We start from the raw sequence: 144,179 nt of genomic DNA, 5'->3' as shown, positions 1-144,179 counted from the left end.
ATGGACTAAGGCTCGAGTATGCGCTTGACGGAAGCTAAAATTATGTTTCATGGAAGGACCTTATGGAGGTAATACTGGAGGATAATGGGTTGAAGGAATTCATTGATAATGATATTCTGAAACCAACAACAACGGATGCTCATAATCTAACAGACTGGAAGAAGTGTGTTGCCAGGGTGAGCAGGATCATATTGGAGAGAGTACGAGACCATATTGTATCCAATATCCATGGGAAATATACTTTGTATCCAATGTGGCAAGTGCTGACAAATTTTTTCTAGAATAGTAGTGACCATAGGAAATTGGCACTTAAGGAAAAGCTTCAAAATATCAAGATGCAGAGGAATGAGACCATTCCACTGTACCTAATCATGTTCACACAATGTCGTGATGAACTTGGTCAAGTTGGTGTTACTGTAGCAATGAATGATTTGGTGAGCCTAGCCCTTACAGGCCTTCCCAAGAGCTGACGCAACTACCAATATTTGGTGAACGAAAGGGAGAAATGACCAAATTGGGAGTGCCTTTGGTTCAATTTGGTACAAGAGGAGATAAGGCGAAACACCTTAGACTAGACCTCATCCAAGGGTGAGGATGAGGATAATTGTGCCTTGGATGGAAATTCAAAGAAAGGGAAAGGGAAGAAATCCCAATCCAAAGGGAATCTCTAGATGCACATCGAGATGGGAGATGATAGAAGTTATAGCACAACCTACATTGGTACAATTACTTTTCAGAGGGAGTATGACTCTCCTCTCACACTCAAGGATGTGATGTTCGTACTGGGCCTGAATAAGAATCTAGTCTTCATAGCTGTGTTAGAAGACCATGGCTATGATGTGATATTTAGAAAAGGGAAGGCTTTCTTGAGACACATTTCCACACGACAAGTGAAGCAAATCGAGGTTCGAGTGAATAACTTGTAAAAGTTAGATGTGGGAGATTATGTAGCGTTGAGCACAAAAGTAGAGAAGGTGCAGAGCCGTGATGTTGGCTAATTATGGAATATAAGACTTGGCCATTTGCATCATGGTGCTTTGAAGATCATGCAACAGATTTCTACAGGCCTCCCCAAAGGAGCTCTAAGGCAGTGGCGTACATGTAAAGGGTGTGTGTTGGGGAAGTAAAAAAAATCCTCCTTCAATGATCAGTATATCAAGGCACACACAATCCTTGAAAGGATCCATTTTGATGTATGTGGACCTTTCTCAACAACCTCAAATTCCAAGCATAAGTATTATTTTATATGTGTAGGTGATTTCTCACGGAAGTGGTGGATCTACTTCATGTAGAAGAAAGACCATACATTCTCCAAATTTGTTGAATTTAAAACACTTGTTGAGAAATAAATTAGCAAGAAGGTGAAGGCTCTTAGGAGTGACAAGGAAGGTGAGTACGTGTCGAATGAGTTTAAAAATTTCTATGCAAAGGAAGGAATTCAACGGGAGTTGACAACACCCCATAACCCACAACAAAATGGGGTGGCTGAGAGGAAGAATAGAAGTATTGTGGCAGTAGCTAGGGTGATTTTGCATGACCAAGGCCTACCACTGCACTTTTGGGCTGAAGCATGCAACACAAAGGTCTATTTGTAGAAAAAGAGTCCTCACAGGATTCTTGGCATGAGTAAACCAGAGGAACCTTTTTTAAGGAAGAAATTAGTTGTGTCACACTTCAAAATATTTGGATCATCGGTTTACTATCATGTTTCCAAGGAAGTAAGGAAAATGCTAGAGTTAACAACAGGGTTGGGCATATTTGTGGGGTACACAGAAACACCAGACAACTATCATGTGTACTTTCCATCCCTCAAGATGACAATGGTCAGAAGGGATGTGAAATTTGATGAGGGGAATGAAATGAAGTGTTCTTTTGAGAGGGAGCTTCATTTGTATTCTGATCAGGAGCTTTTGGCTCCAAAGGAAGAACCTAAGGAATTTGTGGAGTAGCTACAAGAAGAGGAGTAGAGAGTGGAGACATACATTCAAACAGAGACATCCAGAGAAGGAAGGAAGTGAACCAAGGAATTTGACAGATTATTAAACGAGGCTAGAGAGAATGTGGGAGCACCCACAACATAACACAAGCAGAGGGGGTCATCGGATTAGTACACTGGCTATATGGCTATGATGAGTGAGATTATAGAGACTGAACCATCCTCATTTCAGGAAGTTGTAAAGTAACCAATATGTGTTGATGTTATGGTAGAGGTATATAATTCCATTGTCATAAGTAGTGTTTGGGAAGTGGTCCCAAGACCAATAGACAAATCATTAGTTGGTTTGAGATGGATTTACAAAGAAAAGCATGCAGCAGATGGAAGCATAGAGAAACAAAAGGCAAGATTCTTGGCCAAAGGGTTCTCTCAAGTTGAGGGACATAAATATTATGAGACCGTTGCTCCAGTAGCAAAGTACTCATCCATCAGGTCCATTCTAGCACTATCATCGTAAATGGGGTGGAAGATCCTCCAGATGGATGTGAAGACAAAATTCCTCAATGGAGTTATTGAGGAGGAGATGTATATTGAAAAGCTGGAGGTGTTTTAGACCTTTGACAAAAAAATTCATGAGTGCAGACTCAAGCCAGAATTATTTGGACTCAAGTAACCATCTCGTACATGGTACACTAGGATCGATATCTATCTCATTGGTTTGGGCTTCACGAAAAGTGAAGCAGATGCAAACCTCTATCATATTTTGGTAGAAGGTAACTTATTCATTATTGTTTTATATGTTGATGAATTGATCCTTATTGGCGATGAGCAGCTGATCTGATCTTGCAAGGAGGACCTTGAAAGAGAGTTTAAGATGAAGGACTTGGGCCTTCTTCATTATTTCCTGGGATTGGAAATTTGGCAGTGCAGTGATGGACTATTTGTTTCTCAGGGTAAGTATGCCCGGGTGATACTGGAGAAGTTCAACATGCATGGCTGCAAGCCTGTTGATACTCCTCTTCCTGGAGGTTGGAGGAAGGAGGATTCTACTTCAGCGGAGGTAGTGGATGCCGTTGTTTATTGACAGTTGGTGGGGTCGCTTATGTATCTGGTCAATACACGACCTGATATATGGTATATTGTTAACCAGCTTTCACAAGCTATGGTTAAGCCAACCAAGCTCTTCTGGAAGGAATGCAAGCATGTATTGCGTTATCTCAGAGGCACATCGGGAAATGGATTGTGGTACAGACAGGAGGATGAGGTGAAGCTATGTGGCTTCATGGATGCAGATTGGGCAAGGAGCCCAACGGACAGAAAGAGCACATTAGCAGAAAAAATATAGACATCATATAAAAGCTAACATAATTTACAACATAAGGAAATCGCCAGCACGTAATTCCACTAGAAAATGAAAAAACCCTCTCTACCCTACATGATATTTAAAACTCATGGCTCAAATACAGACAACGACCAACAACTTCTAGGAACATAAAACCTTCAAAAAGTGTATTTTTAATAGAAAAACATGCATCAAACAAAGAGTTACAAGATATGATAAAAGTTTGCCCATAAACCTTAAGAACTCAAATATAATGGAATTTATCTTATAGAAAACACATATGAATATTAATAATAACCTAGAAATAGAGACATGGCTAGAGATCCCAAAAACTCTTAGTGAAAACAAATTTGATATAGTTACTCACAAATTATGAATGAAAACTTAAAGATGTTGATGTCTCAGAACAAAAGCACGAAACACAGGACGCAGAGTTGAAGGAATACAATGAAATGACCATTGCTCTTGAAAAACTTCCATTAACATATTACAAGGGAAAATATAGATTAAAAGATAAATGTTGTTCAAGAGGCCATACCTTTGAATCATAACCTCTTTACCAAACTCTAATTTGTATTAATGATTTGATGGGTGCACGCTCAATATTCAATGCCATCAATCAATGCAGGGATTAGGTGTTATTTTCAGATGAGAGATTAATGTATGGAGTTGTCTTTAGTTTGACTTTTTGGAATATTCGGTGCCGAAATCCGGCAGAAAATTTTGGGGTGAAATCTATAAGAGAACACATAATCTATTAATAGATATTAAGATATAGCTATGTTATAACTTAGTTGTGGTAGTTCTTTGAATTGTAATTTTCATAGTTGATGATAGACATACACGATTAAATATATCCATATATTAATTTTCATTAATATAAATATCAACAATATTTTTTTAATCTAAAAAAATATTTTACTATATCATTGTAAAATTTAAAATACTTAAATCATATCACATATTTAAATTAAAATACCCTAAATAAATAAAGAACAAATATGAAAATGAGATTGCGAATTAAAACCCTTTCAACCGGTCATAGAAAATAATTTATTAATTGGTATAAAACAAAATTAAAATACTTAAATCATATCACATATTTAAGTTAAAATATATGAGTTTAAAATACCCTAAATAAATAAAGAACAAATATGAAAATGACACTGTGAATTAAAACCCTTTCAACCGGTTATAGAAAATAGTTTATTAGTTTGTAGAAAACAAAACAAAATTAAAATAAAATGCGAAAATGTCGGACGAAGTTACAATCATTTCAATAATTTTAGATTTCTCATTAAAAAGTATTAAATTAAAAAATTAATATCTTAAACAACTTCGCTGCTATTACTTTCCGTCACATGGAGAGGAGAGAGAATGATTGACAGCTGGAAAGATGTTGACCACTCGGCGTCAGCAGCGTCCATCGTATTCAACCATTGGAAAGCCAATTTGAATTTGATACTAAATAAGTGGGAAACAACATGATTTTGATTTGCAACGTTCAAAATGGTATGGAATCTCACTATTTCCAACCTCCACTTTCATGGGCATTGGTGCCGGACAGCGCCATCACTTTTATTTTCCAAAAGAGTTGTTTTTAATATGATTTTTGGAATATCGCGGAAACTATTCACATGTATTTGTCGTTCATGTTGCTCCTTCATGGAATCTCACTATTTCCCAGGCCCACTTTCATGGTCTAAGAGCCATGGATTGATAAGGACCATTACTTGGTCTAGAGCCATGGATTGATAAGGACCATTACTTGGTCTATAAAAACTATATTATAGGGGGAGGACCTGTCCCCATGAAACCAGAGAATAATGTTGGGACGAGCATGCGAGTTGTGCTATGGTGCACTATCTATCAGGTTACAGGACAACATGCTATTGATAACTACCATTTATTGCAAAAATTTGTACAGACTCCTTAGTAGTTGTTTTGCAACTTTTGTAATTCTGTAGGACACGATGAACGCCATTGTAGGAGTTAGGAGCTGATGATGGATAAAACCTCTACCTACAGAATGTAGGTAAAGAACCGGAATAGAGATCAGGACATAAGGGCTATGCTTAGAGGATTCCAAGGTTGAGGACGAGGAAGGGGTATTGGACCAGGTTGGGGGCATGGGTAGGTAATCTACTATAACTGTGGCGAAGTAGGGAACTTTTTGTGAGATTGTACAAATCCCACACATCCATCATGTCAGTATTCTAAACAATTTGACCATATCATAGAGGAATGTCTGGTCCTTTTGAAAAAGATTCAAGAAAATAATGTGCAGCCACAATAGCCTATGCAGAACATTCAGTTGATGAGGGATGAGCCCCGTGAAGAGGATCAGAACGTAAATATCGTGCTGAGAAGTGGCATAACGACTGGTGCAGATAAAGGAAAGAAGTCTTAGGAAGATGGATGGGTGCTCAAGGTTGGTAAGAAGGAAGTAGATTTTGATCCTAATCACGCTAAAGAGACCTTCATGGAGGCTAGAAGAACTTTGCTAAGGCCTCTACCTCAGGAAGTCAGGAGAAAGCGCCCGAGACTAGCTTGATGCAAGAAGTAGATCCTTCAGTACTAGCCACTTTTCTGGATTCTTGTATGAAGTTATTGCGTGATCAGAAAGTAGTACAAGGGTTGCAAGAACTAATTGGCAAGTGTGCAAATAAAGAAAAGAGTCCCGCTGAACAACGCACAATGAGAAAGATTTCTAAGCATAAGACACGAACGGGGTGTGAGGTGAGGCTAACTGCATAGATAGGTGAATATGAAATGGACCAGGTAGTCTTGGATATGGGATCTGATTTGAATGTCTTACCTAAGAAGCAATGGGAAAGGATGGGGATAACTGCACTGCAATGGTCTCCTATTCAGTTGCGCATGGAAAACCAACATAAGATTATTCCGATGGGGCGCTTATATGGTGTAACAGTGGACATTGAGGGCAGGAGCGTGTTGGCTAACTTTGAGGTCATTGAAATAGTGGATGACAATAACCCCTACCATAGGTTGTTAGGGATTTATTGGGCTATTGATATGAACAGGGTAATCAACCTGAAGAAGCATAAGATGTCATTTGAGAAGAAGTCGCTCAGGGTTATAGTACCACCAGACCCTGCAGAAGGAGCGCGTTATATAGAACCTGTCTACGACTATGTAGAAAGTGACGATGACTTGGATCAGATATACAAGATAATAATGTGAGATGAAGATTGGATCAATCCCACAGCTGATGGACGAATTGTGTGGGACAGGGATATCTCCTATGCCTCAAATTCAGATGAAGAACTTGAACACTGGCAAAATCGGCTACATGAAGTATCTACGCTTCGTTGCAATATAATGACCAAATCGCTGCGGTGTGTCTCGACTAAGGTAAGAAATATTTTGCATTATGATGGTTTGACTGATGTGGAGTTGTTTTTGGATGAATTTGAAAGGGAAGTATCGGAAGAGCATCGATTCTAGGCACTGGAATTGGCACTACGCCTGCCCGTTGGTGGGGTACGCACAAGGAGAACTTTGCTGGATGGAAATAATGCAGAAGAATGATGAAGTTAAGATTTGGGTATACTAATACGCAGATGACAGAAAAATAAAGTGGAAAGGATGATCTGCGCGATCATTTAGTGTGATGGACTAAGGCCCAGGGAACAGAACCACAACTAGAATGGGTGCATATTTTCTGTCACACCTTAGATACAATCCCAATGAATTGGTATCTTGAAACGGAGCTTTGCCACGGAACAGTCGAATGGGACATTTTAAGAGAAAGATTCTTACTAATTTTTAGCTTTGAGGATGGGTTTTCCTGTATTGACGAAGCGCTCCAGCTATATTCAGAGCATTGAAGGAACTGATAGAATGGGCTCAGCTTGATTGGAGTACACAGTTGTGCCATGCGCTTAAATGTTACAATGTGACTACTGAACAAGATGATGATGATGCACGGAATATTAACATTCTGGATAGGGAAGGACATAGCGAAGTTGAAGGACTGAAGGTGGAGAACCTGGATATATTGGAACCTTTGAAAACTCGATAAGTAAACATTAGGTTTGAAGCAGAACCTAAGTTCACAAAGATAAGAGACTATTGGTATGATGATATAGTCGGTAATGTGGTCGAACTACTGCCCGAGTACTAGTATTTATTCCCAATGAAGTTCTTCGATTTGAAAGGGATTGTAGGAGACTTGGGTGTTATGAATATTACGTTGAAACCGGATGTGAAGCCTGTTAAGCAGCGACCTTATGGGTTGAATCTAAGATATTAGGAAAAGGTGCGCCAAGAACTTGAGAAGATGCGGGCTACCAGTATTATTGAACCTGTTGAAGAATCTGATTAGGTAAGCCCTATGGTGGTCTAGGAGAAGAAACAAAAAGGTGAAATTAGGATATGCGTAGATCTAAAGAAGCTAAATGATGCATAAGTACACGATCCATTTCCTATGCCGTTCACAGATGAAGTATTGGAAAATGTGGGTGGACAAGAGGCATGTTCATTTACTGTTGGTTTTTCAGGATATCATGCATGAAGATCGAAGCAAGACAACCTTCGCGATGGAGTGGGGTTGTTTTCAATATATATTTATGTCATTCAGATTAAAGAACGCGCCTGCAATCTTTTCCTCGGTCGTGATCGTGGTGTTCAAAGAGTTTATTCATAAATTCTTGAAAGTATACTTTGACGATTGGACTTTGTTTGGATTGGTGAAGTGCCATGTTGCGATTTTGCACCTTATGTTGGATACCTGTCGAAGGTATCATATCACACTGAATTTGAAGAATTGTATATTCTGTGTCCCTTTTGGAATTTTGCTCAGCCATGTTGTATGTAAGTAGGGATTGATGGTGGACCCTTCGAAGATCTTTGTAATTGTGAATTTGGAAGCTCCTATGAATGTGAAACAAATTTGCAAAAAATTAGGACACACTGGGTATTATAGGAAGTTTATCAAGGCATATGCCCAGATAACCACGACGATGGAGAAACTATTGAAGAAAGATGATATTTTTGCTGGGATGAAGACTGTCAGTGCAATTTGGATGTCTTGAAGGAAAATATGGTGAAAACGCCTATTTTGGTATCTCCAGACTAGATGAAATAATTCCATGTGCATGTAGACACCTCTCGAATTGTGATTGGAGTAGTATTAACACAAGCAAGTGAGGGCGAGATTGATTGTCTGGTAGCTTTTGTGAGAAGAAAGTTATCCAAAGCTGAGAAGAATTATTCCACTACAGAAGGCGAAGGGTTCGCAATGGTCTATGCGCTACAGAAGTTTAGACATCATTTATTGGGTGAACGCTTTAAAATGTATATAGATCACTCCGTGCTGAAGAACCTGGTCAATAAGCCTATGTTGGCAGGAAAGATATGTTGATGGTTACTATTGTTCTAGGAATATGACTTTGAATTAATTATGAAGCTGAGAAGGTTAAATGTCGGACCAGACCATCTGCCAAGGATTGAAACAGGCGAAGAACGAAGCAGTTTGGAGGAAGGATTGTGAGATGCGCAGCTCTTTGCAGTGCACATCGCAGATGATCATTTTTCCGATATCATTTAGTTCTTAACAACGGGAACCACTCTCGAAGGTTATTCCACTCACAAAAGAAGGAGTTAGTAGTCCAAGCTGCGAATTTTTTAGTGATTGCAGGTCATTTTTATAAGATGGTAATAAATGAGATACTGCGAAGGTATGTTCCGGAGTTTGAATGCGTTAGTATCCCAGCTGAAGCCCATGGAGGAGTGGCAGGAGGCCACTATGCCGGAAAAGAGACTGCGCAAAATATTTTTCACACTGAGTTATGGTTCCCTACATTACATAAGGATTCTAAGGAGTATTGCAAGCCATGCGATTCTTGCCAATGGACAAGGAAACCTTCGCTAAAAGATGAAATGTCGTTACATCCCCAGGTTTTGTTGCAAGTCTTTGATAAATGGGCCATTGATTTCATAGGTCCTATCTAGCCACTAGGAAAGAAGATAGGTGTTCAGTATATCATTACTGCCACAGAATGCTTAACCAGATGGGCGGAAGCGCAGTCAGTGAAAGATTGTACAGGGGCCACTACTATGAAGTTTTTGTTTGAATATGTCTCGACTAGGTTTGGATGTCCTAAGATATTGATGAGTGATAGGGGTACCCATTTCTTGAATGAAACTATCAGTGCAATGCTTGATGAGTTCCAGGAATATCATCAAAAAATCACGCCCTATCACCCACAGGTGAATGGAATGGTGGAAGATTTTAACAAGATTTTGGAGAATGCATTAACAAAGGTCTGCAACACAAATATGAATGATTGGGACATGCGCATACTTTTTGTTTTAAGGGCTTATAGGATGACTTTCAAGAAGTTGACAGGTCAAACACCATCCATGTTGGTCTATGGGATTGAAGCAGTCATGCCTATGGAGTATATTGTGCCGAGTCTATATATTACAGCTTTAACAAACATGGCATATTGCAAGACCTTGGAGGAATAACTTGCGTAGTTGATGGAGTTAGAATAAGATCAATTTCCTGAGGGATTTCATTAGCAAGTGAAAAAGGAGCACGGGAAATCAAAGCACGATAGGCATATTAAGCTGCACACATTTAAGGTGGATGATTTAGTGTTGTTATACGACAACAATTTCATGAAATTTCCAGGAGAGTTTCAAATGCACTAGTTGGGGGCATATGTTATTAAGGAGATCATGAATGGTGGCGTAGTTCAACTCACAAAGATGAATGGGGAACCATTCCCTCGGAAAGTGAACGGAAGTAGACTGAAGTTTTACACAAGGGATCATGCCCCTGTGCAATGAATATATGGCTACATGATAGTCTTAGTAATCCAAGCAATTGTAAGGGATTGTGGGACTATAAAATATGCTACTCGATGAAGTAAATGACATAGTTGGGGGTTGCACAACGGAATACAAGAGTGTGACATGTGAAGTTGCGCTGGATGAGCTGCGCCATGGAGGATGGTGCTGTGCAGAGGGGTCCAAAATTAGTCGTTGGGGTTACTATTCATGATTTGATGGCCAAAAATCAATTAAGAGGAGTGGGTAGGCGCTATTATTTTGAATATCATTGGAGATCTACCGTCAAAGATGCATTTATTATCATAATTTGGTGGAATGGTCAGATTTGAATTTAAAACTTCCTATGAATTATGCGTGTTATTCTGCCGAAGAACACTTTTCATTTTGAGATTTCTCTGGGTGCTTTGTTGTTTGATGCTTACGAATCGTCAATTCTGGGAGGATTCTGATGGAGATGGACCTTCCCATGGTTATCGGTCAGAGGCTAAGGTTGTCCCCAACCTTGTTCGTGCAATTGATGACCTATGCGGAGTTCAAGGCCAATTTCCATAATGTTTCAATCAGGGTGTGCAAGGACCCAAAGCACCTATGGCACAAGCTGCCATATTTGGTACCTGAGACGGACAGGCAGAAGATCGTGGGGAGTTGGCTAGATGAGTGGCATGAACCCATAGATCTTTGCATAAGTACTAGTAAAGGTGCAGGCAGCTCTACTGTGCAGAAGCATAAAGAAGTAGCGCAAAAGGAAGCAAGGGCTCTGGTTGAGAAAAAGAAGAAAGAAGCCGCTGACAAGGTCGCTATGGAAAAAGAACGTGTTGTGAAGGAATGTGCTAAGAAGGAGTGCGCTATGAAAGAGAGAGCTGAAAAGAATGCATGGAGATAGAAGACTTTGAAGATTTGGCTTCGTAATGCATAGATAAGAAGGATCTTTCAAAGGAGGAAGGAGGCGGTGGAGAGGATCAAAGCACTCCCTTCACCTTGAAGAGGCGTCGGTAGGAGCAGACTAGTGGACAATGAAAAAAGCATAAGTATGATAAGAAGATGTGCATTGACCCGATGGTGCTTACAAAAGGTGATCTAGATGAGATTAGTGACAAGGTTAGAGACATGACAACCGAGTTGTTGTAGCAGTTCGAGCAACAATATATGTAGACGTTGGGGAGCATCCAAAAGGGTTCGCATGTGCTACAGATCCAAACTAGCAAGATTCGGGCAGGCGTTGGGCAAGCGAGCGGGGTACAAGGGATCCTGACATAAGGAACTGGAATAGTCGCAAAGCTAGAATGGATTCTGGACCTCAGAGTCATACCATTGCCAAAAGGGTCCGTTCATGAAAGATCAAATGAGGATTCCACTGTGCTCAGTACAGTGAAGGAAATGGGAGTGAATTTGTCCGTGCTGCTATTTTCGACTCTCCATGCATTGCATTAGGGGGTTTTAGATGAGCTGAGGATCAGAGAGCAGTGCACCCTCACAGTCATAAGTGAGTTTAAGGTCATGTTGGAAATAATACTGAGAGGGGGGGTGAATCAGTATTATCAGATTAATCAAACTTTTCAAATGCCCAGAAACATATATGCTACTTCAGTTAAGTGAACCAGCGTGTACATGCTACTGTGACGAAGTAAAACAGCGTATAAGCAGAAAACTCACAATTTAGTTAGCTTATTCTTCAATTAAGTGCATCAGGACATTATTCATCATATTAACAGTAAACATGTGCAGTATAACAGAACAGATAAAAAGCCACACACATGAACACCAAGATATAAGGTGGAAACCCAATGTGGGTGAAAACCACCTGCTGCAAGTTGTCTCTATCTTTCTTTAATATGAAACTTCAGTTTACAATCTTTTGTACTGGTGCAGCCTTATACCAGTACGCAGGCTACAACCTGCAGAAGGCTTCAACCTTCTCTCGTTCTCCAAACTTCCTTGGAAGGGAGCTCCAACCCCCTTTGCTCTTGTACTAGCCAAGATACTAGTACGTAGGTGCTGACCTACAATCTTCCTTCTTCTAGGTATCACTTTTCATACATTTTCAGACTTGGATATTCCTGAAGCACAACATTACAATCTGAAGACCACAATTCATTCAATTTCCACAACAGATCATTGAAGCATAAAACAACCAAACTTTGAATCACTGAACCACTGAACCCTGTCAATCACCAGTTACCAGAACACAGAGCAGACTACAGAACTCTGCAATAACAGTCAGACCCCACTGTAAACCCAAATCAAGCTTCAAAAGATATACGCTACTTTAATGAGTAGAACCCGCGTATACACGCTCTTTTACCGAAGCCAACCTGCGTACAGATCTAAAAATAAACTTTCTCAATTTGCAGCTGTACCAGACATTAGTTAGACCCAGAACGTAACATTGCGACAATATGCAGATCTAGAAATACGCATAATCAACCATATCATGATAGTGCATTTCAAACCATTAGATCCCGATCTATCCTTAGATCTAGTCTTCCATCAACCGATGTGATCTCTCCTTGGCTTAGATCAAGCAACTCAGAACCTGCATATCAGATCTCTTTCTCTCTTAGATATTCAAGCCTTGTCGAAAGATGATCTTTGCCTAATGATCTTCTTCTCCTTATATAGCCTTAGGCCTTTCTCAATACCAAGAGCCAAAACCATAGTAACACAATACCATCAACTTTAAAACTAGGGATCGACACGGCCGTCGAGACATAATGGTCCGAAATCATAGGCACAACTTCCAAGGACTAACCACCATGAACCAAAGGAACCTTTCCACATACACGCGCTTTTTCTGAATCGAACTTGCGTGTACACGCGACTTGGGCTTAACGAAACGGCGTGTATGAGCTTCCTTGGCATGCTGTACTGAGATCTGTCTTCTGATTAAGTTGCCATCACCTGTACCAACCTCTGAGCACCTGTACCATCCACTGAGTGAGTTGCCATCAAGGACAACACTTGAATCATAATGCCAACAATCTCCCCCTTTGGACTTGATGGCAACCACCACACCAAGTCACTCTCCCCCTTTGACATCAAGGGCAAAGGGCTATGCTCCCCCTGAGGACATGCTGATACCTCTGCTTGGCTGTGCTGACTCGTGCTCCCCCTGACAGTAGGCCAGATCTGCAAAAGATGTTCTTCAACAAGAACCAAGACTTATACACCATAAGGGACCTTTCTATCATCAAAGGACTCAATACATACAACCATAACATATCAGAAACAACCACTTATATTACAGCATTCATCCCAGGCATAGTGGGGAAACCAACAAAGGCCGTTACATGACCTTGACACCATAAAAGAGACAAGAGAGATACATGACATAGAGACAACAGATCTAGACCAAGACTTAGGAAAGACACCAGCAGCATCTGATAAACATCTTGTTAGATCAGCAACTAGAATTTCTTTCTGAGCTCCTTCTCCTGAAACCAACAACCAAAACATCTGAATGCCAACAATGCTTTATGAGACTTTTGAGCTGCTCCCCCTGAACCTGTGCCTGTTGCACTCCCTGAAACTGTGCCTGAATAATTCTGACATTCCTATTGTTGTTCAGAACTTCAGAGTTTTCCCTTGCTGTTCAGAACTTCATATACGCGTTTTATCCTGTATAAAACAGCGTATGTACGCGGATATTCTTTCTGCAACAAGCGTCCAGCATACACGCGACTTACCCAGCATGAATCCGCGTGTATACGCTCATATCCCTTCCGTAACCTGCGTATACCAACTTTTCTGTAGAACAAACAAACTTCAACAACAGGATGAAGCATCAACTACTCCCAGCTTTTGTCTGAGATATTCAAAAGTTTCCCTGGGCAGTGGTTTTGTGAGAATATCAGCAACTTGCTCCTTAGAAGGAACATACTCCAACTTGACCTTCTGCTCAAGCACTTGTTCCCGAAGAAAATGGTACTTGATTGGTATGTGCTTGGTCTTTGAGTGCATGACTGGATTCTTTGAAATGCTGATTGCACTTGTATTATCACATAAGATAGAGACAGGTGGAGTGCAAGTGATTTGAAAGTCCTGCAAGGTCTGCATCATCCAAAGAAGTTGTGTGCAACAAGATGCTGCAGCCACATATTCTGCTTCAGCTGTAGATAAGGCAATCGAACTTTGTTTCTTGCTGAACCAAGATACTAATCTGGAACCCATGAAGAAAGCACCTCCACTTGTGCTTTTCCTATCATCCACACTTCCAGCCCAATCTGCATCTGTGTAAGCATGAAGAGTGAGATCTGTATTTCTAGGATACCATAAGCCATAGTTTTGGGTCCCTTGAAGATATTTGAAGATTCTTTTGACTGCCTGAAGATGAGTTTCCTTTGGGTTGGCTTGAAATCTTCCAACCATTCCTACTGCATGTGTAATATCTGGTCGAGTACCTGTCAAATAAAGCAAACTCCCAATCATGGATCTATAAGTGGGTTGGTGAACTGCTGCTGATTCATCATTTGCACTGAGGCTGCATCCTGTAACCATGGGTGTACATACTGGTTTTGACTCTTCCATGCCATACTTCTTCAAGATCTGCTTGAGGTATTTGGTTTGAGACAAGAAGATACCTCCTTCATTTTGTTGGATTTGCAATCCAAGAAAATATGTCAATTCTCCAAGAAGTGACATTTCGAATTCTTTCTGCATAACCAAGGCAAAGTTTTGACTCATAGTCTCTTCATTGCTGCCAAAAATAATATCATCTACATAAACAACAAGAATTAGCAATTTGTTATTTTCAACTTTTATATAGAGATTGCTATCTGCTGATCCTTTTGAAAAGCCTTGTTGGTGAAGATATTTGTCCAACCGATAGTACCAAGCCCTTGGAGCTTGTTTGAGCCCATAGAGAGCCTTTTTCAATCTGCATACAAGGTTTGGATCATTCCCAAGAATGAACCCATCTGGCTGCTCAATATATACTTCTTCTTCTAAGTCTCCATTCAGGAAGGCTGATTTCACGTCCATTTGAAATACCTTGAAGTTTTGAAAGCTTGAGAGAGCAAGGAACATTCGGATGGCCTCTAGTCTTGCCACAGGAGCAAAGGTCTCTTCAAAATCTATTCCTTCTTGCTGTGCATACCCTTTACAAACAAGTCTGGCCTTGTTTCTAATTACTTCTCCATTTTCATTTAACTTATTCTTGAAGACCCATTTTGTTCCTATTACATTCTTATCTTTTGGTCTAGGAACTAATTCCCAAGTGTTGTTCCTTTCGATTTGCTCAAGTTCTTCATCCATTGCTTTGACCCAACATTCATCTTTGCATGCTTCTTTCACATTTTGTGGTTCAATGGAGGAGAGTAGAGCCAAGTAGCTTGAAGCTTCTGCAAGTGTCCTTCTTGTTTGTACTCCTGCTTCTTTCTGCCCCACAATCTGAGTTTCTGGATGATTCTTTTGGACATATCTGGATGGAGTCTTCTCTTCTATTCTTGTCTGCTCCTCTGGTTCTTCTTGAGATTCTTCTTCTTCTTGAGGTTCTTCTTCTTCATCATTTCGCCTTTGAGAGTAACCTTCATCTTCTTCATGATGAACTTGCCTAGGAATATATCCCTTCTCATCAACCACTATATCAATACTGTCAACAATTCTGCCAAGTCTTTTATTGTAGCACTTGTATGCTTTGCTATGTGGAGAATAACCAAGAAGAATGCCCTCATCTGCTCTAGGTTCAAGTTTGCCAAGTTGCTCATCAGTATTCTTAATATAACATTTGCTCCCAAAGATTTTGAAATGCTTCACGGAAGGAGTTTTACCACTCCAAAGCTCATGAGGTGTTTGAGTGCTGTTTACTCGGACATTTGTTTTGTTAAGAATGATAACAGCAGCATGTGCAGCTTCACCCCAGAAGGTTGCAGGAGTACCTGATTCATCGAGCATAGCACGAGCCATTTGTTGGATAGTTCTGTTCATTCTTTCCACAACCCCATTTTGCTGAGGAGTTCTAGCTGTAGAGAATTCTCTTCTTATCCCATGTTCATCGCAGAAATCAAAAAATTCATTTGATGTGAACTCCCCACCTCTGTCAGATCTGAGGCACTTGATTTTGTGTCCTGATTCATTTTCAGCCAATGCTTTGAAGGATTTGAATTTTTCGAATGCTTCATCTTTGTGCTTCATAAGCCCTAACCAAACAAACCTTGAGAAATCATCAATGAATAATATCAGATATTCTTCTCCTCGAGGTGTCCTTTTCCTAAATGGACCACATACATCTGTATGGACTAGCTCAAGAGGCAAGCTAGCTGATCCTTCCTTCTCTGGAAAGTTAGTTCTGGTTTGCTTTCCAAACTGACAAGATTTGCATATGGTGTTGTCTGGAATTTTGATATCTGGAAGATCGCGAACTGCCTGATATTTGCATGCTTTCCTTATTTGTGAGAAGCTTAGATGTCCCAACCTTCGATGCCATAACCAGTGCTCTTCATCCTTGCTAAGATAGCATTGTTGTTGTCCTTCTTCAAATATGTACAGATTATTTGGAGTTCTTTTGCCTTTGAGAACTGTTTTACCTGTATCAAGATCACGAACAAGACATCCATTCGATCTGAAAATAACCTCTGTTTTTTTATCACACATCTGGCTGACACTTAGAAGATTATGCTTCAATCCATCAACATACAAAACATTTCCAGCCTTGACCTTTTCTTTCAAAGGAGCAATACCTTTTCCTTTTATAGTTGCAGGAGTATCATTTCCAAAAGAAACTTTCTTTCCCTTTTCTAAAGTAGAATAAGATTCAAGTTTTTCTTTATCACCTGTCATATGTTTCGAACATCCACTGTCAATGTACCATAGATTTTCCTGTCCTTCTGCATAAAATGCTATCCCACATCTTTCTGTTTGAGGTTCCTTTATTCTCCATGTTTTGGTGCTTGTGGCTTGTTCCTTTTTCTCCTGAAACCTGCTCCTGCATTCAGAGTCTTTATGACCAAAATTATTGCAAATAGAACATTCAACTTCATTTTCAAGCACCGAAAAGTTGTTATAGGTCCTTTTTGTAATCCCTGTCATACTTCTTTGTTTTTGAGCTTCCCTAGTCATGATTGTTTTATATGCAACACATTGAGCTGCTCTGTGACCAAAGTTGTGGCAAGAAAAACATTGTCCATTGAAGAAGCTTCTGCGGTTATTGAATCTACCAGCCAACTGATTGTAATTTCTATTTTCATCTATTCTTGAGCCAAACTGAGAAGATTTTACCTGTGGTTGGTTGTAGCTTTTGTTCATCCTTAAGGAGGATTGTCCCTGATAGTTTCTGTTTGTAACTCGTCCCTGCTTTACCTGATTATCTTCATTGTTCTTCCGCTCATTTCCTCTTGCTGCATCAAGATAACTTTTTGAGGTGGATGCTTGAGAGGTTTCTCCATTATAGCCCAAACCTGTCTTGTTTAGAGGAGACCGCTGCACACTGATAATCTCATCCAAAGTTTCAGATCCTTTGACAAATTTAAGATTAATAGCTTTTGTTTTCTCAATTTCTTTTCTGAGACCAACAATTTCACCTTCTAGTTTTTCAAGATGTTTTTCCTTTTCATCAATCTGAAATTGCAAAGTATCAATGATCACATTCTTTTCTTCTATGCCTCTCTTGAGTCTAGTGATTTCATTATAGAGATTATCCACATCTATAGCATCCTCATAATCATCATCTTCAAATGCCATTAACAGCTTATATTTATTACCTTGTTCATCTTCATCACTGTTTGATAAGCCATCACTATCTTCATGGGTGTAGTAGCTTTTCTTATTTGCACTTTGTTTCTTGTTCCATCTAGCAGGTTCTTTTCCTTTATCCTTATAAGGACATTTTGCAGCATAATGACCTACTTTCCCACAAGCAAAGCATTTGAAAGGTAGCTTACCTCTGAACCTTCCAGAACCCCTTTGAAGATTTCTGACAAAATTTGATTCTTCTTCCTCTTCTTCTGGAACATGGCTTGCTTCATAGTAATCTTCTTTTCCTGATGCCTTAAAAGCAGCTTCCCTTCTGTCAGATGGACCTCCTTTTCTCATTTCATAAGCGGTTAGAATTCCATGTAGCTGAGACATAGTGAGAACACGGAGATTTTCTTTTTCTTCTATTGCAGATACTTTAGATTCAAACTTGGGGGATAAAGATCTTAGAATCTTTTGAACTACTATAGTTTCTCTTATTTCTTCACCCAAATTTTTCATACAATTAACAATCTCATCTACCCGAAGAAAATAATTAGCCACACTTTCATCATTATACATCTTGAGAGTCTCATATTGAATCCTGAGTGTTTGAAGTTTAGCTTGCTTTACCTGTTCATCTCCTTCATAGCTAGTGATCATTTTGTCCCATATTTCTTTTGCTGATTTGAAGTGCATGACCTTCATGAATTCTGTTTGAGATATACTTCCTAATAGAGTACTGACTGCTTTTGCATTTGTTTCATATGCCTTTTTCTCAGCTGGATCTGTAGGAGTAGCTGAAGGAAAAGCATAGCCTGTTTCTACAATGTCCCAAACTTCTGTACCAAGAGATTGAAGATATGCAGTAACTCTTACCTTCCAATAATTGAAATTTGTTCCATCAAAAACCGGTGGCCTGATTGATGCTTCTTTCTCGTAGTTGCTCATGATGAATGATCTTCCTTCAAGCGATCAAGCTTCTCTGAAGGACCTGCTCCGATACCAATTGTTGGAAATAATACTGAGAGGGGGGGTGAATCAGTATTATCAGATTAATCAAACTTTTCAAATGCCCAGAAACATATACGCTACTTCAGTTAAGTGAACCAGCGTGTACACGCTACTGTGACGAAGTAAAACAGCGTATAAGAAGAAAACTCACAATTTAGTTAGCTTATTCTTCAATTAAGTGCATCAGGACATTATTCATCATATTAACAGTAAACATGTGCAGTATAACAGAACAGATAAAAAGCCACACACATGAACACCAAGATATAAGGTGGAAACCCAATGTGGGTGAAAACCACATGCTGCAAGTTGTCTCTATCTTTCTTTAATATGAAACTTCAGTTTACAATCTTTTGTACTGGTGCAGCCTTATACCAGTACGCAGGCTACAACCTGCAGAAGGCTTCAACCTTCTCTCGTTCTCCAAACTTCCTTGGAAGGGAGCTCCAACCCCCCTTTGCTCTTGTACTAGCCAAGATACTAGTACGTAGGTGCTGACCTACAATCTTCCTTCTTCCAGGTATCACTTTTCATACATTTTCAGACTTGGATATTCCTGAAGCACAACATTACAATCTGAAGACCACAATTCATTCAATTTCCACAACAGATCATTGAAGCATAAAACAACCAAACTTTGAATCACTGAACCACTGAACTCTGTCAATCACCAGTTACCAGAACACAGAGCAGACTACAGAACTCTGCAATAACAGTCAGACCCCACTGTAAACCCAAATCAAGCTTCAAAAGATATACGCTACTTTAATGAGCAGAACCCGCGTATACACGCTCTTTTACCGAAGCCAACCTGCGTACAGATCTAAAAATAAACTTTCTCAATTTGCAGCTGTACCAGACATTAGTTAGACCCAGAACGTAACATTGCGACAATATGCAGATCTAGAAATACGCATAATCAACCATATCATGATAGTGCATTTCAAACCATTAGATCCCGATCTATCCTTAGATCTAGTCTTCCATCAACCGATGTGATCTCTCCTTGGCTTAGATCAAGCAACTCAGAACCTGCATATCAGATCTCTTTCTCTCTTAGATATTCAAGCCTTGTCGAAAGATGATCTTTGCCTAATGATCTTCTTCTCCTTATATAGCCTTAGGCCTTTCTCAATACCAAGAGCCAAAACCATAGTAACACAATACCATCAACTTTAAAACTAGGGATCGACACGGCCGTCGAGACATAATGGTCCGAAATCATAGGCACAACTTCCAAGGACTAACCACCATGAACCAAAGGAACCTTTCCACATACACGCGTTTTTTCTGAATCGAACTTGCGTGTACACGCGACTTGGGCTTAACGAAACGGCGTGTATGAGCTTCCTTGGCATGCTGTACTGAGATCTGTCTTCTGATTAAGTTGCCATCACCTGTACCAACCTCTGAGCACCTGTACCATCCACTGAGTGAGTTGCCATCAAGGACAACACTTGAATCATAATGCCAACAGGTCAACAATGAACAAATGTTCACAGAGAAAACGTAGTCGCTGAAGGAAAAGGAGGAGATACAGACAAGAAGTCAGAGCCTAGAGACATCAATTGAGCAGGCCTACAAGAAATTGCCAGAATTGAACATCTCGGAGGATGCCAAAGCTTCGGCAAAAGCAAGGAAATTGGCTGTTGCAGTATGTGCATGTAAGGATGAAGTGGGCATAGTTACTTTTGATTTCCAAATGAGGATATCCAACCTATAGTTGAAGTTGTAGCCAACTACTCTGCCAGAGGTTTGGGAGCAACGCAGAGCAATAATCAAGGAGAATATGGGTACATTGGATACCACAATCATAGACTGCACCACGATGTTTGATCAAGCTATGGAATTGTGGAACAACTTGTAGGAGGACCCGAACTTTAGGAGGCTGAATGTTGGGTCCCTATAATACTAGTGATTACCCCATTAATATTGTAGTTGCATCCCTTATTAATATTGTTGTGCTCCTATTATCCCCACATTGTTATTAATGTGCCCCATAGAACCCCTCTATTGTTATTTTTGTGGATTTATATTATTATTGTTAGGTCGGCTGGGTTATATTGTGACTCCTTAGACTCCTATATATAGAAAGGAGTTTTTGTCATTTGAATCATCCAAGAATTGTTCATTTATGTAATGGAAAGGAGGTTGCCCCCTCGAAGAGGCTGGATTCTAAGGCGTTGATATATCTTTTCTATCTTTTCTTGAGCTGGTTTCATAACATTTGGTATTAGAGCTTTGGATTCTAGGGTTTCGCTGCTCCAAACAGGTCATCGTGGAATTTTCGCTATAAAAAAATTTTTGTGACGTTTCAGAAGATTAAAAAAAAACCATTTGATAAGAAATCACGCTAAATCGTGGGACCAAATTTAAGAGATTTTCGCGCTATATTTACGGAGATATGATCTGAGGAAGTTGGTCTTTTTGCAGACTCCTGAATTACATTCCAAACAGGTGACCTGGGGAAAATTGTCATAACTTTCTCTCTGAGCATTGGATTGAAATTTCGTAAGAATGTATAGAAAGAGGACGAACTATAGTTTCTTGTATATATTTTTCAGAGCCAAAGGTTGAAACAGTGACTTGTTGCACGTCATACAAGTTCGCTCTACTGAACTAGTCTATAATCAGGTTACTGTGGGAGATTTTGCATAACTCTTCCTTGGAGAATCCAATTTGGATAAGACTGGTGGCATTGGAAAGAGGACATAGAGGGATACTGCAGGTTGCAATTCCATAACTAGATGATCCAAAAGTACAGAGATACATCAGAGGCAATATCGAGCTCCTACAAAGTGAAAAAAGGTATGTAGATTATTTTAAATTTTTGCTTAAGATTGGTTTGAAAATTTATTTTGAAGGAATTCAAAGGGCATAGTAGAGCATTATTATCAGTAACTTATGCCCCGAGGAAAGAAAATTCAAACACCTAGTAAGAAACCTGAAAGCTCTAGCATGACTCATGAAGAAGAGGAAGAAATGCTACATGATATATCAAAATTACAAGAGCAAGTGCAACAAATGTCACGCTCACAAAAGCTAACACAAGCTAAGATAAATGGCATGGAATCTACGATAAAGGGCATGGAAGCTAAGATGGACGATTTGAAGATAGATTTGAAGACAGATTTGAAGAGAGACATGGCAGATTTGAAGACAGACTTGAAGACAGACATGGCAGATTTGAAGACAGATTTGACAAATTTTCTACAAGAAATACTTACTAATGGTGAAAAGGTTGTAAAGGAAACTCATGATGCGAACAAAAGAAATGTTAATCATGATTTCATAGACTCTAATGTGGGATCAAAGACCCACCATATTCCAAAAATCGATATGAGGAAGTTTGATGGCAAGGATCCCGCAACATGGATATTACAGATGGAGCAATTTTTCGATCTCAATAATGTGCAAAACACACAAAACATACGTATTGCAACTTTATATTTGGAACCAAATCAATTTGTATGGTATCAATGGCTTTGCTCTCGTAAACAAATTATCACTTGGGAAATTTTTACGGAAGAATTGACAACACATTATGAGGATACAAAAAACAACACTTTTTTTAGCCAATTGATAAGTCTCAAACAAAAGGGTTCAATAATGGAGCACATTGAGGAGTTCCAAAAATTGAACATAAGGGTAAAAATATTCCAGAGGAGCATAGGATTGATGTGTTCATAGGAACTTTAAAGGATAATATCCAACATGATGTTTGCCTTTGGGAACCTGATTCATTAGAGAAGGCATTCAGGTTAGCAAGAAAAATGGAAAGCAAAATTATGGCAACCAGGAAGCATACCTCTCACAACTATAAAGATGGAAGTGTTGTTGCCCCTAGTCTTCCACAACCTATAAGGTTGACACCACAACATTGGAAGAAAAAAGAGCAAAAGGGCTTTGTTACAGTTGTGATAGAAAATACACTAAAGGTCATAAGTGTGCTGAGAAGAAATTATTCTACATAGATTGTGAAGAGGAAGAAGAAAAGGAGCAAGAAAGGTCAAAAGAAGAGGATATACTCCAGGAACAAAGCCTAGATAAAAAAGAAATGAATCAAACCATATCTTGTAATGCATTGGCTTGAATTACCACTCCTCAAACCATCAAGATAGAAGGACAAATCAAGAAGAAAAAGGTAATAGTGTTGATTGATTCAGGAAGTACCCACAATTTTTTTCATTGTAAGGTAGAAAAAGAATTGAATTGCTTCTTATATCCAACACCAGAGTGTCAAGTGATGGTTGCAAATGGAGGAACAATAAATTGCTCTAGAAAGTGCCATAATATCAAGCTATCGATGGGAGAATATGTATTGACTAGCCCAATGCTTTCCATTGCAATGGGAGGTGCTGATGTTGTACTAGGAGTCCAATGGCTACAATCCTTGGGTACAATAGCTTTTAATTTTCAAGAACTTTTCATGAAATTTTCTATGGAAAGAAAGGAAGTTGAATTAAGGGGTATTGCAGGAAAACCGGGAAAGATAATCAGCTCTAACGGTATGACAAAGCTTCTAAAAAAGGAACAAAGAGGTGTAATTGCACAATTATGTTCACTAGATGTTTCCACATTGGAATCATCTATTTCTCCAGATCTCCAAAAAGTCTTGAACAATCATTCCAAGGTATTTGAGACTCCCAAAGGTCTCCCACCTATTCATGATCATGATCATGCTATTCATCTGATTCCAGGAAGTGTTCTCCAAACATCAGGCCGTACAAATATCCCTATGCCAAAAGATCAAAATTGAATGTATGGTTGCAGAAATGCTAGAGGCTGGTATAATTCAACCGAGTCAAAGTTCTTTCTCTGCTCCAGTAGTATTAGTGCACAAGAAGGATGGATCATGGCGCATGTGTCCGGATTATAGGGAGCTCAACAAGCTAACTATTAAAGATAAGTTTCCCATTCCTGTCATTGATGAATTACTGGATGAATTGCATGGATCAATTTACTTCACCAAGTTGGATCTTCGTTCAGGATATCATCAAATCAGAATGAAGACTAAAGACATTCCAAAAACAACATTTAGAACTCATGAGGGTCATTATGAATTTTTGGTCATGCCTTTTGGCCTTACCAATGCACCTTCAACATTTCAAGGTTTGATGAATTCCATTTTCAAACCATTCCTTAGAAAATTTGTGTTAGTATTTTTTGATGATATACTAATCTACAACAAGTCTTGGAAGGATCATGTTGAACATGTTGACAGGGTGCTACAACTATTGGAGGAGAAACAATTATATGCAAAAAGATCCAAATGTTTCTTTGGAGTACAATTAAAGCCATTAAGGAATGGAAAATCCCCACATCCATAAAGCATTTGCAAGGATTTCTCGGGTTGACAGGGTATTATCGTAAGTTTGTTAAGAATTATGGGAGAATAGCAGCACCTCTAACAACATTATTGAAGAAAGATGCATTTTCATGGACTCCAAAAGCAACAAGGGCCTTCGAACATCTTAAAGAGGCAATGTGCCAAGCATCGGTCTTAGCTACACCAGACTTCACAAAAACCTTTATTGTGGAATGTGATGCTTCAGGAAATGGAATTGGTGTTGTTTTAATGCAAGATGAAAGACCCATTGCTTTTGAAAGTTGTCCAATCAAGGGAAAGTTTTTACACAAAGCTATTTATGAGAAGGAAATGTTGGCAATACTCCATGCACTTAAGAAATGGCGACCCTACCTAATGGGAAGACACTTCAAGGTAAAAACATATCATGATAGCCTTAAATACTTTTTAGAACAAAGATTATCCTCTGAAGAGCAACAAAAGTGGGTCACAAAAATGTTGGGTTATGACTTTGAAATCATCTATAAAAAAGGGAAGCAAAATGTGGTGGCAGATGCACTCTCAAGAAAGGATGAGGATGTGGAAGCATTGTTGTGCGCAATTTCTATTGTCCAACCAGATTTGATAAACGAAGCAAGGGAGGAATGGAAGAATGACGAAGAAGTGTGGGCACTTATTCGAAAGTTACAACAATATTCTAGTACGTCTAATACACTTAGCTGGAAAAATGATTCTTTGTGGTACAAAGATAGCTTATACCTCTGTAAGAATTCCCAACTAAGAAAAAGATTCTTATGGAATTTCACACTTCTCCCTTAGGAGGGCACTCGGGATTTTTAGAATTTTACCATAGGGTTAAGAAGGAATTTTTTTGGGATGGCCTTAAATTGGATATTCAAAAATTTGTGGCGGATTGTTTGGTTTACCAACAAAATAAAGTTGAAACAATTAAGACATCGGGTCTATTACAACCTTTATCCATTCCAAGCCAACATTGGGAGGAGGTTTCAATGGATTTTATCACAGGTTTACCCAAGTCTGAGGGAAAGAGTGTCATCATGGTGGTAGTTGACAGACTTACTAAGTATGCACACTTTTGTGCATTATCACATCCATTTAAAGCCAGTACAATTTCTACTGCATTTATGGAAACAATTCAAAAGCTACATGGAAACCCAAAGATTATTGTAAGTGACAGAGATCCCATTTTCATTGGAAATTTTTGGACAGAATTATTTTCTTGTCTTGGTACTCATTTAGCTCATAGCTCATCTTATCATCCTCAATCTGATGGGCAAACTGAGATAGTAAACAAATGTTTGGAAGGATATCTTCGTTGCTTTGTATCTGATAAATAGACACAATGGGTCAAATGGTTGCCTTTGGCTGAATGGTGGTATAACACTTCCTTCCATAAAACAACAAAAATGACCCCATTTATGGCACTTTATGGATATCAGCCACCATCCATCACATCATATTTAAGAGAAAATTCTAAGGTTCAAGCAGTGGAACATCACATCGAACATCAACAACAAGTCCTGCAACTCTTAAAGGATAACCTCGTGTTGGCACGAAATAGAATGAAACAACAGGCAGATCAACATCGCAGTGAAAGAATTTTTGATGTAGGTGATTGGGTATTCCTACGGCTACAACCATATAAGCAAATGTCCCTCAAGCAAGCTAAGAAGGATAATAAATTATCACCAAAGTATTATGGTCTATACAAGGTGTTGCAAAAGATTGGTACTATGGCATACAAATTAGAGCTTCATGTAGCTTCTCGATTGCACCCAGTTTTCCATGTTTCATGTTTAAAGAAGGTTATAGGTGACAAGATCCCAGTTCAAACAATATTGCCAGAACTTGATGAGGAAGGGAAAATTATATTGGAACCGGAAGTAGGCACAGAAATAAGAACTCAACAGCTACGAAATCGATCAATTTCGGAGTATCTTATAAAGTGGAAGAACTTATCCGTTGAAGATTCCACATGGGAAGATGAGAATTTTATACAGAAGCATCCAGAACTACTCAAGCATTGATGACAACAAATTTTTGAAGGAGAGGGGCATGTTGGGTCCCTATAATACTAGTGATACCCCATTAATATTGTAGTTTCATCCCTTATTAATATTGTTGTGCCCCTATTATCCCCATATTATTATTATTGTGCCCCATAGAATCCCTCTGTTGTTATTTTTGTGGCTTTATATTATTATTGTTAGGTCAGCTGGGTTATATTGTGACTCCTTAGACTCATATATATAGAAAGGAGGTTTTGTCATTTGAATCATCCAAGAATTGTTCATTTATGTAATGTAAAGGAGGTTGCCCCCTCGAAGAGGCTGAATTCTAAGGAGTTGATCTATCTTTTCTATCTTTTCTTGAGCTGGTTTCATAACACTGAACAATGATGTATGAGAGACACACTGCAAGTGTGATGAAGTCTGTGAGATTGCATGCACTTTGGTTCCAACACAATGGATCACGAAGTTGCAGGAAGGCAAGCGGTTGCAAGCACAAACGGAAGAATTACAGAGGAAAGAGGCCCTTCTAAAGGCTAGGCTGAAGCCGTGGCTAGAGGAGGCCTTCTAGCTTACTTTATTGCTTAAGAAAAAGTTAAAAGTCTTGCAGCAGAATCAGAGGATAATGCGCCTAATGGTTGAAGGCTCGATAACGGAGAAATTTGTCGAGGAAGTACAATACGTAGCAGTACAGATCGTTGTTGAGGTCGCAACATTATAAGTTGATTTGGGTGGCCTTCGCAGCAAGATCGAGGTGCCAATTAGGTGACCCGAGGGTGAGTCGCTATATTTGTGTTGGGGTCCTGTTGGGTTAGGGTCCTTAGGGGTCAGTTTTGGGGTTAGTTTAACCCAATTTTGTAAATTTTTTTGTAAAGAATGTAAAGTCTCCGCGAAATGTGGATGCGGAGCGCGCAGCTAGATAGGAGTCAAAAGGGTTTTAGCCCCTTGTTTTGGTTCGGTTTTAAGATTCTCCCATGGTCTGGGGACCATGGTATTATATGGAAAAAAATCTATAAATAGTTGAGTCATAACGAGTCTTACAGATAACTTAGAATGAAGAATTGTGAACTTTGAATGAGTTTTGTGGTTTTGGGAAAGTGCTAAGGTAGGAAGGTTCTGCTTCTTGTACTTAGGCGAGAAGGGGAATGCTCCTACAACTGAGTGTGCAAGAGGCTTTGGTAATTCCGCAACTGAGTGCGCAGACCCCTATAGTTGAGTGTGTAGGGCAAAGAAGTCTATAATTTGAAAGTTGGAATTGAATAAAGACTGGTTTTGAAGAATTATTGTGCATTTGAGTATTATTGTCAATTCTGCGTATGTTATATTATCTGGCTCAATAATATTTTTTCATCGAATAATGTATGAATTCTATGCGAAACTACTGAATCTATCTTATTTATGCCTGTTTTAAGAAATTATCTTTGTTCGCGAAGTTACAGGTTATTTATGTTATCATTTATGATAAATTGGATAGATCTGTGTGAAGGGATATCTAGGGTTATTAATTAACGCATGCAAGTGGATAATCCTCCTATTTAGGGTCTGCAAATACTGATCATGGACCTTCGTGAAGCTCTATAAGCCATTTTACCCGAGTTACCGTAACGATCTTTAGAAGGATATCGATCTACGTTGAGGCATATCTGAGGTGCGAAGACTTAAAAACCACTTATCACATGTCCCTGGATGCAGAAACCTGGTTCTACCATCCCCCAATACTGCTTTGGGTGAGACTGTAGCCTGCGCTACGGGGGTTGTTGCCGAAAGGGTCAACAATTAGGGTTTTTTTGGTTGGTGTGAACAACTCTAAACTTGGGCTAGGCCCCCGTAAGCCAACATATTCGATTTTAATGGTATGCCTACATTAACACATTTGAATGTATTGTTGCTTGGATCATATAGTATTCTTTTGTGCATGGACTGGTTGTATCTTACAAGGACCAAGGTGGATTGTTAAGACAAGGCCATTGAGTTCTTGGATGACAATGGAGAACAAAGGATCTTGCAAGATAAGAAGAAGACAACATCCGGTAGAATGGTGACAACTATGCAGGAAAAGCGTAGTCGTAGAAAAAGGTGTTCTTTGCAGTTCACATTTCTAGTGATAAGGTAAGGTTGTTGAGGATGTGGATGTATTGAGAAGGTACCCGATCTTGCAGTAGTTTCAATATGTGTTTCCAGAACAAATTTTAGAGTTTCTCCCTCATAGAGAAGTGGAAATTTCCATTCAGTTGGTACCAGGGGTAGCACCAACATCGAAGGCACCATATAAGATGAACACACTAAAGTTAGTAGAGCTAAAGTTATAGCTAAAGGAAATGCTTGACAAGGGATACATTTGGCCAAGTGTATCACCTTAGGGTGCATCAATATTGTTTGTGAAGAACAAGGATGGTACTCTCAGGCTATGGATTGATTACAAGAATTTTAACAAGGTAACCATCAAGAACAGGTATCTGTTCCTAACGATTGATGACTTGTTTGATCAGTTGAAGGGAGAATAAATTTTCTCGAAGATTGATCTGTGATCAGGAAAACATCAGGTGCGCATCAAGGAGGAGGAAATTAAAAAGACAAATTTTCAGACCAGGTATGGGCATTATGAGTTTGTTGTAGTTCCATTTGGTTTGACTAATGCTCCAACTAATTTTATGTACATGATGAATAGTGTATTATATCCTTATCTCGACAAGTTTGTTATTGTATTCATTGATGAAACCTTGATATATTCTAAAAATGAGTAATATCACGTCGAGTAATTAGCAATAGTGTTGAGATTACTAAGAGAGCATCGGTTTTATGCCAAGCTTAGCAAATGCAGTTTCTATCAGAGACAGGTACATTACTTGGGACATGTTTTTTGTAAGGAAGGTATAGTTGTGGAACCAGATAAGATAAGAGCTATCATGGAGTAGGAAACTCTTAGAAATGTGGATGAGGTGAGATCATTCATGGAGCTAGCAGGTTATTATAGGAGGTTCATCAAGAACTTCTCTCTCATTTCATATCCTATTACGTCACTACATAGGCAAGGTAAGAAATTTGAATGGAATGAGGAATGTGAAATTGAAGTAGTTGTTGACAAATGATCCTATGTTAAATATTATAGATTGAGGCAAAGAGTTTGTGGTTTGTACAGATGTTTGCAAGAGAGGACTTGGCAGAGTCCTGATGCAGGAAGGATAGGTAGTATGATATGAGTCATGAAAACTGAATGAGAATGAGAAGAATTATCCGACACATGATCTTGAGTTGGAAACAACCATCCATGCATTTAATATGTGGAGGCACTATCATCTTGGCAAGAGGTTTGTACTGATGAGCAACCACAGTGGATTGAGATACATGTTCGACCTACCGAATCTAAATGCCAGGAAAGCTAGATGGTTGTCCACAATTAGTGAGTTTGACTTTGCGATTAGGTACATAAAGGGTAAGGAGAATAGGGTTGCAGATGCTCTTAGTAGGAGAGTATAGGTGAATCACATAACAACTATGAGTTCTTATGGGATAGACTTACATGATTGGATCTTACAAGTAGAACAATAGGATGGCCAGTACATGGAGCTTATGTATAGGTTATAGTAGGGTACATGTGTTCAAGATGTGAATCATTGTTTTACTGAATATGGTTTGGTCATATTTAGGGACAGAATACATGTATTGAATGATAGTGAGCTCAAGACAACTATTTTGTGAGAGTTTCATGCAAAACAATATACAGGTCACCCAGGCTACCAGAAGACATTGACAATAGTGAATATGTTTTATCATTTCTAAAATATGAGAAAGGACATAGTAGAGTTTGTGGCTAGATGTTTGGGCTGTCAGAAGGTGAAAGACAAATGTAAGCATCCAGGTGGACTACTACAACTGATTATGATTTTAGAGTGGAAGTGGGAGGTCATTTCCATGTATTTCATTACAGGTTTGTTGGGGACATCTAGACAGCATGATTCTATCATGGTTGTGGTAGACAGGTTGACAAAGGTAGCGCACTTACATTTAGCTAGTGATGTGGCACAGGTATTCATTAGAGATGTGGTGAGGTTTCATGGTGTGCCGAAGAACATTGTGTTAGACAGGGGTGCTACATTCACTTTTATGTTATGGAAAGACTTATTTGCAGGTTTGGCTACATAGTTGGCCTTCAACATAACTTATCATCTGGAGACATATGGACAGATGGAGAGCGTCAATAGGATTTTGGAGGACATGTTGAAGATGTATGTGATGCATTGACAATGGAAGTGGGAAGAGTATCTACCTTTGGATGAGTTCACTTACAAAAATGGTTCCTAAGAGTTACTGAGGATGAGTTTGTTTGATGTACTATATGGGTGGAGTTTTAATACTCCCATTAGTTGGAGTGATCTAGTGAATAGGGTGTTGATAGGATCGGACATGTTCGTGGAGATGGAACAAGAAATGTAGGTAAACAAGAAGAACCTAAAGGCAACATAGGAAAAACATAAAGTTTATACAGATCATAACAAGGTGTTTAAGGGGTTTTAGGTTGGGGAACAGGTGTACTTGTGCATCAATCCCAAGAAGAGTTCCTTAAGGATTGGGTCATGTGTGAAGCTGGCAACTTGGTTTTGTGTACCTTTCAAAATTCTTGAAAGGATTGGTCCAATAGCCCATTGACTTGAATTGCCTCCTACAGTGAAAGTCCATGATGTTTTCCATGTGTCATTAATTAAGAAGTGTGTTAAATATGTTGATCATGTGATTTACTGGTCTGTTTTGTAGGTGGATCCAAAAGGAGAATTCCAGTCAGAACCTCATTGTATTTTTCCTAGAAAGATGCTCATGCACCAAAACTAAGCAAGCAAGCAGGTCAAAGTGTAGTGGAAGCACTTTGTGCCCAATGAAGATACATGGGAGATGGTGCATCAGATGTGGATTATGTATCCTTATCTATTCACTGTTTGAGTGAATGTTTTTGGTATATGTTGTGGTGTGTTGTTTTGGTATATGCACATATGCATATGGATGTAAATACCACCATGAGATATGATATAAAGCTCCAATAAGAAGTATGGGTGTCATGTCATTATGGTTGTCATGTTATTTTGCTTTTTAGCAGGTTTATCATTGTAAATACTGCAACAAGCTAAGTTATAAATCTTCATGAGCAGTATGTTTTGATTTCAGCAGTCTTGCTAATTATAGGTGTCATTGAATACTGATGATAGTGTTCCACCAAAGGGGGAGGGTTCTGTAACAACCCTGGTCTAAATTCCATGTAATAAAATTAATGAAGGAAAAATAATAACCAAGGTCATGGGACATGTATTCCTAGGTGAATGGTGGGAAAAACATCCCGATGGGTGTTCATTTGGTTTATTATAGCTAAAGAAATTTGACAAAGGCTTTGGAATGAAATGAGGCATTAATTGGTATTTTATTTACGAAAATAATGGAAATTAGGAGAAAATGAATGCGAAATGTCACAGGTTGCATGTGAGGAGGAAAATGAAGGAAAATAATAGAAAATAGAAGAAAATAGAAGCCTCATCAATTAAAAAGCTTCTGAGGATCAATTGGTACCTTTTGTAGTTTACATTTTGTCAGTTCAATTTTGGAACTTTCTCTCTATTCTCTTTCTCTCTCTCACACTCTTGGACACTTAGAGCATACTTGGGACACTCTAGCATTGGATCAATGAAAGAAAAGGAAGGAAAAAGAATGCAAAGGGAAGCAAAGATCAAGCAAGGAACAGCAGGATCAAGTAGCTACAATGAGATTACATGTAGTTATCGATTTTCATGTGTGATTTCCTTGCTAGATTTGGCATGCATGGTACATGCATGTGAGTACTTGGTTCTCTTGTTGTCATTGGCATGGGGTTTTCCAAGTGTGGCAATGGTTTTCAACCTTTCCTTGCCATTTCTACATAGTGATGGTGTGATGGGCTCTCTTTTAATTGGTTAACCTAGATTTTTAGATGGTTTTGAAACTAAGTGAGGTGATCTTTGAAGAAGAACAAAAGGCCTTGGAATCCCTGGACCGGATAAGGTGGGATTGTAGTAAAGCCAAATTTTGTGTACCTCGGTGGGCCTAGGCATCCTCGGCCAGTGAATGGCGAGATATATGGTAAAGCCTAGAGGTCTGTGCCCTCGATCAGGCCTAGGAATTCTCGACTAGTGAATGGCGACATATACGGTAAAGCTTGGAGTGTGGAGTCTCAATTAGGCCTAAGAATCCTTGATTGGTGAATGGTAGGATATACGGTAAAGCCTAGAGACCAGGAGGAAGACAAATTTCTCATGGTGTAGGTGGAGAAATCCGGGTGCACCCATGCTTGTTTAGGGCCTAGTGGCCCGACAAGGATTGTGGTAAAGCCTTAGAAAACTTGGATTGGTTTTGTTGTGAGTCCCACATTCATGCCTGGAATATGGCATGGGGGTAATAGGCTGAAAGAAATATTTGGTTCAACCAATCTATGGTTGGGGGGTTCGTGGAAGTCCCATAGCTGATTGAATAATGCATTCATTAATAAGAGTTATTTCTCCTTGGTATTTCAAGTGTAAATATATTGGTTCATATGTGATTCTTATGGCTGTTATATCTTTGTTATTGCTGTTGGTTATATGCTAGTTATGAGCATATTTTATGACAAACTTGATGTATGTCTCTCATCATGCTTTGATTTACAAATGAATGTAAAATGAATAGATGAACTAATATACGATAATGTAGATATTGTGATAGAGCAACAATGCCTCTTTTTGAATATCAGATAACTATGAGACCCCTATGCTCAAATCTATTGTTATGACCTGTAGATTACATATTTGTGACATATTTAACAAAATGCCTAAAATGGATTGTAGGGGTTACATCAAGTATTTTTATCAATGATTGCATTAGTAGCCTTATTATATTGTTATTTATCATTTTTGAAAGTTTCATGAACTTCTAGGTAGCATCGCTTTTCATGGGAGAGACTAAGGGTCTAAATCTGTGAAATGTTAAGTTTTCTCAAGGGTTGGCCACCTGGAAAAGATTGGTTGGCTCCTGAAGGTTCTATAGCATGTGTGGAAGTTCATAATGGTTTTGTTTTTTCAGTTATACTTCCTTAATTGTACATGGGGAGTTCACAATAGCCTCTCGTCACATGTTTACCCTAGGGGATCAGTTAACTTGGGTAAATGTGGGAGGAGGGTGTTATAGATAAAAAGGATTCTAAGGATCATTTTTTAGTCTTTTGATAGTTTTGGATAGGAGCTCTTGTTCATTCTCCCATTCTATCATACTCTTGCACACTTAGAGAATTATTGTAGGATGCTTGGAGAACTTTAGTATTCACTTTGATTGGAGAAATAATGCAGGGGAAAGTAAGATAGCGCAAGGGAACATATGGATCTGTATCTACAACTTGATTTCTTTGTAGGTAACATGTTGCACGTATGATCTCCTTGTTTATTTTTCGATGCATGGTATATGCATGTCATTATCTGTTAATGTGATGTCATTAGGATGGAGGATTGCCTGGATTGACAATGTTTTGAGCCTTGCCTTGCCATTTCTTGGATAGCCATGGTGTTGTGGGTGTTTCCATTTGATTAGTTTCTTGTTGGTGTTCATGTTCCTTATGGATTTCGGTTGGAACAAATTCTCTGGAAGCCCTGGAACAACTTGGGTTGAGTTACTCATCCTAGAGCCTAGGTTCGGAGAAACGATCTGGAACCCTTACTGGGTTTAGTTACTAGTCCCTAGAGAAGAGTTGGAAAAACTCTTTAGAGTCCCGCAAGGCTATGGGTTGAGTTACTAGTTCTTGGAGCCTTGGGCAAGTTGGGTAGAGAACGATTTGGTTGATGTTAGTAATGTCTGACAATGGAGGTGGAATCAATATGGTTAACAATTGAGGTGGCTTGGCATCTAGAAGCTCTCGTTGGTTTTTTCTTAGTTTATTCCATGAGATCCCATATTCATGATTGGAATATGGCGTGGGGGTGATTGACTCAAAGAAAGGTTTGGTTTAGCCCAATATATGGTCAGGTGGTACATGGAAGTCCTTGGCTTGGTTGGTATTTTCACATATTCATAAGAGCTATTCTTATACTATGATTCATGTATGCTTGTAGTGATTATGTTGGTGATATTATGGTTGAGTTTCTTGTTGAAAACGCAACAAGAAAAAATAGTTTTGACTTCGTCTTGTTCAAACTAGATTAAAATTTGAATTTCTATTTCAACAGAATACTTGGAGGTAGTTAACTGAGGAGACATGGCTCTTGTCACTCAGTTAACTCAATAAATTAAAGTTGGGAAAGATTGAGTTAAATTCTACATGATCAATTGCTAATTTGTAGCAATCGATTGCGATTAATCTAAGTTATTGCCAGTTTAACAAGTTCTAACTGTTAGAAGAACTAGTGGAGGTAGGGTAGTGGAACTTCAACCATCGTTTAGTGATCAACCAGTTAACTGATTAATCAACCTAAAATAATTGTTGCATGCAGATAAATTGAATTACCCAGTTGAGATGGAGATTCCAAGGCAGTGTACTATCAGTTGTAGCATATTCCCATGTGTATAGCTAGTGCATGTAGTCAGAGATTTACCTAAGGCTATTGCACAATTCCTTGGTGTGAAATTCCTAAGAAATAGGGGCATCCCAAGGGAACAATGCAAGTAAATAGGAGCTTGGGAAGGCTTGAAATTGGCGAAGTGTTGGGCCAAGTTAAGTTAGTCAGGCAGAGGGATAGACTATACACTTGCAAGGTGTGCTCAGGCTTGAGCAAGCATTGTATTTCTTCTCTATTCTCTAATGAATACAATATATATAGTAAAGGGGTTTTAAGCAATTTCTTTACCCTAGATAAATCTTTGTTCAGGTGTGATGTTTCCTCTTGTATGTCTATGATTCTTGTTTTATATGGTGAATTAACTTCCACAAATCAGTAGAGTAGCTTCAAGTCTTTTGCTTTACTAAATTTCATGAGTATTATTAAATCTACCCATTAATTTCTACATGGTATCAGAGCTGGAATCATCGTAAAGCAGATATTTTGAAGTTTTCATTGCAGGAGGTTCGAGGTTGCATATTATGTTGCAGGTTTTCTTCAGGACTGGGAAGATGGATTTCAATGGACTAAGGCTCGAGTATGCACTTGACGGAAGATAAAATTATGTTTCATGGAAGGACCTTATGGAGGTAATACTGGAGAATAATGGGTTGAAGGAATTCATTGATAATGATATTCTGAAACCAACAACAACGGATGCTCATAATCTAACAGACTGGAAGAAGTGTGTTGCCAAGGGGAGCAGGAAAAATATTGGAGTAAAAGACCATATTGTATCCAATATCCATGGGAAATATACTTTGTATCCAATGTGGTAAGTGCTGACAAATTTGTTCCAGAATAGTAGTGACCATAGGAAATTGGCACTTAAGAAAAAGCTTCAAAATATCAAGATGCAGAGGAATGAGACCATTCCACTGTACCTAAGCAGGTTCACACAATGTCATGATGAACTTGGTCAAGTTGGTGTTACTGTAACAACGAATGATTTGGTGAGCCTAGCCCTTACAGGCCTTTCCAAGAGCTGGCGCAACTACCAATATTTGGTGAACGATAGGGAGAAACGACCAAATTGGGAGTTCCTTTGGTTCAATTTGGTACAAGAGGAGATAAGGCGAAACACCTTAGACTAGACCTCATCCAAGGGTGAGGATGAGGATAATTGTGCCTTGGATGGAAATTCAAAGAAAGGGAAAGAGAAGAAATCCCAATCCAAAGGGAATCTCTAGATGCACATCGAGATGGGAGATGATGGAAGTTATAGCACAACCTACATTGGTACAATTACTTTTCAGAGGGAGTATGACTCTCCTCTCACACTCAAGGATGTGATGTTCGTACTGAGCCTGAATAAGAATCTAGTCTTCGTAGCTGTGTTAGAATACCATGGCTATGATGTGATATTTCGAAAAGGGAAGGCTTTCTTGAGACACATTTCCATGGGACAAGTGAAGCAAATCGGGGTTCAAGTGAATAGCTTGTAAAAGTTATATGTGGGAGATTGTGTAGCATTGAGCACAAAAGTAGAGAAGGTGCAGAGTTGTGATGTTGGCTAATTATGGAATATAAAACTTGGCCATTTGCATCATGGTGCTTTGAAGATCATGCAACAGATTTCTACAAGCCTCCCCAAAGGAGCACTAAGGCAGTGGCGTACATGTAAAGGGTGTGTGTTGGGAAAGTACAAAAAACCTTCCTTCAATGATTAGTATATCAAGGCACACACAGTCCTTGAAAGGATCCATTTTGATGTATGTGGACCTTTCTCAACAACCTCAAATTCCAAGCATAGGTATTATTTTATATGTGTAGGTGATTTCTCGCGGAAGTGGTGGATCTACTTCATGTAGAAGAAAGACCATATATTTTCCATATTTGTTGAATTTAAAACACTTGTTGAGAAATTAATTGGCAAGAAGGTGAAGGATCTTAGGAGTGATAAGGACAGTGAGTACGTGTCGAATGAGTTTAAAAATTTCTATGCAAAGGAAGGCATTCAACGGGGTTGACAACACCCCATAACCCACAACAAAATGGGGTGACTGAGAGGGAGAATAGTATTATTGTGGCAGCAGCTAGGGTGATTTGCATGACCAAGGCCTACCACTGCACTTTTGGGCTGAAGCATGCAACACAAAGGTCTATTCGTAGAAAAAGAGTCCTCACAGGATTCTTGGCATGAGTAAACCAGAGGAACCTTTTTTAAGGAAGAAATTAGTTGTGTCACACTTCAGAATATTTGGATCATCAGTTTACTGTCATGTTTCCAAGGAAGTAAGGAAAATGCTAGAGTCAACAACAGAGTTGGGCATATTTGTGGGGTACACAGAAACACCTCACAACTATCGTGTGTACTTTCCATCCCTCAAGATGACAATGGTCAGAAGGGATGTGAAATTTGATGAGGGGAAGGAAATGAAGTGTTCTGTTGAGAGGGGGCTTCAGTTGTATTCTGATCAGGAGCTTTTGGCTCCAAAGGAAGAACCTAAGGAATTTGTGGAGTAGCTACAAGAAGAGGAGTAGAGAGTGGAGACACACATTCAAACAGAGACATCCAGAGAAGGAAGGAAGTGAACCAAGGAATTTGACAGATTATTAAATGAGGCTACAGAGAATGTGGGAGCACCCACATCATAACACAAGCAGAGGGGGTCATCGGATTAGTACACTGGCTATATGGCTATGATGAGTGAGCTTATAGAGACTAAGCCATCCTCATTTGAGGAAGTTGTAAAGTAACCAATATGTGTTGATGTTATGGTAGAGGTATATAATTCCATTGTCATAAGAAATGTTTGGGAAGTGGTCCCAAGACCAATAGACAAATCATTAGTTGGTTCGAGATGGATTTACAAAGAAAAGCATGCAGCAGATGGAAGCATAGAGAAACAAATTCTTGGCCAAAGGGTTCTCTCAAGTTGAGGGACATAAATATGATGAGATTGTTGCTCCAGTAGCAAAGTACTCATCCATCAGGTCAATTCTAGCACTATCATCGTAAATGGGGTGGAAGATCCTCCAGATGCATGTGAAGACAAAATTCCTCAATGGAGTTATTGAGAAGGAGGTGTATATTGAAAAGCTGGAGGTGTTTTAGACCTTTGACAAAAAATTTCATGTGTGCAGACTCAAGCCATAATTATATGGACTCAAGTAACCATCTCGTACATGGTACACTAGGATCGATATCTATCTCATCGGTTTGGGCTTCACGAAAAGTGAAGCAGATGCAAACCTCTATCATATTTTGGTAGAAGGTAACTTATTCATTATTTTTTTATATGTTGATGAATTGATCCTTATTGGCGATGAGTAGCTGATCTGATCTTGCAAGAAGACCTTGAAAGAGAGTTTAAGATGAAGGACTTGGGCCTCCTTCATTATTTCCTGGGATTGGAAATTTGGCAGCGCAGTGATGGACTATTTGTTTCTCAGGGTAAGTGTGCCCGGGAGATACTGGAGAAGTTCAACATGCATGGCTGCAAGCCCATTGATACTCCTCTTCCTGGAGGTTGGAAGAAGGAGGATGCTACTTCATCAGAGGTAGTGGATGCCATTGTTTATTGACAGTTGGTGGGGTCGCTTATGTATCTGGTCAATACATGACCCGATATATGTTATGCTATTAGCCAACTGTCACAAGTTATGGTTAAGCCAACCAAGCTCTTCTGGAAGGCAAGCAAGCATGTATTGCATTATCTCAGAGGCACATCGGGATATGGATTGTGGTATAGACAGGAGGATGAGGTGAAGCTATGTGGCTTCACAGATGCAGATTGGACAGGGAGCCCAACGGACAGAAAGAGCACATCTGGAGGGATCTTCAGTATCGGGTCGACAGTAGTTTCTTGGTACAGCAGGAAGCAGAGATCCCTGGCACTCAGTTCAACAGAGGCTGAGTATATGGCAACAAGTTTGGCTGCATGCGAGGCTATATGGATGAGAAAGATCCTTGTCAGCTTCTTCGGGTCACACTTGGAGCGTACTGTGATTTATTGTGATAACCAGAGTTGCATTAAACTCTTGGCTAATCTAGTATTTCATGATAGATCCAAGCACATCGACATCAGGTACCATCATATCAAATATTGTGTGCAGCATAGAATCATGTTACTTTCATACATTCCCACGGAGGATTAGGATGCTGCTATCTTGACGAAGGCGCTCACCAAGAGAAAATTCAAATACCACAGAGGCAAGATAGGGGTTGCAGATAATCCATATCTTGTTGAGAGGGAGTGTTGAAAATGCAACAAGATGATGGAGCTTAGTGAAAAGATGTCGCTTTCACTAAGTGGGCCCACAGGCTATTTTTGGCGCAAAGTCTATTTTTAGACTATGTCTATTTTTAGACATATGGATCATGGTCTATGAGTTGCAGGATGATATTTATGGATGATTGGTCATGTTGGTAAAAATAGATGGACTTCTATTTTTAGACATATGGGCGGAGTCTATTTTTAGACTGCCAGTCCAAAAATAGAACAATCGAATATTATTAGCTCTTAATAATATTTGGACTATAAACATTATCTTATCCTCTTGCAACACTTCAGTTCAAGCTACGGATGTGGCACACGCAACTGCTAGAAGGAAATACGCTCTTCCTATGGGCTAGTTGAGCTATTGCATGATGGACTTTAGTTAGAACTCAAGTGATTGAGTTTGGTGGAGATGATTGAGGAGTTGATGGAGTTGTGTTCAGTTTGACTTAGTTGAATTAGTTGTATTTAGTCTAACTGCCAAATACACTAGTGATGAGCGATGTGAATTAGCTATTAATTAATTCACTAATTATTAACTCATAAATCAACTAAAGAATACATCAGTTAACTCAGTACATGGACAGTTCAGTGAAGACAAGTGTTAGAGGTGGGTAAAAGGGTGAGACTACTATCAGTTGTGACTATAGTTGTGTTGTGGGGAAAAGTATCCGACTTGGAATGACCCTATCCCTACTCTAAGGGTGATAGTACCTCAGCAACAACAGAAAGCAAAGCTATCTAAGATTTCTTCTTTATGAAAGTAAAGAGAGGAGAAAGAGATCCACCAACCGATGTCTTTCGCTATTGTTGATCCAGTCTTCTCTCCTTGCTGCTTGCTCCCAGCTCCTTGCTCTTTTATTGGCCCAGCTACACAAAGATCCTGCAAAAAGGCAAGAGAGGGAAACTACAAGAAGCATACATTCATAACTGATTCAAGGATTAGAATAAATCAAATACACAAGTACAACAATACATCATTGAAACACATGTATATAGAAGAACCTCAAATGCTTTATTAATGGAAGAAGTAAAGTTCTGAGAGTGTTACAACCATAGAGGCCCAATCCAGCAGCACCTCCCAGCAGCAAGAAATCTCCTCTTCACCTCCTTCAAAGCAATCACCCAATAGCTCTAAACTCAAACCAACAGCACTTCCTTGCTTTGCACAAAATTCCAGCCTCCTTAGACCTCATGAGAGAGCTCTATATATAGGATAAATGGAGAAAGGATGAGTCAGCTTGAGACTGACATGAAGCTGACTTGTGTCCTCTCCCTCTTCAGTTAAACTTCAGTTCTTGAGTCCACTTGGAGATCCTTGCTTCCACATGGAGTTTAGGGACCTCTTACTCATCATAGGGCGAATTTGTTGATCCAAGTGTCTTTTGGAAGCTTCCTGGGCATCTGACACCTTGCAGAATGACTGTGCCACTTGGCCAATCTCGCCCAGCGTAGGTAGCCTTCAATACTTTTGACATTCAACGCAGGTACAGAGTGGGACAGTTGACATTCAGCGCAGATGCTCAATGGGGCAGCTGACATGATCCTGAATTTGCCTTTTTTTGAGTGTTTTCAGGTGGAGAACTGATCTTAAGTGCTGTGGTTTGCTGACCTTGTTCCTCTAGGGGTAAGAACAACATGTTTAGGGACTTTGGATCCCTGTAATTATCGAAATTTCATGCTCCATGCTGCGAGGCACAAAAATGTCTATAACAGTTGCCCCCTAAAGTATGAGGTCGTTTATCGGGTGAAATGCTTTATCCTGAGGATCCGAAGTTCATTCAAGCGCTGAGAGGTGCCCTGTAATAAAATACAATACAATAAATTATTTTTCATTCTTTTTTCATGATCTAGCTGAGGCGGGCATTCCCATGCTCAGCTTTATAAATACATTTTGGTACATAGAACAGACGATCGTCTGATGGTAGACCGATAATTCTCTGCTGAAATTATCATCCTTTGAATAGGATGATCATCTGCTGCAATGATGTACATGACAAATGTTTTTATATTTCCTGAATATATATCACAGCCCGGATGGATGAAACTAGATCCGGGGTCTTCAAACTTGTTCGATCTTCACTCTAAGTACAAGTCGATCCATGTGAGAATTGCGCTGAAGTCGAACATGGAAAGACATCGCTTGATTACCGGTCAATGATGAAAACCGTTAACAAGCGCGAGAGGAATCACCGATAATGATAATGACCCTCAAGGTACTGCAGTACAATTCACGTGGCGTGAATAAAGGACTTGGCGTCGAACGCCACGCAAAATCTTCTGGTCGAAGGTCATTGATGTATACCTGTCGCCGGAAGTGAGAAACTTGCCATTGAGGCATGCAAGTTTCAAAGTACTGAAGGGGTTGTTCCTAGATCAACTTCTTGGATAATGAGCTGAAGTCGACAAGAAGCGATCCGTCAAAGGAGGGCCTTAATGAATCCCACATCAATGACACGGAACGGAGCTAATGATTTTCGTGGAGGTGAAAACAAACTGTGACATATGATTCAGGGTGGCGATCATGGACGGATGAAGGATAATGTATGGTAGTGGATGGGACACAGTTGACACTTTCTGAATGACCTCTCTTGAACATATAACGACATTGATGCGATGGATCGTTAGCATTACCCCAAATGTGGATGGTTTGGCGAGGACCATGGTGATGAGACCGGTGAATGAAACAACCCAACCCGATGTGGTACGGAGGAAAAGTGTCATGTTCAAGAGCGACTTGCTACCATTAAAGCTTTGAGGTTCTCCCAATTTTTCCCCAGTCATTTCTGACCAGTACCTCTTTATTTTTGTCAAGCTTGAGGAGGATAACATATGCTTGTTCTATAACCTGCCCTTCGGGCAAGCCCATCGCTATGTTTTAACGAGCCTAGCGATAGGGAAACTCGTTCTCGTCTAAAGACAAGTTTGTTGCTATTTAATCATTTTAACGAGTCTAACGACAAAGAAAACTCGGTCCTTTTCATTTTTAGAGAGTCTGAAAAGGTACAGAAAGTTAACTCCAAAATTCCTTTTTCGTCATCTAATCCCTTAAGTCCGAAAAAGTATAAAACAATACAGAAGGGATGGATGTTCGGTACTTTTAACGAGCCGAACAAAGCAAGCGCTCGACCTTTTTGTGCAATAATCCCTCAGGTCCAAAAAGATTAAAATCTAGAGGAGGGATAGCTCTTCCGGTCCTTTTAATGAGCTGGAAGGCCAAAACTCGGCAAACTTTTCATATTTTACGAGTCAGAAAAGAGCTCAAAGAAGACTCGTCTTTTGAGGAACGAGTGATAAATAGGGATAGCAACTGATTCCAGGTACAGGTTGGAATTTTCCAATCACGGCAGTGTCACAAGGATGGCTAGGTGAAATCACTCTTCGCAGTTGTTCCTCAAAATGGGTAAACAATCATACGGGGTGAACGATCGGCCAAATGATGGTGGAGGTGGTGGACAAACACAACCAAGGCTTTTAGGGCTGATAAAATTACGATCACAAAGGTTATTTACCGGGATAGGTTCATTTTTTAATGAGCTTGAACTCTGGTGGAAACCCTTGCTCACGCTTTTCTATTTTTTAACGAGCATAAATTCCGCGGTAAAACTGCTCGAACCTTGCATTTATTTTTTAACGAGCATGAACTTTACGCCAAAAAACTGCTCGATATATCAGTCATAAAATAAGAATGTCTCCTGAAAGATTCCATTTTTTATAGAGCTTGCGCCTTACCAAAGCTATGCTCTATATTTGGCAAATTTTGACTTTTGCCCCACATCCTTTCTTTATGCAAATTCAGAAATGGTTAATCCCAAAACCAGATAAATAACCGCCCTTAGCTTGCACTCCAAAAGGTTTGCATGCCCCCAGGTACGAAGTAGAATTTCAAGGCTGTGGATTATCCGAATACAATCTCTCAAAAAACTCTCCACAGAAACATGCAATCCAAAATCAATAAAACATTTGTTTTAAAGGGTGAGGCTTGCCTCTTCCTGGTTACCCAAAGAATGGTTTTATTTGCTGCCGCAAATGAAACTCCTTCTTCGGCACTGTCTCCCATAGTAGACAATGGTGAATGACCTTTGTCAAACACAAGACCTTAACAAAAGAATCCTATTCTAGAACAACCCCTCTTCCAACCACGGACGGGGTACGGACTAGTCATATTCTCCCGCGGAAATTCTACCTTATACCTAGGGTTTCTTCTGCCCGAAGCAGACCAGGATGCATGCCCCCTGGGTTCCAGTCCCATCTTTCCGAATCACTCGCACTCATCGGGAAGGAGGACTGGGGGTGGAGACATTTCTTGAGTGAATAGACCATTCAGGGTTGGTATTTGACTATTTGCGATGCGTGATCCCGGAAATGAAAGTTGGTCTACGAGTTTGACCACTCTTCCTTCGTGTGGAAAACACATTACTCTAAAGAGTGAGGAGACTATCGCTGCCATGCAATAAATATAGTCACATCCAAGGAGTAGGTTATAATCCAAGGGTCCTTGGACGACCATCACGTTCATTTGAACGGTCTTCCCTTTCAATGTAACAGGCACATTGGATAGGATCCCTAATGGTCGACTGGTTCCTTTATCAAAACCCGAGAGATTTCTTAACTCAGGTAAAAGCGCCGGGGAACCCAGTGCTTTCCAAGCAACAGAGGAAAGGATACTCACAGATGCCCCTTCATCAATGATAGTGCCAGCCATAATCATTCTATAGATTTGGACAATGATTCTGAATGGTATACTGGCTGGCAACCGGGGTCTGCCTAGTTGATTCCAATCAAAGGATACAACCAGGTTGCTTGGTGGTGGGACCGAATATACGGCCGGATACGATCCTGATGATGTTCCTTCCTGCGATAAAGGAATGGGCGCATTGCCCTGACGCTCATCAGAGTCGGTGCTGATGAAAAGAATCTGGATGGTGTCATCCTTATTCTCTTCAGTGAGAGTGTCACTCGAAGATGACTCTTCAGCGATGGTGTCATTTGAAGATGAAACTTCTGAAGGTAGAACCGGGTCAACTGCCGTATCGACCTTCGGACTTTCGTCCGGCCTGGATTCAGTAGGTTCATTTTCAGTGACTGACGCTTCAGCCGACCACTTGAGCGGGCCAGCTGTATTTTCAATTAACGAAGGACTTGGCACGAGTTTTTTGTATCCAGGAGGAAGTCTTACCGGTGAAACCGGACGATCTTCCAAAACTCTCTTCGCTTCGTCTAAGAAGGGAAAACGGTGAATGGCGTGATCGCCTTCACACAATCTGCAGGGGGATCTCACTCCTCCCCTTTGTCTTGATCCTTCACTTTCATTGGTTGACGGTAAGCATTCAACCTGACTATCAGAGGTTGATGCTCCCGAATTGTGCAGACGAGGGGACCAGTCCCTTAGTATCCGGGGAATACGGGGACAATCTCTATGGAAATGGTCTCCTCTACATATGACACATGGTGATTTAGGCCCGGTTTGTGCTGTGTGTGGATTTTTGTCAGATGTCTTTTGCTTGCCCCCAGTCGCCTTAGGCTCCTTCTTCTTCTTCTCTCTCTTCTTCTTCTCCTTCTTCTCCATGGGAGCTTGGCTTTTGCTGGCTCTACCTTGCGAAGATGAAGGATTGGAGGAAGAGTTTTTGGAAGTAGAAGGCTGGTGGGCAGCTATAGACTGATCTAACTGTTGACTCGATTGATCAGGAACCATGGTGGCCTGAACTACATTGGTTGAGAAAAGCCAAACTGGCAGGCCAATTGTCTGTCCTGGAAGCGACAATGTGGCCATATGGGGCACACCAACTTCTCCCCAAGAGGAGAAAGGACTAGGATTTCCATCTTGTGGACTTCCTTGGTTGGGGCGTTCCATGTTCTCAACCTACAGATCAACGCGGGAATAAGAGGTGATTATGTTCTGTTTAAAATGAATTTTATAACGACGCTTTTTAGACACAACTTGCTTTTTCACTTTTTAAGAGTCGAGAAAAAGCTAAAGATGACTCTAGTCTCCTTCGATGTTTTAACGAGCCCGAAGTGACAAATGCTCGGATGGACTTTTTCAGTTATAGAGTTTGAAAAAGGCCAAAAGAAACTGCTCTGGAGATCTAGGCAGAGGGTGTGCCAAACCTTTCGCAAAACCACAGAATACGTTTTACGGTACGGGTGGTCGATCTTCGTGAATGCTGTGTTCACTGCATCACGATCAGTAGGGCGGCCGACACGGCTTCCTAAGGATAAAGGCTTTGTTCCTATAGGGGTCTCCCAATATACGCGACGGTACGCGGGAGCACAAGTCCGTATTGATACTTATCGCTTCACCGTGGAGGAATCACCCAACCACTCAACGCTAAGATATCACGTTTAACGACGCCGGAACACGTCTCTAGCTTAGACCTCTATGTGTTTGCGTTATGTTTCAATGCGTTGTTATGTAAATTCAATTCATTTTAATGTTGATCTTGCTTAGCAGTTTGCCTTTAAGGATCACCACGAGATGTATATACAACTTCCTAGATGCAATCTAAGATGAGAAGCAAGCTTTTCAATCTTTCAACTTTGAAAATCTTAACTACTGAGGGAAAAGAAAGACATCAACTTTTCACACAGATCATAGAACACACACTAATGCACTTTTTCCTAAATCAACATGCAAGCTGTCAATAATGCACATGCACAATGCAGGTATTTCTTTTCTCTTTCTTAATGTTGATGTATTACAAAAAGAAAGCTGTTGTATAACTTTGAATCTAATTTCAAGTGAAAGCAAACAAGCTTGTCCAAAATCAAAAGACACCTTAAGATTAACTTGTTTCGACACTGGAAATGTATAAATTCAAACCATATGACGAAAGCAAACAAACTCAATCAGCTATGAACAACAATCAAACTAACTCTTAAGATCACTACGACACTTATCACAGTTCTGGATCTAAGAGGCCACAGCAAGACTAGTTCGCTTTTCGCTATGGGAAACTGTAAATGAAACAAGAAATACACAAAGAACAATCACAGTTTCTTCATACAACCGAGGCGGAATAGTGGCAAGGACAGTTGGTTTCAGCTAGGTACAATGACAAGCAACAGGCAGCAAAACAACAGTGAAAACAAGGCAAGGACACAGTGGAAAACCCCAGTAGGACACTGCCAAACTGGTTCAGCGCAGGCTCTGGTCTGTCAGATTGACCTTCAGCGCAGTTCCCGAAGGGGCTACCTGCGCTAAAATGCAGACTGCCTTTGTACAGCCTGCACTGAAGAACGAGAGTTGCGTTTTCACAGTTTCCGGGTCACAATTTGCTCAAAAATTCACAGTTTTTGGCCAAATCAGAAGCTATCAGTCAAGTACACACTAAGGAATGATTAGGAGGATGAAGAGCTATCACTAAGAGCTTAAGAGTCCTTGTGGATCAGCTCTTCAAATCATAAACATGCCCAGAAACTGAGCTAGAGTAGCTGCCCTCTACTTTGCAATTGAAAGATTCAAGTGCAGTTCGATTCGGTACTCCCTTTGTTTATGAAATGAATAGCAAGAAACACAAACAACCAACAAGATACGATCCCCAGTGGAGTCGCCAATTTGTTGTGGGGAAAAGTATCCGACTCGGAATGACCCTATCCCTACTCTAAGGGTGATAGTACCTCAGCAACAACAGAAAGCAAAGCTATCTAAGATTTCTTCTTTATGAAAGTAAAGAGAGGAGAAAGAGATCCACCAACCGATGTCTTTCGCTATTGTTGATCCAGTCTTCTCTCCTTGCTGCTTGCTCCCAGCTCCTTGCTCTTTTATTGGCCCAGCTACACAAAGGTCCTGCAAAAAGGCAAGAGAGGGAAACTACAAGAAGCATACATTCATAACTGATTCAAGGATTAGAATAAATCAAATACACAAGTACAACAATACATCATTGAAACACATGTATATAGAAGAACCTCAAATGCTTTATTAATGGAAGAAGTAAAGTTCTGAGAGTGTTACAACCATAGAGGCCCAATCCAGCAACACCTCCCAGCAGCAAGAAATCTCCTCTTCACCTCCTTCAAAGCAATCACCCAATAGCTCTAAACTCAAACCAACAGCACTTCCTTGCTTTGCACAAAATTCCAGCCTCCTTAGACCTCATGAGAGAGCTCTATATATAGGATAAATGGAGAAAGGATGAGTCAGCTTGAGACTGACATGAAGCTGACTTGTGTCCTCTCCCTCTTCAGTTAAACTTCAGTTCTTGAGTCCACTTGGAGATCCTAGCTTCCACTTGGAGTTTAAGGACCTCTTACTCATCATAGGGCAAATTTGCTGATCCAAGTGTCTTTTGGAAGCTTCCTGGGCATCTGACACCTTGCAGAATGACTGTGCCACTTGGCCAATCTCGCCCAGCGCAGGTAGCCTTCAGTACTTTTGACATTCAGCGCAGGTACAGAGTGGGACAGTTGACATTCAGCGCAGATGCTCAATGGGGCAGCTGACATGATCCTGAATTTGCCTGTTTTTGAGTGTTTTCAGGTGGAGAACTGATCTGAAGTGTTGTGGTTTGCTGACCTTGTTCCTCTAGGGGTAAGAACAACATGTTTAGGGACTTTGGATCCCTGTAATTATCGACATTTCATGCTCCATGCTGCGAGGCACAAAAATGTCTATAACAAGCTGTGCATGAGATTTTGCACAATCATTGATTGAGATTGCCAATGAGTATTGCGCAGTACAAGCCAAGGGAATTCGAACTTGGATCTGATCTATTCTCAACTTGGATTGCGCAGTAGAGGCAGGCAAACAATGGAGGAGATTTGAACCCGTGACTTGTTCAGATCTGAGCTAGTTCGTGTGTAGCACGTGGAGATAGTACTAAGTACTTGTGAGGAGTATTGTACTATGTATGGTTACATGTTCTCTATCATTATAATATACAGATAGTTGGGGGTTTTCAGTTGTATGCTTTCCTCATTACATACTGTGTTGATATGTGCGATTGATGTTTCAATGTGCACATGCGATTGTTTTTAATTCCGCAAATTGATGATCAATGGTAGAGGAGGTTATGTATTATGCATGCATTCCGCAAATAGTGTATAATCTGGATAATCTTTGTGAATAAGTGTTATATTATTCAAATTTCTACATCCTTAATGGCGTTGAGCAGTTGATCTAATCTTGCAAGGAGGACGTTGAAAGAGAGTTTAAGATGAAGCACATATAAGTTCTTTAGAAACAACAATGGAAATCATTAGTGAAACCCTAAAAAAACATTCATAAAAGAACATTTCTGACAATAAAGACGTAGACATAATGTTGTCTCACCATAGTGATAACGGGAAACTTACTTCAGAACCATGGCGACTAAATAGATTTTGCTGCTCCTATAACTCTATTGACCTCTTAGATATACCTGAAAATCATTAAAGCACATTAGCAGAAAAAATATAGACATCATATAAAAGCTAACATAATGTACAACATAAGGAAATCGCCAGCACATAATTCCACTAGAAAATGAAAAAACCCTCTCTACCCTACATGAGATTTAAAACTCATGGCTCAAATACAGACAACGACCAACAACTTCTAGGAACATAAAGCCTTCAAAAAGTGTGTTTTTAATAGAAAAACATGCATCAAACAAAGAGTTACAAGATATGATAAAAGTTTGCCCAGAAACCTTAAGAACTCAAATATAATGGAATTTATCTTATAGAAAACACATATGAATGTTAATAATAACCTAGAAATAGAGACATGGCTAGAGATCCCAAAAACTCTTAGTGAAAACAAATTTGATATAGTTACTCACAAATTATGAATGAAAACTTAAAGATGTTGAAGTCTCGGAACAAAAGCACGAAACACAGGACGCAGAGTTGAAGGAATACAATGAAATGACCATTGCTCTTGAAAAACTGCCATTAACATATTACAAGGGAAAATATAGATTAAAAGATAAATGTTGTTCAAGAGGCCATATCTTTGAATCATAACCTCTTTCCCAAACTCTAATTTGTATTAATGATTTGATGGGTGCACGCTCAATATTCAATGCCATCAATCAATGTGGGGATTAGGTGTTATTTTCAGATGAGAGATTAATGTATGGAGTTGTCTTTAGTGTGACTTTTTGGAATATTCTGTGCTGGTGAAATCTATAAGAGAACAGATAATCTATTAATGGATATTAAGATATAGCTGATGTTATAACTTAATTGTGATAGTTCTTTGAATTGTAATTTTTATAGTTGATGATAGACATACACGATTAAATATATCGATATATTAGTTTTCATTAATATAAATATCAACAATATTTTTTTTTAATCTAAAAAAATATTTACCATATTATTATAAAATTTAAAATACTTAAATGATATCACATATTTAAGTTAAAATACCCTAAATAAAGAAAAAAAGAATAAATATGAAAATGACATTGCGAATTTAAACCCTTTCAACCAGTCATAGTAAATAATTTATTAATTTATATAAAACAAAATTAAAATATTTAAATCATATCACATATTTAAGTAAAAATACCCTAAATAAAGAAAGAAGAAATATGAAAATGACACTGTGAATTAAAACCCTTTCAACCGATTATAGAAAATAGTTGATTAGTTTGTAGAAAACAAAACGGAACAAAATTAAAATAAAATGCAAAAATATCAGAGCAAGTTACAATCATTTCAATAATTTTAGATTTCTCATTAAAAAGTAATAAATTAAAAAATTAATATCTTAAACAACTTCGCTGCTATTTCAAAAATTACTTTTTCAATTTCCGTCACATGGAGAAGAGAGAGAATGATTGACAGGTGGAAAGATGTTGACTGGGCGTCAGCAGCGTCCGTCGTATTCAGCCGTTGGAAAGCCAACATGATTTTGATACTAAACGTTCAAAATGGTCGTCCACATGGACACATTGGTTCCTTCATGGAACCTCACAGCTCCATCACTTTTATTTTTTGATATGATTTTTTGGATTTTCTTGTTTTGGAATCTCACGGAAACTATTCACATGTATTTGTCTTTCATGTTGCTCTTTCATGGAATCTCACTATTTCCCAGGCCCACTTTCATGGTCATTGGTGCCGGACAGCGCCATCACTTTATTTTTCTAAATTCGACATCACCCTTTGCATTGAAAACCAATGTTGTTACTCTATTTTCTTGCTCTGCTTCATTTACGTCGCATCAGGGGAGGTAGTGGGCAACTTGAATCCACGTGTCATGCGGTATCAAAGGGCCATCCTTCAAAGAACAAAAAGATAATAATCACGCCTAACTTTTCTAATATATTCCCAGGGTTATCAACATTACATTAAAGATATAATTAATAGTAATAATTTTAAGATAGATTATTATATAAAATTATTAAAAAACAATTACCATAAAGGTTAATTCATAATAAGTATCAAAACATTTTATATTATATTTTATACGGTTAAAATTTAAAAAATTATAAAGTTAAATTATCACTTTTATTATTATTATTGTTAAAGAATTAATATATATGTTAAATATATATATATATATATATATTTGAAAAAGCATGGAACAAGATTTTTATCCATATATATTTACCTACATTTTATTTTGGAGATTTTTAATGTGTAAATAGACTTTGCTACAATACCATGAGCCATACCATGGTTTATCAATATCACATGTCCAAAAAACTACTCACTTCATATGACACTCATTCATATGATATTTTTTTAATTAATCAATTTTATTAAAAGAGAAAAAAAGCATAACTACTCCGAGTTAAATCTCAACTTTTGATTTATGTATACTACTAAGAATATTTGGTTAAACCTGGAGAATCTAAATAAAAATTATTGATAATTAAATAAAATTATGAAAACTCAACTCCAAAACAAACATGCATATTTTCTCCAAACCTAGTTAGCAAGTTGGATGTTTTTCAATATTTACATTCCATTTCATATTTTGCATTAATTTTTTTATTTATTTGTTTTTTACATTAAAGTATCTATATTTTTTTTTCCACGGGAAATAATCCGAGCAGATCCACCCGAAGGGATCTACCCGTTGGCCACTACATCCACGGGAAATAATCCGAGCAGATCCACCCGAAGGGATCTACCCGTTGGCCGCTACATCCACGGGAAATAATCCGAGCAAATCCACCCGAAGGGATCTACCCATCGGCTTTTCTGGGCGAGCCTAACCTCAAGGGCGTCGAGGAGATTTGACCCCGTGACCTCCCAATTGGCAAGGTACTTAGCAACAGGAACTCGACCAATTGAGCTATCCCTTGGGGCTCCTGAGAGAAAATTAAAGTATCTATATTTATCTAAAAATGATGGAAAAGTAGACTTGTTATTAAATAGTGCAACCATATAAATTAAACGATTAGTCTAACTAATAGATGAAATGACCATTTCTCGATCATTTTTCCTGGTCAATTTTGTCCAAAATCCTGTACATATTTTAAAAAAACATAAGTTTAAGTTGTTTAATCTACAAAGATCAAGTTCCTTAGGGGTTTTTCAGGGTGTTGAATCCATTTATGCATTCAAAAGTATATTTTACATAACAAGAAATCATAATCTCGCAACAAATTGTATTGTCAGATTGCGATCAAGAAAGTTATTTCATCTATTAGTTAGACTATGCCTAAATTAAATGTTTGGTAAATGTTGACAGGCATCAATCCATAATAAACATTCAAACGCTTACTTCAACATACATCTTAAGTTGCTAAAAAATAAAATAAGAATTAACTAAATTTATAATATTCTTTAAAAATGATATGTCGTTATCAAAACAAGGCGAGTAGAACAATGAGTGTCTTCGAATCGCCTGATTCCCGAGCTTATAATTCAAATCATTGCTAGATCGGGTTGTCGGCTCCTATGTTTTGCAATTTTCTCCTTCCTTTCCTACTCTCGGTTTCTATTGATTCACAAAGTGCTACGCTCATCTCTTTGTTGGTCGGACAACCAATCATGGCTGAGTCGACACATGAATCAGGCTTCTCGAGGGAGATTGTTGCCTTCAACTCTCTTTTGGCATCTGGCCCTAAGTTTCAGAGATCTGGATCATCTCGCTTTGTGAAAAAGCTTGATGAAATCTCAAAGATCGAGATCAAGACTCCTCAAGCATGGATTCAAGCCCTGTAGTTGGCAGATCAAGGTCTTATTGGTCAGTTGTGGGTCTTTTTCCCTCCCCTCCCTCAATTAAGACATGGGTGGAGAAGAACTAGAAACCCCTCATCAAGGGATAAGTGGCATCCTCCTTCTGTGATAAGGGCTTCTACACCTTTTACTTTGAGAACAAACTAGATCGAGATCTAATGTTTAGGAGCGGTCCTTATTTCATGGGAGCCTATGGTCTTTATCTAGATTGTTGGAACCCTAACTTCAACCCAGACTGCAATATCCCCATGACTATCCCAGTCTGGGTAAAGCTTCCCTATTTTCCCTTGCATTACTAGAATGATGCAACCTTCGGGTTGATTGAAAATTCCTTGGGTAGCTATATCGATTGCATTGAGCCTAAAGATGGATGATTTTCTTGTGCACATATATGTGTAGAGGGAGATATATACAAAGAACTAGCGAATGTGATCAACCTTTGCATGGGTAACTAGTCTCATGTTTAAGAAATTGAATATGACCAACTTCCTTTTAGATGCAAAATTTGTCATGAATATGGGCATTTTGCAAAAGGATGCCCCAAATCACATGTAGGCCAAGAGCAACAGGGAGATCAGAAAGTGAAACCACCTACCTTTGATGGAGATTTGTAGAAACCATAAGATGTAGAAGCATGGTTATTTGGGATGAAGAAATTCTTTGAATTACATGAATACATAGAGAATATGAAGGCTAGAATAGCTATCTTCAGCCTCAAAGGGAAAGAATACATCTGGTGGGAAGATAAGAAGTGGGTTAGAGACATTAGGACATAAGACTTGAGTTGGCAGTAATTTAATAGAATTTTTAGGAAGATGTACTTGTCAGAGAGGTACTACGACAACAAAGCCAAGGAATTCCATTAGCTAAAGATCGGATCGATGACAAATGAGGAGTACACTACTAAGTTCCTAGACTTACTGAGGTATGTACCATATGTTAAGCATGAGAAAGCCAAAGTTCAGATATTTGTTAGTGGATTTCCATTAGCATTTAGAGATCAGATTGAGTATGATGAGCCTCAGTCACTTGAGGAAGTTATTGGGAAATTGAAGCATTGTTATGAGTAGTTTAAGCGCAAGACAAGATCTCAGCAAGCTTGGAAATGGAAGGACATAGCTAAAGGTAAATGGAAACCAAAAAGAACAAGGACTCATGATGCATGTGAGAAGGAAGATGTTGTGCCTTAAAATACGTTTAATGGGTCACAACATGGAGGGAAACATAATAGAGGTGATGGTATAGGACAGTTGCAGTGTTGAACATGTGTTAAGAAGAATCTTAAGAGAGATTGTCACCTGAATCAAGATGGTAGGCCTCAGATTTACAGTGCATAGGAAGCACATATATTTTGGGATGTTGAGCAGATCATTCCTTGTATCTATGCAATGTTGAATAATAGGTAGGTAGATCACCAGACGTGTATTATCGAGATGGACGATAAGATTTGTGATCAAGTTGTTTCTATTTTGATTGAACCTAGATCTAATTATCGTTATCTTAGTCCTGAACTGGTGGATAAGTGTGGTTTGAATAAAGAAGTGCATGTAGACTCCTGATTAATGAAGTTGGCAACAGTTACAAAGAAGAGAGTGTATCACTGGGTAAGAGCTTGTGCATTCTATTGGGTTAGGGTCCCTAGGGGTCAGTTTTGGGGTTAGTTTAACCGAATTTTGTAAAAAAAATTTGTAAAGAATGTAAAGTCTCCGCAAAATGTAAAGAATGTAAAGTCTCCGCAGCTAGATAGGAGCCAAAGGGGTTTCAGCCCCTTGTTTTGGGTCAATTTTAAGATTCTCCCATGGTCCGGGGACCATGGTAATTGTATGGAAGAAATCTATAAATAGTTGAGTCATAACGAGTCTTAGAGATAACTTAGAATGAAGAATTGTGAACTTTGAATGAGTTTTGTGGTTTTGGGAAAGTGCTAACGTAGGAGGGCTCTGCTTCCTGTACTTAGGCGAGATGGGGAAGGCTCCTACGGCTGAGTGTGTAGGAGGCCTTGGTAAGTCTGCAACTGAGTGCACAGACCCTTGCAGCTGACTGTACAGGGCGAAGAAGACTGTAATTTGAATGTTGGAATTGAATAAAGACTGATTTTGAAGAATTATCGTGCATTTGAGTATTATTGTCAATTATGCTTATGTTATATTTTGTTTCTCAATAATATGTTTTCTTGGAATAATGTACGAAGTCTGCACGAAACTACTAAATCTATCTTATTTATCCCTGTTTTAAGTAATTATATTTGTTCGCGAAGTTACGGTTTATTTCTGTTATGATTTCTGATAAATTGGATAGATCTACGCGAAGGGAGATCTACAGTTATCGATTAACACGCGAAAGTGGATAGTATTCCTATTTAGGGTCCGCAAAGACCAATCGTAGACCTTCATAGAGGTCTAGAAGCCATTTTAAATGAGTCACTGTAACGAACTCTAGAAGGATATCGATTTGCGTAAAGGCAGATCTTAGCTGCAAAGACTTAAAAACCACTTATCACATGTTCTTGGATGCAGAAACTTGGTTCTAGCATCCCCAAATATAGCTTTGGGTGAGACTGCAGCTTGCGCTACGTGGGTTGTTGCTGAAGGTGCCAGCAGTTAGGGTTTTGTTGTTTGGAGTGAACAACTCTGACCCTATGTCATGCCCCCTTAATCCATCAAATGATATTGTTTCCGGGACCGGGATTTGTCTGAGAGATGTATGATAAATGGTTCCCTATGAAGAAATAGCTTGATAAGTGGATTGATTGAAAATGGCACGCATTCACAGCTCAAGAGAATAGGAGCCCTAAATTATCCAAGGAGTAGTGGTTATAGGGATTTTGTATACAGACAAGACCACTACATTATTTTGTTTCTTCCTTGAAGAACTATATGAGTGGTTGTCTAAATTGGTTGATAGTCAAGGGTTGTGAAGGCTCAAAGGCCCTATAGTGTGGACTCTTGAATTGGTGTGATGTCTGAAGGTGTAAAGAAGAAATATTGCGTGGGTTGTGGATCACTGGATTGACCGCACATTGGGAAGCTTTCTGACTTATTTTAGGATCGACAAAAACATCAACTATAATGGAGCGGAATGAAGAAGTTTTAAAGGTCCCCAAGATAAGTATTTGAAATCAATGAAGTCTTGGATTAAAATGTTGTTATGTGAAAAGAGGGTTATGCAATTACCTTGATGTTTGGTGCTATGCGAAGCGAGAGATTCTTTAGTAGAAATGGAGGATCTAGCCCAGAATATAGTCTACTCATCAAACCTCCTTCAAGCGATGACGAAGGGACGGTGCTGACTACGTCGTGAAGTGCAGTTCAGCTAATAACACAGGGTATTCTGAGGATACCTCATCCATCCACTCCACCTCCACCTCCACCTACTCCTCATACACCTTCACCTACACCTCCACCTCCACTCCCACCATTGAACATGGCGAATGCAATGAAAATGCCTATTTTTAAAGGAATAGGGAGCGAATATCCATAACATTTTTGGTTTTTCGCAGATGTTGTTTGGACAACACAACAGATTACGGACGATAATGTTAAGAAAGTGCAATTGGTTACAACCTTTCAGGATTGCACATAAAATAGGGTATATCAAGTATTGGATTGATAACCCCAATGCGACATTGGAGGATACCCAACTAACTTTGAACAAGGAGTTCAGTAGGCCTAAGTCAGAGGCGTAGTCAGTAATTGAATTGAAGGAAATATGAAAAAAGGTCGATGAGACATCTTGGGACTTTGATTATAGGTTGAAGTGCCTGATTAGGCAGGCTAATATGTTAGTCTCAGATCTCCAGCATCACGATTGATTTATAGGATCGCTCTTGCTAGATTTAAGAATACCTCTGTCATAGTAGAAGATAGAAATGCAAGTGGAAGCCTTGAAGATTGTGATGAGGCTGGATGCATCGCTTATTAAGGATACAAACCTTGGAGCGCAACATATTCATTCACAGCTGGAAATCCTATACTCGGAGTTGCGAAGCTTGAAGAAAGGATAGGAAGCTCAGCCGGAGGTGTGCGCTGAGATTTGGTGTCTGAAGTGTAAGAGCCATGGATATGATAAGGACCATTACCCAGTCTATAAGAATTATATTATAGGGGGAGGACCTGTCCCCCTGAAACCAGAGAATAATGTTGGGACGAGCATGCGAGTTGTGCTATGGTGCACTATGTGTCAGGTTGAAGGACAACATGTTATTGATAACTGCCATTTATTGCAAAAATTTGTACAGACTCCTTAGTAGTTGTTTTTCAACTTCTGTAAGTCTGTAGGACACGATGAACGCCATTGTAGGAGTTAGCAGCTGATGATGGATAAAACCTCTACCTACAGAATGTAGGTAAAGAACCGGAATACAGATCAGGACATAAGGACTATGCTTAGAGGATTCCAAGGTTGAGGACGAGGAAGGGGCATTGGACCAGGTTAGGGGAATGGGTGGGTAATTTACTATAACTGTGGCGAAGTACGGAACTTTGCGTGAGATTGTACAGATCCCACACATCCATCATGTCAGTATTGTAAACAATTTGACCATATCATAGAGGAATGTCTGGTACTTTTGAAAAAGATGCAAGAAAAGAATGTGCAGCCACAACAGCCTATGCAGAACATTCAGATGATGAGGGATGAGCTCTGCGAAGAGGATCAGAACATAAATATTGTGCTAAGAAGTGGCATAATGACTGGTGCAGATAAATGAAAGAAGTCTTAGGTAGATGGATGGGTGCTCAAGGTTGCTAAGAAGGAAGTAGATTTTGATCTTAATCACGCTAAAGAGACCTTCATGGAGGCTAAGAAGAAGTTTGCTAAGGCCTCTACCTCAGGAAGTCAGGAGAAAGCGCCCGAGACTAGCGTGATGCAAGAAGTAGATCCTTCAATACTAGCCACTTTTCTGGAGACTTGTATGAGGTTATTGCATGATTAGAAAGTAGTACAAGGGTTGCAAGAATTAATTGACAAGTGTACAAATAAAGATAAGACTCCCACTGAACAACGCACAGTGAGAAAGATTTCTAAGCATAAGACACGAACGGGGTGTGAGGTGAGGCTAACTACGCAGACAGGTGAATATGAAATGGACCAGGTAGTCTTGGATATGGGATCTGATGTGAATGTCTTACCTAAGAAGACATGGGAAAGGATGGTGATACCTGCGCTGCAATGGTCTCCTATTCAGTTGCGTATGGAAAACCAGCATAACATTATTCTGATGGGGCACTTATATGGTGTAACGGTGGACATTGAGGGCGGGAGCGTGCTGGTTAAATTTGAGGTCATTGAAATAGTGGATGACAATAACCCCTACCATACGTTGCTAGGGCTTTATTGGGCTATTGATATGAACAGGGTAATCAACTTGAAGAAGCGTAAGATGTCATTTAAGAAGAAGTCACTCAAGGTGTTACAGGGAAAAGTGTCTATATAGAACTGCTCTATCCCACTAAGGTGTGACAGTTGCCTTAGAAACAAATAGAGAAAAGCTACTTATGTCTTTCCTTTATGAATTATAGATAGAGAGGAATAGAAGGACTAACCTCGGTCTTGCGCTAATCCCTTGATTCGATCCCTCTCTTCTTTGATGGTCCCCAGCTACTTGCTCCCTTGCACGCCCAGCTTCACAAAGTACCTGCAAGATCACAAAAGCACAGCACTATACAAAGACATGGATCTATATTCATAAACAATCTCAGATCAGATGTAAATTGACCATACAAATGTAACAAGCATCAATAATACAAAAGCATGGAGGAAAACTCAAATAGCTTTTATTGATAAAACAAGAAAAGATCCAAGAGGAGTTACAACCAGTTGTTCCGACCCAGCATCAACCTCCCAGCAAAGAAGCCCCTCTTCACCTCAAACAAAGCAAAGATCACCCAACAATCTGATGTTTGTCTCTAGAAACCAACAGCAATTCCTTACAATATGAAAAATTCCAGCCTCTGGATCTCTGGGATGAGGGATCCATATATAGATATCTGTAAGGGGGATGAGTCAGCTTGTGATTTGATTAGTGTCTTCTCTCTCTCATTTCTTGCTTCCACTTGGAGACTGAGGGCCTCTTACTCATCCTTGGTCGAATTCAGTGAGGCAAGTGTCACAGGAGAAGATTCTGGAAGCTTCCATTGCCTCTCCACCTCGCGGAATGACACTGCCATTTGTCATTTCTCACCCATCGCACCCCATAGAAGGGAGTTTTGAAATGCAACGCACCCTCACAGTGCATTTGGGTGAGATGCAACGCACCTAGCCAGTGGAGCAGCTGCAATGATCCTGTTTTGACCAATTTTGAGTAGTTTTTCATGGAGAACTTCTGGGAGAAGCTGTAATCTATTGACCTTGTTCCTTTAGGGGTTAGAACAACACTTTTAAGGACTTAGGAGCCCTTGGTTTATGGACATTTCATGCTTGGTGTTGTAGGGCACAAAAATGTCTATAATAGTTGTCCCCTAAAGTATGAGGCCGTTAACCTTTTGGTGTCGGGTGAAATGCTTTATTATGAGGATCCGAAGTTCTTTCAATGCTGGGAGGAGACCTGTAATAAGATACAATACAATACATTATCTCCATAATATTTTCATGATCTAGCTGAGGCAGGCATTCCCATGCTTAGCTTTATAAATTCATTTTCATGTACATAGGACAGACAATCGTCTGAGTGTAGACTGATGATTCTGATAGAGCTATCATCCTTTTGGTAGGATGATTATTTGTGCTGCAATGATGTACACTTAATGTTTTTATTTCCCTGAATATATATCGCAGCCCGGATGGATGAAACTAGATCTGGGGTCTTCAATCTCGTCTGATCTTCACTCGAAGTACAAGTCGATCCATGTGAGAAATGTTCTGAAGTCGAACATGGAAAGACATCGCTTGATTACCAGACAATGATGTAAATTGTTAACAAGCGTGAGAGGAATCACCGATAATGATAATGACCCTCAAGGTACTACAGTACAATTCACGTGGTGTGAATAAAGGACTTGGCATCGAACACGACGCAAAATCTTTCGGTCGAAGGCCATTGATGTAAACCTGTCGCCGGAAGTGAGAAACTTGCCATTGAGGCATGCAAGCTTCAAAGTATTGAATGGGGTGTTCCTAGATCAACTTCTTGGATAATGAGCTGATGTCGACAAGAAGTTATCCGTCACAGGAGGGCCTTAATGAATCCCACATCAATGACACGGAACGGAGCAAATGATTTTGATGGAGGTGAAAACGATCTGGTGATATAAGGTTCAGGGTGGCGGTCATGAAAGAATGGAGTATAATGTATCGTAGTGGGTGAGACACAGGTGACTTCTCTGGATGACTTCTCTTGAACATATCAGCGACACTGATGTGATGGATTGGTAGCATTAACCCCAAATGTGGATGGTATGGCGTGACCATGGTGATGTGACCGGTGAATGAAACAACCCAACCTGACTCGGACACGGAGTGGAAGTGTCATGTTCAAGAGCGACTTGCTACCAACAAAGTTTCTTTGAGTTTTCTTCCCAATTTTTCCCCAGTCATTGCTGACCAGTACCTCTTTATTTTTGTCAAGCTTGAGGAGGATAACATATGCTTGTTCTATAATTTTCCCTTCGGGCAAACCCATCGCTATGTTTTAACAAGCCTAGCGATAGTGAAACTCGTTCTCGTCTAAAGACAAATTTGTCGCTATTAATATTTTTAACGAGTTTAACGAAAAAGATAACTCGGTCCTTTTCAATTTTAGAGAGTCTGAAAAGGGACGTAAAGGTAACTCCAAAATTCCTTTTTCGTCATCTAATCCCTTAAGTCCGAAAAAGTATAAAACAATACATAAGGGATGAATTTTCGATAGTTTTAACGAGCCGAAAAAAACAAGCACTTGATCTTTTTGTGTAATAATCCCTCAGGTCCAAAAAGATTAAAATCTAGAGGAGGGATAGCACTTCCTGTCCCTTTAACGAGCTGGAGAGGCCAATGGATCGGCAATCTTTTCATATTTTACGAGTCAGTTGAAAAGAGCTTAAAGGAGACTCGTCTTTTGAGGAACGAGTGATAAAACGGGTAGCAGCTGATTCCAGGTAAGGTTTGGAATTTTTCCAATCACGGCAATGTCACAAGGATGGCTAGTGAAATCACTCTTCGCAGCTGTTCCTCAAAATGGGTAAACAATCAAATGGAGGTGAATGATCGGCCAATGAAAAAGTGGAGGTGATGGTGCAAACACGACCAAGGCTTTAACGGCTGAAGTACTACATTCACGATGGTTATTTACCGGGGAATAGTTCATTTTATAACGAGTTTAAATGCGGGTGGAAACATTTTCTCATGTCTTATGTTTATTTTTTAACGAGCTTGACCTATGTGCTAAAACTACTCGATGCAGGTTTATTTTTTAACGAGCTTGAACCTTGCGGTAACACTGCTCGATGTGGGTTTATTTTTTAACGAGCTTGAAACTTGCGGTAACACTACTCGATTAATCCAGTCTTGTGATAAGAATGTCTCATATAAAAACGGCAACTTTTAGATATTTTCCCCACATCCTTTCTTTATGCAAGTTAGGAAACGACCAATCCTACGAGTTTAAAGGGTTAGAGGTCCTATAAATTTAAAAAATAAATAGCCGCTCTTCTCTTGCACTCCAAAAGGTTTGCATGCCCCCAGGTATAAAACAGAGTTTCAAGGTTACCCCTTCTTTAGTCCGTTAAAACATTTGTTTTACTGAGAGAGGCCTACCTCTTACAGGTTACCCAAAGATTGCTCTATTCACAGCGCAAACAAAACACTTCTTCGGTGATGTCTATCAAAACAAACAAAGGTGAGCGACGATGCCCGCCAACTCACATAACTTTGACAAGAGAATATTGTTCCAGAATAACTCCCTCTTCCAATCACGGACGGGGGTACAGACTAGTCATATTCTCTCGCGAAAACCTACCTTATACCCAAAGCTTTCCTGCCGAAGTAGACCAGGGTGCATGCCCCCTGGGTTTCAGTCATGTCCCCCCGGATCACTCGTGCTCATCGGGTGGACGGACTAGAGATTGAGACATTTCTTGCGTGAAAAGACCATTTAGGGATGGTATATGACTATTTTCTATGCGTGATCCGGGAAATGAAAGCTGGTCTACGAGCTTGATCACTCTTCCTTCGTGCGGAAAACACATCACTCTAAAGAGTGATGAGACAATGGCTCTCATGCAATAAATATAGTCTCGTCCAAGGAGTAGATTGTAATCCAGGGGTCCTTGAACTACCATCACGTTCATGTGAACGGTTTTCCCTCTCAATGTTATGGGCACATTGGGAAGGATCCCCAATGGTCGACTGGTTCCTTTATCAAAGCCTGTCAGATTTCTCATCTCAGGCGAAAGCGATGGTGAACCAAGCGCTTTCCAAGCAGTTAAGGAAAGGATACTCACAGAAGCCCCCTCATCTATGATGGTACCAGCCATAACCATTCTATATATTTGAACAATAATTCGGAATGGTACACTAGCTGGTAAACGGGGTCTGCCTAGTTGATTCCAGTCGAAGGAGACAACTAGGTTTCTTGGAGGTGGGACCGAATAGACGACCGAGTACGACTCTGACGAACTTCCTTCCTGTGGTAAAGGAACGGGTAAATTGCCCCCATGTTCGTTGGAGTTTGTGCTTATGAAAAGAATTTGGACAGTGTCATCCTTGTTCTCTCATATGAAGATGGAACCTCTGAAGGAAAAACCGGGTCAATTGCCGCCTCGACCTTTTGACTTTCATCTGGTATGGATTCAGATGTTTTATCTTCAATGACAGATGCTTCGGCCGACCACCTGAGTGGGCCAGCCGGATTTTCAACTAGTGATGAACTCGGCAAGAGTTTTTAATATCCAGGAGGAAGTCGTAACGGTGAAACCGGACGATCATCCAAAACTATTTTAGCTTCGTCTAAGAAGGGACAATGGTGGACGTCATGATCGCCTTCGCACAATTTACAAGGAAATCTATATTTTCCTTTTTGTCTTGGGGCTTCACTCTCACTAGTTGATGGTGTGTTTTCAACATGATTATCAGAGGTTGATGACACCGGGTTGTAAAAACGAGGAGACCAGTCCCTTAAGATCCGAGGGATGCAAGGACAATCTCTGTGATAGTGGTCTCCCTTGCAAATTACACATGGCGATTTAGGCATGGTTAGTGCAGTGTGTGGATTTTCGTTAGACGACACTCGTTTGCCCTCATTCGCTTTTGGCTCCTTCTTCTTCTTCTCTTTCTTCTTCTTTTCCTTCTTCTCCTTAGGAACTTGACTTTTGGCTTTACCAGCCCCATCAAGCGAAGAGGAAGGAGGAGAGGAAGAATTAGAGGAAGTAGAAGGTTGGTGGGTAACTCTGGACTCGTCTAATTGCTGATTTGATTGTTCAGGAATAGTGGTGTTCTGAACGACAGAGGTTGAGAAGAGCCATACAGGCAAACAAATTGTCAGTCCTGGAAGAGACAATGTGGCCATATGGGGTGCACCAACATCTCCCCAAGAGGAGAAGGGACTAGGATTTCCTCCAAGGGGAATACCTTGGTTGGTGGATCCCATTTTCTCAACCCAAGATCAACGTAGGAAAGGGGTAATGAATATTCTATTTAAAATAAATTTTAGGCGCTTTGACACAACTTGTTTTTTCAGTTTTTAAGAGTCGAGAAAAACAAAAGATGACTCTAGTCTCCTTTGATTTTTAATGGGCCTGAAGTGACAAGTGCTTAGATGGACCTTTTCCGTTAAGGAGTCTCAAAAGGAACGAAAGGGACTGCTCTGTAAATCTAGGTAGAGGGAGTACCAAACCAATCGCAAAACTACAGAATACTTTTTACGGTACGACAGTCAATCTTCCTGAATGCTGTGTTCAGTGCATTGCTATCGATAGGGCGGCAGACACGGCTTCCTATGGATAAAGGATTTAAGCCTATAGGGGTCTCCCAAAATATACTCGACAGTACGTGGGAGCACAAGTCCGTACTGGCACTTATCGTCTCAAAGTGGAGGAATCACCCAACCATCAGTGAGAACAACAGTTACCAGGCTTTACGACGCCGGAATATGTCTCTAGCCTAGACCTCTAAATGTTGTGTGTTAAGTTCCAAAGTGTTGTTAGATTCATTGAATTTATTTTAAGTTGATCTTGTTTATGAAGTTTTCCTTTTGGGTTCACCACGAGATGTAGATGTAATTCCTAAAATGCAATCTAAAGATGATAAACAAACTTTTTATCTCTTTTGTGCAATGAAAATCCTAGCTACTAAGGAAAAGAAAGACAACATCTTTTCACAAAGAGCAAAGAGCACACTGTAAATGCACTTTCCTAAATCAAGCCAAACAGACTGTCTATATGCAAATGCACATGCATGTATTTGTTTTTCGACTTTCTTAGTATATAGATGTTAAAAAGAAAGTTGATGTACAAATCTGAATTTCTTTTGAAGCGACAAACATAAACAAGCTTCTTTTCGAAACCAAAAATAAAGATGATTACGACACCTTACGATTTTGAAATGAATACTCGTTCTTGACACTAGAAAATTACAAATTCAGACCAAAAGCAATAGTAACAGGATAATCGACCATCAACAACAATCAAACTTTCTCCTACGATCGAAATCGACACTTGCGACAGATTCAAATCAAAGGACGACAGTACGACTATGCTACTTTTGCAAAGGAAAACTGTAAATGACTCAACAAACACACAAAAACATCTACAGTTCTTTTGTACAAAGGAGGCGGAATAACAGCAAGGAAAAGGGGTTTCAAACAGACATATACTAATCACAGGCAACAAAATTCAGGAATAGAACTGGAAAGAATGAAGCACAGAAGCCACAGCTGCACAGAGCTAGTCTGATCAGCGCACCTGTAACACAGAGAATCTGAAATACAGCGCACGTTGTCCACTCAGAAAGTGCGCTGAAATTCAGAATCTCTGAACAGTACCTGCGCTGGGCCACAAACGAGACTCTGTTGGGGTTCCGGGTCACAGTTTGCAGTTCAGTCCTTGGTTTTTGGCTGAGTAAAAAGCAATCAGTAATTCAACAATCAGGGGTAGATCTAAGGAGGATCTAAGAGCTATCACAAGGGCAATCAGATAGTTTGTGAATCAGTTGTTTAAATCATAAACAGATCCAGTGAATGGATTGAAGCAGCAGCTATCTACTTTGCATTTGTTATGGCAAATGCAGTTCGAATGCTACTTGTAAGTTTATGAAACAAACAACAAATAATGATAAACAAACAAACTAATTATGTCCCCAGCGGAGTCGCCATTTTGTTACAGGGAAAAGTGTCTATATAGAACTGCTCTATCCCACTAAGGTGTGACAGTTTCCTTAGAAACAAACAGAGAAAAGCTACTTATGTCTTTCCTTTATGAATTATAGATAGAGAGGAATAGAAGGACTAACCTCTGTCTTGCGCTAATCCCTTGATTCGATCCCTCTCTTCTTTGATGGTCCCCAGCTACTTGCTCCCTTGCATGCCCAGCTTCACAAAGTACCTGCAAGATCACAGAAGCATAGCACTATACAAAGACATGGATCTATATTCATAAACAATCTCAGATCATATGTAAATTGACCATACAAATGTAACAAGCATCAATAATACAAAAGCATGGAGGAAAACTCAAATAGCTTTTATTGATAAAACAAGAAAAGATCCAGGAGGAGTTACAACCAGTTGTTCCGACCCAGCATCAACCTCCCAGCAAAGAAGCCCCTCTTCACCTCAAACAAAGCAAAGATCATCCAACAATCTGATGTTTGTCTCTAGAAACCAACAACAATTCCTTACAATATGCAAAATTCCAGCCTCTGGATCTCTGGGATGAGGGATCCATATATAGATATCTGTAAGGGGGATGAGTTAGCTTGTGATTTGATTAGTGCCTTCTCTCTGTCAGTTCTTGCTTCCACTTGGAGATTGAGGGCCTCTTACTCATCCTTGGTCGAATTCAGTGAGGCAAGTGTCACAGGAGAAGATTTTGGAAGCTTCCATTGCCTCTCCACCTCGCGGAATGACACTGCCATTTGTCATTTCTCACCCATCGCACCCCATAGAAGGGAGTTTTGAAATGAAACGCACCCTCATAGTGCATTTGGGTGAGATGCAACGCACCTAGCCAGTGGAGCAGCTGCAATGATCCTGTTTTGACCAATTTTGAGTAGTTTTTCATGGAGAACTTCTGGGAGAAGCTGTAATCTATTGACCTTGTTCCTTTAGGGGTTAGAACAACAATTTTAAGGACTTAGGAGCCCTTGGTTTATGGACATTTCATGCTTGGTGTTGTAGGGCACAAAAATGTCTATAACACAGGGTTATAGTAACGCTAGACCCTGCAGAAGGAGCACGTTATACAGAACCTGTCTGTGACTATGTAGAAAGTGACGATGACTTGGATCAGATATACAAGATAACAATGTGAGATGAATATTGGATCAATCCCACAGATGATGGACGAATTGTGTGGGATAGGGATATCTCCTACGCCTCAAATTCAGATGAAGAACTTGAACACTGGCAGAATAGGCTACATGAAGTATCTACACTCCATTGAAATATAATGTCCAAATCGCTGCAGTACGTCTCGACTAAGGTAAGAAATCTTTTGCATTATGATGGTTTAACTGATGTGGAGTTGTTTTTGGATGAATTTGAAAGGGAAGTATTGGAAGAGCATCGATTCTAGGCACTGGAATTGGCACTACGCATGCCCGTTGGTGGGGTATGCACAAGGAGAACTTTGCTAGATGGAAATAATGCAGAAGAATGATGAAGTTAAGATTTAGGTATACTAATACATAGATGACAGAAAAATAAATTGGAAAGGATGATCCGCGCGATCATTTAGTGTGATGGATTAAGGCCCAGGGAACAGAACCACAACTAGAATGGGTGCACATTTTTTATCACACCTTAGATACAATCCCAGTGAATTGGTATCTGGAAATAGAGCTTTGCCATGGAACAGCCAAATGGGACATTTTATGAAAAATATTATTACTAATTTTTAGCTTTGAGGATGGGTTTGCCAATATTGACGAAGCGCTCCAGCTATATTCAGAGCATCGAAGGAACCGGTAGAATGGGCTCAGCTTGATTGGAGTACACAGTTGTGCCATGCGCTTAAATGTTACAATGTGAATACTGAACAAGATGATGATGATGCACGAAATATTAACATTCTGGATACGGAAGGACATAGCAAAGTTGAAGGACTGAAGGTGGAGAACCTGGATATATTGGAACCTTTGAAAACTCGATAAGTAAACATTAGGTTTGAAGCAGAACCTAAGTTCACGAAGATAAGAGACTATTGGTATGATGATATAGTCGGTAATGTGGTCGAACTACTGCGTGAGTACTAGTATTTATTCCCAATGAAGTTCTTTGATTTGAAAGGGATTGTAGGAGACTTGGGTGTTATGAATATTACGTTGAAACTGGATGTGAAGCCTGTTAAGCATCGACCTTATAGGTTGAATCCAAAGTATAAGGAAAAGGTGCGCCAAGAACTTGAGAAGATGTTGGCTACCAGTATTATTGAACCTGTTGAGGAATCTGGTTAAGTAAGCCCTATGGTGGTCCAGGAGAAGAAACAAAAAGGTGAAATCAGGATATGTGTAGATCTAAAGAAGCTGAATGATGCATGTGTACACGATCAATTTCCTATGCCGTTCACAGATGAAGTATTGGAAAATGTGGGTGGACAAGAGGTATATTCATTTACTGATGGTTTTTCAGGATATCATCAAATCAATAGCATGCCTGAAGATCGAAGCAAGACAACCTTCACGATGGAGTGGTGTTGCTTTCAATATATAGTTATGTCATTCAGATTAAAGAACGCGCCTGCAATCTTTTCCTCGGTCGTGATCACGGCATTCAAAGAGTTTATTCATAAATTCTTAGAAGTATACTTTGACGATTGGACTGTGTTTGGCTTAGTGAAGTGCCATGTTGCAATTTTGCACCTTATGTTGGACACCTGTCGAAGGTATCATATCACACTGAATTTGAAGAAGTGTATATTCTGTTTCCCTTTTGGAATTTTGCTCAGCCATGTTGTATGTAAGTAGGGATTGATGGTGGACCCTCCGAAGATCACTGTAATTGTGAATTTGGAACCTCCTAGGAATGTGAAACAAATTTGCAAAAAATTAGGACACACTGGGTATTACAGGAAGTTCATCAAGGCATATGCCCAGATAACCACGACGATGGAGAAACTATAGAAGAAAGATGATATTTTTTGCCGGGATGAAGACTATTAGTGCAGTTTGGATTTCTTGAAGGAAAATATGGTGAAAACGCCTATTTTGGTATCTCCATACTAGATGAAATAATTCCATGTGCATGTAGACGCCTCTCGAATTGTGCTTGGAGTAGTATTAACACAAGCAAGTGAGGGTGAGATTGATTGTCTGGTAGCCTTTGCGAGCAAAAAGTTATCCAAAGCTAAGAAGAATTATTCCACTACAGAGCGCGAAGGGTTCGCAATGGTCTATGCGCTACAGAAGTTTAGACATCATGTATTGGGTGAATGCTTTAAAATGTATACAGATCACTCCGTGCTGAAGAACCTGGTCAATAAGCCTATGTTGGGGGGAAAGATATGCTGATGGTTACTATTGTTCTAGGAATATGACTTTGAAGTAATTATGAAGATGGGAAGGTTGAATGTCGGACCAAACCATTTGTCAAGGATTGGAACAGGTGAAGAACCAAGTAGTTTGGAGGAAAGATTGTCGGATGCGCAGCTCTTTGCGGTGCACATCGGAGATGATCATTTTTCTGATATTATTTAGTTCTTAACAATGGGAACCACTCTCGAAGGTTATTCCACTCACAAAAGAAGGAGTTAGTAGTCTGCGCTGTGAATTTTTTAGTGATTGCGCGTCATTTTTATAAGATGGTAACAAATGAGATACTGCGAAGGTATGTTCCGGAGTTTGAATGCGCTAGTATCCCAGCTGAAGCCCATGGAGGAGTGGCAGGAGGCCACTATGCCAGAAAAGCGACTGCACAGAATATTTTTCACGCTGAGTTATGGTGCCCTACATTACATAAGGATTCTAAGGAGTATTGCAAGCCGTGTGATTCTTGCTAATGGACGGGGAAACCTTCGCTAAAAGATGAAATGTCGTTACATCCCCATGTTTTGTTGCAAGTCTTTGATAAATGGGCCATTGATTTCATAGGTCCTATCTAGCCACTAGGAAAGAAGATAGGTGTTCAGTATATCATTACTGCCACAGAATACTTAACCAGATGGGTAGAAGCGCAGTCAGTGAAAGATTGTACAGGGGCCACTACTGTGAAGTTTTTGTTTGAATATGTCTCAACTAGGTTTGGATGTCCTAAGATATTGATGAGTGATAGGAGTACCCATTTATTGAATGAAACTATCAGTGCGATGCTTGAGGAGTTCCTAGAATATCATCAAAAAATCACGCCCTATCACCCACAGGTGAATGGAATGGTGGAAGATTTTAACAAGATTTTGGAGAATGCATTAACAAAGGTCTGCAACGCAAATATGAATGATTGGGACATGCGCATACTTGTAGTTTTATGGGCTTATAGGATGACTTGCAAGAAGTTGACAGGTCAAACACCATCCATGTTGGTTTATCGGATCGAAGCAGTCATGCCTATGGAGTATATTGTGCCAAGTCTACATATTACAGCTTTAACAAACATGGCATATTGCAAGACCTTGGAGGAATGACTTGCGTAGTTGATGGAGTTAGAATAAGATCATTTTCTTGAGGGATTTCATCAGCAAGTGAAAAAAGAGCGCGAGAAATCAAAGCACGATAGGCATATTAAGCTGCACACATTTAAGGTGGATGATTTAGTGTTGTTATACGACAACAATTTCACGGAATTTCCAGGAAAGTTTCAAATGCACAAGTTGGGGGCATATGTTATTAAGGAGATCATGGATGGTGGCATAGTTCAACTCGCAAAGATGAATGGGGAACCATTCCCTGTGAACGTGAACGGAAGTAGACTAAAGTTTTACACAAGGGATCATGCCCCTGTGCAATGAATAAATGGCTACAAGACAGTCTTAGTAATCCAAGCAGTTGTAAGGGATTGTGGTACTATAAAATATGTTATTCGGTGAAGTCAATGACATAGTTGGGGGTTGCGCAACGGAATACAAGAGTGCGACACATGAAGTTGCGCTTGATGAGCTGCGCCATGGAGGATGGTGCTGTGCAGAGGGTTCCAAAATTAGTCGTTGGGGTTACTATTCATGATTTGATGGCCAAAAATCAGTTAAGAGGAGTGGGTAGGCGCTATTATTTTGAATATCAATGGAGATCTACCGTCAAAGATGCATTTATTATCATAATTTGGTGGAATGGTCGTATTTGAATTTAAAACTTCCTATAAATTATGCTTGTTGGTCTGCCAAAGAACACTTTTCATTCTGAGAGTTCTCTGGGTGCTTTGATGTTTGATGCTTACGAATCGTCAATTCTAGGAGGAGTTTGTGATCCGCCCCTTGTTCGCAAAATACACTGAATAATCCCAAGAGCTGTTCATATAATGGATGACTGCTACAAACTCCACCGATGCCGTAGGTTCCAAAGTTGTTGTTTCTGATTCGTCGGGCCCTGAGAGTTCAACTATGGAAGTGTCAAACCTTGTCCCTACCACGTCGAGGTTTCCTACGCTGAAGCAATCTGATGCTAAAGAAAAATAGAAGAAGCTGATGCCGGTGAGATAGTCACCGAGTAAGACCCCAGAGGTGCAACCGAAGGAGAAGAAAGGTAAACAACCGAAGAAAGTGGTCGATTTGGAGGAGGAAGAATACAAAGGTGTGGAAGAGGTTGATACCAAGGAGGGTGAGCCTATCACATGGCTCTCAAAGTATATCCCTCCGCAGAAGGGATAAACCAAAGTTACCAAGGACTCAGATTATGGGAAATTCACAGTTTCAACACCCTTGTTGCCTAAATAGGTGGAATTGGAAGGCACAACACTTTCATGCATTCTAGTGCTGAAAATGGGGGATTGGGACATCGTGGACCATGAGAATTTCACACATTTGGTGACCAACGAGTATATGATGAAAATTGACTATGAAGAGACTGGGGTTACACTGTTGGAACCTATGGCGTGGTTCAAGGGCGTTGAGTAGGCTGGGTTGCTGCACATACTCTGCGTACGGCCTTTTCATAGATTGAAAATCAGCACGGTGTGTGTACTCCAGCTCCTCGCATTGGTGCATGATGGGTGCCTATGGCTTGGGGAGCCCATCCCAATTACAAGCATGTTAATTCATCGGATCACAAAGCTTCCCTACAAAGGGGTGGACCCTGCCAAGGAGTTTGGAAGGAAAAGTGGAGAAAAAGAGTTAATAGACAAGATGAACGCAGAATATGGCCTCGTTAAGAAGTCACATAGATATTCTATCCGCTCTATTTAGGATGAGGCGGTGCAATTCGCCGCCCAAATTCTTGCATGGAAAATCCTGAGGAAATGTCCTGCTAACGAAGTTCCGAAGTCGTTGGTATAACTAGCTGCCTAGTGCGTGAAGGGAGTTCAATACAACTAGGTGAAGTATCTGTGCAAGGAGTTCCTCTTGAACTGCCACGAAGATCAACAAGAGAGCAAGCATTTCCACAATGTGTGGTTGTTACTATCCATTGTTTTAGTAGCTTGGATATTATCGGAGGATAGTCAGTTTCCCCCGTAACCAAAACACTTACCTGAGGCAACAAGGTTCACTTCGTTTTGGGTAACAAAGGATCCAGAAAGGATCAAGGAGTCGAAAATTTTCAGGATTCTAATGGAGATGGACCTTCCCATGGTTATCAGTCAGAGGCCTAGGTTGTCCCCAACCTTGTTCGTGCAATTGATGACCTACGCGGAGTTCAAGGCCGATTTCCATAATGTTTCAATCAGGGTGTGCAAGGACCCAAAGCACCTATGGCACAAGCTGCCATATTTGTTACCTGAGACAGACATGCAGAAGATCGTGGGGAGTTGGCTAGCTGAGTGGCATGAACCCATAGAGCTTGGCGTAGGTACCAGTAAAGGTCCAGGTAGCTCTACTGTGCAGAAGCATAAAGAAGTAGCGCAAAAGGAAGCTCTACTGTACATATTTTTAAAAAACATAAGCTTAAGTTGTTTAATCTACAAATATCAAGTTCCTTAAGGGTTTTTCAGGGTGTTGAATCCATTTATGTATTCAAAAGTATATTTTACATAACAAGAAATCATAATCTTGCAACAAATTGTATTCTCATATTGTGATCAAGAAAGTTATTTCATCTATTAGTTAGACTATGCCTAAATTAAATGTTTGGTAAATGTTGATAGGCATCAATCCATAATAAACATTGAAACACTTACTTCAACGTACATCTTAAGTTGCTAAAAAAAAAAATAAGAATTAACTAAATTTACAATATTCTTTAAAAATGATATGGCGTTATCAAAACAAGGCAAGTAGAACAATGAGTGTCTTCGACTCGCCTGCTTCCTAAGCTTATAATTCAAATCATTGCTAGATCGGGTTGTCGGCTCCTATGTTTTGCAATTTTCTCCTTCCTTTCCTTCTCTCGGTTTCTATTGATTCACTAAGTGCTACGTTGAACTCTTTGTTGGTCAGACAACCAATCATGGCTGAGCCGACACATGAATCAGGCTTCTCGAGGGAGATTGTTGCCTTCAACTCTCTTGTGGCAGCTGGCCCTAAGTTTCAGAGATCTGGATCATCTCTCTTTGTGAAAAAGCTTGATGAAATCTCAAAGATCGAGATCAAGACTCCTCAAGCATGGATTCAAGCCCTGTAGTTGGCAGATCAAGGTCTCATTGGTCAGTTATGGGTCTTTTTCCCTCCCCTCGCTCAATTAAGACATGGGTGGAGAAGAAATAGAAACCCCTCATCAAGGGATAAGTGGGATCCTCCTTCTGTGATAAGGGCTTCTACACCTTTTACTTTGCGAACAAACTAGATTGAGATCTAATGTTTAGGAGCGGTCCTTATTTCATGGGAGCCCATGGTCTTTATCTAGATTGTTGGAACCCTAACTTCAACCCAGACTGCAATATGCCCATGACTATCCCAGTCTAGGTAAAGCTTCCCTATTTTCCCTTGCATTACTAGACTGATGCAACCTTCGGGTTGATTGAAAATTCCTTGGGTAGCTATATGGATTGCATTGAGCCTAAAGATGGATGATTTTCCTGTGCATATATTGTGTAGAGGTAGATATATACAAAGAACTAGTGAATGTGATCAACCTTTGCATGGGTAACTGGTCTCATGTTTAAGAATTTGAATATGACCAACTTCCTTTTAGATGCAAAATTTGTCATGAATATGGGCATTTTGCAAAAGGATGCCCCAAATCACATGTAGGCCAAGAGCAACAGGGAGATTAGAAAGTGAAACCACCTACCTTTGATGGAGATTTGTAGAAGCCATAGGATGTAGAAGCATGGTTACTTGGGATGAAGAAATTATTTGAATTGCATGAATACATAGAGAACATGAAGGCTAGAATAGCTATATTCAGCCTCAAAGGGAAAGAAGACATCTGGTGGGAAGATAAGAATTGGGTTAGAGACATCAGGACATAAGACTTGAGTTGGCATGAATTTAATAGATTTTTTAGGAATATGTACTTGTCAGAGAGGTACTACGACAACAAAGCCAAGGAATTCCATTAGCTAAAGATGGGATCGATGAAAAATGAGGAGTACACTACTAAGTTCCTAGACTTATTGAGGTATGTACCATATGTTAAGGATGAGAAAGCCAAAGTTCATAGATTTGTTAGTGGATTTCCATTAGCATTTAGAGATCATATTGAGTATGTGTTGTGCTCTACAACAACCCCCCATTTCATAACATTTTTATTCACAAAAAATTAATATATGGAATGGGTCCCTTTTAAAATTTTGGCATCAATGCTTGTATGTTCAAAAAAGGCCTGATAATCAAATGAGTTTTCGTGTATTTAAGCCTTTTTGAATAATAGTGTTTCAATAATAAAACAATCTTTTGTTATTGCGATAAAGCGATCGCAAGATCGCATATCGCAATGACATGAGAAACACATTTAAGTGGTATTTTGATCTCCGCCGATGCGATATCGCTATCGGCGATCGGCGATGTTCCATGCACACCAAATAAGGGCACATAACTCACGCCCCGACGCGACGCGATATCGGCGATCGGTTATCGGCGCTGCCTCATGCGGGAAAAAATGCTTTAAGTTATAAACCCCGACCTGATGCGATATCGCTATCGGCCGTCGACAGAATCCCATACACTTTAATAAGGCGCCCAGATCTTACCCCCGATGCGATGCGATATCGCAATCGGAAATCCGCAAATCACTTTGTATGCATCTTGTTATGTTTCCATGCGCTAGCCCGATGCGATGTCGCTATCGATCGTCGGCAGGATCTTTTGCTAGTGATTGTGCAGCACCTTTTCCCCGAAGCGATGCGATATCGTTTATCAGTGGTTAGCATTCTTAAAAGCCATCACTTAAAGCCTTAATTTTATATTGATATCCGGTTGACAAAGCGCAAATTCCAAAATGTCGTTAAATGCAGGGATAAGATAATGCATGTGTATTTAAAAACTTTGCCCCTTCGATTAACGAACACCTGCGCTTAACCGCCAAAATATCTGTTACACGCTTAAGGGGGTCATTCAGCCGGATAACGGTGTAATAGTCATTTAATGGGTAGCAGGCCTTAAATCACCATTAATGCATCTGCAATATCTCCCCAGTGATTGGATCCGCAGCCACTTTTGAGAATTAATCTCAGCACGCTTCAAATGATATATCTTTCCCGCTATGGAGTGCCATTGCTATTGTCTTGTTACGATTTCTCTTGCATTTGTGTAGAATTAATCTGTTGAGAGAAGCCTGAGCATGATGGGGAAGAAATCCAAGAGGACTGCGGGCTCCGCTGCTACATCTATAGCAGGTCATGCTGCCACAGATAAGAAGAAAGGCCTAATTTTAGACACTACGTGCACTAGTCTTACTAGGACTTCATGGCAGGGCACATATAATCTATTAGAAGTTGAGAAACCGGAAGTTTCAGTGACAGAGGCTACTGCAGACTCACTAAAGAAGTCCGATGCCACTCTCAAAGAGTTGGCCGATTCCTTCCTTCATAGGACAGCAGCCAGAGAGCAAGTCCTTCCCTACACTGATGTAGTGCGATGGGCAATCGAGGAAATTCCAATCATCGATAGAACGTTTCACACAAGGGATGGAAGGATTTTCGGGTCGTTCAAACCAGAGCACCTAAGGCAAATGTATCATTTGCCTGAGCCGGAGAAAATCTATAACAAAGCCTTCGTGGAGAAATTTGCAACCGAAAATGAAGTGCAATCCGAGCCCATCCGGGATTGGAGGCAGAATCCGGCTAAACACAAGCATGAAAGCTCGGGTAAGTACTCCGTCGATTCTTTGGCTTCTCCCTATTGCTATGCGGGAATTATGATGTGTAGGCTATGGGGGTTACATGACTCTGCCAATTTTGATATAGAGATGGTTCCCCTGATGGAAGCAGCTGTTAATAGTATAATCATGGATTGGGCCACCATTCTTTCTGATAAGTTGGCCGTAGCTGTTCGTGACTTTAGAGCCAAATCTGTAGTCACCGAAAGGAAAATCCCACCATTTTATTATAGTGCCTACATTATGGACACATTGTGTTTTAATTCTGAGTTTCCCATCCTCGGTTGGAGGTGGACCACCCAAGACCCTTCACCCATTCATTTGTACCATCAGAAATTGTGGAAGTCCTCTTACAAGGACCATTTGTATCAAATTTGCAATGGTTTTATGGTTCCCATTCATTATTCCATTTTTGATCGGCCCATTCCCAAAATCTCCTATCTGGCTTCCTTCGACTTACCAGCTGTAGCAAGTTGGTTTGGAGAAGAGCATTTTACCTATATTAGGGTTTATGGAAGCCAAGCCAAGCCGCATGTTCTCCCTCTATATGTTCCAGACAAACTGTTAGCCCGAGAGATCTCCTACCAGATTATGGCCGAGAGTGTTACACAAACTCTCAAGAAAGAAAAGAAGAGGGGCTGGCCCTCTTTTCCCTTGAGAATTGGTGTTTTTACTCTGCATGATCTCAAGCATGCAGAAAAGGAGGCAATAAAGATGCAAGCTTTATCCCTGGCCACTATCTCAAGCAGACTCTATGATCCAAGGAAGACTGCTTTCGCTGCCTTAGAACAGGCCAAACTGACAAAGATTGACCATCAAGAGGATGAGTTTGATGACCTGTTCGTAGCCGCCGATACAATAGGCCAGACCAAAGAGCTTGCTAGAATGAAATACAATGATGAGAAGTTAACTGAGTTCAATAAACTTAGAGAGCAGAGGTTGCAAACTCTGCCTCTAGATTTATTGTCAACAACCCCAGCGTCTTCCTCAAGCGAGCCTGGTCGGCAACAGACAAGCCAACCTCCTGTTATAACTAAGGAACAAAAGAAACAACAGGAGGAGAGGCAAAAGAAGCTGCAGGCAGAGAAGCAAAGAAAGGAGCAAGCAGAGAGGCAAAAGAAGGAGCAGATAGAAAGACAACAGAAAGCGCAGAAGGAACAAGAACAGAGAAAGCAGAAAGAGATAGAGGAACAGCGAAAGAAGGAAGAAGAAGAAAAACAAAAGAAAGAACTGGCAGATAGGCAGAAAAAGGAATTGGCAGATAGGCAGAAAAGAGAGCAAGAAGAGAAACAAAGAAAAGAGATAGAGGAGCAGCAGCAAAAAGAATTAGAGGAGCAGCAGAGGTTAGAACAAGAAAAAGAGCAAAGCAAATCCCAGACAGAGCAACATAAACAGACCTCCATTGATCCTGAATTGCTTAAACAATGGAACCAATTCGATTCCATTATCAGTGGAAAGGAAGGCTCCAAAGACACAGACACCTCTAAGACAAGCGATGCACCAGATACCACTTCTTCTCAGGTTCTAAGCGGAACCAGCGGCCCACCCATTTCAAAGGATGTCGAGGTAATTACTAAAGACTCTTCCGATCAAATTGTTCTCCGGGTGGAAGATATTCCTCCCCTGGATGTTTTCTACAGCCCAAGGCACAAAGCAGTTGTTAAGCGCTCAAGGAAAAGACGAAGGCTTGATCAACCTTCTATCTTTCCTGAGCAAACAATCACAGGCAATGTAGTCTGGAAGGAGGAATTGGACCCTCCGATGATCTAACAAAGCTGTCGCAGTATGCTGGAGCTTATTCTGCAGCGACTATTGACAAGGCATCGGAGGTAAGTCTCCTATTGAAGACTAAGAACCAAGAGATTTGTGCATTACAAGCAGAAGTAGCCGAGGCGAAGAACAAGGCAGCGTAGGTAGAAGAGCAGTTGCTGGCACAACAGCAAGAAAACAATATATTGACCCAGCAACTGCAGACTGAAAAGCAGAGGATTGATCAGAGCGCAATCCAGAAGCAGAAAGAATTGTCGGAGGCATTGGCACAGTTGAGAGCGGCGAATGAGCTGATGATGAAGTCAAAAGATGAGCAAATCGCTCAACTATTAGCACAGCTCGAAGACATCAAAGGCACCAAGAAAGTGGAGAATTTCAGAGCAGAAGCAGCTGAAATAAATGGTGCATTAATATCTCAGATTAGACTCCTATGTCGACAAATTGCTGAGGCTGAGCCATTATGCGAAATATCTACAGCAGTATGTCAGCAGATAGAGAAAGCCAGAAATGAGCTAGATCAGGCCGAAGAAACTATAGCCGCATATCTTGATTGGCAAGATTTTGATGTGGGGAAGGCAGCGAACTTGCCTAGAATCTATGAGACATACAAGGACATACTCTTCATGGAATGGAACACTCAGATGATGAAAGCGGAAAGGGCAACTTCAAGGTGTAAAATGATTGCCAGTAATATGATTGATTTAGTCAACAACACACTCTATTTGGAAAACATGATTTCTCAGTGCACACTTGGAAGCATAACACCAGCAAACATGATTGAACAAACAAGTTATCATGACCTAGAGGAAAAGGGAAGGTCAATCGCTGGAGTAAATACTTTAACCTCCGAGGCATATTGGATCTTTCTAATCAAGCCACACACTCAAAGGTCGGCCCTTAAGTGTTTAACAGATGCTCTTGGATGTCTGATCCCCGACATTCAGGATGCCACATATGATGCCCAGCTCACGTCGCGTCTCAACACTCCACCAGAAGTAGAGCCAATGCTGGCGATATGTCAGCTGAGGTTTAAAGGCAAAGAGCCCACCTGATGAAGCATTGCCGCCGACTGCCAGATCGCCAAAGAAAATGAAAGAAATATTTATTGATGCCATTTAAATAGCTTTTCAGTTTTTTAGATATTTAGAGTAGCTTAGTATTTATAGACCCTTTCATGTTTTTAGAAAGGGTCGTAAAATTTTGTAATAGACTTAAAGGCTGAAGTTTGCACTACTGTGCTTCAGCCTATATTCTTTTGTGAAACTCGACCGATAGTTCTTAATTCAACGAGAAGGCTGTTTTATACAATTGCGCACTATTGTCTCTTGTTTGGAATGCTTTCTGGTTTGAAGGAAGGACTGCGACATAGCGATTAATATACTGGATTGTTAAGCAGCTTACATGGTACTTTTATCTGCATCTGTGTTCTTTCCTCTTATATGAATTGCTGTGTTATTATTTTTGCTATTGTTGAATACATGTATGCACTGTAACAGCGAATCTTCATTTCATTCCACTATTGGATGTTTTGTGATATGCCCTCTCTTTTAATCATGCATGTAGCAATGATATGAATGACAAAGTGTAGTAATTCGCTATTATCACTCTGCATAACTAATTATGCAGAGCAATTTTAAATGGTTTAAACATCTATGCTTTAGCGTTAGAGTCATCTATATGCCTGCCTTAAAGCACAGATTATCAAACGCTACGCTCTAAAGATTGATAAGTCCCGGGATTAGATTATAGTTAGTATATTTAGCCGATAGTTTTAGTTGTTCACTTATTTCCATCATACCCCATAAGTCACTCATCCATCCCGTTTACTTATAATTTTTGGGAAACTGGTCCCATCATCCCCAGTCGGAGCCACTATTCCAAACGGAAAAGGAGTTGTACTAAGGTCCGGACCGGGTGGTTTCCCCAATGTTGTTGCAACGATTTTCGGGGCATCAACATTTTTGGCGCTAGAAGGAGGGCCTGACTGTGAATGGCAAGCAAACCTAGAATTACAAGCCATTCTAAGAGTAATTCTCCCTCCAAATCCCCTCAGACTTCCTATTCGCATGCTGGTTCACCAGTATCCGAACAAGAAGAAGAGGAATCAACCACCACTGCTCAAACCCATCATACTTCAGAACAATTAAGTCTTGAATCACCTGAAGTTCAGTCTCTTATCCATAAACTTCAGAGTTTCTCGATTTCGCCACAACGATCTGAGGTATCTTACAGCAGTGCGACTTCGCAGTTTAAATTACCTCACCCTCTCACCAGACTTCAGAGCGAAAAACTCGGTATTGAACCTACTGAGTTGCCTTTACCAAAAAGGAAGAAGGCAAAGAAAATTACTGAAGGATCTGAAAGTGAGGAACTTTCATCCATATCCTCCATCTCAGCTTCTCATCTGCAAAGTCGACCACCCACTCCTCCATCACATATCAATATTCACCAGGGATCAAGTACTGTAATATCCCAATCTGCTCACTCCTCAATAGTATTTCCTTCTCAGGCATCTGGAACTTCAGCGATAGTATCTTCTACTACTGCTGTTATAATGGCAGATCCATGGTCAAGACCTGGCGCAGTCAATATGCCTGCACCATTACATCCATTACCAGATCTTCCAGAAAAATGGCTACCCAAGTTTAATCCAGATAATGGGACTCAAGCAGAGGAACATATAAACAATTTCATGTTAGCAGTCAACTTGAAAGGAGTAACAGAAGAAGATGTTGTGGTCAGACTTTTCCCTTATACCTTGCAAGGATCAGCAGGATCCTGGTATTTCTCTCTACCCTCTGGTTCAATTACCAGTTGGAATACTTGCCAAGAGCAGTTTCTGACCAAATATGGAGATGATCGATCTTTGGCTACTTTAATAAACGATCTTTCCAATCTAAGAATAGAGCATAGGGAACCAATAAAAGAATTTAATGCTAGATTCAACAAGCTCCTGAATAAAATCCCCACAGCGTCCAAACCAAGTGAACAAATTCGCAGCGAATGGTATATAACTGCCCTACCTGCCAACATAGCCATTTTTGTAGATCGGGCTGGGAAACCAACCTTAGCTGAGAATATGAAAGAAGCACTTGCTGTGGAAAAGCGCATAAATGCTCTAGAAAAGAAAGCTGCTCTGGAAGACAGAAAAGCCAAAAAAGTCTCTTTTAAAGAAGATTCTAAGAAGAAAACCCCAAAAGACCCATATGACATGGAGGGTTTACAAAAAGTCTTGAAGACTTTGTCGAATGAAATGGTTGATATAAAGAAGCAAGTAGCCGAAACCTCAAACAAAAGACCATTTAGAACCTATAAAAGAACTGAATCAAAACCACCAAATGTCATATCTAATGCAGACTCAGAACAAGAAGAAGAAGAGGAGGAAACACCCTCACAAACAGATGATGAAGAGGAAGTAGCTGAATGCCATGGAATGTGGGATTTTATACTCCCCAACTCTGATACTGACAATGAAGAGGAAGCCTTCCCTGTCACTACAAGAAGTAGAGGTACTCCTGATCCTATACAAGTCACTTCAAAGAAAAGGAGTGCAGGTGCTGCCACAACAAAGGAGAAAGTACCTCCAAATAAATCACCTGCAGTTAGTCCCCAAAGCTAGCCTTCAACTTCTAATTCTCCTTTAACATCTAAAACATTGGTGGTGTCCGATTCAATGGAGTACAATATTGTTGATGATATGAAGAAAACTAAGGCGAACATAACCATGTTCGAGCTTAGTAAGTTAAAACATCAGCAAAAGTTGCTTCTTAAGGAATTCAATGCTGTTCCTTCTACACCACTTCCCACTGCTAAAGCTGCCAATGACTCAGGCCAACCTCCTCCGAGTATGGTTGAAGCTACCGATTCAGTTCTGATCGGGGATAGATCGAACTCTCATACTCCGCCATTCCTCCTGACCTACGAGATTTATAACCGAAACCTGCACAATTGTTTAATTGACTCAGGGGCATCATCTAACATAATGCCTGCTTCAGTTTGCTCTAAACTGAACATAGAACCCCAGAAGTCTGCCATCCATATTGTACAATTGGACAGAACTAAAGTACAGGTTGTGGGAGAAATTAATTCTGTAACTATCAGGTTGTCAGCTGATCCCAGGATAGTACAAAGAATTGATATTTTGATAGCTGATATTCCTGAGTTTTATGGTTTAATTTTAAGCAGGGATTGGTCCGAAAAACTACATGGGTATATTTCCACCGATTGGTCACACATGTGGCTTCCCTATAAGGGTAAGCCAAATCAAATAATGATCGATTGAGAGAAACATATGACCCACACAGTAACTGAATTTGAACAAGAAAATCCGTCGGCGGCATTTAATAATAACATTTTGGGGAACTATTCAGCAGAATCATTCTTTGGCAACTTTGTTGCCCAACCATCTCCTTTTTCAGTTAATCATTTGTCATCACAGATTGAAAATTTCTCACAAACAGATAACTCTAGATGTTTCAATGTAAATAAGAAAGCTGTAAATTTAAGCCCTAATGTTCCTTCATTTTGGTCTTTATATTTTGATGGCTCTAAGTCCAGCGAAGGCTCAGGAGCAGGTTGCATTTTGGTTAGTCCACATGGGGAAAAAACAATGTTGTCTTGCAGATTAGAATTTGAATGCACTAACAATACGGCTGAATATGAAGCCTTAATCCAGGGGTTATATAAAGCGATCGACCTAAAGGTAAAACACCTTAAAGTGTTTGGAGATTCTGAAATAATTGTTAAACAAGTACGAAATGCTATTCATTGTCTCTCCACTCACCTTAAGCATTACCAATCCCTTGTGCAGGATCTTACATCACATTTCTCAGCATTCAACATTTCCTCAATTCCTAGGTCTCAGAACTCAGCAGCTGACCTACTAGCCAATGTAGCTTCTAAGCTTTTGCCTTCTGATGATTACAGTCTTGATAGATTTTCTGTAGAATTGATTTTTAGGCCTTCAGTTCCTGATAATGTGACTAATTGGAGGGTGTTCAACCACGATGAAGATATTTTACAATTCTTGACCTCTGAGAAGTCCTATGATAACCAAATTATTGAAGAAAATGAGCATGACTCGCAAATGAAAGAATCATCTCCAGAAAATGAAATTCCTAAGCCTGTAGTAAAACTAGAAGATCTGTATGATATTAAGGACATGTTTAGACCTGTGATTAATACCAAACTCCAAAGCTCTACTCTAAGGTTCGAATTGATAAATTTAGGTACCGAGCAAGCTCCTCAAAATATCAATTTGGGGTTAGGACTTTCTTCAAGCGAAAAGGAAGCATTCATTGGATTATTAAGAAAAAACAAACAAGTTTTTTCTTGGAAATATGATGATTTAAAGACTTATGACACATCTATTATCCAGCACACCATTCCTATGCTTCCTGATCAGAAACCAATTCAGCAGAAGTTAAGGAAAATACACCCAAACTTAGAAGGTCAAATAAAGTCAGAACTTAACAAGCTCCTGAAGGCCAAGATTATTTTTCCCGTTCGGCATTCAAACTGGGTTTCTAATATGGTACCAGTTAGAAAGAAGAATGGAGATATCCGAATTTGTATTGATTTCAGAAACCTCAACAAAGCAAGTTTAAAAGACAATTTTCCATTACCCACTATGGAACAAATACTTCAATCTGTGGCAGGTTCTGAATTGATGTCCTTTCTGGATGGTTTCTCAGGATACAACCAGGTCTTGGTTCATCCTGATGACCAACTCAAAACCACATTTAGGACAAAATGGGGAACATATGCATATCAGAAAATGCCTTTTGGACTTATAAATGCAGGAGCGACGTTCCAAAGAGCTATGGATACAACTTTTAAAGGGTTAATTAATAGAACAGTGGTTGTCTATTTAGATGATATAACTGTATTCTCTAAAGAGAGATATAACCATTTGCATGATTTAAATCAAATCTTTCAACGATGCAAAAGGTACGATATTTCCCTGAACCCTAAGAAGTCATTTTTCGCTCTTGATCAAGATAAACTCCTGGGCTTTATCGTATCCAAACATGGCATTTACATTGATCCCGATCGAATCAAAGAAATTTCTGAAATCCCATTTCCTCACAATAAGAAATCAATGCAGTCATTTTTAGGCCAGATCAATTTCGTTAAAAGGTTTGTTCCAGATTTTTCCCAAGTTGTTTTGCCACTTCAAGCAATGATTAAGAAGAATTCGGTCTTTAAGTGGGGATCAGCGGAGAAGGAAGCTTTTGATCTAATCAAACAATCGATAATCAATGCCCCAGCCTTAAGCACTCCAAATTTCTCCAATCACTTTACATTGTATACCATGGCATCCGATTTATCTTATGCTGCAGTATTAACCCAATTAAATGAAGACAACTTGGAAGCTCCTATCTCATTCTTTAGCTCTAATCTTCAGGGTGCCGAATTGAATTACTCTGACGTAGAAAAACAAGCCTTTGCGGTTTTTAAAGCGGTCAAGCATTATAGATCCTTTCTTTTGAAAACCCACACAAAAGTTATAGTCCCTTTTTCTGCAGTCAGGCAATTATTAATTCAAAGGGAGTTGGGAGAAAAAAGAGCAAATTGGGTCACAGCGCTTCAAGAATATGACTTAGAAATTAAACCAGCAAAGATTGTTAGAGGTCAAGGTTTTTGCAGGATACTGGCAGGAGCATCCAACATTCTAGAACCAGGAGATACAAGCCCAATTGAAGAAGTTTATCAGCTAAGTGTCACTGATTCCCAATCTTAATATGCTGATTTAATCTTTTTCTTAAAAAATGGCTATGCCCCCACACATTTATCTTACAAAAATAAAAGGGCCATTAGGTTGAAAGCAAAGAATTTCACTCTTATTGATGATGTGCTTTTTAGACGAAATTATGATTCTATCCTGTTAAGATGTCTTGAGAAACCTGAAGCTCAAAATGTTTTGCAGGAACTGCATGATGGACCAGCAGGAGGACATTTTGGAGCAGACACAACAGCTCACAAAGTTATTCATGCTGGATATTATTGGCCTACTCTATTTAGAGATGCTCATGAATACGTAAGAAAATGTTTCAATTGCCAAACTTCTAGTGGAAGACAGCGGAAATCAGCTTTCCCTCTGCAACCTGTCAACATTGAACAACCATTTGAACAATGGGGATTAGATATCATCGGGGAAATTACTCCACCATCTTCCAAACACATAGGTATATCCTCACTGCTACCGATTATTTTACCAAATGGGTGGAGGCTATTCCTTTGAAGGCAGCCAATTCAGAGGCAATCATCGAGTTCATAGACCAATTCATCATTACCAGGTTTGGTGTCCCAAACGCTCTCGTTTTTGATAATGCTTCCTATTTCTCAGGAAATGATATATATGATTTTGCTATTAAGAGAGGGTTTAAACTAAAGTATTCTGCTAATTATTATCCCCAGGGAAATGGTTTAGCTGAATCTACTAATAAGAATCTCATCAAAATCATTAAGCGAACTGTTGAACAGAATCATAGAAACTGGCACAAATCTTTAGTGTTTGCATTATGGGCCGATAGAATAACACAAAAGGCTTCAATAGGTTCCTCCCCATTTAATCTGGTATATGGAAAAGAAGCCGTATTGCCTACCAATCTTGTTCTACCCTCTTTAGCCCTAGTACAGTACATTGAAGAGATTCCTTCTTCTTCTATCCAGCTTAGACATGACCAAATCCTCAAGTTAGAAGAAGAGAGGGAAAAAGCCAGAATTACTCATGCCAAACATCAACAAATCATCAAAGCATCTTTTGACTTAGCCTCATCTGGTCCCAAACAGTTTCAAGTCGGTGACTTAGTTCTCAAATGGGACAAGGCCCATGAAGATAAAGGTATGAAGATAAAGGTAAGCATACCAAATTTCAGAAAATGTGGCTTGGACCATTTCAAATCTGTGAAAAGATAGGCCATTCAACCTTTATATTGCAAGACTTATCAGGGTTGAGAGATTCTCTCCCTGTTAATGGCCTGATCTTGAAGAAATTCTTTAATTGAGAAGGTAATCCCTTCTCCTCTTTGTAGATTTGTGTAGTTTGTAGGATTGGTAGGAAATAAAATTGTTGCTCAATAATATGTTTTCTTGGAATAATGTACGAAGTCTGCGCGAAACTACTGAATCTATCTTATTTATCCATGTTTTAAGTAATTATATTTGTTCGCAAAGTTACGGGTTATTTCAGTTATGATTTCTAATAAATTGGATAGATCTACGCGAAGGGAGACCTAGGGTTATCGATTAACACACAAAAGTGGATAATATTCCTATTTAGGGTCCGCAAAGACCAATCGTAGACCTTCGTGGAGGTCTAGAAGCCATTTTAACCGAGTCACTGTAACGAGCTCTAGAAGGATACGAATTTGCGTAAAGGCATATCTGAGCTGCAAAGACTTAAAAACCACTTATCACATGTTCTTAGATGCAGAAACCTGGTTGTAGCATCCCCAAATAAGCTTTGGGTGAGACTGCAGCCTGTGCTACGTGGGTTGTTGCCGAAAGTGCCAGCAGTTAGGGTTTTGATGTTTGGCGTGAACAACTCTGACCCTATGTCAGGCCCCCTTAATCCAAGAAATTATATTGTTTCCTGGACCGGGATATGTCTGAGAGATGTGTATAAATGGTTCCCTACGAAGAAAGAGCTTGATAAGTGGATTGATCGAAAATGGCACGCATTCACAACTCAAGAGAATAGGAGCCGTAAATTATCCAAGGAGAAGTGGTTATAGAGGTTTTTTATATAGACAAGACCACTACATTATTTTGTTTCTTCCTTGAAGAAATATATGAGTGGTTGTCTAAATTGGCTGATAGTCAAGGGATGTGGAGGCTCGAAGGCCCTATAGTGTGGACTCCATAATTGGTGTGACATTTGAAGGTGTCAAGAAGAAATATTGCGTGGGTTGTGGATCACTGGATTGATCTCACATTGGGAAGCTTTTTGACTTATTTCAGGATCAATAGAAACATCAACTACAACGAAGCAAAACAAAGAATTTTTAAAGGACTGCAAGATAAGTATTTGAAATCAGTAAAGTCTTGGATTAAAATGTTGTTATGTGAAAAGAGGGTTATGCAATTACCTTGATGTTTGGTGCTATGCGAAGCGAGAGATTATTTAGTAGAAATGGAGGATCTAGCCCAGAATATAGTCCACTCATCAAACCTCCTTCAAGCGATGATGAAGGGACGATGCTGACTACGCCGTGAAGTGAAATTCATTTAATAACACAGGGTATTCTAATGATACCTCATCCACCCACTCCACCTCCACCTCCACCTACCCCTCATACGCCTTCACCTACACCTCCACCTCCACTCCCACCATTGAACATGGCGAATGCAATGAAAATGCCTATTTTTAAAGGAATAGGGAGCGAATATCCATAACAATTTTGGTTTGTCACAGATGTTGTTTGGACAACACAACAGATTATGGACGATAATGTTAATAAAGTGCAATTGGTTACAACATTACAAGATCGTGCATAAATAGGGTATATCAAGTATTGCACTGATAACCCCAACGCGACGTTGGAGGATACCCAACTAACTTTGAACAAGGAGTTCAGTAGGCCTAAGTCAGAGGCACAGTCAGTAACTGAATTGAAGGAAATATGAAAAAAGGTCGATGAGACATCTTGGGACTTTGATTAGAGGTTGAAGTGCCTGATTAGGCAGGCTAATATGTTAGTCTCAGATTTCCAGCATCGCGATTGATTTATAGGATCGCTCTTGCTAGATTTAAGAATACCTCTGTCACAGTAGAAGATAGAAATCCAAGTGGAAGCCTTGAAGATTGCGATGAGGCTGGATGCATCGCTTATTAAGGATACAAACCTTGGAGTGCAACATATTCATTCACAGTTGGAAATCCTATATTTGGAGTTGCGGAGCTTGAAGAAAGGACAGGAAGCTCAGCCGGAGGTGTGCGCTGAGATTTGGTGTCTGAAGTGTAAGAGCCATGGATATGATAAGGACCATTACCCGGTCTATAAGAACTATATTATAGGGGGAGGACCTGTCCCCCTGAAACCAGAGAATAATGTTGGGACGAGAATGCAAGTTGTGTTATGGTGCACTATCTGTCAGGTTACAGGACAACATGCTATTGATAACTGCCATTTATTGCAAAAATTTGTACAGACTCCTTAGTAGTTGTTTTGCAACTTCTGTAAGTCTGTAGGACACAATGAACGCCATTGTAGGAGTTAGGAGCTGATGATGGATAAAAACTCTACCTACAGAATGTAGGTAAAGAACCAGAATACAGATCAGGACATAAGGGCTATGCTTAGAGGATTCCAAGGTTGAGGACGAGGAAGGGGAATTGGACCAGGTTGGGGGCATGGGTAGGTAATCTGCTATAACTTTGGTGAAGTAGGGCACTTTGCGTGAGATTGTACAAATCCCATGCATCCATCATGTCAGTATTGTAAACAATTTGACCATATCATAGAGGAATGTCGGGTCCTTTTGAAAAATATGCAAGAAAAGAATGTGCAGCCACAACAACCTATGCAAAACATTCAGATGATGAGTTATGAGCCCCGCAAAGAGGATCAGAACGTAAATATTGTGCTAAGAAGTGGCATAACGACTGGTGCAAATAAAGGAAAGAAGTCTTAGGAAGATGGATGGGTGCTCAAGCTTGCTAAGAAGGAAGTAGATTTTGATCTTAATCACGCTAAAGAGACCTTCATGGAGGCTAAGAAGAAGTTTGCTAAGGCCTCTACCTCAGGAAGTCAGGAGAAAGCACCTGAGACTAGCGTGATGCAAGAAGTAGATCCTTCAATACTAGCCACTTTTCTGGAGACTTTTATGAAGTTATTGCGTGATCAGAAAGTAGTACAAGGGTTGCAAGAATTAATCGACAAGGCTGCAAATAAAGAAAAGACTCCCGCTGAACAACACACAGTGAGAAAGATTTCTAAGCATAAGACACGAACGGGGTGTGAGGTGAGGCTAACTACGCAGATAGGTGAATATGAAATGGACCAGGTAGTCTTGGATATGGGATTTGATGGGAATGTCTTACCTAAGAAGACGTGGGAAAGGATGGTGATACCTGCACTGCAATGGTCTCCTATTCAGTTGCGCATGGAAAACCAGCATAAGATTATTCCGATGGGGTGCTTATATGGTGTAACGGTGGACATTGAGGGCGGGAGCATGCTGGCTAACTTTGAGGTCATTTAAATAGTGGATGACAATAATGCCTACCATATGTTGCTAGGGCTTTATTGGGCTATTGATATGAACAGGGTAATCAACTTGAAGAAGCGTAAGATGTCATTTGAGAAGAAGTCACTCGGGGTTATAGTACCACTAGACCCCGCAGAAGGAGCACATTATACAGAACTTGTCTGCGACTATATAGAAAGTGACGATGACTTGGATCAGATATACAAGATAACAATGTGAGATGAAGATTGGATCAATCCCACCGCTGATGGATGAATTGTGTGGGACAGGGATATCTCCTACGCCTCAAATTCAGATGAAGAACTTGAACACTGGAAGAATCGGCAACATGAAGTATCTACGCTCCGTTGAAATATGATGACAAAATCGATGTGGTGTGTCTCGACTTAGACAATGTAAACTTTGAAACGGGAACTATAAACTCAAAACGGGAACTCTGGCCAAAAAACCCCAAAAAAACATCAAAAACAGTGCTAAAAACGAAAAGTGTGTATACTGGAACGATGTTTTTATTTTTTAGGCGTTAATTTTGAACATGTTTTAAAAATGGCAGTAACTATGAACTTTACTATGAAATTTTCGTGCAAAATATAGCTTCAAAATGAAAGTGATGATGCTGGAATAATGATTTTTTTTTTTTAGGGTCAATTTTCAACATTTTTAAAAAATGCTAATAAAACCAAATTTTTATATGTCAAACAAAGTTGTTTATGAGGAAAAAAAACACATTAATGTTTTTGGTAGAATATCATTTTTCTTTCCTAAGTATAAATTTAACATGTTTTCAACCATAACATGCTAGGGTGGGTGCCACAGCCCGACTCGTCCCCTACCTCTAACCCCCCTCTCGACACCCTCACTACCTTCACCCACAACCTGCATCCCTGCCCCCTTTAATCCCTACCAACCCCACCCAACGCCCGCCCGAGTGCCCTCACCCTTCCCCCTGCCTGACCCGGGTGCCCTCTCAACCCCCGCCCCCACCAACCCTCCCAACCCCCCCCCCCCCCCCCCCCCGGCCGGGGCGCCTTGCAACCCTCCCCGCCCGGGCGCCCACACAACCCCCCGTGCCCAAACCCTCTCAATGCCCCCCTCCCCTGGCCCGGGCGCCCTCACCCGCCCCCAGAACCGACCCCCCACCCGGCCCCAGCGCCCTCACCCCCCCCCGACCCTGGTGCCCTCACCCACCCTCACCCGCCGACCCACCCGGCCCGGGCACCCTGCCAACCCCCCCCGCCCGGGCGCCCACACAACCCCCCGCGCCCCAACCCTCTCAACCCACCCTCCCCCCGGCCCGGGTGCCCACAACCGCCGCCCCACCCGGCCCCGACGCCCTCACCCACCTTCACCCGCCCGCCCGCCAGGCCCGGGCACCCTCACCCGCCCCCTCGCCCGGCGCCCTCACCCACCCCCCCACCCCGGCGCCCTCACCGGCCCGGCCCGAGCGCCCTCACCCGCCGGGCCCAGGCGCCCCCACCCGCTTGGCACCCTCACCCGCCCGCCCCCCCGCGTGCCCTCACCCGCCTGGCACCTACCTACCAGCCTGGGCGCCCTGACCCACCCTGCCTCGGCCGCGCCCCTGCCACCTTCCGGGGGGCGGTGCGAGCCGCCCGGCAGGCGGCAGGGCGATTCCGGGAATCGCCCTACCGCCTGCCGGGCAGGGGCGCGGTCTGCCCGGGTGACGCCTGGCTCCGCCGCGCAGCGGCGCGACCCGGGCGGCCTGCGCCCCCGCCAGGCAGGCGCAGGGCGATTCCGGGAATCGCCCTGCCGCCTGTCAGGCGCGGGCCGCCCGGATGGCGCCTGTCTCAATCGCGCCACCAGGGCGGCCCGCACCCCCTCTCGGCAAGCGGCAGGGCGATTCCGGGAATCGCCCGGGCGAGCGGGTGAGGGCGCCTGGATGGGCGGGCGAGGGCGCCGGGCGGGTGGGCGGGCGAGGGCGCCAGGGCGGGTGAGGGGGGTGAGGGCACCGGGTGGGCGAGCGGGAGAGGGCGCCCACGCGGGTGAGTGCGCTGGGCGGGCAAGGTCGCCCAGACGGGTGAGGCGGGTGAGGGTGTCGAGCGGGCGGGCCAGGGCGTCGGGCGGGCGAGGGCGCCCGAGCGGGTGAGGCGAGTGAGGGCGTCGGGCGGGCGAGGGTGCCGAGCGGGCGGGCGAGTGAGGGCGCACGGGCGATTCCCGGAATCGCCCTGCGCCGGGCGGGCAAGGGCGCCCAGGCGGGTGAGCCGGGTGAGGGTGTCGGGCGGGCGGGCGAGGGCATCGGGAGGGCGGGCAGGCGAAGGCGCCCGGGCGGGTGAGGCGGGTGAGGGCTCCGGGCGGGCGAGGGCACGGGCGGGCGGGCGGGTGAGGGCGCCTGGGCGAGTGAGGGCGATTCCGGGAATCGCCCGGGTGGCAGGGCGATTCCGGGAATCGCCCGGGCGGCAGGGCGATTCCGGGAATCGCCCGGGCGCCCTCACCCGCCCGCCCGCCGGGCGTGTGAGACGGGTGAGGGCGCCGGGCAGGCGAGGGCAGGGGCGGGCGGGCGGGTGAGGGCGCCCGGGCGGGTGAGGGCGATTCTGGGAATCGCCCGGGCGGCAGGGCGATTCCGGGAATCGCCCGGGCGCCCTCACCCGCCCGCCCGGCGCCCTCACCCGCCCGCCTGCACGGCGCCCCCGCCCGCCCGACGCCCTCACCCGCCTCACTCGCCCGAGCGCCCTCGCCCGCCCGCCCGGCACCCTCACCCACCTCACCTGCCCGGGCGCCCTCGCCCGCCCGGCGCCCTCACCCGCCTCACCCGCCCTTGCCCGTCCGGCCGCCGGACGCCCTCGCCCGTCGCCCTCACCCGCCTCACTCGCCCTCGCCCGTCGCAGATCATGGTGAGCGTGTGAGCCGCTCGGACAGCAGCGCAGTGGGATATATATAACAGGTTGTTCACGGTTGGAGATTGTTGGAAAGCACGGTTTCATAGAGTCGGATTATACCTTGGATAAGCGAGCTGCTTGCGCAGTTTGGCAAGTGGGTCTCACGGCTTATGGTATGAGGTCACGATTGTAAGGTGCAGGTTTATGATCTCGGGTACATACACAATTCGGTGTAGTATTTGGGTGAACGGTGTATGAACCCGGGTGGGTACCGTTCACACAAAAGGTGCAGTTTTGATGTATTATTAAGGCCTCTCGTGCCTTGTTGTAATGGTTATAAGTATGGCCGTGTATTAGCCGGCATACTTGTGTACATGTACTATTGAAAAGAAAGTTATAATATATTGGTTGGGCGAACTCGTTTGGGAGTTGCCCCTCCCACTTACATATCTGTGTTATTGGTTCGATTTATGAAGCTGTTATGATTGTTTGTGTAAAGAACAAGGATTAAAGATTCATGCTAAGGTATATCAGTTTATGAAGAATATAAAGGTTAAGATTTATATGGCTGTAAGATAATCGGTTGATGTATGTTATATTATCGGTTTAAGAAGAAGTTGAATCGGTTAATACACGATTGTCTTGGATAAAGGCGTAGTCTACAACGTAAACTCGTTAAAAGGTGAACGTTGGTAGTGCCGCACCCGCCCAATAAACGAAAAAAAAGATTGGGGGCGTGACACCCTCACCTGCCTCACTCGCCCAGGTGCCCTCTCCTGCCCGCCCGCCCGCGTCCTCCTCACCCGCCTCACCCGCCCTCGCCCGCCCGACCGCCGGACGCCCTCGCCCGCCCGGCGCCCTTACCCGCCACACCCGCCTGCCCGGTGCCCTCACCAGCCTCACCCGCCCGCCCGGGCGCCCTCGCTCGCCCGCCCCGGCGCCCTCACACGCCCGTCTGCCCGGTGCCCTGACCCGCCCACTCCCCCGCACGGGCGCCCTGACCCGCTGGCCCTCCCGGGCACCCTCACCCACCCTGCCTCGGCCGCGCCCCCACTCGGCAAGCGGCAGGGCGATTCCGAGAATTGCCCTGCCGCCTACCGAGCGGTAGCACGGACCGCCCGGGTGACGCCTGCCTCCGCCGCGCCACCCGGGCCGCCTGCGCCCCCACCCGGCAGGCGGCAGGGCGCTTCCGGGAATCGCCCGGGCGAGTGGGTGAGGGCACCCGGGCGGGGGCGGGCGTGGTGGGTGGGTGAGGGCGCCGAGCGGGCAGGCGGGCGAGGGCACCAGGGCGGGTGAGGCGGGTGATGGCGCCGGGCGGGCGGGCGGGAGAGGGTGCCCGGGGAGGTGAGGGTGCCGGGCGGGCAAGGTCGTCCAGGCGGGTGAGGCGGTGAGGGTGCCGGGCGGGCGGGCGAGGGCGCTGGGGCGGGTGAGGCGGGTGAGGGCGCCGGGCGGGCAGGCGGGAGAGGGCGCCCGGGCGGGTGAGGGCGCCGGGCGGGCAAGGGCGTCCAAGCGGGTGAGGCGGTGAGGGTGCCGGGCGGGCGGGCGAGGGCGCCCTGGCGGGTGAGGCGGGTGAGGGCGCGGGACGGGCGGGCGGGTGAGGGCACCCGGGCGATTCCCGGAATCGCCCTGCCACCTGGGCGATTCTCGGAATCGCCCTCACCCGCCCGCCCGCCCGAGCGATTCCTGGAATCGCCCTCACCCGCCCGCCCGCCCGGGCGGGTGAGGGCGTCGGGCGGACAAGGGCGCCCAGGCGGTTGAGGCGGGTGAGGGTGTCGGGCGAGTGGGCGAGGGCGTCCGGCGGGCGGGCGGGCGAGGGCGCCCGGGCGGGTGAGACGGGTGACGGCGCCGGGCGGGCGAGGGCGCCGGCCGGGCGGGTGGGTGAGGGCGCCCGGGTGATTCCGGGCAGGCAAGGGCGCCCAGGCGGGTAAGCCGGGTGAGGGTGTCGGGCGGGCGGGCGAGGTCGTCGGGAGGGCGGGCGGGCGAGGCGCCCGGGCAGGTGAGGCGGGTGAGGGCGCCAGGCGGGCGAGGGCACGGGCGGGCGGGCGGGTGAGGGCGCCCGGGCTGGTGAGGGCGATTCCGGGAATCGCCCGGGCGGCAGGGCGATTCCCGGGCGGCAGGGCGATTCCAGGAATCGCCCGGGCGCCCTCACCCGCCCGCCCGCCTGGCGCCCTCGCCTGCCCGGCGCCCTCACCCGCCCGCCGGGCGGGTGAGGCGTGTGAGGGCACCGGGCGGGCGAGGGCACGGGCGAGTAGGCGGGTGTGGGCGCCCGGGCGGGTGAGGGCGATTCCGGGAATTGCCCGGGCGGTAGGGCGATTCCAGGAATCCCCCAGGCGCCCTCACCCGCCCGCCCGCCCGGCGCCCTCAACCGCTCGCCCGCCGGGCAGGTGAGGCGGGTGAGGGCGCCGGGCGGGCGAGGGCATGGGCGGGCGGGCGGATGAGGGCGCCCGGGCGGGTGAGGGCGATTCCGGAATCGCCCGGGCGCCCTCACCCGCCCGCCCGCCCGGCGCCCTCGCCCGCCCGGCGCCCTCACCCGCCCGCCCGCACGGCACCCTCGCCCGCCCGGCGCTCTCACCCGCCTCACCCGCCCGGGCGCCCTCACCCGCCCGGCACCCTCACCCGCCTGAGCGCCCTCGCCCGCCCGCCCTCGCCCACCCGGGCCTCGCCCGCCCGGCGCCCTCGCCCGCCCGCCCGACACCCTCACCCGCCTCACCCGCCCGTGCGCCCTCGCCCGCCCACCCGCTTGACACCCTCACTCGCCTCACCCGCCCTCGCCCGCCCGCTCAGTGGTGCCAGGTAAGGACAGGAATTCTAGGCAGAGGTGGTGGAGACAACATGTTACCTGGTCAACAGATCACCTTCATTAGCGTTAGAGGATAAGACTCCACAAGAGGTATGGACTAGTAAGAAACCCTCTCTTTCACATCTGAGAGTATTTGGATGTGTTGCATATGTACATGTTCCAAAGGAGAAACAAGCCAAGCTGGATAGTAAATTTGAAAAGTGCATCTTTATTGGGTATAAGTATGGTTTAAAGGGTTATAAGCTTTGGAACCCAGTAACAAGGAAGGTTGTGTACAACTGAGATGTGGTGCTCAGAGAGGTGAAAGATGTTATTAAACATGAAGTCCAAGCAAAGGAACATGAGAAGATAGAGTTTGAGCTAAAGGAGGAAGAATCGAACTCTACAATAGAGGAGGAATCTGACGATGAAGAGCCACAAACTCCTGGTGTGAGAAGATCATTTCCAGAAAGAAGGTAGCCAGAAAGGTATAGTCCATCCTCTTTCTGTTCAAATTTTTCTTTATCTATTAATAATGATGATCCCAGAACTGTGAAGGAAGCAGTAGATTGAGAGGATGGAAAACTCTTGAAAGAGGCCATGGTCGATGAAATTGCATCTTTGCACAAAAATGAGGCTTCGGATCTGGTGGAGTTGCCAGCTGGAAGGAAACCCATTAACAGCAAATGGGTGTTCAAGAAGAAGCCAAATGCATAAGGAAAGGTGGATAAATACAAAGCTCAGTTGGTAGCAAAAGGTTATTCCCAGGTGCCGGGAATTGATTTTGGTGATATTTTTTCTCCTGTTTCCAAGGTAGCTTCTATTAGATTATTTTTATCTGTTGCTGTTGCTTTTGATTTTGAAGTAGAACAGATGGATGTGAAGACAACATTTCCTCACAGGGATATAGAAGAGGAGATTTACATGAAGCAACCTGAAGGTTTTGCGGTGAAGGGTAAGAAACAAATGGTATGCAAGTTAAAGAATTATCTGTATGGGTTAAAAAAGTCACCAAGGATGTGGCATCAGAAATTTGATACATTTATACGGGGACTTGGCTTCACTAGAAGAAAAGCAGATCATTGTGTGTATTTTAAATTAATTGGTGACCGTGTTATTTATCTAGTCTTGTATGTGGATGATGTTAGGTTCTTATACCAACAGGAGTCATAACTTTGATTAACTAAGGTTAAGCCTTGTGAGGCGCCTGGGCTGGTGAGGGCGATTCCGGGAATCGCCCGGGCGGCAAGGCGATTTCGGGAATCGCCCGGCCGCCCTCACCCGCCCGCCCGCCCGGCGCCCTCACCCGCCCGCCTGCCGGGCGGGTGAGGTGGGTGAGGGCGCCGGGCGGGCGAGGGCACGGGTGGGCGGGCGGGTGAGGACGCCCGGGCGGGCGAGGGCGATTCCGGGAATCGCCCGGGCGGCAGGGCAATTCCGGGAATCGCCCGGGCGCCCTCACCCGCCCGCCCGTCCGGCGCCCTCACCCGCTCGCCCGCCGGGCGGGCGAGGGCACGGGCGGGCGGGCGGGTGAGGGCGCGAGGCGGGCGAGGGCACGGGCGGGCGGGCGGGTGAGGGCGCCCAGGCGGGTGAGGGCGATTCCGGGAATCGCCCGGGCGCCCTCACCCACCCGCCCGCCCGGCGCCCTCGCCCACCCGGCGCCCTCACCCGCCCGCCCACACGGCACCCTCGCCCGCCCGGCGCCCTCACCCGCCTCACCCGCCCGGGCGCCCTCACCCGCCCGCCCGGCACCCTCACCCACCTCACCCGCCCGGGCGCCCTCGCCCGCCCGCCCGCCCGGCGCCCTCACCCGCCTCACCTGCCCTCGCCCACTCGGCTCTCGCCCGCCCTCGCCTGCCCGGCACCCTCGCCCGCCCGCCCGGCACCCTCACCCGCCCGTGCGCCCTCGCCCGCCCGCCCGCCCGGCACCCTCACTCGCCTCACCCACCCTCGCCCACCCGGCGCCCTCGCCCGCCCGCCTCCCTCACCCGCCCGCCTCGCCCGCCCGCCCTCGCCCGCCCTCGCCTATCCGGCGCCCTCGCCCGCCCTCACCCACCCTCGCCCGCCCGGCGCCCTCACCCGCCCGCCCTCGCCTGCCCGCCCGGCGCCGTTACTCGCCACACCCGCCCGCCCGGCCCTCTCACCAGCCTCACCCGCCCGCCCGCACCGGCGCCCTCACCCGCCCGCTCGGCGCCCTCACCCGCTTGCCCGCTAAGTGCCCTGACCCGACCGCCCCCTCGCACGGGCGCCCTGACCCGTCGGCCCCCCCGGCCACCCTCACCCACCCTGCCTCGGCCGCGCCCCCTCCCCCCGGCAGGCGGCAGGGTGCCCGGGCAGGGGTGGGGGGCGGGTGAGGGTGGGTGAGGGCGACGGGGCAGGGTGGGGTGTCGGTTGGGGGGGCGGGTGAGGGCGCCCGGGCCGGTGGAGGGAGGGGTTGAGAGGGTTGGGGCGCCGGGGGTTGTGTGCGAGATTCGCAGACATCAAAGACCCATTAGAAGAGGAAAATGAGCAAAAGGAAACAGAAAATATTGTGGAAGAAGGCAATGATGAAACTCTAGAGGACGAAGAGTTTGGATTACGTGACATTGTTGATTAAATTTAAGTTATGCTTGTAAATCAAGCTTTGCAATGTTTTGACTTTGACATTTTATGAGAAGAATAAACACTCAATTAGGGTTGTTATACGTTCAATATCTGTAATATGTGATTTTCGCATTGATTTTTAAGTTAATCATTATTTTTTGAAAAAAAAAGTGATTATTATTATTTTTTTGACATGAAATTCATAAAAAAAAGCTATTATTTAACCATTTTTAGTTAAAATTATCATATAAAAATTGCGATTTTGACATGTCAATTCTAGCAAAAAATTATCAAAACGTGTAGTTTTTTAGTTATATTTATGTTAAAAATGGTTATTTTTATGTCCATTGTTAAAAAATATTGTTTTTTAGAAACAATTATTTCATGTGGATTGAAAAATTAATTAAGGATGTATAAATATGTAGAATATCGAAAATTCTAAATATCGACCTCCTAATTTAAAAATGCAAAACAATAAAAACCTCACTAAAAAGAAAGTTAAAATTAAAATAAAAAACAAGAAAATGTGAAGAAAACGACCACTTCAACCATGATCAAATTTACAAAATAATTATTTACATTTTATACATTAGAAAATTTAAAGCCAAAAAACATGTCTTTTAAAAAAAGGGGGTGATGCAGAATACTCACTTTTTTAAATCAGCATGAAAATCACTATGATTCTAAAACGTAATGTACATAAAAAAATTAAAGTGCCAAAAACTATGCTCTAAAAAAACATGTTTGTTCTGCATCACCCCTTTTCAAAATCAGGTCACTTTTTTGCTATCTCTACGAAACGGGTAACAGTATCAGTTCCCGTTATGATGGTTTGATTGATGTGGAGTTGTTTTTGGATGAATTTGAAAGGGAAGTATCGGAAGAGCATCGATTCTAGGCAGTGGAATTGGCACTACGCCTGCCCGTTGGTGGGGTACGCACAAGGAGAACTTTGCTAGATGGAAATAATGCAGAAGAATGATGAAGTTAAGATTTGGGTATACTAATACACAGATGACAGAAAAATAAAGTGGAAAGGATGACCTGCGCGATCATTTAGTGTGATGGACTAAGGCCCAGGGAACAGAACCACAACTAGAATGGGTGCATATTTTCTGTCACAACTTAGATACAATCCCAGTGAATTGGTATCTGGAAACGGAGCTTTGCCACAGAATAGTCGAATGGGACATTTTAAGAGAAATATTCTTACTAATTTTTAGCTTTGAGGATGGGTTTGCTTGTATTGACGAAGCGCTCCAGATATATTCAGAGCATCGAAGGAACCGGTAGAATGGGCTCAACTTGATTGGAGTACACAGTTGTGCCATGCGCTTGAATGTTACAATGTGGCTATTGAACAAGATGATGCTGATCCATGAAATATTAACATTCTGGATATAGAAGGACATAGCGAAGTTGAAGGACCGAAGGTGGAGAACCTGGGTATATTAGAACCTTTGAAAACTCGATAAGTAAACATTAGGTTTGAAGCAGAACCTAAGTTCACGAAGATAAGAGACTATTGGTATGATGATATAGTCAATAATGTGGTCGAACTATTGCATGATTACTAGTATTTATTCCCAATGAAGTTATTTGATTTGAAAGGGATTGTAAGAGACTTGGGTGTTATGAATATTACGTTGAAACTGGATGTGAAGCCTATTAAGCAGCGACCTTATAGGTTGAATCCAAAGTCTAAGGAAAAGGTGCGCTAAGAACTTTAGAAGATGTTGGCTACTAGTATTATTGAACTTGTTGAGGAATCTGATTAGGTAAGCCCTATGGTGATCCAGGAGAAGAAACAACAAGGTGAAATTAGGATATGCGTAGATTTAAGGAAGTTGAATGATGCATGTGTACATGATCGATTTCCTATGCCGTTCACAGATGAAGTATTGGAAAATGTGGGTGGACAAGAGGCGTATTAATTTACTGATGGTTTTTCAGGATATCATCAAATCAATATTGTGCCTGAAGATCGAAGAAAGACAACCTTCGTGATGGAGTGGGGTTGCTTTCAATATACAATTATGTCATTCGGATTAAAGAACGCGCCTGCAATCTTTTCCTTAGTCGTGATCGCGGCGTTCAAAGAGTTTATTCATAAATTCTTGGAAGTATACTTTTACAATTGGACTGTGTTTGGCTTGGTAAAGTGCCATGATGTGATTTGGCACCTTATGTTGGATACGTGTGGAAGGTACTATATCACACTGAATTTGAAGAAGTGTATATTCTATGTCCCCTTTTGGAATTTTGCTCAGCCATGTTGTATGTAAGCAGGGATTGATGGTGGACCCTACGAAGATCGTCGTAATTGTGAATGTGAAAGCTCCTAGGAATGTGAAACAAATGTGCAAAAAATTAGGACACACTGGGTATTACAGGAAGTTTATCAAGGCATATGCCCAAGTAACCACGATGACAGAGAAACTATTGAAGAAAGATGAGATTTTTTGTTGGGATGAAGACTGTCAGTGCAGTTTGGATGTCTTGAAGGAAAATATGGTGACAACACCTATTTTGGTATCTCCAGACTAGATGAAATAATTCCATGTGCATGTAGACGCCTCTTGAATTGCGCTTGGAGTAGTATTAACACAAGAAAGTGAGGGCAAGATTGATTGTCTGGTAGCTTTTGCGAGCAGAAACTTATCCAAAGCTGAGAAGAATTATTCCACTATAGAGCACGAAGGGTTCGCAATGGTCTATGCTCTACAGAAGTTTAGACATCATTTATTGGGTGAACGCTTTAAAATGTATACAGATCACTCCATGCTGAAGAACTTGGTCAATAATCCTATGTTGGGGGGAAAGATATGATGATGGTTACTATTGTTCTAGGAATATGACTTTGAAGTAATTATGAAGCTAGGAAGGTTGAATGTCGGACCAGACCATCTGTCAAGGATTGAAATATGAATGCATTAAAAAAGGTCTGCAATGCAAATATGAATGATTGGGACATGCACATACTTGTTGTTTTATGGCCTTATAAGATGACTTGCAAGAAGTTGACAGGTCAAAAACCATCCATGTTGGTCTATGGGATTGAAGCAGTCATGCCTATGGAGTATATTGTGCAGAGTCTACGTATTACAACTTTAACAAACATGGCAAATTGCAAGACCTTGGAGGAATTACTTGCGTAGTTGATGGAGTTAGAATAATATCACTTTCCTGAGGGATTTCATCAGCAAGTGAAAAAGAAGTGCGAGAAATCAAAGCACGATAGGCATATTAAGCTGCACACGTTTAAGGTGGATGATTTAGTGTTGCTATACGACAACAATTTCACGAAATTTCCAGGAAAGTTTCAAATGCACTAGTTGGGGGCATATGTTATTAAGGAGATCATGGATGGTGGTGTAGTTCAGCTTGCAAAGATGAATGGGGAACCATTCCCTGGGAAAGTGAACGGAAGTAGACTGAAGTTTTACACAAGGGATCATGCCCCTGTGCAATGAATATATGGCTACAGGACAGTCTTAGTAATCCAAGCAGTTGTAAGGGATTGTGGGACTATAAAATATGCTACTCGATGAAGTAAATGACATAGTTGGGGGTTGAACAACGGAATACAAGAGTGCGACATGTGAAGTTGCACTGGATGAGCTGCGCCATGGAGGATGGTGCTGTGCAGAGGGGTCCAAAATTAGTCGTTGGGGTTACTATTCATGATTTGATGGCCAAAAATCAGTTAAGAGGAGTGGGTAGGCGCTATTATTTTGAATATCATTGGAGATCTACCGTCAAAGATGCATTTATTATCATAATTTGGTGGAATGGTCGGATTTGAATTTAAAACTTCCTATAAATTATGCGTGTTGGTCTGCCGAAGAACACTTTTCATTCTGAGAGTTCTCTGGGTGCTTTGCTGTTTGATGCTTACGAATCGTCAATTATGGGAGGAGTTTGTGATCTACCCCTCTTTCACAAAATACACTGAGTAATCCCAAAAGTTGTTCATATAACGGATGACTGCTACAAACCCCACCGATATCGTAGGTTCCAAAGCTGTTGTTTTTGATTTGTTGGGCCCTGAGAGTTCAACTATGGAAGCGTCAAACCTTGTCCCTACCATGCTGAGGTTTCCTACGCTAAAGCAATCTGATGCTAAAGAAAAACAGAAGAAGTTGATGCCGGTGAGATAGTCACCGAGTAAGACCCCAAAGGTGGGACCGAAGGAGAAGAAAGGTAAACAATCGAAGAAAGTGGTTGATTTGGAGGAGGAAGAATACGAAGGTGTGGAAGAGGTTGATACCAAGGAGGGTGAGCCTATCACATGGCTCCCAGAGTATATCCCTTCGCAGAAGGGATAAACCAAAGTTACCAAGGACTCAGATTATGGGAAATTCACAGTTTCAACACCCTTGTTGCCTGAACAGGTGGAATTTGAAGGCACAACACTTGCGTGCATTCTAGTGCTGAAAATGGGGGATTGGGACATCGTGGACCATGAGAAATTCACATATTTGGCGACCAACAAGTATATGATGAAAATTTACTATGAAGAGACTGGGGTTACACTGTTGGAACCTATGGCGTGGTTCAAGGGTGTTGAGTAGGCTGGGTTGCTGCACATACTCTGCGTACGGCCTTTTCATAGATTGAAAATCAGCACGGTGTGTGTAGTCCAGCTCCTCGTATTGGTGCATGATGGGTGCCTATGGCTTGGGGAGCCCATCCCAATTACAAACATGTTAATTCATCGGATCACAAAGCTTCCCTACAAAGGGGCGGACCCTGCCAAGGAGTTTGGAGGGAAAAGTGGAGAAAAAGAGTTAGTAGACAAGATGAAGGCCGAATATGGGCTCGTTAAGAAGTCACACAGATATTCTATCCGCTCTATTTAGGACAAGGCGGTGCAATGCGCCGCCTAGATTCTTGCAGGGAAAATCCTGAGGAAATGTCCTGCTAACGAAGTTCTGAAGTCATTGGTATCACTAGCTGCCTAGTGCGCGAAGGGAGTTCAATACAACTGGGCGAAGTATCTGTGCAAGGAGTTCCTCGAGAACTTCCACGAAGATCAGCAAGAGAGCAAGCATTTCCACTATGTGTGGTTTTTACTATCTATTATTTTAGTAGCTTGGATATTGTCGGAGGACAGTCAGTTTCCCCCGTAACAAAAATACTTACTTGAGGCAACAAGGTTCACTTCATTGTGGATAACAAAGGATCTAAAAAGGATCAAGGAGTCGAAAATTTTCTAGATTCTGATGGAGATGGACCTTCACATGGTTATCAGTCAGAGGCCAAGGTTGTCCCCAACCTTGTTCGTGCAATTGATGACCTACGCGGAGTTCAAGGCCGATTTCCATAATGTTTCAATCAGGGTGTGCAAGGACCCAAAGCACCTATGGCACAAGCTACCATATTTGGTACCTGAGACAGACATGCAAAAGATCGTGGGGAGTTGGCTAGTTGAGTGGCATGAACCCATAGAGCTTGGCATAGGTACTAGTAAAGGTGCAGGCAACTCTACTGTGCAGAAGCATAAAGAAGTAGCACAAAAGGAGGCAAGGGCTCTGGTTGAGAAAAAGAAGAAAGAAGCCGCTGACAAGGTTGCTGTGGAAAAAGAACGCACTGTGAAGGAACGTGCTAAGAAGGAGTGCGCTATGAAAGAGAGAGCTGAGAAAGAATGCATGGAGATAAAAGACTTTGAAGATTTGGCTTCGTAGTGCATAGATAAGATGGATCTTTCAAAGGAGGAAGGAGGCGGTGGAGAGGAGCAAAGCACTCCCTTCACCTTGAAGAGGCGTGGGTAGGAGCAGACTGGTGGACAATGAAAAAAGCATAAGTATGATAAGAAGATGTGCATTGACCAGATGGTGCTTACAAAAGGTGATCTTGATGAGATTAGTGACAAGGTTAGAGACATGACAACTAAGTTGTTGCAACAGTTTGAGAAACAGTATATGTAGACGTTGGGGAGCATCCAAGAGGGTTTGTGCGAGCTACAGATCCAAACTAGCAGGATTCAAGTGGGCGTTGGGAAAGCAAGCGGGGTACAAGGGACCCTGACATAAGGAAGTGGAATAGTCGCAAAGCTAGAATGGACTCTAGACCTCAGAGTCATACCATTGCCATAAGGGTCCGTTCATGCAAAATTAGATGAGGATTCCATTGTGCTCAGTACAGTGAAGGAAATGGGAGTGAATTTGTCCATGCTGCTACTTTCGACTCTCCATGCATTTCATCAGGGGGTTTTAGATGAGCTGAGGATCAGAGAGAAGTGTGCCCTCACAGTCATAAGTGACTTTAAGGTCAACAATGAACAGATGTTCACAAAGAAAACGTAGTCACTGAAGGAAAAGGAGGAGATACAGACAAGAAGTTAGAGCCTGGAGACATCAATCGAGTAGGCCTGCAAGACAGTGCCAGAATTGAACATCTCGGAGGATGCCAAAGCTTCGGCAAAAGCAAGGAAATTGGCTGTTGCAGTACGTGCATCAAAGGATGAAGTGGGCATGGTTACTTTTGATTTCCAAATGAAGATATCCAAGCTACAGTTGAAGTTGTAGCCAACTACTCTGCCAGAGGTTTGGGAGCAACACAGAGCAATAATCAAGGAGAATATGGGCACATTGGATACCACAATCATAGATGCACCACGATGTTTGATCAAGCTTTGGAATTGTGGAACAAATTGTAGGAGGACCCGAACTTTAGGAGGCTGAATGTTGGGTCCCTATAATACTAGTGATTACCCCATTCATATTGTAGTTGCATCCCTTATTAATATTATTATGCCCCTATTATCCCCATTGTTATTACTGTGCCCCATAGAATCCCTCTATTGTTATTTTTTGGCTTTATATTATTATTGTTAGGTCGGCTGGGTTATATTGTGACTCATTAGACTCCTATATATAGAAAGGAGGTTTTTTCATTTGAATCATCCAAGAATTTTTCATTTATGTAATTAAAAGAGGTTGTCCCCTCAAAGAGGCTGAATTCTAATGCATTGATATATCTTTTCTATCTTTTCTTGAGCTTGTTTCATAACATTTGGTATTAGAGCTTTGGATTCTAGGGTTTTGCTGCTCCAAACAGGTCATCGTGGCATTTTCACTATAACTTTTTTTCTGCGTCGTTTCAGAAGCTAAAAAAAAACCATTTGATAAGAAATTGTGCTAAATCGTGGGACCGAATTTCAGAGATTTTCACGCCATATTTACGGAGATATGATCTGAGGAAGTTGGTATTTTTGTAGAATCTTGAATTACGTTCCAAATAGGTGACTTGGGGAAAATCGTCATAACTTTCTCTCTGAGCATTAGATTGAAATTTAGTAAGAAGGTACAGAAAGAGGACGAACTATAGTTTCTTGTATATATTTTGCAGAGCCAAAGGTTGAAACAGTGACTTGTTGCACGTCGTACAAGTTCGCTCTACTGAACTAGTCTATAATCAGGTCACTATGGGAGATTTTGCATAACTCTTCCTTGGAGAATCCAATTTGGATCAGACTGGTGGCATTAGAAAGCAACCTAAAATCTCTAGCATGAATCATGAAGAAGAGGAAGAAATGCTACATGATATATCAAAATTACAAGAACAAGTGCAACAAATATCATGCTCACAAAAGCTAACACAAACTAAGATAAATGGCGTGGAATCTAAGATAAAGGGCATGGAAGCTAAGATGGACAATTTGAAGATAGATTTGAAGACAGATTTGAAGAGAGACATGGTAGATTTGAAGACAGACTTGAAGACAGACATGGCAGATTTGAAGACAGATTTGACAAATTTTCTACAAGAAATACTTACTAATGGTGAAAAGGTTGTAAAGGAAACTCATGATGCGAACAAAAGAAATGTTAATCATGATTTCATAGACTCTAATGTGGGATCGAAGGCCCGCCATATTCCAAAAATCGATATGAGGAAGCTTGATGGCAAGGATCCCGCAACATGGATATTACAGATGGAGTAATTTTTCGATCTCAATAATGTGCAAAACACACAAAAGGTATGTATTGAAACTTTATATTTGGAACCAAATCAATTTGTATGGTATCAATGGCTTTGCTCTCGTAAACAAATTATCACTTGGGCAATTTTTACGGAAGAATTGAAAACACATTATGAGGATACAAAAAACAACACTTTTTTAAGCCAATTGATAAGTCTCAAACAAAAGGGTTCAATAATGGAGCACATTGAGGAGTTCCAAAAATTGAACATAAGGGTAAAAAATATTCCAGAGGAGCATAGGATTGATGTGTTCATAGGAACTTTAAAGGATAATATCCAACATGATGTTCGCCTTTGGGAACCTGATTCATTAGAGAAGGCATTCAGGTTAGCAAGAAAAATGGAAAGAAAAACTATGGCAACCAGGAAGCATACCACTCACAACTATAAAGATGGAAGTGTTTTTTCCCCTAGTCTTCCACAACCTATAAGGTTGACACCGCAACATTGGAAGAAAAAAGAGCAAAAGGGCTTTGTTACAGTTGTGATAGAAAATACACTAAAGGTCATAATTGTGCTGAGAAGAAATTATTCTACATATATTGCGAAGAAGAAGAAGAAAAGGAGCAAGAAAGGTCAAAAGAAGAGGATATACTCCAGGAACAAAGCCTAGATAAAGAAGAAATGAATCCAACCATATCTTGTAATGCATTGGCTGAAATTACCACTCCTCAAACCATCAAGATAGAAGGACAAATCAAGCAGAAAATGGTAATAGTGTTGATTGATTTAGGAAGTACCCACAATTTTATTGATTGTAAGGTAGCAAAAGAATTGAATTGCTTCTTATATCCAACACTAGAGTGTCAAGTGATGGTTGCAAATGGAGGAATAATAAATTGCTTTGGAAAGTGCCATAATATCAAGTTATCGATGGGAGAATATGTATTGACTAGCCCAATGCTTTCCATTCCAATGGGAGGTGTTGATGTTGTACTAGGAGTCCAATGGCTACAATTCTTGGGTACAATAGCTTTTAAATTTCAAGAACTTTTCATGAAATTTTCTGTGGAAGGAAAGGAAGTTGAATTAAGGGGTATTGCAGGGAAACCGGGAAGGATAATCAGATCTAATGGTATGACAAAGCTTCTAAAAAAGGAACAAAGAGGTGTAATTGCACAATTATGTTCACTAGATGTTTCCACATTCGAATCATCTATTTCTCTAGATCTCCAAAAAGTCTTGAACAATCATTCCAAGGTATTTGAGACTCCCAAAGGTCTCCCACCTATTCATGATCATGATCATGCTATTCATCTGATTCCAGGAAGTGTTCCTCCAAACATCAGGTCGTACATATATCCCTATGCCAAAAGAGTGAAATTGAACGTATGGTTGCAGAAATGCTAGAGGCTGGTATAATTCAACTGAGTCAAAGTTCTTTCTCTGCTCCAGTAGTATTAGTGCACAAGAAGGATGGATCATGGCGCATGTGTCCGGATTATAGGGAGCTCAACAAGCTAACTATTAAAGATAAGTTTCCCACTCTTGCCATTGACGAATTACTGGATGAATTGCATGGATCAATTTACTTCACCAAGTTGGATCTTCGTTCAGGATATCATCAAATCAGAATGAAGACTGAAGACATTCCAAAAACAACATTTAGAACTCATGAGGGTCATTATGAATTTTTGGTCATGCCTTTTGGCCTTACCAATACACCTTCAACATTTCAAGGTTTGATGAATTCCATTTTCAAACCATTCCTTAGAAAATTTGTGTTAGTATTTTTTGATGATATACTAATCTACAGAAAGTCTTGGAAGGGTCATGTTGAACATGTTGACAGGGTGCTACAACTATTGGAGGAGAAACAATTATATGCAAAAAGATCCAAATGTTTCTTTGGAGTACAAGAGGTGGAATATCTGGGTCATATTGTATCTCATGAAGGAGTTAAGGTAGACCCTAGTCAAATTAAAGCCATTAAGGAATGGAAAATCCCCACATCCATAAAGCATTTGCAAGGATTTCTCGGGTTGACAGGGTATTACTGTAAGTTTGTTAATAATTATGGGAGAATAGCAGCACCTCTAACAACATTATTGAAGTAAGATGCATTTTCATGGACTCCAAAAGCAAAAAAGGCCTTCGAACATCTTAAAGAGGCAATGTGCCAAGCACTGGTCTTAGCTACACCAGACTTCACAAAGACCTTTATTATGGAATGTGATGCTTCAGGAAATGGAATTGGTGTTGTTTAATGCAAGATGAAAGACCCATTGCTTTTGAAAGTCGTCCAAGCAAGGGAAAGTTTTACACAAAGCTATTTATGAGAAGGAAATGTTGGCAATACTCCATGCACTTAAGAAATGGCGACCCCACCTAATGGGAAGACACTTCAAGGTAAAAATAGATCATGATAGCCTTAAATAATTTTCAGAACAAAGATTATCCTCTGAAGAGCAACAAAAGTGGGTCACAAAGATGTTGGGTTATGACTTTGAAATCATATACAAAAATGCGAAGCAAAATGTGGTGGCAGATGCACTCTCAAGAAAGAATGAGGATGTCGAAGCATTGTTGTGCGCCATTTCTATTATCCAACCAGATTGGATAAATGAAGCAAGGGAGGAATGGAAGAATCACGAAGAAGTGTGGGCACTTATTCGAAAGTTACAACAAGATTTCAGTACGTCTGATACATTTAGCTGGCAAAATGATTCTTTGTGGTACAAAGATTGCTTATACCTCTGTAAGAATTCCCAACTAAAAAAAATATTCTTATGGAATTTCACACTTCTCCCTTAGGAGGGCACTCGAGATTTTTAAAAACCTACCACAAGGTTAAGAAGGAATTTTTTTGGGATGGCCTTAAATTGGATATTCAAAAATTTGTGGTGGAATGTTTGGTTTGCCAACAAAATAAAGTTGAAACAATTAAGACAACAGGTCTATTACAACCTTTAACCATTCCATGACAACGTTGGGAGGAGGTTTCAATGGATTTTATCACAGGTTTACCCAAGTCTGAGGGAAAGAGTGTCATCATGGTGGTAGTTGACAGACTTACTAAGTATGCACACTTTTGTGCATTATCACATCCATTTAAATCCATTACAATATCTACTGAATTTATGGAAACAATTCAAAAGCTACATGGAAACCCAAAGATTATTGTAAGTGACAAAGATCCCATTTTCGTTGGAAATTTTTGGACAGAATTATTTTCTTGTCTTGGTACTCATTTAGCTCATAGCTCATCTTATCATCCTCAATCTGATGGGAAAACTGAAATAGTAAACAAATGTTTGGAAGGATATCTTCGTTGCTTTGTATCTGATAAATAGACACAATGGGTCAAATGGTTGCCTCTGGTTGAATGGTGGTATAACACTTCCTTCCATACAGCAACAAAAATGACCCCATTTATGGCACTTTATGGATATCAGCCACCATGCATCACATCATATTTAAGATAAAAATCTAAGGTTCAAGCAGTGGAAAATCACATCGAACATCAACAACAAGTCCTGCAACTCTTAAAGGATAACCTCGTGTTGGAACGAAATAGAATGAAACAACAGGCAGATCAACATTGTAGCGAAAGAATTTTTGATGTAGGTGATTGGGTATTCCTACGGCTACAACCGTATAAGCAAATGTCCCTCAAGCAAGCTAAGAAGGATAATAAATTATCACCAAAGTATTGTGGTCCGTACAAGGTGTTGCAACATATTGGTACTATGGCATACAAATTAGAGCTTCCTGTAGCTTCTCGATTGCACCCAGTTTTCCATGTTTCATGTTTAAAGAAGGTTATAGGTGACAAGCTCCCAGTTCAAACAATATTGCCAGAACTTGATTAGGAAGGAAAAATTATATTGGAATCGGAAGCAGTCACAGAAACAAGTACTCGACAGCTATGAAATCGATTAATTTCGGAGTATCTTATAAAGTGGAAGAACTTATCCGCTGAAGATTCCACATGGGAGGATGAGAATTTTATACAGAAGCATCCATAACTACTCAAGCGTTGAGGACAACAATTTTTTGAAGGAGAGGGGCATGTTGGGTCCCTATAATACTAGTGATTACCCCATTAATATTGTAGTTTCATCCCTTATTAATATTGTTGTGCCCCTATTATCCCCATATTGTTATTATTGTGCCCCATAGAATCCCTTTGTTGTTAATTTTGTGGCTTTATATTATTATTGTTAGGTCAGCTGGGTTATATTGTGACTCCTTAGACTCATATATATAGAAAGGATGTTTTGTCATTCGAATCATCCAAGAATTGTTCATTTATGTAACGTAAAGGAGGTTTCCCCCTCGAAGAGGCTGAATTCTAAGGCATTGATCTATCTTTTCTATCTTTTCTTGAGCTGGTTTCATAACACTGAACAACGATGTACGAGAGACACACTGCAAGTGTGATGAAGTCTGTGAGATTGCATGCACTTTGGTGCCAACGCAACGGATCACGAAGTTGTAGGAAGGCAAGCGGTTGCAAGCACAGACGGAAGAATTACAGAGGAAGGAGGACCTTCTGAATGCTAGGCTGAAGCCATGGCTAGAGGAGGCCTTCCATCTTACTTTATTGCTTAAGAAAAAGTTAAAAGTCTTGCAGCAGACTCAGAGGATAATGTGCCTAATGGTTGAAGGCTCGATAACAGAGAAATTAGTCGAAGAAGTACAGTAGATAGCAGTACAGATCGTTGTTGAGGTCGCAACATTATAAGTTGATTTGGGTGGCCTCCGCAGCAAGATCGAGGTGCCAATTGGGTGATCTAGGGTGAGTCGCTATATTTGTTTTGGGGTCCTGTTGGGTAGGGTCCTTAGGGGTCAGTTTTGGGGTTAGTTTAACCCAATTTTGTAAATTTTTTTGTAAAGAATGTAAAGTCTCCGTGAAATGTGGATGCGGAGCTCGTAACTAGATAGGAGTCAAAAGGGTTTTAGCCCCATGTTTTGGTTCGGTTTTAAGATTCTCCCATGGTCTCGGGACCATGGTATTATATGGAAAAAAATCTATAAATAGTTGAGTCATAGCGAGTCTTAGAGATAACTTAGAATCAATAATTGTGAACTTTGAATGAGTTTTGTGGTTTTGGGAAAGTGCTAAGGTAGGAAGGCTCTGCTTCTTGTACTTAGGCGATAAGGGGAAGGCTCCTACAGCTGAGTGAGTAGGAGGACTTGGTAAGTCCACAACTGAGTGCGCAGACTCCTACAGCTGAGTGCACAGGGCGAAGAAGTCTGTAATTTGAATGTTGGAATTGAATAAAGACTGGTTTTGAAGAATTATTGTGCATTTGAGTATTATTGTCAATTCTGCTTATGTTATATTATCTCGCTCAATAATATGTTTTCATCGAATAATGTATGAATTCTATGTGAAACTACTGAATCTATCTTATTTATGCCTGTTTTAAGAAATTATCTTTGTTCGCGAAGTTACAGGTTATTTATGTTATCATTTATGATAAATTGGATAGATCTGTGTGAAGGGATATCTAGGGTTATTGATTAACGCATGCAAGTGGATAATCCTCCTATTTAGGGTTTGCAAATACTGATCATGGAACTTCATGAAGCTCTAGAAGCCATTTTACCTGAGTTACTGTAACGATCTCTAGAAGGATATCAATCTGCGCAGAGGCATATCTGAGGTGAAAAGACTTAAAAACCACTTATCACATGTCCCTGGATGCAGAAACCTGGTTCTAGTATCCCCCAATACTGCTTTGGGTGAGACTGTAGCCTGCGCAACGCGGGTTGTTGCTGAAAGCGTCAACAATTAGGGTTTTTTTGGTTGGTGTGAACAACTCTGAACTTGGGTAGGCCCTCGTAAGCCAACACATTCGATTTTAATGGTATGCCTACATCAACACATTTGAATGTATTGTCACTTGGATCATATAGTATTATCTTTTGCATGGACTGGTTGTATCTTACTAGGACCAAGGGGGATTGTTAAGACAAGGCCATTGAGTTCTTGGATGAAAATGGAGAACAAAGGATCTTGCAAGATAAGAAGAAGACAACATCAGGTAGAATGGTGAAAACTATGCAGGAAAAGTGTAGTCGCAGAAAAAGGTGTGCGTTATTTGCAGTGCACATTTCTAGTGATAAGGTAAGGATGTTGAGGATGTGGATGTATTGAGAAGGTACCTGATCTTGCAGTAGTTTCAATATGTGTTTCCAGAACAGATTTTAGAGTTTCTCCCCATAGAGAAGTGGAAATTTCCATTCAGTTGGTACCAGGGGTAGTACCAACATCGAAGGCACCATACAAGATGAACACACCAAAGTTAGTAGAGCTAAAGTTATAGCTGAAGGAAATGCTTGGCAAGGGATACATTTGGCCAAGTGTATCACCTTAGGGTGCAACAATATTGTTTGTGAAGAAGAAGGATGGTACTCTCAGGCTATGGATTGATTACAAGAATTTTAACAAGGTAACCATCAAGAACAGGTATTTGTTCCTAACGATTGATGACTTATTTGATCAGTTGAAGGGAGAATAAATGTTCTCGAAGATTGATTTGTGATTAGGAAAACATCAGGTACGCATCAAGGAGGAGGAAATTAAAAAGACAAATTTTCAGACCAGGTATGGGCATTATGAGTTTTTTGTAGTTCCATTTGGTTTGACTAACGCTCCAACTAATTTTATGTACTTGATGAATAGTGTATTGTACCCTTATCTGGACAAGTTTGTTATTGTATTCATTGATGAAATCTTGATATATTCTAAAAATGAGTAATATCACGTCGAGCAATTAGCAATAGTGTTGAGAATACTAAGAGAGCATCGGTTTTATGCCAAGCTTAGCAAATGCGGTTTCTATCAGAGACAGGTACATTACTTGGGACATGTTTTTTGTAAGGAAGGTATAGTTGTGGATCCAGATAAGATAAGAGCTATCATGGAGTGGGAAACCCTTAGAAATGTGGATGAGGTGAGATCATTCATGGAGCTAGCAGGTTATTACAGGAGCTTCATCAAGAACTTCTCTCTCATTTCATATCCTATTACATCACTACAACGGTAAGGTAAGAACTTTGAATGGACTGAGGAATGTGCAGCTACTTTTGAGCAATTGAAGTAGTTTTTGACAAATGATCCTATGTTAAAGATTATAGATTGAGGCAAAGAGTTTGTGGTGTGTACAAATGTTTGCAAGAGAGGACTTGGCAGAGTCCTGATGCAGGAAGGATAGGCAGTATGATATGAGTCATGAAAACTGAATGAGAATGAGAAGAATTGTCCGACACAAGATCTTGAGTTGGCAACAACCATCCATGCATTTAATATGTGGAGGCACTATCATCTTGGCAAGAGGTTTGTACTGATGAGAAACCACAATGGATTGAGATATCTGTTTGACCTACCGAATCTAAATGCCAGGAAAGCTAGATGGTTGTCCACAATTAGTGAGTTTGACTTTGCGATTAGCTACATAAAGGGTAAGGAGAATAGGGTTTCATATGCTCTTAGTAGGAGAGTATAGGTGAAGCACATAACAAATATGAGTTCTTATGGGATAGACTTACATGATTGGATCTTGCAGGTAGGACAATAGGATGGCCAGTACATGGAGCTTATGTATAGGTTATAGTAGGGTACATGTGTTCAATATGTGAACCATTGTCTTACTGAATATTGTTTAGTAATAGTTAGGGACAGAATACATTTATTGAATGATAGTGAGCTCAAGACAACTATTTTGTGAGAGTTTCATGCAAAACAATATACAGGTCACCCAGGCTACCAGAAGACATTGACAACAGTGAATATGTTTTATCATTTCCAAAATATGAGAAAGGACATAGTAGAGTTTGTGGCTAGATGTTTGGGCTGTCAGAAGGTGAAAGACAAATGTAAGCATCCAGGTGGACTACTACAACTGATTATGATTTTAGAGTGGAAGTGGGAGGTCATTTCCACGTATTTCATTACAGGTTTGTTGGGGACATCTAGACAGCATGATTCTATCATGGTTGTGGTAGACAGGTTGACAAAGGTAGTGCACTTACATTTATCTAGTGATGTGGCACAAGTATTCATTAGAGATGTGGTGAGGTTGCATGGTGTGTCGAAGAACATTGTGTTAGACAGGGGTGCTACATTCACTTTTATGTTATGGAAAGACTTATTTGAAGGTTTGGCTACATAGTTGGCCTTCAACATACCTTATCATCTGCAGACATATGGACAAATGGAGAGGGTCAACGGGATTTTGGAGGACATGTTGAGGATGTATGTGATGCATCGACAATGGAAGTGGGAAGGGTATCTACCTTTGGATGAGTTCACTTACAAAAATGGTTCCCAAGAGTTACTGAGGATGAGTCTGTTTGATGTACTATATGGGTGGAGTTGTAATACCCCCATTCGTTGGAGTGATCTAGTGAATAGGGTGTTGATAGGGTCGGACATGTTGGCGGAGATGGAACAAGAAATGTAGGTAATCAAGAAGAATCTAAAGGAAACATAGGAAAAACATAAAGTTTATGCATATCAGAACAAGGTGTTTAACCTGAGTTTTAGGTTGGGGAACAGGTGTACTTGCGCATCAATCCCAAGAAGAGTTCCTTAAGGATTGGGTCATGTGTGAAGCTGGCAACTTGGTTTTGTGGACCTTTCAAGATTCTTGAAAGGATTGGTCCAATAGCCCATTGACTTGCATTGCCTCCTACAGTGAAAGTCCATGATGTTTTCCATGTGTCATTACTTAAGAAGTGTGTTAAAGATGTTGATCATGTGATTTACTGGTTTGTTTTGTAGGTGGATCCAAAAGGAGAATTCCAGCCAGAACCTCATTGTATTTTTCCTAGAAAGATGCTCATGCACCAAAACCAAGCAAGCAAGCAGGTCAAAGTGTAGTGGAAGAACTTTGTGCCCAATGAAGATACATGGGAGATGGTGCATCAGATGTGGATTATGTATCCTTATCTATTCACTGTTTGAGTGAATGTTTTTGGTATATGTTTTGGTGTGTTGTTTTGGTATATGCACATATGTATATGGACGTAAATACCACCATGAGATATGATATAAAGCTCCAATAAGAAGTATGGGTGTCATGTCGTTATGGTTGTCATATTATTTTTCTTTTTAACAGGTTTATCATTATAAATAATGCAACAAGCTAAGTTATAAATCTTCATGAGCAGTATGTTTTGATTTCAGCAGTCTTGCTAATTGTAGGTGTCACTGAACACTTATGATAGTGTTCCACCAAAGGGGGAGAGTTTTGTAACAACCCTGGTCTAAATTCCATGTAATAAAATTAATGAAGGCAAAATAATAACCAAGGTCATGGGACATGTATTCCTAGGTGAATGGTGGGAAAAACATCCCGATGGGTGTTCATTTGGTTTATTATGGCTAAAGAAAATTCACAAAGGCTTTGGAACGAAATGAGGCATTAATTGGTATTTTATTTACGAAAGTAATGGAAATTAGGAGAAAATGAAGGCGAAATGTCACAGGTTGCATGTGAGGAGGAAAATGAAGGAAAATAATAGAAAATTGAAGAAAATAGGAGCCTCATTAATAAAGAGGCTTCTGAGGATCAATCGGTACCTTTTTGTAGTTTACCTTTTGTTGGTTCAGTTTTGGAGTTCTCTCTCTATTCTCTTTCTCTCTCACTCACTCTTGGACACTAAGAGCATACGTGGGACACTCTAGCATTGGATCAATGCAAGAAAAGGAAGGAAAAAGAATGCAAAGGGAAGCAAAGATCAAGCAAGGAAGAGCAGGATCAAGTGGCTACAGTGAGATTACTTGCAGTTATCGATTTTCATGTGTGGTTTCCTTGCTAGATTTGGCATGCATGGTACATGCATGTGAGTATTTGGTTCTCTTGTTGTCATTGGCATGGGGTTTTCCAAGTGTGGCAATGGTTTTCAACCTTTCCTTGCCATTTCTACATAGCCATGGTGTGATGGGCTCTCTTTTAATTGGTTAACCTGGATTGTCAGATGGTTTTGAAACTAAGTGAGGTGATCTTTGAAGAAGAAAACAAGGCCTAGGAATCCTTGGACCGGATAAGGTGGGATTGTAGTAAAGCCAAATTTTGTGTACCTCGGTGGGCCTAGGAAGCCTCCACCGGTGAAGGGAATTATATATGGTAAATCCTAGAGGTTTGTGCCCTCGATCAGGACTAGGAATTCTCGACTAGTGAATGGCGACATATACGGTAAAGCTTGGAGGGTGGAGTCTCGATTAGGCCTAATAATCCTTGATTGGTGAGTGGTAGGATATATGGTAAAGCCTAGAGACTAGGAGGAAGACAAATTCCTCACGGTGTAGGTGGAGAAATCCAGTGGGACCCATTCTTCTTTAGGGCCTAGTGGTCCGATGAGGATTATGGTAAAGCCTTAGAAAACTTGGATTGGTTTTGTTGTGAGTCCCACATTCATGCCTGGAATATGGCAAGGGGGTAATAGGCTGAAAGAAATATTTGGTTCAACCAATCTATGGTTGGGTGGTTCGTGGAAGTCCCATAGCTAATTGAATTATGCATTCATCAATAAGAGTTCTTTCTCCTTGGTATTTCAAGTGTAAATATACTGGTTCATATGTGATTCTTATGGCTGTTATATCTTTGTTATTGTTGTTGGTTATATGTTAGTTATGAGTATATTTTATGACAAACTTGATGTATGTCTCTCATCATGCTTTGATTTACAAATGAATGTAAAATGAATAGATGAACTAATATATGATAATGTAGATATTGTGATAGAGAAACAATGCCTCTTTCTGAATATTAGATAACTATGAGACCCCTATGCTCAAATCTATTGTTATGACCTGTAGATTACATATTTGTGACATATTTAACAAAATGCCTAAAATGGATTATAGGGGTTACATCAAGTAATTTTATCAATGATTGCATTAGTAGCTTTATTCTATTGTTATTTATCATTTTTGAAAGTTTCATGAAGTTCTAGGTAGCATGGCTTGTCATGGGAGAGACTAAGGGTCCAAATCTGTGAAATGACAAGTTTTCTCAAGGGTTGGCCACCTGGAAAGATTGGTTGGCTCCTGAAGGTTCTATAGCATGTGTGGAAGTTCATAATGGTTTTTTTTTTTTCAGTTATACTTCCTTAATTGTACATGGGGAGTTCACAATAGCCTCGCGTCACATGTTTACCCTAGGGGACTAGTTAACTTGGGTAAATGTGGGAGGAGGGTGTTATAGATAAAAAGGATTCTAAGGATAATTGTTTAGTCTTTTGATAGTTTTGGATGGGAGCTCTTATTCATTCTCCCATTCTATCAAACTCTTGCACACTTAGAGAATTATTGTAGGATGCTTGGACCACTTTAGTATTCACTTGGATTGGAGAAATAATGCAGGGGAAAGTAAGATAGCGCAAGGGAACATATGGATCTGTAGCTACAACTGAATTTCTTTGTAGGTAACATGTTGCATGTATGATCTCCTTGTTTATTTTTGGATGCATGGTATACGCATGTCATTATCTGTTAATGTGATGTCATTAGGATGGAGGATTGCCTGGATTGACAATGTTTTGAGCCTTGCCTTGCCATTTCCTGGATAGCCATGGTGTTGTGGGTGTTTCCATTTGATTAGTTTCTTGTTGGTGTTCATGTTCCTTATGGATTTTGGTTGGAACAAATTCTCTGGAAGCCCTGGAACAACTTGGGTTGAGTTACTCATCCTAGAGCCTAGGTTCGGACAAACGATCTGGAACCCTTATTGGGTTTAGTTACTAATCCCTAGAGCAGGGTTGGAAAAACTATTTAGAGTCTCGCAAGGCTATGGGTTGAGTTAATAGTTCCTGGAGCCTTGGACAACTTGGGTAGAGAACGATTTGGTTGATGTTAGTAATGTCTGACAATGGAGGTGGAATCAATATGGTTGACAATTAAGGTGGCTTGGCATCTGGAAGCTCTGGTTGGTTTTTTCTTAGTTTATTCCATGAGATCCCATATTCATGATTGGAATATGGCGTGGGGGTGATTGACTCAAAGAAAGGTTTGGTTTATCCCAATATATGGTCAGGTGGTACATGGAAGGCCTTGGCTTGGTTGGTATTTTCACATATTTATAAGAGCTATTCTTATACTATGATTCATGTATACTTGTAGTGATTATGTTGGTGATACTATGGTTGAGTTTCTTGTTGAAAACGCAATAAGAAAAATATTTTCGGCATTGTCTTGTTCAAACTAGATTAAAATTTGAATTTCTGTTTCAACATAATACTTGGAGGTAGTTCACTGAGGAGACATGGCTCTTGTCACTCAGTTAACTCGGTAAATTAAAGTTGGGAAAGATTGAGTTAAATTCTACATGATCAATTGCTAATTTGTAGCAATCAATTTCGATTAATCTGAGTTATTGTCAGTTTAACAAGTTCTAACTGTTAGAAGAACTAGTGGAGGTAGGGTAGTGGAACTTCAACCATCGTTCAGTGATTAACCAGTTAACTGATTAATCAACCTAAAATAATTGTTGCATGCAGATAAATTGGATTACCCAGTTGTGATGGAAATTCCAAGGCAGTGTACTATCAATTGTAGCATATTCCCATGTGTATAGTTGGTGCATGCAGTCAGAGATTTACCTAAGGATATTGCACAATTCCTTGGTGTGAAATTCCTAAGAAATAGGGGCATCCCAAGGGAACAATGCAAGTAAATAGGAGCTTGGGAAGGCTTGAAATTGGCGAAGTGTTGGGCCAAGTTAAGTTAGTCAAGTAGAGGGATAGACTATACACTTACAGGGTGTGCTCAAGCTTGAGAAAGCATTGTATTTCTTCTCTATTCTCTAATGAATAAAATATATATAGTAAAGGGGTTTTGAGCAGTTTCTTTACCCTAGATAAATCTTTGTTCAGGTGTGATGTTTCCTCTTGCATGTCTATGATTATTGTTTTATATGGTGAATAAACTTCCATAAATCAGTAGAGTAGCTTCAAGTCTTGTGGTTTAGTAAATTTCATGAGTATTATTAAATCTACCCATTAATTTCTACATGGTATCAGAGTTGGAATCACCGTAGAGCAGATATTTTTAAGTTTTCATTGCAGGAGGTTCGAGGTTGCATATTAGGTTGCAGGTTTTCTTTAGGACTGAGAAGATGGATTTAAATGGACCAAGGCTCGAGTATGCACTTGACGGAAGCTAAAATTATATTTCATGGAAGGACCTTATGGAGGCAATACTGGAGGATAATTGGTTGAAGGAATTCATTGATAATGATGTTCTGAAACCAACAAAAACGAATGCTCATAATCTAACAAACTGGAATAAGTGTGTTGCCAAGGGGAGCAGGATCATATTGGAGAGAGTACGAGACCATATTGTATCCAATATCCATGGGAAATATACTTTGTATCCAATGTGGCAAGTGCTAAAAAATTTGTTCTAGAATAGTAGTGACCATAGGAAATTGGAACTTAAGGAAAAGCTTCAAAATATCAAGATGCCGAGGAATGAGACCATTCCACTGTAACTAAGCAGGTTCACACAATGTCGTGATGAACTTGGTCAAGTTGGTGTTACTGTAGCAACGAATGATTTGGTGAGCCTAGCCCTTACATGCCTTCCCAAGAGCTGGCGCAACTACCAATATTTGGTGAATGAAAGGGAGAAATGACCAAATTGGGAGTGCCTTTGGTTCAATTTGGTACAAGAGGAGATAAGGCGAAACACCTTAGACTAGACCTCATCCAAGGGTGAGGATGAGGATAATTATGCCTTGGATGGAAATTCAAAGAAAGGGAAAGGGAAGAAATCCCAATCCAAAGGGAATCTCTAGATGCACATCGAGATGGGAGATGATGGAAGTTATAGCACAACCTACATTGGTACAATTACTTTTCAGAGGGAGTATGACTCTCCCCTCACACTCAAGGATGTGATCTTTGTATTGGGCCTGGAGAAGAATCTAGTCTTTGTAGTTGTGTTAGAAGACCATGGATATGATGTGATATTTAGAAACGGGAAGGCTTTCTTGAGACACATTTCCACGGGACAATTGAAGCAAATCGGGGTTCGAGTGAATAACTTGTAAAAGTTAGATGTGGGAGATTGTGTAGCATTGAGCACAAAAGTAGAGAAGGTGCAGAGCTGTGATGTCGGCTAATTATGGAATATAAGACTTGGCCATTTGCATCATGGTGCTTTGAAGATCATGCAACAGATTTCTACAGGCCTCCCCAAAGGAGCACTAAAGCAGTGGGATACATGCAAAGGGTGTGCGTTGGGGAACTACAAAAAATCCACCTTCAATGATCAGGACAACAAGGCACATGCAGTCCTTGAAAGGATCCATTCTGATGTCTGTGGACCTTTCTCGACAACCTCCACTTCCAAGCATAGGTATTATGTTATATGTGTAGATGATTTCTCACGGAAGTGTTGGATCTACTTCATGCAGAAGAAAGACCATACATTCTCCAAATTTATTGAATTTAAAACACTTGTTGAGAAATTAATTGGCAAGAAGGTGAAGGCTCTTAGGAGTGATAAGGAAGGTGAGTACGTGTTGAATGAGTTTACTGGCGATGAGCAGTTGATCTGATCTTGCAAGGAGGACCTTGAAAGAGAGTTTAAGATGAAGCGCATATAAGTTCTTTAGAAACAACAATGGAAATCATTAGTGAAACCCTAATAAAACATTCATAAAAAACCATTTCTAACAATAAAGACGTAGACATAATGTTGTCCCACCATAACGGGAAACTTACTTTAGAAACATGGTGACTAAATAGATTTTGCTGCTCCTACTACTCTATTGACCTCTTAGATATACCTGAAAATCATCAAAGCACATTAGCAGAAAAAATATAGACATCATATAAAAGCTAACATAATTTACAACATAAGGAAATTTCCAACACGTAATTCCGCTAGAGAATGAAAAAACCCTCTCTACCCTACATGATATTTAAAACTCATGGCTCAAATACAGACAACGACCAACAACTTCTAGGAACATAAAACCTTCAAAAAGTGTATTTTAATAGAAAAACATGCATCAAACAAAGAGTTACAAGATATGATAAAAGTTTGCCCAGAAACCTTAAGAACTCAAATATAGTGGAATTTATCTTATAGAAAACACATATGAATGTTAATAATAACCTAGAAATAGAGACATGGCTAGAGATCCCAAAAACTCTTAGTGAAAACAAATTTGATATAGTTACTCACAAATTATGAATGAAAACTTAAAAATGTTGAAGTCTCGGAACAGAAGCACGAAACACAGGACGCAGAGTTGAAAGAATACAATGAAATGACCATTGCTCTTTAAAAACTGCCATTAACATATTACAAGGGAAAATATAGATTAAAAGATAAATGTTGTTCAAGAGGCCATACCTTTGAATCATAACCTCTTTCCCAAACTCTAATTTGTATTAATGATTTGATGGGTGCACGCTTAATATTCAATGCCATCAATCAATGCGGGGATTAGGTGTTATTTTCAGATGAGAGATTAACGTATGGATTTGTCTTTAGTGTAACTTTTTGGAATATTCGGTGCCGAAATCCGACAGAAAATTTTGGGGTGAAATCTATAAGAGAACACATAATCTATTAATGGATATTAAGATATAGCTATGTTATAACTGAGTTGTGATAGTTCTTTGAATTGTAATTTTCATAGTTGATGATAGACATACACGATTAAATATGTCCATATATTAGTTTTCATTAATATAAATATCAACAATATTTTTTTTTAATCTAAAAAAATATTTACCATATTATTGTAAAATTTAAAATACTTAAATCATATCACATATTTAAGTTAAAATACCCTGAATAAATAAAGAAAGAAAGAACAAGTACAAAAATGACATTGCGAATTTAAACCCTTTCAACCGGTCAGAGAAAATAATTTATTAATTTGTATAAAACAAAATTATAATACTTAAATCATATCACATATTTAAGTAAAAATACCCTAAATAAAGAAAGAACAAATATGAAGATAACACTGTGAATTAAAACCCTTTCAACCGGTTATAGAAAATAGTTTGTTAGTTTGTAGAAAACAAAACGGAACAAAATTAAAATAAAATGTGAAAATGTCAAACCAAGTTACAATCATTTCAATAATTTTAGATTTCTCATTAAAAAGTATTAAATTAAAAAATTAATATCTTAAACGACTTCGCCGCTATTTCAAAAATTACTATTTCAATTTCCGTCACATGGAGAGAGAATCATTGACAGCTGGAAAGATGTTGACTCGGCGTCAACAGCGTCCGTCGTATTCAACCATTGGAAAGCCAACATGATTTTGATTTGCAACATTCAAAATGGTCCCATGTAATGCTCCTTCATGAAATCTCACTATTTCCAACCTCCACTTTCATGGTTATTGGTGCAGCGCCATCACTTTTATTTTCCAAAAGAGTTGTTTTTAATATGATTTTTTGGATTTTCTAGTCTTGGAATCTCGTAGAAACTATTCACATGTATTTGTTGTTCAAAATGGTCCCATGTAATGCTCCTTCATGGAATCTCACTATTTGCTAGGCCCACTTACTTTCATGGTCATTGGTGCCGAACAACGCCATCACTTTCATTTTCTAAATTCGGCATCACCCTTTGCATTGAAAACCACATGTCCAAAAAACTAAATATATAATATTCTTTAAAAATGATATGTCGTTATCAAAACAAGGTGGGTAGAACAATGAGTGTCTTCGACTCGCCTGCTTCCCGAGCTTATAATTCCAATCGTTGCTAGATTGGGTTGTCAGCTCCTATGTTTCGCAATTTTCTCCTTCCTTTCCTACTCTCGGTTTCTGTTGCTTCACTGAGTGATACGCTCAGCTCTTTGTTGGTTCGACAACCAATCATGGCTGAGCCGACGCATGAATCAGGCTTCTCGAGGGAGATTGTTGCCTTCAACTCTCTTGTCGCATCTGGCCCTAAGTTTCAGAGATCTGGATCATCTTGCTTTGTGAAAAAGCTTGATGAAATCTCAAAGATCGAGATCAAGACTCCTCAAGCATGGATTCGAGCCCTGTAGTTGGTAGATCAAGGTCTTATTGGTCAGTTATGGATCTTTTTCCCTCCCCTCGCTCAATTAAGACATGGGTGGAGAAGAACTAGAAACTCCTCATCAAGGGATAAGTGGCATCCTCCTTCTATGATAAGGTCTTCTACATCTTTTACTCTGAGAACAAACTAGATCGAGATCTAATCTTTAGGAGCGGTCCTTATTTCATGGGAGCCTATGGTCTTTATCTAGATTGTTGAAACCCTAACTTCAACCCAGACTGCAATATCCCCACGACTATCCCAGTCTGGGTAAAGCTTCCCTATTTTCCCTTACATTACTAGAATGATGTAACCTTCGGGTTGATTGAAAATTCCTTGGGTAGCTATATCGATTGCGTTGAGACTAAAGATGGATGATTTTCCTGTGCACATATATGTGTAGAGGTAGATATATACAAAGAACTAGCGAATGTGATCAACCTTTGCATGGGTAACTGGTCTCATGTTTAAGAAGTTGAATATGACCAACTTCCTTTTAGATGCAAAATTTGTCATGAATATGGGCATTTTGCAAAAGGATGCCCCAAATCACAAGTAGGCCAAGAGAAATAGGGAGATCATAATCAGCAATGGCAATAAGTGAAAAGGAGAATAGGAAATAACTGCCACTAGAATCAACCTACCCAAAATTTTGTGTGATAGCCCTTGGTTTATTTTCCATGTAAATAAAATAAAACCAAGGTCATGGGACACATACTCCAAGCTAAATGTTGGGCAAGACATGGTGATGGGTATCACTTGTGATTAATTACTGGCTATTGGAAAATGCATTGGCAAAGGAAAAGAGACATTAATTGACATTTATTTATGAAAATAAAGGAAAATATGAGAAAATGGAGTTGAAGGATCACAAATTTGCATGAGGAAGAAATTGAAGATAAAATAGTCACTTGGAAAGGTTGGTTGGTTCCTGAAGGCTATGTAGCATGTGTAGAAGGCCATAATGGTTTTGTTTCATCAGTTCCACTTCCTTAAGTGTACATGGGGAGTTTAATTACATCATAGTAGCCTCTCATCACATGTTTAACCCAACAGACCGGTCAACTTGGGTAAATTTGGGAGGAGGGTGCTGCAGAGTGGTATTAGAGCACGGTTCACCCCTTGGACTAGATCAGCGGTGTGCGTTGGACATGCATACATATTGGTTTCGTATGTGTTCCTTATGCTTGTGGGTTATGTGGTTGTTGTGTATGCAAGGTGGTGGTCATGGTTGCAGTTGTGTCGCCATGTGAAATTTGATGGTGTTGTTTTTGGATGTGGTCATCATGAGTGTGTGCAGGTTATGCATGTTAGTGCTTATATGTTGTTATGCATGTTAGTTCTTATATCTTGTTATTGACATGGTTATAGTTGTTGTGCATGAGATCATGGTATGTGGTCAATATGCTCATGCACGGTAACTGGCTGATGGTTGAAATCTTGTTTGTGTATTGATATGATTATCATTATACATGAATTGTGCTAATCTAGTTGGTCTTGCAGACGATATATCCTCCCTTGAACTATACCAAGGTATTTTGATTATGTTATGTTTTGGTTTAAGCTAACATCGTATGGTTGTAGGATGAAGATCAAATATGACTAGAAATATGGTAGGTTATAGTTCACGAGACTCTCTTAATGGATCAGATGAGTGTGGTGTTGGGAACTCTTCTGATATAGAAGACACATTGAGAAGATTGAAGGAAAAAATAAGAAGTTGCAAGGCTAATAGTGACGTAATCATGCAAGCACAAGAGAAACGAGCAGAATTTAATGCAGTCATTCTTCACGGTGTGTCAAAATTGTAGAGATAGGGACCACATAAGATCAACCATGGGAAGGAGGAAAGAACTAATGGGGCATATGGTAGTTGGTATCATGGTGGGAACAGGTCGGATAGGGATGAAATGATATGAGATGGAAGGCTCTTGGATACTCTAGATAGGAGAGGTGATGGACACAAGTTCTATTCTAGTTATGGTTCTGACAGGCACTATGATCGTCATCATTATAATCCTTTCAAGAGGACTGACAGGGGATATTTTCTAGATGAGTTCAAGCAAGTGAAACCACCTACCTTTGATGGAGATTTGTAGAAGCCATAGGATGTAGAAGCATGGTTACTTGGGATGAAGAAATTCTTTGAATTGCATGAATACATAGAGAATATGAAGGCTAGAATAGCTATCTTCAGCCTCAAAGGGAAAGAAGACATCTGGTGGGAAGATAAGAAGTGGGTTAGAGACATCAGGACATAAGACTTGAGTTGGCATTAATTTAATAAAAAAATTTAGGAAGATGTACTTGTCAGAGAGGTACTATGACAACGAAGCCAAGGAATTCCATTAGCTAAAGATGGGATCGATGACAAATGAGGAGTACACTACTAAGTTCCTAGACTTATTGAGGTATGTACCATATGTTAAGCATGAGAAAGCCAAAGTTCAGATATTTTTTAGTGGATTTCCATTAGCATTTAGAGATCAGATTGAGTATGATGAGCCTCAGTCACTTGAGGAAGTTATTGGGAAATTGAAGCATTGTTATGAGTAGTTTAAGCGCAAGACAAGATCTCAGCAAGCTTGGAAATGGAAGGACATAGCTAAAGGTAAATGAAAACCAAAAAGAACAAGGACTCATGATGCATGTGAGAAGGAAGATGTTGTGCCTTAAAATACGTTTAATGGGTCACAACATGGAGGGAAACATAATAGAGTTGATGGTATAGGACAGTTGCAGTGTTGAACATGTGGTAAGAATAATCTTAAGAGGGATTGTCAGCTGAATCAAGATGGTAGGCCTCAGATTTAGAGTGCATAGGAAGCACATATATTTTGGGATGTTGGGCAGATCATTCCTCGTATCTATGCAACATTGAATAATAGGTAGCTAGATCATCAGATGTGTATTATCGAGATGGACGATAAGATTTGTGATCAAGTTGTTTCTATTTTGATTGAACCTAGATCTAATTATAGTTATCTTAGTCATGAACTGGTGGATAAGTGTGGCTTGAATAAAGAAGTGCATGAAGACTCCTGATTAATGAAGTTGGAAATGGTTACAAAGAAGAGAGTGTATCACTGGGTAAGAGCTTGTGCATTCTATTGGGTTAGGGTCCCTAGGGGTTAGTTTTGGGGTTAGTTTAACCGAATTTTGTAATTTTTTTTGTAAAGAATGTAAAGTCTCCGCGAAATGTAAATGCAGAGCGCGCAGCTAGATAGGAGTCAAAGGGGTTTCAGCCCCTTGTTTTGGGTCAATTTTAAGATTCTCCCATGGTCCGGGGACCATGATATTGTATGGAAGAAATATATAAATAGTTGAGTCATAGCGAGTCTTAGATATAACTTAGAATGAAGAATTGTGAACCTTGAATGAGTTTTGTGGTTTTGGACAAGTGCTAAGGTAGGAGGGTTCTCCTTCATGTACTTAGGCGAGATGGGGAAGGCTCCTACGGTTGAGTCTGCAGGAGGCCTTGGTAAGTCTGCAACTGAGTGCACAGACCCTTGCAGCTGACTGTACAGGGTGGAGAAGACTGTAATTTGAATGCTGGAATTGAATAAAGACTAATTTTGAAGAATTATCGTGCATTTGAGTATTATTGTCAATTATGCTTATGTTATATTTTGTTGCTCAATAATATGTTTTCTTGGAATAATGTACGAAGTCTACACGAAACTACTTAATCTATCTTATTTATCCCTGTTTTAAGTAATTATATTTGTTCGCGAAGTTACGGGTTATTTCTGTTATGATTTCTGATCAATTGGATAGATCTATGCGAAGGGAGATCTAGGGTTATCGATTAACGCGCGAAAGTGGATAGTATTCCTATTTAGGGTCCGCAAAGACCGATCGTAGACCTTCATAGAGGTCTAGAAGCCATTTTAAACGAGTCACTGTAACGAGCTCTAGAAGGATACCAATTTGCGTAAAGGCAGATCTGAGCTGCAAAGACTTAAAAACCACTTATCACATGTTCTTGGATGCAGAAACTTGGTTCTAGCATCCCCAAATTTAGCTTTGGGTGAGACTGCAGCCTGCGCTACGTGGGTTGTTGCCGAAAGCGCTAGCAGTTATGGTTTTGTTGTTTGGCGTGAACAACTCTGACCCTATGTCAGGCCCCCTTAATCCAACAAATGACATTGTTTCCAGGACCGGTATCTGTCTAAGAGATGTGTGATAAATGGTTCCCTATGAAGAAAGAGCTTGACAAGTGGATTGATCGAAAATGGCACGCATTCACAGCTCAAGAGAATAGGAGCCCTAAATTATCCAAGGAGCAGTGGTTATAGAGGTTTTGTATACAGACAAGACCGCTGCATTATTTTGTTTCTTCCCTGAAGAACTATATGAGTGGTTGTCTAAATTGGTTGATAGTCAACGGATGTGGAGGCTCAAAGGCCCTATAGTGTGGACTCCTGAATTGGTGTGATGTCTGAAGGTGTCAGGAAGAAATATTGTGTGGGTTGTGGATCACTGGATTGATCGCACATTGGGAAGCTTTCTGACTTGTTTCAGGATCAACAGAAACATCAAGATATGTATTTGAAATCAGTGAAGTCTTGGATTAAAATGTTGTTATGTGAAAAGAAGGTTATGCAATTACCTTGATGTTTGGCGCTATGCGAAGCAAGAGATTCTTTAGTAGAAATGGAGGATCTAGCCTAGAATATAGTCCACTCATCAAACCTCCTTCAAGCGATGATGAAGGGACGGTGCTGACTACACCGTGAAGTGCAGTTCAGTTAATAACACAGGGTATTCTGAGGATACCTCATCCATCCACTCCACCTCCACCTCCACCTACGCCTCATACACCTTCACCTACACCTACACCTCCACTCCCACCATTGAACATGGCGAATACAATGAAAATGCCTATTTTTAAAGGAATAGGGAGCGAATATCCATAACAATTTTGGTTTGTCACAGATGTTGTTTGGACAGCACAACAGATTACAGACGATAATGTTAAGAAAGCGCAATTGGTTACAACCTTACAGAATCGCGAATAAATAGGGTATATCAAGTATTGCACTGACAACCCCAACGCGACGTTGGAGGATACCAAACTAACTTTGAACAAGAAGTTCAGTAGGCCTAAGTCAAAGGCGCAATCAGTAATTGAATTGAAGGAAATCTGAAAAAAGGTCGATGAGACATCTTGGGACTTTGATTAGAGGTTGAAGTGCCTTATCAGGCAGGCTAATATGTTAGTCTCAGATTTCCAGCATCACGATTTATTTATAGGATCGCTCTTGCTAGATTTAAGAATACCTCTGTCACAGTAGAAGATAGAAATGCAAGTGGAAGGCTTGAAGATCGCGATGAGGCTAGATGCATCGCTTATTCAGGATACGAACCTTGGAGTGCAACATATTCATTCAGAGCTGGAAATCCTGTACTTGTAGTTGCAGAGCTTGAAGAAAGGACAGGAAGCTTAGCCGAACGTGTGCACTAAGATTTGGTGTCTGAAGTGTAAGAGCCATGGATATGATAAGGACCATTACTTGGTCTATAAAAAATATATTATAGGGGGAGGACCTGTCCCCTTGAAACCAGAGAATAATGTTGGGACAAGCATGCGAGTTGTGCTATGGTGCACTATCTGTCAGATTACAGGACAACATGCTATTGATAACTGCCATTTATTGCAAAAATTTGTACAGACTCCTTAGTAGTTGTTTTGCAACTTTTGTAAGTCTGTAGGACACGATGAACGCCATTGTAGGAGTTAGGAGCTGATGATGGATAAAACCTCTAACTATAGAATGTAGGTAAAGAACCGGAATACAGATCAGGACATAAGATCTATGCTTAGAGGATTCCAAGGTTGAGGACGAAGAAGGGGCATTGGACCAGGTTGGGGGCATGGGTAGGTAATCTGCTATAACTGTGGCAAAGTAGGGAACTTTGCGTGAGATTGTACAAATCCAACACATCCATCACGTCAGTATTGTAAACAATTTGACCTTATCATATAGGAATGTCTGGTCCTTTTGAAAAAGATTCAAGAAAAGAATGCGCAGCCACAACAGCCTATGTAGAACATTCATATGATGAGGGATGAGCCCCGCGAAGAGGATCAGAATGTAAATATTGTGCTGAGAAGTGGCATAACGACTGGTGCAGATAAAGGAAAGAAGTCTTAGGAAGATGGATGGGTGCTCAAGGTTAGTAAGAAGGAAGTAGATTTTGATCTTAATCACGCTAAAGAGACCTTCATGGAGGCTAAGAAGAACTTTGCTAAGGCCTCTACCTCAAGAAGTCAGGAGAAAGCGCCCGAGACTAGCGTGATGCAAGAAGTAGATCCTTCAGTACTAGCCACTTTTCTGGAGACTTGTATGAAGTTATTGCGTGATCAGAAAGTAGTACAAGAGTTGCAAGAATTAATCGACAAGTGTGCAAATAAAGAAAAGAGTCTCGCTGAACAACGCACAGTGAGAAAGATTTCTAAGCATAAGACACGAACGGGGTGTGAGGTGAGGCTAACTGCACAGATAGGTGAATATGAAATGGACCAGGTCATCTTGGATATGGGATCTGATTTGAATGTCTTACCTAAGAAGACATGGGAAAGGATGCAGATACCTGTGCCACAATGGTCTCCTATTCAGTTGCGCATGGAAAACCAGGATAAGATTATTCCGATGGGGCGCTTATATGGTGTAATGGTGGACATTGAGGGCAGGAGCATGCTGTCTAACTTTGAGGTCATTAAAATAGTGGATGACGATAACCCCTACCATACGTTGCTAGGGATTTATTGGGCTATTGATATGAATAGGGTAATCAACCTAAAGAAGCATAATATGTCATTTGAGAAGAAGTTGCTCAGGGTTATAGTACCACTAGACCCTGCAGAAGGAGCGCGTTATACAGAACCTGTTTGCGACTATGTAGAAAGTGACGATGACTTGGATTAGATATACAAGATAACAACGTGAGATGAAGATTGGATCAATCCCACAGCTGATGGACGAATTGTGTGGGACAGGGATATCTCCTACGCCTCAAATTCAGATGAAGAATTTGAACACTGGCAGAATCGGCTACATGAAGTATCTACGCTCTGTTGAAATATAATGTCCAAATCGCTGCGGTGTGTCTTTGACTGATGTGGAGTTGTTTTTGGATGAATTTGAAAGGGAAGTATCAGAAGAGCATCGATTCTAGGCACTGGAATTGGCACTAAGCCTGCCCGTTGGTGGGGTACGCACAAGGAGAACTTTGCTGGATGGAAATAATGCAGACGAATGATGAAGTTAAGATTTGGGTATACTAATACACAGATGACAGAAAAATAAAGTGGAAAGGATGATCCGCGCGATCATTTAGTGTGATGGACTAAGGCCCAGGGAACAGAACCACAACTAGAATGGGTGCATATTTTCTGTCACACCTTAGATACAATCCCAGTGAATTGGTATATGGAAACGGAGCTTTGCCACGGAACAGCCGAACGGGACATTTTAAGAGAAAGATTCTTACTAATATTTAGTTTTGAGGATGGGTTTGCCTGTATTGACGAAGCGCTCCAGCTATATTCAGAGCATCGAAGGGACCGATAGAATGGGCTCAGCTTGATTGGAGTACACAGTTGTGCCATGCACTTAAATGTTACAATGTGACTACTGAACAAGATGGTGATGATGCAAGAAATATTAACATTCTAGATAGGGAAGGACATAGCGAAGTTGAAGGACCGAAGGTGGAGAACCTGGATATATTCGAACCTTTGAAAACTCGATAAGTAAACATTAGGTTTGAAGCAGAACCTAAGTTCACAAAGATAAGAGACTATTGGTATGATGATATAGTCGGTAATGTGGTCGAACTACTGCGCGAGTAATAGTATTTATTCCCAATGAAGTTCTTCGATTTGAAAGGGATTGTAGGAGACTTGGGTGTTATGAATATTACGTTGAAACCGGATGTGAAACCTATTAAGCAGTGACCTTATAGGTTGAATCTAAAGTATAAGGAAAAGGTGCACCAAGAACTTGAGAAGACGTTGGCTACCAGTATTATTGAACCTGTTGAGGAATCTGATTAGGTAAGCCCTATGGTGGTCCAGGAGAAGAAACAAAAAGGTGAAATCAGGATATGCGTAGATCTAAAGAAGTTGAATGATGCATGTGTACATGATCCATTTCCTATGCCATTCACAAATGAAGTATTGGAAAATGTGGGTGGACAAGAGGCATATTCATTTACTGATGGTTTTTCAGGATATCATCAAATCAATATCATGCCTGAAGATCGAAGCAAGACAACCTTCGCGATGGAGTGGGGTTGTTTTCAATATCTAGTTATGTCATTCAGACTAAAGAACGCGCCTGCAATTTTTTCCTCAATCGTGATTGTGGTGTTCAAAGAGTTTATTCATACATTCTTGGAAGTATACTTTGACGATTGGACTTTGTTTGGATTGGTGAAGTGCCATGTTGCGATTTTGCACCTTATGTTGGATACCTGTCGAAGGTATCATATCACACTGAATTTGAAGAAGTGTATATTATGTGTCCCTTTTGGAATTTTGCTCAGCCATGTTTTATGTAAGTATGGATTGATGGTGGACCCTTTGACGATTGCTGTAATTGTGAATTTGGAAGCTCCTAGGAATGTGAAACAAATTTGCAAAAAATTAGGACACACTGGGTATTACAGGAAGTTTATCAAGGCATATGCCCAGATAACCATGACGATGGAGAAACTATTGAAGAAAGATGATATTTTTGTTGGGATGAAGACTGTCAGTGCAGTTTGGATGTCTTGAAGGAAAATATGGTGAAAACGCCTATTTTGGTATCTCCAGACTAGATGAAATAATTCCATGTGCATGTAGACACCTCTCGAATTGTGATTGGAGTAGTATTAACACAAGAAAGTGAGGGTGAGATTGATTGTCTGGTAGCTTTTCTGAGCAGAAAGTTATCCAAAGCTTAGAAGAATTATTCCACTGCAGAGCGCGAAGGGTTCGCAATGGTATATTCGCTACAAAAGTTTAGACATCATTTATTGGGTGAATGCTTTAAAATGTATACAGATCACTCTGTGCTGAAGAACCTGGTCAATAAGCCTATGTTGGGGGGAAAGATATGCTGATGGTTACTATTGTTCTAGGAATATGACTTTGAAGTAATTATGAAGTTGGGAAGTTTGAATGTCGAACCAGACCATCTGTCAAGGATTGAAACAGGCGAAGAACCAAGTAGTTTGGAGGAAGGATTGTCAGATGCGCAGATCTTTGCGGTGCGCATCGCAGATGATCATTTTTCCGATATCATTTATTTCTTAACAACGGGAACCAATCTCGAAGGTTATTCCACTCACAAAAGGAGTTAGTATTCTGTGCTGCGAATTTTTTAGTGATTGCAGGTCATTTTTATAAGATGGTAATAAATGAGATACTACGAAGGTATGTTTCGGAGTTTGAATGCGCTAGTATCCCAGCTGAAGCCCATGGAGGAGTGGCAGGAGGCCACTATGCCGAAAAGCGACTGCGCAAAATATTTTTCACGTTGAGTTATGGTACCCTACATTACATAAGGATTCTAAGGAGTATTGCAAGTCGTGCGATTCTTGCCAATGGATGGGGAAACCTTCGCTAAAAGATGAAATGTCGTTACATCCTGTTGTGGTCAACAACAACCCCCCTCTTTGTTTAGTATTAGCAATAATATCAAGCAAAGGGGGACCCTTAACAAAAAATCCCAAAAATATTTTTATCCAAATTTTTGTGTTTAACTCCCTAAAAGTTATATCACATCGCAGAGAGAGAGTGAAGAGTTTTCCTATGCGCGTAAATAAGCTGCAAAGAAGCGATGCGAAATTCATCGCATCGCATACTTTGAAAGCACCCTTAAAGGAAAATAAAAAGGAATCGCCGACGGCCGATATGCGACGTCGCATATCGCAAGCGTCGCAAAAGCAGCACACAACGAGCAAATGAATGTTTCAATATTGCGATTTGCGATCTGCGATCCTACAAACTGCGATTTTGCGATTTACGACCTGCAACGAATGAGACTATTAATTGCTACGACACGAATCACAGAAACCACTCATCGCAAAGTTCCTTCGGCATGATCTGTAAACCCAAAATCGAGCGCTCACCCTAAGGGAAATTAATGATTGCACGCCTGAGTATCCAAAGATGATCATGTTGCATTTTTCGAAGAGTCAAGTCATTATGAATGTCATGATTATGCATTCATTAGAGTTTAAAGCTTTCATGTCAATCTTTTCGTCATGTCTCTTTTCCTTTGCGTAAACAGTAAGGCAGTAACTGATATAAATCTATATGCAGGAAACATCCAAGGAAAAGGGGAGAACGCCAATACTTGAAGAACAGAGAGGAGATGCCTTCGCAAATGAATGTCGCATGCAGCAGAGCCGCGGATTCCAGAGTATCACTCCACAGACACTGATGAAAATAGACTATCCAAGACTCAGAGTCAAAGGCGCACAAAAGCAGCATGTTTGTAAAAGATCCTGAAGCTCAGATTGGCTAAAGCAAAAAGAAAAACGCTGAAAAGGGATGATGCTTCAGAAAAGCCTGGAACAAAGAATGGAAGCAATTTTCAATACGTAAGATTGTTCAGGCAACGAAATCCCTAATTCATTGAGTCATTCACATGGCCGGAAACCAAAATAGCAACAGCACAATCGGTTTGAAAGAAATCTGGGTTATACTAAGTATACGCACAGCAAAAAACACCCAGTCAGAGGGAGATTTTCAAAATATTTTCTAAGTTGCCAGAAAGAGGTGCCAGCTTTTTTTATTTCTACTTTCATCGCCCGAGCAGAAGGAAAAGACAACCAGCCGACTCTTTCCAGGCGAACCTCACATTGCTTACAGCACTAAGGAGCAGATACAGAAACTGTTAGAAATTAGATTCAATTTTTAGAAATAAATTTGCTTTAGTGAAAGGGCGGTCATTTGAAGTCGTTCCCTAAATTTGTGTAATTAAGATTAGTTAGTTAGTAGTATTTAACCCTTCTCATGGCATTTGGAGAAGGGTCCGGAAATTTGTCAAAAAACTTGTCCTCAGAACATGCACTTTTGCACCCTCAGAGGGGGTTTTTGATGAATGGATGGATCGAGATTTATTTATGTTTGCATATTAATGTCTGCTACTGATGTTGCACTTCTGTACTCTTAGTAGATGTTAGAAGTAAGTAGAGATAAATCATTATTGCTTGAAGTTTGTGAGTGAAATCAGTCATAAATGGAACTTTTATATCTTGATTAATTTTTGCTCATATTCTTAAAGTGATATACAACTGATTTGTTTATATGTTAATGTATGAATGTCTGGATTACCATTTGGCACTTTTGTACGGTGGAATCATTTGTTTGTGCTTGACATATGAACAACTGATTATGCGATATGTTGTTCACAACTGTTTTGCCTAACTTCTTATGCAGAATGGTTCATCTTAATTGATTTATATTCTTATGATAGCTGAATGATCTTTATTACCAGTTGTTGTATGAAATCTTTTTAGATCGCATAATGAAAGAATTTTACCCCGGGTTAGTATAGATTAGATGTGTTGTTTTTGTTAGATTACAGTAGCATAGAGTCAGTTTAGAGTCTAGAATTAAATTAGTTTAAAATTACCTTTTGATTAGTATCTTCAAAATCTACACACACACACACATCTTTTAGATTGGGAAGCTGGTCCCATCATCCCCAGTCGGACCCGCTACACCAAACGGGCAAGGAGCCGCCAACCAGGTTCCCGACCGGGTGGGTATCCCCCTTGTTGTTGACCCGATTTCGGGGCCCTCAACACATCCCCAGGTTTTGTTGCAAGTCTTTGATAAATGGGCCATTGATTTCATAGGTCCTATCTAGCCACTAGGAAAGAAGATAGGTGTTCAGTATATCATTACTGCCACAGAATACTTAACCAGATGGGAGGAAGCGCAGTCAGTGAAAGATTGTACAGGGGCCACTACTGTGAAGTTTTTGTTTGAATATGTCTCGACTAGGTTTGGATGTTCTAAGATATTGATGAGTGATAGGGGTACCCATTTCTTGATTGAAACTATCAGTGCAATGCTTGAGGAGTTCCAGGAATATCATCAAAAAATCACGCCCTATCACCCACAGGTGAATGGAATGGTGGAAGATTTTAACAAGATTTTGGAGAATGCATTAACAAAGGTCTGCAACGCAAATATGAATGATTGGGACATGCGCATACTTGTTGTTTTATGGGCTTATAGGATGACTTGCAAGAAGTTGACAGGTCAAACACCATCCATGTTGGTCTATGGGATTGAAGCAGTCATGCCTATGGAGTATATAGTGCCGAGTCTATGTATTACAGCTTTAACAAACATGGAAGATTGCAAGACCTTGGAGGAATGACTTGTGTAGTTTATGGAGTTAGAATAAGATCACTTTCTTGAGGGATTTCATTAGCAAGTGAAAAAGAAGCGCGAGAAATCAAAGCACGATAGGCATATTAAGCTGCACACGTTTAAGGTGGATGATTTAGTGTTGTTATACGACAACAATTTCATGAAATTTCCAGGAGAGTTCCAAATGCACTAGTTGGGGGCATATGTTATTAAGGAGATCATGAATGGTGGCGTAGTTCAGCTCACAAAGATGAATGGGGAACCATTCCCTGGGAAAGTGAACGGAAGTAGATTGAAGTTTTACACAAGGGATCATGCCCCTGTGCAATGAATATATGGATACAAGATAGTCTTAGTAATCAGGGCAATTGTAAGGGATTGTGGGACTATAAAATATGCTACTCGATGAAGTCAATGACATAGTTGGGGGTTGCGCAACGGAATACAAGAGTGCAGCACGCGAAGTTGCGCTGGATGAGCTACGCCATGGAGGATGGTGCTATGCAGAGGGGTCCAAAATTAGTCGTTGGGGTTACTATTCATGACTTGATGGCCAAAAATCAATTAAGAGGAGTGCGTAGGCGCTATTATTTTGAATATCACTGGAGATCTACCGTCAAAGATGCATTTATTATCATAATTTGGTGGAATGGTCGAATTTGAATTTAAAACTTCCTATAAATTATGCGTGTTGGTCTGCCGAAGAACACTTTTCATTCTGAGAGTTCTCTGGGTGCTTTACTGTTTGATGCTTACGAATTTTCAATTCTAGGAGGAGTTTGTGATCCACCCCTCATTCGCAAAATACCCAAGAGTTGTTCATATAATGGATGACTGCTACAAACCCCACCGATTTCATAGGTTTTGAAGCTGTTGTTTCTGATTCGTCGGGCCCTGATAGTTCAACTATGGAAGCGTCAAACCTTGTCCCTACCACGCCGAGGTTTCCTACACTGAAGCAATCTGATGCTAAAGAAAAACAAAAGAAGCTGATGACGGTGAGATAGTCACTGAGTAAGACCTCAGAGGTGCGACCGAAGGAGAAGAAAGGTAAACAACTGGAGAAAGTGGTTGATTTGGAGGAGGAAGAATACGAAGGTGTGGAAGAGGTTGATACCAAGGAGGGTGAGCCTATCACATGGCTCTCAAAGTATATCCCTACGTAGAAGGGATAAACCAAAGTTACCAAGGACTCGGATTATGGGAAATTCACAGTTTCAACACCCTTGTTGCCTGAACAGGTGTAATTTGAAGGCACAACACTTGCGTGCATTCTAGTGCTGAAAATGGGGGTTTGGGACATCGTGGACCATGAGAAATTCACACATTTGGTGACCAACGAGTATATGATGAAAAATTACTATGAAGAGACTGGGGTTACACTGTTGGAACCTGTGGCGTGGTTCAAGGGCGTTGAGTAGGCTGGGTTGCTGCACATACTCTGCGTACTGCCTTTTCATAGATTGACAATCAACATGGTGTGTGTACGCAAGCTCCTCGCATTGGTGCATGATGGGTGCCTATGGCTTGAGGAGTCCATCCCAATTACAAACATGTTAATTCATCGGATCACAAAGTTTCCCTACAAAGGGGCAGACCCTGCTAAGGAGTTTGGAGGGAAAAGTGGAGAAAAATAGTTAATAGACAAGATGAAGGCCGAGTATGGGCTCATAAAGAAGTCACACAGATATTCTATCCTCTCTATTTAGGACGAGGTGGTGCAATTCGCCGTCCAGATTCTTGCAGGGAAAATCCTGAGGAAATGTCCTGCTAACGAAGTTCCGAAGTCATTGGTATCACTAGCTGCCTAATGCGCGAAGGGAATTAAATACAACTGGTTGAAGTATATGTGCAAGGAGTTCCTCGCGAACTGCCACGAAGATCAGCAAGAGAGCAATCATTTCCACTATGTGTGGTTGTTACTGTCTATTGTTTTAGTAGCTTGGATATTGTCGGAGGACAGACAGTTTCCCCCGTAACCAAAATACTTACCCAAGGCAACAAGGTTCACTTCGTTGTGGATAACAAAGGATCCAGAAAGGATCAAGGAGTCAAAAAATTTCAGGATTCTCATGGAGATGGACCTTCCCATGGTTATCGGTGAGAGGCCAAGGTTGTCCCCAACCTTGTTCGTGCAATTGATGACCTACGCAGAGTTCAAGGCCAATTTCCATAATGTTTCAATCAGGGTGTGCAAGGACCCAAAGCACCTATGGCACAAGCTGCCATATTTGGTACCTGAGACGGACATGCAGAAGATCGTGGGGAGTTGGCTAGCATAATGGCATGAACCCATAGAGCTTGGCATAGGTACTAGTAAAGGTGCAGGCAGCTCTACTGTGCAGAAGAATAAAGAGGTAGCGCAAAAGGAAGCAAGGGCTCTGGTTGAGAAAAAGAAGAAAGAAGTCGCTGACAAGGTCACCATGGAAAAATAACGCGCTGTGAAGGAATGTGCTAAGAAGGAGTGCGCTATGAAAGAGAGAGCTGAAAAGAATGCATGGAGATAGAAGACTTTGAAGATTTGGCTTCGTAATTCACAGATAAGAAGGATCTTTCAAAGGAGGAAGGAGGCAGTGGAGAGGAGTAGAGCAATCCCTTCACCTTGAAGAGGCGTGGGTAGGAGCAGACTAGTGGACAATGAAAAAAGCATAAGTATGATAATAAGATGTGCATTGACCCGATGGTGCTTACAAAAGGTGATCTTGATGAGATTAGTGACAAGGTTAGAGACATGACAACCGAGTCATTGCAGCAGTTCGAGCAACAGTATATTTAGACATTGGGGAGCATCCAAAAGGGTTTGTGCGAGCTACAGATCCAAACTAGCAGGATTCAGGCGAGCATTGGGCAAGCGAGCAGGGTACAAGGGATCTTGACACAAGCAAGTGGAATAGTCGCAGAGCTAGAATGGACTCTGGACCTCAGAGTCATTCCATTTCCAGAAGGGTCCGTTCATGCAAAATCAGATGAGGATTCCACTATGCTCAGTACAGTGAAGGACATGGGAGTGAATTTGTACGTGCTGCTACTTTCGACTCTCCATGCATTGCATCAGGGGTTTTTAGATGAGCTGGATCAGAGAGCAGTGCGCCCTCACAGTCATAAGTGAGTTTAAGGTCAACAATGAACAACTGTTCACAGAGAAAATGTAGTCGCTGAAGGAAAAGGAGGAGATACAGACAAGAAGTCAGAGCCTGGAGACATCAATTGAGCAGGCCTGTAAGACAGTGCCAGAATTGAACATCTCTGAGGATGCCAAAGCTTCGGCAAAAGCAAGGAAATTGGTTGTTGCAGTATGTGCATCAAAGGATGAAGTGGGCATGGTTACTTTTGATTTCCAAATGAAGATATCCAACCTACAGTTGAAGTTGTAGCCAACTACTCTGCCAGAGGTTTGGGAGCAACGCAGAGCAATAATCAAGGAGAATATGGGCACATTGGATACCACAATCATACACTACACCACGATGTTTGATCAAGCTATGGAATTGTGGAACAACTTGTAGGAGGACCCAAACTTTAGGAGGCTGAATGTTGGGTCCCTATAATACTAGTGATTACCCCATTAATATTGTAGTTGCATCCCTTATTAATATTGTTGTGCCCCTATTATCCCCATATTGTTATTACTGTGCCCCATAGAATCCCTCTATTGTTACTTTTGTGGCTTTATATTATTATTGTTAGGTCGGCTGGGTTATATTGTGACTCCTTAGACTCCTATATATAGAAAGGATTTTTTGTCATTTGAATCATCCAAGAATTGTTCATTTATGTAATGTAAAGGAGGTTTCCCCCTCGAAGAGGCTGAATTCTAAGGCGTTGATATATCTTTTCTATCTTTTCTTGAGCTGGTTTCATAACATTTGGTATTAGAGCTTTGGATTCTATGGTTTCGCTGCTCCAAACAGGTCATCGTGGCATTTTCGCTATAACTTTTTTTTTTGCGATGTTTCAGAAGAAAAAAAAAAAAACCATTTGATAAGAAATCACGCTAAATCATGGGACCAAATTTCAGAGCTTTTCGTGCTATATTTACGGAGATATGATCTGAGGAAGTTGGTCTTTTTGCAGACTCCTGAATTACGTTCCAAAGAGGTGACCTGGGGAAAATTTTCATAACTTTCTCTCTGAGCATCAGATTGAAATTTCGTAAGAAGGTACAGAAAGAGGACGAACTATAGTTTCTTGTATATATTTTTCAGAGCCAAAGGTTGAAACAGTGACTTGTTGCACGTCATACAAGTTCGCTCTACTGAACAAGTCTATAATCAAGTCACTGTGGGAGATTTTGCATAACTCTTCCTTGGAGAATCCAATTTGGATCAGACTGGTGGCAATCGAAAGAGGACATAGAAGGCTACTGCAGGTTGCAATTCCATAACTAGATGATCCAAAAGTACAGAGATACATTAGAGGCAATATCGAGCTCCTACAAAGTGAAAAAAGGTGTGTAGATTCTTTTAAATTTTTGCTTAAGATTCGTTTGAAAATTTATTTTGAAGGAATTAAAAGGGAATAGTAGAGCATTATTATCAGTAACTGATGCCCCGAGGAAAGAAAATGCAAACACCTAGTAAGCAACCTGAAAGCTCTAGCATGACTCATGAAGAAGAGGAAGAAATGCTACATGATATATCAAAATTACAAGAACAAGTGCAACAAATGTCACGCTCACAAAAGCTAACACAAGCTAAGATAAATGGCGTGGAATCTACGATAAAGGGCATGGAAGCTAAGATGGATGATTTGAAGATAGAGTTGAAGACAGATTTGAAGACAGACATGGCAGATTTGAAGACAAACTTGAAGACAGACATGGCAGATTGAAGACAGATTTGACAAATTTTCTACAAGAAATACTTACTAATGGTGAAAAGGTTGTAAAGGAATCTGATGATGCGAACAAAAGAAATGTTAATCATGATTTCATAGACTCTAATGTGGGATCGAAGACCCACCATATTCCAAAAATCGATATGAGGAATTTTGATGGCAAGGATCCCACAACATGGATATTACAGATGGAGCAATTTTTCGATCTCAATAATGTGCAAAACACACAAAAGGTACGTATTGCAACTTTATATTTGGAACCAAATCAATTTGTATGGTATCAATGGCTTTTCTCTCGTAAACAAATTATCACTTGGGCAATTTTTACGGAAGAATTGACAGCACATTATGAGGATACAAAAAGCAACACTTTTTTTATCCAATTGATAAGTCTCAAACAAAAGGGTTCAAAAATGGAGCACATTGAGGAGTCCCAAAAATTGAACATAAGGGTGAAAAATATTCTAGAGGAGCATAGGATTGATGTGTTCATAGGAACTTTAAAGGATAGTATCAGACATGATGTTCGCCTTTTGGAACCTAATTCATTAGAGAAGGCATTCAGGTTAGCAAGAAAAATGGAAAGAAAAATTATGGCAACCAGGAAGCATACCACTCACAACTATAAAGATGGAAGTGTTGTTGCCCCTAGTCTTCCACAACCTATAAGGTTGACACCGCAACATTGGAAGAAAAAAGAGAAAAAGAGATTTGTTACAGTTGTGATAGAAAATACACTAAAGGTCATAAGTGTGCTGAGAAGAAATTATTCTACATAGATTGTGAAGAGGAAGAAGAAAAGGAGCAAGAAAGATCAAAAGAAGAGGATACACTCCAGGAACAAAGCCTAGATAAAGAATAAATGAATCCAACCATATCTTGTAATGCATTGGCTGGAATTACCACTCCTCAAACCATCAAGATAGAAGGACAAATCAAGAAGAAAAAGGTAATAGTGTTGATTGATTCAGGAAGTACCCACAATTTTATTGATTGTAAGGTAGAAAAAGAATTGAATTGCTTCTTATATCCAACACCAGAGTGTCAAGTGATGGTTGCAAATGAAGGAACAATAAATTGCTTTGGAAAGTGCCATAATATCAAGCTATCGATAGGAGAATATGTATTGACTATCCCAATGCTTTCCATTGCAATGGGAGGTGCTGATGTTGTACTAGGAGTCCAATGGCTACAATCCTTAGGTACAGTAGCTTTAATTTTCAAGAAATTTTCATGAAATTTTCATGAAATTTTCTGTGGAAGGAAAGGAAGTTGAATTAAGGGGTATTGCAGGGAAACCGGGAAAGATAATCAACTCTAACGGTATGACAAAGCTTCTAAAAAAGGAACAAAGAGGTGTAATTGCACAATTATGTTCACTAGATGTTTCCACATTGGAATCATCTATTTCTCCAGATCTCCAAAAAGTCTTGAACAATCATTCCAAGGTATTTGATACTCCCAAAGGTCTCCCACCTATTCGTGATCATGATCATGCTATTCATCTGATTCCAAGAAGTGTTCTCCAAACATCAGGCCGTAGAGATATCCTTATGCCAAAAGATCAAAATTGAACGTATGGTTGCAGAAATCCTAGAGGCTGGTATAATTCAACCGAGTCAAAGTTCTATCTCTGCTCCAGTAGTATTAGTGCACAAGAATGATGGATCATGGAGCATGTGTCCGGATTATAGGGAGCTCAACAAGCTAACTATTAAAGATAAGTTTCCCATTCCTGTCATTGATGAATTACTGGATGAATTGCATGGATCAATTTACTTCACCAAGTTGGATCTTCGTTCAAGACATCATCAAATTAGAAAGAAGACTAAAGAAATTCCAAAAACAACATTTAGAACTCATGAGGGTCATTATGAATTTTTGGTCATGCCTTTTGGCCTTACCAATGCACCTTCAACATTTCAAGGTTTGATGAATTCCATTTTCAAACCATTCCTTAGAAAATTTGTGTTAGTATTTTTTGATGATATACTAATCTAGCAAGTCTTGGAAGGATCATGTTGAACATGTTGACAGGGTGCTACAACTATTGGAGGAGAAACAATTATATGCAAAAAGATCCAAATGTTTCTTTGGAGTACAATTAAAGCCATTAAGGAATGGAAAATCCCCACATCCATAAAGCATTTGCAAGGATTTCTCGGGTTGACAGGGTATTATCGTAAGTTTGTTAAGAATTATGGGAGAATAGCAGCACCTCTAACAACATTATTGAAGAAAGATGCATTTTCATGGGCTCCAAAAGCAACAAGGGCCTTCAAACATCTTAAAGATGCAATGTGCCAAGCATCGGTCTTAGCTACACCAGACTTCACAAAGACCTTTATTGTGGAATGTGATGCTTCAGGAAATGGAATTGGTGCTATTTTAATGCAAGATGAAAGACCCATTGTTTTTGAAAGTCATCCAATCAAGGGAAAGTTTTTACACAAAGCTATTTATGAGAAGGAAATGTTGGCAATACTCCATGCACTTAAGAAATGGCGACCCTACCTAATGAGAAGACACTTCAAGGTAAAAACATATCATGATAGCCTTAAATACTTTTTTGAACAAAGACTATCCTCTGAAGAGCAACAAAAGTGGGTCACAAAGATGTTGGGTTATGACTTTGAAATCATCTACAAAAAAGGGAAGCAAAATGTGGTGGCAGATGCACTCTCAAGAAAGGATGAGGATGTGGAAGCATTGTTGTGCGCCATTTCTATTATCCAACCAGATTGGATAAACGAAGCAAGGGAGGAATGGAAGAATGACGAAGAAGTGTGGGAACTTATTCGAAAGTTACAACAAGATTCCAGTACGTCTAATACATTTAGATGGAAAAATGATTCTTTGTGGTACAAATATCGCTTATACCTCTGTAAGAATTCCCAACTAAAAAAAAGATTCTTATTGAATTGCACACTTCTCCCTTAGGAGGGCACTCGGGATTTTTAAAAACTTACCATAGGGTTAAGAAGGAATTTTTTTGGGATGGCCTTAAATTGGATATTAAAAAATTTGTGGCGGAATGTTTGGTTTGCCAACAAAATAAAGTTGAAATAGTTAAGACACCGGGTCTATTACAACCTTTATCCATTCCAAGCCAACGTTGGGAGGAGGTTTCAATGGATTTTATCACAGGTTTACCCAAGTCTGAGGGAAAGAGTGTCATCATGGTGGTAGTTGACAGACTTACTAAGTATGCACACTTTTGTGCATTATCACATCCATTTAAAGCCAGTACAATATCTACTGCATTTATGGAAACAATTCAAAAGCTACATGGAAACCCAAAGATTATTGTAAGTGAGAGAGATCCCATTTTCATTGGAAATTTTTTGGACAGAATTATTCTCTTGTCTTGGTACTCATTTAGCTCATAGCTCATCTTATCATCCTCAATCTGATGGGCAAACTGAGATAGTAAACAAATGTTTGGAAGGATATCTTTGTTGCTTTGTATCTGATAAATAGACACAATGGGTCAAATGGTTGCCTCTGGCTGAATGGTGGTATAACACTTCCTTCCATACAACAACAAAAATGACCCCATTTATGGCACTTTATGGATATCAGCCACCATCCATCACATCATATTTAAGAGAAAATTCTAAGGTTCAAGCAGTGGAACATCACATCGAACATCAACAACAAGTCCTGCAACTCTTAAAGGATAACCTCGTGTTGGCACGAAATAGAATGAAAAAACAGGCAGATCAACATCGCAGTGAAAGAATTTTTGATGTAGGTGATTGGGTATTCCTACGGCTACAACCATATAAGAAAATTTCCCTCAAGCAAGCTAAGAAGGATAATAAATTATCACCAAAGTATTATGGTCCGTACAAGGTGTTGCAAAATATTGGTACTATGGCATACAGATTAGAGCTTCCTGTAGCTTCTCGATTGCACCCAGTTTTCCATGTTTCATGTTTAAAGAAGGTTATAGGTGACAAGCTCCCAGTTCAAACAATATTACCAGAACTTGATGAGGAAGGAAAAATTATATTGGAACCGGAAGCAGTCACAGAAACAAGAACTCAACAGCTACGAAATCGATCAATTTCGAAGTATCTTATAAAGTGGAAGAACTTATCCGCTGAAGATTCCACATGGGAAGATGAGAATTTTATACAGAAGCATCCAGAACTACTCAAGTGTTGAGGACAACAATTTTTTGAAGGAGAGGGGCATGTTGGGTCCCTATAATACTAGTGATTACCCCATTAATATTGTAGTTTCATCCCTTATTAATATTGTTGTGCCCCTATTATCCCCATATTGTTATTATTGTGCCCCATAGAATCCCTCTATTGTTATTTTTGTGGCTTTATATTATTATTGTTAGGTTAGCTGGGTTATATTGTGACTCCTTAGACTCATATATATAGAAAGGAGGTTTTGTCATTTGAATCATCCAAGAATTATTCATTTATGTAATGTAAAGGAGGTTGCCCCCTCGAAGAGGCTGAATTCTAACGCGTTGATCTATCTTTTCTATCTTTTCTTGAGTTGGTTTCATAACACTGAACAATGATGTATGAGAGACACACTACAAATTTGATGAAGTCTATGAGATTGCATGCACTTTGGTGCCAATGCAATGGATCACGAAGTTGCAGGAAGGCAAGCGGTTGCAAGCACAAACGAAAGAATTACAGAGGAAAGAGGCCCTTCTAAAGGCTAGGCTGAATCCGTGGCTAGAGGAGGCCTTCCAGCTTACTTTATTGCTTAAGAAAAAGTTAAAAGTCTTGCAGCAGACTCAGAGGATAATGCGCCTAATGGTTGAAGGCTCGATATCAAAGAAATTAGTCGAGGAAGTACAATAGATAGCAATACAGATCGTTGTTGAGGTCGCAACATTATAAGTTGATTTGGGTGGCCTTCGCAGCAAGATCGAGGTGAAAATTGGGTAACTCGAGGGTGAGTCGCTATATTTGTGTTGGGGTCCTGTTGGGTTAGGGTCCTTAGGGGTCAGTTTTGGGGTTAGTTTAACCCAATTTTGTAAATTTTTTTGTAAAGAATGTAAAGTCTCCGCGAAATGTGGATGCGGAGCGTGCAGCTAGATAGGAGTCAAAATGGTTTTAGCCCCTTGTTTTGGTTCGGTTTTAAGATTCTCCCATGGTCTGGGGACCAAGGTATTATATGGAAAAAAATCTATAAATGGTTGAGTCATAACGAGTCTTAGAGATAACTTAGAATGAAGAATTGTGAACTTTGAATGAGTTTTGTGGTTTTGGGAAAGTGCTAAGGTAGGAAGGCTCTGCTTCTTGTACTTAGGCGAGAAGGGTAAGGCTCCTACAGCTGAGTGTGCAAGAGGCCTTGGTAAGTCCGCAACTGAGTGCACAGACCCCTATAGCTGAGTGTGTAGGGCGAAGAAGTCTATAATTTGAAAGTTGGAATTGAATAAAGACTGGTTTTGAAGAATTATTGTGCATTTGAGTATTATTGTCAATTTTTCTTACGCTATATTATCTGGCTCAATAATATGTTTTCATCCAATAATGTATGAATTCTATGTGAAACTACTTAATCTATCTTATTTATGCCTGTTTTAAGAAATTATCTTTGTTCGCGAAGTTACAGGTTATTTCTATTATCATTTATGATAAATTGGATAGATCTGTGTGAAGGGATATCTAGGGTTATTGATTAACACATGCAAGTGGATAATCCTCCTATTTAGGGTCTGTAAATACTGATCATGGACCTTCGTGAAGCTCTAGAAGCCATTTTACCCGAGTTACTGTAACGATCTCTAGAAGGATATCGATCTGCGTAGAGGCATATCTGAGGTGCAAAGACTTAAAAACCACTTATCACATGTCCCTGGATGCAGAAACCTGGTTCTAGCATCCCCCAATACTGCTTTGGGTGAGACTGTAGCCTGCGCTATGCGGGTTGTTGCCGAAAGGGTCAACAATTAGGGTTTCTTTGGTTGGTGTGAACAACTCTGAATGTGGGTTAGGCCCCCGTAAGCCAACACATTCGATTTTAATGGTATGCCTACATCAACACATTTGAATGTATTGTTGCTTGGATCATATAGTATTCTTTTGTGCATGGACTGGTTGTATCTTACTAGGACCAAGGTGGATTGTTAAGACAAGGCCATTGAGTTCTTGGATGACAATGGAGAACAAAGGATCTTGCAAGATAAGAAGAAGACAACATCCGGTAGAATGGTGACAACTATGCAGGAAAAGCGTAGTCGCAGAAAAAGGTGTGCGTTATTTGCAGTTCACATTTCTAGTGATAAGGTAAGGATGTTGAGGATGTGGA

This window comes from Pinus tabuliformis, chromosome 5_2, assembly GCF_031772625.1.
Source record: "Pinus tabuliformis cultivar Carrire ecotype Pingquan chromosome 5_2, CPIR1, whole genome shotgun sequence".
Classification (NCBI taxonomy): domain Eukaryota; kingdom Viridiplantae; phylum Streptophyta; class Pinopsida; order Pinales; family Pinaceae; genus Pinus; species Pinus tabuliformis.
This window is presented reverse-complemented; position numbering follows the sequence as displayed.